Source organism: Elephas maximus, chromosome 1 (genome assembly GCF_024166365.1).
Source record: "Elephas maximus indicus isolate mEleMax1 chromosome 1, mEleMax1 primary haplotype, whole genome shotgun sequence".
NCBI classification, from domain to species: domain Eukaryota; kingdom Metazoa; phylum Chordata; class Mammalia; order Proboscidea; family Elephantidae; genus Elephas; species Elephas maximus.
Genome location: NC_064819.1, coordinates 87327949 through 87472127, shown reverse-complemented (window position 1 = coordinate 87472127; position 144179 = coordinate 87327949). Strand labels below are relative to the sequence as shown.

Below are 144179 nucleotides of genomic sequence, written 5' to 3'. Positions count from 1 at the left end.
GAGGTAGCGTCTGCCTAGTCCGCCATCTTGGCTCCGCCCTAAATCTTGAATAATCTTTTTGAGTTCTTCAAGAGTTTTATCAGTGTGTTCCTTGGCTTTTTCTGCAGTTTGCCTTATTTCATTTATGAGGTCATCCCTGATGTCTTGAAGCATTCTGTAAATTAGTTTTTTATATTCTGTATCTGATAATTCCAGGATTGTATCTTCATTTGGGAAAGATTTTGATTCTTTTGTTTGGGGGGTTGTAGAAGCTGTCATGGTCTGCTTCTTTATGTGGTTTGATATCGACTGCTGTCTCCGAGCCATCACTAAGATATTGTAGTGATTTATTCTATATTTGCTCACTGAGTCTTATCTTGTTTTGTTTTCTTTCAATATACGTGGATGGGCTACTAGATTGTGCTGTCTTGTTTGTTGTAGCCCTTGACTTACTTATGCCCTATTACCAGCTGGTTTGGGCTGTTGCCAGGTATATATGCCTGAGTCTATTCTCTATTCTTGAGTAGAATCTGATTTTGGGTCATCAAGTGTGTGCTGCACCCTAACACCTATCCACCTCGAGAAGTAGTGGTGATATTTGTGTGCACCAGATTCTATTAGCAGCTGGGGTTCACAATCCAGGGGGGGCAGGATGCTGACAGGCTTCCCCCAAGTGTCAGTGAGGTAGGTGTGTCTCTATTCCTAAAGCACCTTGGTGGGAGGGCTCTGGAGCTGTACCTTAGGCCCCCAATGCAAGTACCTCTACAGATTGGTAGGTGTCACCCTCCTTAGACCCCTAAGGCAGGAGGCTAGGTGGTCTGGGGGGAGCTTCAGCCCTCAGTTCCCTCTTGTGGGTCAGTTAGGGCTCTGTTGAATAAGCAGAGATATTCGACCTGGGAAACTTGTTTTTCCAGTGAATCTGCTAAAAAAAAAAATGCAGTCAGATCCCTATCAGAAATGACTTTGCATTATAACAGCCACTTTGTTCCCTGTAGGGATGAAAGCCCGAGATATGGATCATATACGCTGGCTGGAGCTGGTTCTGTGTTTTTAGTCCAATTAGGGAAGGATTTTTGGTCCCTGGGTTATTTGTGGTTGCTTCTCTCAGGCCGGAAGAATGGGTTAGGAAAAGACCAAAAAAAAAAGGGGAAAAAGCAAAGCCGCAGAGCCAGAGCCGTTCTCCCTCTGGCTTAGGAAATTCCAGTGTTAATGAAGAAGGGGAGGGGAGGGTTCAGAAAAACAGGAGAGAGTAGTACCCCGGAACATAGCCAAAGTTGTTTATCTTACTTGGGATGACTATTTTATCTGGGATTCCCAAGGGGCGTGTTGCCTATGTGTGCTGGCTGTGTAGAGATTGCCCCCGAGGGTCAGGCCCGCAGAAGCCATGGTCAGTTCCTCTGCTGCCAATCCAAAACCCAGCATCAAGGTTCCCCAGCTGGGACGCTGCACTCCTGGCTCCAAAATCAGTCGCTGCCTCCTGGGGACTTCTCCAGCCAGCCGCGTTGCCGTGCGGCCTGCGCTGACCGGCTGGCCCCCTCCCGAGGTCAGTTCAGGGGGGTAGGACTGCGCCCCATGTTTGCATCGTGACCTGATGCCGTGTTCACCTCCCCTGTGCCCAGTCCAAAGCCCGGCACCAAGGTTCCCCGGCTGGGATGCTGCACTCCCGGCTCCAAAACCAGTCACTGCCTCCTGGCGCCTTCTCCTCCTGCCAGCCGCGTCGCCAGGCCACCTGCGTGGACCAGCTGGGTCCCCTCCTGGGGTCAGTTCAGGGGGGTAGGGCTGCGCCCCATGTTTGCGCCATCACAAGATGTTTTGTTCAGCCCCCCTGCACCCAATCGTAAGCCCGGCGCCAAGGTTACCTGACTGGGATGCTGGCTCCAGGCTCTGAAAACAGTCGCTGCTTCCCCGTAGTTGTTCGTTTTCCATCTCTGTTACTCAGGTCAACTCTTTAAATCTGTGTTTGTTGTTCAGGGTTCGTAGATTGTCATGTATGTGATCGATTCACTTGTTTTTCTGAGTCTTTGTTGCAAGAGGAATCCGAGCTAGCGTCTACCTAGTCAGCCATCTTGGCCCCCCTCCTTGTTCCTAACAACTAACTTTTAAAGGAGATTTTTTTAACATTGGTAAAAGGCAGAGAATATATTTCCTTTTGGTCTTCATTTGTGTTTCTTTAATGATGACAAAGTTGCATGCCTTTTTTATGTTAGCTGTTATTTTATATTTTTCTTCCCCAATTGCTTATTTATAGCCATTCCTTACTTTTTATTTATTGGACTTTTTTGTCTTTTTCTCATAATTATTATGCAATAATTTTTTATATTTTAATATATGAACGATTTTTGTCATAAACATTGCACATTTTTTCACCTTCTCATGTATCTTTTCTAATTTTTTTTCATTGTGGCAAAAATATGCACACCAAAACAATTGCCAGCACAACCACTTCCACATTTACAATTCAATGACATTGATTACATTTTTTATGTTGTGTCATCATCACTACCCTTTTCCAAAATATCCCACCACCATTAACATAAACTCAGTGACCCCAAATAAAAGCTACCCCTTCCGTCCAAACCTTGGTAAACATTATTTTTCTTTTCTTTCTATATATCTGCTTATTTTATGTAAGTGAGATCATTCAATATTTTCAATTAACTTATTTTGCTCATCATTATGTCTTCAAGGTTCATCCATGTTGTGGCATACATCAGAACTTCATTTCTCTTTATGGCTTCATAATATTCCATTGTATGTATATACAACATTTTGTTTAGCCATTCATTAGATGATGGACATTTTAGTTGGTTCCACTTTTTGGCTATTGTGAAAATTGCTGCAGTGAACACTGGCTTACAAGTTTTGTCATTTATTTTTTATCTTCATATATAGTTTTTTTTTCATATAGAAATTTACATTTATGAGTCAGATAGGTAATCAATCATTTATTATTTTTGCTTTTGGTGCCATGCTATAGATCCTCAGCTCAAGACAATAAATTATATATTTCCTTCTCATTGTTTTAAATTTTATTTGTCGTAATTAAATTTTAAAGCAATTGAAATTTATACAATTTATGTTTATGTATAGAGTGATGTGAGCTTTTAAATTATTTTTTCTTTCAAAATATTATCAAATTATCATGATACCACTCAAAAATGATACCACTAACATACATTAAATTCCCTATTTGTCTGGGTCTCTTTCTGGATTCTCTCTTTGGCTCCATTAATCTAATTATTATTTTGTTAATAACAGTAGATTTGTAATAGGTTTGATACTTCGTAAGTATCAAAGTATGAAAATGAAAATAGTCATTTTTTTTTTTTTGGTTTTGTTTTTTGCTATTATTATTGATTCATTCAATGGATTAAAAACCTACACTAAATTGGTACTATAAACAAATATGTTTGGGTGATTCGTTAAACGTTGTTTCTGTATGTGTTTAGATGTGTTCCTACATAACATCCCTTTGTGGATCCAATCTAGATGGAAGATTAAGTGGGGTACTAACCAATTGACATATTCTGATTGCTTTGAATTTTATTTGATTATGATTTAGATATTACATCTTGTTTCTTCTCATTTTTCAGCAACAGAGTATTTGAGGTGCTTTAATTTTGTTTTAGAATTTTCTATAATAATGACTATTTGAAATAAGATTTGATCAAGGTTAAAACTTTTTTCTCTCAATTCCACTAAACAGAGCTCCACGCAATAGGCAAAAGGTGGAAACAACCTAAATGCCCATCAACAGATAAACAGAAAACAAAATGTGGTACATGCATACAATGGAATACTACTCAGCCAGCAGAAGAAATGAAGTCTCTATACCTCTACAGTTGGATGGAGCTTGAAAACATTATGCTGAATAAAATAAGTCAATCACAAATAGCAAAAGGCCAAATACTGCCTGACTCCGCTTATATAAAAAGAAAAAAAAAGGGGGTTAAAAGAGACCAAAGTTTATTAGTGGTTACCAAGGGCAGGACAGAGGGGAAGAGTAGGGGTTAGTGATGATGGAAAAATCACATTGATTAAGGCTAGTCATGCACATCCAATTATTGCAATCCCTGTCGATAAGTTATTGTTGTTGTTAGGTGCCATCAGTTGATTCTGACTCATAGCGACCGTATGTACAATCAAACGAAATACTGCCTGGTCCTGCACCATCCTCACAATCATTGATATGTTTGAGCCCATTGCTGCAGCCATGTGTCAAGCCATCTTGTCGAGGATCTTCCTCGTTTCGCTTACCCTCTACCAAGCATGATTTCCTTCTCCAGGGACTGGTCCCTCCTGGTAACATGTCCAAAATATGTGAGATGCAGTCTCGCCATCCTTGCTTCTAAGGAGCATTCTGGCTATACTTCTTCCAAGACAAATTTGTTCATTCTTCTGGCAGTCCATGGTATATTCAATATTCTTCACCAACACCATAATTCAAAGGCATCAATTCTTCTACAGTCTTTCCTATTGTCCAGCTTTTGAGTGCATATGAAGTGATGGAAAATAACATGGCTTGGATCAGGCACACCTTAATTTTCAAAGCGATATCTTTGCTTTTTAAAACTTTTAAGAGGTATTTTGCAGCAGACTTGCCCAATGTAGTACATCTTTTGAATACTCGACTAATACTTCCATGGGAGTTGACTATGGATCTGGGTAAAATGAAATCTTTGACTTCAATATTTTCTCTATTTGTCGTGATGTTCCTCCAGTTGTGAAGATTTTTGTTGTCTTTATGTTAAAGTATAATACAAACTGAAGGCTCTAGTCTTTGATCTTCTTCAGTAAGTGCGTCAAGTACTCTTCACTTTCAGCGAGAAAAGTTGTGTCATCTGCATATCACAGGTTGTTATGAGTCTTCCTCCAAACTTGATGCTGTGTTCTTCATACAGTCCAATTTCTTGGATTATTTACTCAGCATACAGATTGAATAAGTATGGTGAAAATATACAACCCTGATACACACCTTCCTCGTTTAAAACCATGCAGTATCCCTTTGTTCTGTTTGAACAACTGCCTATTGCTATATGTACAGGTTCCACATGAGCACAATTAGGTGTTTTGGAGTTCCCATTGTTGGCAATGTTACCATAATTTGTCATGATCCACACAGTCAAATGTCTTTGCATAGTCAATAAAACATAGATAAACATCTTTGTGGTATTCTCTGCTTTCAGCCAAGATCATCTGACATCAGCAATAATATCCCTCATTCCACTACTTCCTCTGAATCGGGCTTGAATTTCTGGCAGTTCCCTTTCCATGTACTGCTGCAACTGTTTTTGAACTACCTTCAGCATAATTTTACTTGCATGTGATATTAATACCAACCCGTTACCATCAAGTCAATTCTGATTCATAGCAACCCTATAGGACAGAGTAAACTTCCCCACTACGTTTCCAAGGAGTGGCTGGTATATTCCAGTTACTGACTTTTTGATTGGCAGCCAAGATCTTAACCACTCTGACACCAGGTCTTCAATATTAATTATATAGTTCAATAATTTCCTCATTATGTTGGATCACATTTCTTTGGAATGGGCACACATATGGATCTCTTTCAGTCAGTTGGCCAGCTAGCTGTCTTCCAAATTTCTTGACATAGATGAGTGAGTACTTGTGTTGCATCCCTTTGTTGAAATACCTCAAATGGTGTTATGAATTATGTCCCCCAAAAATATGTGTGTCAACTTAGCTAGTCCATAATTTCCAGTATTGTGTGACTGTCCACAATTTTGTCATCTGATGTGATTTTCCTATGTGTTATAGATCCTACCTCCATGATGTTAATGAGGTGGGATTAGAGGCAGCTATGTTAAAGAGGCAAGACTCAATCTACCAGGTCAGGTTGTGTTTTAAGTCAATCTCTTTTGAGAAATAAAAGTGAGCATTGAGCAGAGAAACATGAGAACCTCATAATACCAAGAAATCATCGCAGAGCAGAGCGCATCTTTTAGACCCAGGGTTCCTGTGCAGAAAAGCTCCTAGACCAGGGGAAGATATATGACAAGGATGTTTCCCCAGAGCCCACAGAAAGAGAAAGCCTTACCTTGGAGCTGATACCCTGAATTCAGACTTCTAGTTCACTGGACTGTGAGAGAATAAACTCCTATTTGTTAAAGCCAGCCACTTGTGGTATTTCTGTTATAGCAGCACTAGATAACTGGGATAACTAGTATTCTGTCAATTCCTGGAGCACTGTTTTTCACCAGTGTCTTCAGTGCTACTTGGATTTCTGCTTTCAGTACCTTAGGTTCTTGGTCATATGCTACCTCCTGAAATGGTTGAATGGTGACTAGTTCTTTTTGGTTCTGTGACTCTGTGTATTCCTTCTACCTTCTTTTGGTGCTTCTTGTGTCATTCTATTTTTGCCCATAAAACCAGAAAAACAAACCTGTTGCCATCGAGGCAACTCCAACTCAGAGAGACCCTACAGGACAGAGTAGAACTGTCCCATAGGGTTTCCAAAGAGAAGATGGTGGATTAGAACTGCCGCCCCTTTGGTTAGCAGCCAAGTTCTTAACCACTGCACCACCAGGGCTCTTTTTGCCCACAGAATCCCTAAACATTGCAATTCAAAATTTGAATTTTTTCTTCAGTTCTTACAGTTTGAGAAATGCCAAGCTTGTTCCTCCCTTTTGATTTTCTAACTCCAGGTCTTTGCACATTTCATTTTAGTACTTAGTCTTCTTGAGCCACCCTTAGAAATCTTCTGTTCATCCCTTTTACATCATCATTACTTCCTTTTGTTTTACATAATCTCCATTCATGAGCAAGTTTCAGAGTCTCTTCTGACATATATTTTGGTCTTTTTTTTTCTTCTTTTCTATCTTTTTCATCACATTTTACTTTCTTCACGTATGAAGAGTGCAACAGAACTAGGAGGTAGAACAGAAACACTAAACATGTTATTAGTTAACTGGGATGTCCCATAAAACCATGAACCTATGCCTCCAAAGCAGTGAACCTAATCGCACGAGGTTATTGGTTATACTTCAGCAGCCTCAGCAGCTACTCTTTTTTTTTTGTCATTGTTGTTTGTCTATCACAATTTTTGTCAATTCAACATTTATAGGTGTACAACATAAACAATATGCAGATGGTGAAATTTTGCTTGCTGAAAATGAAGATGATTTGAAGCTCTTACTGATGAAGGAAAACGACTACAGCTTTCAGGATGGATTATGCCTAAATGTGAAGGAAATGAAAATCTTCACAATTGGGCCCATAAATAACATCATGTTGAATGGTAAAGAAATTGGTGTTGTCAAGGAGTTCATTCTATTTGAATCAACAATCAATGTCAGTGGAAGCAGCAGTCTAGAAATCAAATGCCATATTGCATTGCACAAATTTGTGGCAAAAGACCTATTTAAAATTCTCAACGACAACATAAAGAAAATAAATTATTTTTAAAAAAGCAAAGATGTTGCTTTGATGTCTAAGGTGTGCCTGACTCAAGCCATGAGATTTTCAACAGCCTCATACGCATGAGAAAGCTGGACAATGAAAAAAGAAGACCAAAGAAGAATTGATGCATTTGAATTGTGATGTTGGGGAAGAATGTTGGATATACCATGGACTTCCAGAAGCAAACAAATCAGTCTTGGAGGAAGTATAGACAGAATGCTCCTTAGAAGCAAGAATGGCAAGAATTCGTCTCACTTACTTTGGACCCGCCATCTGGAGGGACCAATATCTGGAGAAAGACTTGGTAAATGCTTCCTCTTGTCAGTGAAAAGAGGAAGACTCTCAATGAGATGATTTGACAAGGCAGCTGCAACAACAGGCTCAAACAGCAAAAAAAGTGAGCATGCACAGCAACACACAACATTTCATAGTGTTGTCCATAAGGCCACTGTAAATCAAAGTTGACTTGAAGGCACTTAACAACAAGCCTTAGTATTTTTACCTATACCCAGCCCAGTGCCATCAAGTCTGTCACCTGGTGGTCCAAAATGGGGAGGCACTGATGCTGTACATCCATCCATCCACTGTGGGTGTGGGATGGAACCTATATGGGTGATATGAGGTCATGAGTGTGAAGCACATGCTCAAGGGGTCGAATATGGCACGTATACAATAACTGTTCCCTTTCCTTTGAAAGGCAAAATACTCTGGTATTAAATGGCCTGAGCCTTGCAATCACATGGACCTGGCTTATATCTCCCCTCTGCATCATCAATTTCCCACTCTACTGGCTCATTCATCCCTGCATACACACATGCTGTAAAATCTCCCATTAAAACAAGCAAAACCAAACGAAATAAATCAAAACGAAATCATATTAAAACTCATCACTTAATTCTATGTCTACCTCTAGTTACTGCCTCATTTCTATGACATACTTTATAGAACAATCCTAAGTCTGTTTTCTCACCTACCATACTGTCTTCTAAAAATGTTGAGTTTATTTTCATCAAATGAATATATGCACATAGTTTTAATAGTTAAGTATTTCTACAAGGCTTGTTTTGAAGACATCCATCCTCAATCTTTCATGTACCCATTTCCTGAACTCCAGAGAGAACCACTTTTAATTTCTTTAGTAGATTCTTTTATTGTTATTTCTATGCCTCTTGATAACATACTTATATAGTTGATTACAACTCATAGCAACCCTATAGAAAGGAGTAGAATTGCCCCATAGGATTTCCAAGACTGTAATCTTTACGGAAAAAATTGCCCCACCTTTCTCCAGCAGAGATGCTGGTGCGTTCAAACCGCCAAGCTTTTGGTTAGCAGTCAATCACTTAACCACTGTGACACCAGGGCTCCTGTTTGCATTATCATGACCATGTAAGTACTGTTCGTAACACAGCATTTGGTAGACAATGATTCCTTTTCCTTTCTTGAATCACCTTTTTATTTTCCCTGGAATTAAACATCTTGTTCTTTCTTTTGCTTAGTTTCTGTTATAAAAACTATTAAGAATTCCAAAACCATTGCAGTCAAGTCAATTCCAACTCATAGCGACCCTGTAAGACAGAGTAGAACTGTTCCATAGGGTTTCCGAGGAGTGGCTGGTAAATTGGAACTGCTGACTTTTTGATTAGCAGACAATCGCTTAACCACTGAACCACTGTGCCACCAGGGCTCCAGTTTCTGTTATAAACTTTACTAAATCATTCCCAAACTATCCCGGCCCCACAGAGCCTGAATATCCTGTGAATATACTCCAGCACATCGACTTTTCTACCAACTTCATCTTTTTAAAGACCCCTGTCTCACAGCCTTTAGTCCTGCCACATGTGTACTGGCTGCTTGTCACCTGGAACAGGTTGACGCCCTGGATCAGCTTCACCTCATCCTGGTCATCCTTTGTGTCTCTCTCATGGGCTCTCCTGTTCCCTGGATCCCACGTGTTCCCCTTTTTTTGTTTTCTCCACCATTTTTGGTTCCTTCTCCTCACCCATCCCCTACACTGCTCAGCTCTGAGATCAGCCCAGCAATATTCAACAACTGCCATGCCCCCTAAGCTGGGAACTCAGGACAGGTCAAAGGCCCTGACCCTTTAGGCAGCTACTGACATAAAGTGTCCACAGACTTGCAGCACCCTTCACCCTGCCTAGACCTGCATGCGTCCATACAACGCTGCATACCCTCATTAGCATAAAATAGCAGGGCATACACCTGAAGTCCCTTTTCAACTGCAGCAGGCAAGGGGGAGCTGCAGATTCATGACATTTGACACCACCCTGCCCCGTAAGAAGGGGCCCCACTCACACACAAGAGGAACCTAAGGGCTGGTGGTATTACCCTCCATCTAGCTACCCAAGACAGGGGCCTGAGAATAAGTGGGCTTCCAGTCCCTCCAGCTAACAGCACTGGGTGTGCAAGGAACAGATGACATATGCCCCACTACGTGCTGTAGTGGACAGGGACACACCCTCCACCCAGGCACTGGAGACAGCCATTAGGCCCCTGCCTTGGTCCACATATAGCACCCTAATGCAGCCAGATACCTGTGCCTGCTCCGAACACCCCTGTGCAGCCCTGCCTGTCTAGGACCATAAGTGAGAGTCTGCACCATACACTCAGTGACTAACGGCCTGGACACCCGTGCCACACCTGCAAAAGAAAAGTCAACAGACTCCTGGACTCACACAACTAGTAGCTGCTCTGACCACCTGGAGACAGGACATGAAAGCTGCCAATAACCAAAGCAGCTCACAAAGTAGCCTACTTGGGCATATCAAAACAAAATAAAAAGTTAGAATGTAGTAAACAAACACATAATAAATGGGCAAAACAACTTATTGATGCCTCAGAGACCACAGTCAATATCAAATCACATAAAGAAGCAGGTCAAAATGGCTCCAGCAAGACACCAAAATAAAGAACCAGGAAACCTCCCATAGGAAGATAAGGTAATGGAACTACCTAAGATAGAATTCAAAAGACCAATATACAGAGCTCTCCAAGAGATCAGGAAGGAGATCAGGCAAAACTCAAACCAAGCCAAGGAACACCCAGACAAAGCAATAGAAAATTTCAGGAAAACGATACAAGAACTGAACGTAAATTTAACAGACTGATAGGATACATGAAAAAAAAAACTAGAAATCCAAAAGACTAACAATAAAATTTCAGAATTAAACAACTCAATAGAGGATCATAGGAGTGGAATTGAGGCAATGGAAGTCAGAATTAGTAAGACTGAAGAAGATAAATCCCTTGACACCAGTTTATTTGAGGAAAAATCAGAAAAAAAAAGAATTTAAAAAAAAATGAAGAAAGACTAAGAATTATGTGGGAAGCTATCAAGAGGAAAAAAATTACAAGCAAAGTACCAAAACAAAGGGAGATAACAAAAAACACAGAGAAAATTGCAGAAGATTAGCTGGCAGAAAATTTTCCTAATATCATGAAAGATGAGAAGATACCTACTCAAGAAGCTCAACGAACCCCATACAGAGTAGATTCCAAAAGAAGTTACTAAGACACATTATAATCAAACTTACCAAAACCAAAGACAAAGATTGAATCTTGAGAGGGGCTAGGGATAAACAACAAGTCACTTATAAAGGAGAATTAATAAGACTAAGCTCTGACTACTCAGCAGATTCCATGCAGGCAAAAAGGAAATAGGATGGAATATATAAAGACTTGAAGGAAAAAAATTGCCCACCAAGAATTACATATACAATGGCAAAACTACGACATTTCCAGATAAACAGAAGTTAAGGGAATTTGTAAAAACCAAACCAAAATTACAGGAAATATTAAAGGGAATCCTCCAGTTAGAGAACCCACAATATCAGAAAACAATCCAAGACTAGACACAGCACAGGTCAGCCAGTTATCAACTCACACATGGAAGTTGCAAAAATAAGTCAAAGCTAAAATTCCAAAAATAGGGAGACAGAGATGTCAATATGTAAACAATGACAATGTCAAAACAGAAAACAAGGAGTAAAGAGTCTATTCATTGAACTTCTGTATGGAAAGGAAGTTAAAGCAATATCAAGAAATAAAAAAATCAGTTTAAATTTAGAAAAATAAAGGAAAATTTTATGGTAACCACAAAGGAAGCTAAAAACCTACCCATCAAAATAAAAAAAGAAGAAAAACATAAAGACTCAGCAAACAAAAAAATCATCAGTAATGAAAAAGATGAAAAGAAAATACATAAGGAAAAATGACTAAGCATATAAAATTAAGTGGAACAAAGAAAGTGTCAACACCACAAAATAAAATGACAGCAGTAAATTCATACTTATCAATAATTACTCTGAATGTAAATGGACTAAATGCACCAATAAAGAGACAGAGAGTGGCAGAAAGGATTAAAATAAGGATGATCCCTGTATATGCTATCTATAAGAGACAAACCTTAGACTCAAAGAAAAAAACAAACTAAAACTCAAAGGATGGAAAAAATATACTGAGCAAACAGCAATCAAAAAAGAGCAGGAGTGGCAATATTAATCTCTTACAAAATAGACTTTAAAGCAAAATCTGCCACAAAGGATAAGGAAGGACACTATATAATGATTAAAGGGTCAATAAACCAGGAGGACATAACCATAATAAATATGCACACACCCAATGGCAGGACTCCAAAATACATAAAACAAACTCTAACAGCATTGAAAAAAGAAATAGACAGCTCCACAATAATAGTAGGAGACTTCAACACACCACTTTCTGTGAAGGAAAGAACATCTGCAAAGAAACTCAGTAAAGATATAGAAGATCAAAATGCAAAATGCCACAATCAATCAACTTGACCTCATAGGCATATATAAAACACTCCACCCAACAGCAGCCAAGTGTACATTCTTTTCCAGTGCACATGGAACAGCCTCCAAATAGACCATATTATCCAAACATCGAAACACTACAAAGCATCTTTTCTGACTATAATGCCATAAAAGCAGAAATCAATAGCAGAAACAGCAAGGGAAAAAAAATCAAATACATGGAAACTGAATAACACCTTGCTCAAAAACTACTAGGTTATAGAAGAAATCAAGGGCAGAATAAAGAAATTCATAGAATCAAATGAGAATGAAAACACACCTTACCAGAGCCTTTGGGACATAACAAAAGCAGTGCTCGAAGGTCAATTTATGGCAATAAATGAATACATCTAAAAAGAAGAAAGGGCGAAAATCAAGACATTAACACTACAACTCAAACAAATAGAAAGCCGTAAAAGCCCTTGATACCAGAAGAAAAGAAATGATAAAGTTTAGAGCAGAAATAAATGAAATAGAGAATAGAAAAACAATTGAGTTAACAAGGCCAAAAGTTGGCTCTTTGAAAATATCAACAAAATCCACAAACCGCTGGCCAAACCGACAAAAGAAAAAAAGGAAGCAAATAACCTGAATAAGAAATGAGATGGATGATATCAAAACAGAGCCAAATGAAATAAAATGCATCATAACAGAATACCATGGAAAATTGCACTCCAATAAATTTGAAAACCTAGAGGAAATGGACAAATTTCTCGAAACACACAACCTATCTAAACTAACACAAACCAAGGTAGAAAAACTAAATAAACCCATAACAAAAGAAGAGATTGAAGTAGTAATTAAAAAAAAAAAAGCCCTAGCCCAGATGGCTTCACTGCAGAATTCCACCAAATCTTCAGAAAAGAGTTAACACCAGTACTATTAAAGGTATTTCACTGCATAGAAAAAGACAGAATACTCCCAAACTCATTCTCCGAAGCCAGCATATCCCTGAAACCAAAACCAGGTAAAGACACCACAAAAAAGAAAATTACAGACCTATACTCCCCATGAATTTAGATGCAAAAATCCTCAACAAAATTATGGCCAATAAATTCAAGAGCATATAAGAAATTATTCATTATGACCAAGTGGGATTCACACCAGCTATGAAGGGATGGTTCAACATTAGAAAAATCAATGTAATCCATCACAAAAATAAAACAAGAGGTAAGAAACACATGATGTTATCAACTGATGCAGAAAAGGCATTTGACAAAGTCCAACACCCATTCATGATAAAAAGAAACTCTCAGCAAAATAGGAATAGAAGGGAAATTCTTCAACACAATAAAGGACATTTATTCAAAGCCATCGGCCAAGATCGTTCTAAGCAGAGAGAGACTGAAAGCATTCCCCTTGAGAACAGAAACCAGACAAGGATGCCCTTTATCACCATTCTTGGTCAACATTGTGCTGGAAGTTCTAGCCAGAGCAATAAGGCAAGAAAAAGAAATAAAGGGCATCCAAATTGGTACGAAGGAAGTAAAACTATCCCTATTCACAGATGATGTGATATTTTACACAGGAAACCCCAAAGAATTCACAAGAGAACTACTAGAACTAGTAGAAGATTTCAGCAAAGTATCAAGATACAAGAAAAACATACAAAAATCAATTGGATTCCTCTACACCATCAAAAAGAACCTCGAAAAGGATATCACCAAATCAATACCAATTACAATAGCCCCCAAGAAGATAAATCACTTAGGAACAAATCTAACATAAAAGACCTATACAAAGAAAACTATAAAACACTACTTCAAGAAACCAAAAGTGACCTTTATAAATGGAAAAACATACCATGCTCATGAATACATAGATTTAATATTGTGAAAATGTCAATTCTACCTAAAAAAAAAACAAAAACCAAACCCATTGCCGTTGAGTCAATTCTGGCTCATAGTGACCCTCTAGGACAGAGTAGAACTGCCCCACCCACCTAAAGCAGTCTACAAATACAATGCAATTCCTATCCAAATACCAAAAACATTCTTTAAAGAGATGAAGAAACGAATCACCAACTTCATATGGAAAGAGAAGAGACCCCAGATAAGTAAAGCATTACTGAAGAAGAAGAACAAAGTGGGAGGCCTCACGCTACCTGATTTTAGAACCTACTGTACCACCACAGTAGTCGAAACAGCCTGGTATTTATACAAAAACAGACACATAAACCAATGAGAACCCAGACGTAGGAACAGCTGGTAGTTGACAAAGGCCCAAAGTCCATTAAATGGGGAAAAGACAATCCCTTTAACAAATGTTGCTGGCATAATTGAATATCCACCTGTAAAAAATTGAAACTTGACCCATACCTCACACCATACAAAAAGACTAGCTCAAAATTGATCAAAGACTTAAATATAAAATCTAAAACAATAAAGACCATGGAATAAAAAATAGGGACAATGTTAGGAGCCCTAACACATGGCTTAAATAGTATACAAACCATAACTAACAATGCATAAACACCAGAAGAGAAACTAGATAACTGGGAGCTCCCAAAAACCAAACACTTATGCTCATCAAAAGACTTCACCAAAAGAGTAAAAAGAGATCTTACAGATTGGGGGAAAAAAAAAAAAATTTGCTACAATACATCCCATAAGGGACTAATCTCTAAAATCCACAAGATACTGCAACACCTCAACAACAAAAAGACAAATAATCTAATTAAAGGATAGGCAAAGGAAGGATATGAACAGACACTTCACCAAAGAAGACATTTAGGAGGCTAACAGACCCACGAGTACATGCTTACAATCATTAGCCATTACAAAAATGCAAATCAAAACTACAGTGAGATAACATCTCACCCCAATAAGGCTCACTAATCCAAAAAACACAAAATAACAACTGTTGGAAATGTTGTGAAGAAATTGGAACTCTTATGCACTGCTGGTGGGAATGCAAAATGGTACAACCACTTTGGAAACTGATGTGGTGCTTCCTTAAAAAGTTAGAAATAGAAATATTATATGATCTAGCAATCCCATTCCTAGGAATATACCCAGGAGAAAAAAGATCTGTACACAAATAGACATATGCACACCCATGTTCACTGCAGCACTATTCACAACAGCAAAAAGAAGGAAACAACCTAAATGCCCATCAACAGATGAATGGATAAACAAATTATGGTGCAAACACACAATGGAATACTATGCAACCATAAATAACAATGATGAATACACGAAACATCTCACAACATGAATGAATCTGGAGGGCATTATGCTGAGTAACATTAGTCATTAAAGGACAAACACTGTATGAGACCACTATTATAAGAACTCAAGAAAAGGTTTAAACACAGAAGAAAAAAAAAGCATTCTTTGATGGTTATGAGGAGGGAGAAGGGAAATCACTAGATAGTAGGTAAGGATCAACTTCAGTGAAGGGAAGGACAGCACACAATATAGGGGAAGTCAGCACAACTGGACCAAAGCAAAAGCTAAGACATCTCCTGGACACATCCAAACACTCTGAGGGACAGTGTAGCTGGGGCTGGGGCCTGGGGACCACAGTTTTGTGGGACATCCAGGTCAATTGGTATAACAAAGTTCATTAACAAAATGTTCTACATTCCACTTTAGTGAGTGGAATCTGGGGTCTTAAAAGCTAGCAAGTGGCCACCTAAGATACATCAATTTGTCCCATCCCACTTGGAGCAAAGGAGAATGAAGAATGCCAAAGACACAAGGAAAATATTAGCCCAAAGGACTAACAGATCACATGAACCAGAAATTCCACCAGCCTGAAACCAGAAGAACTAGATGGTGCCTGGCTACCACTGGACAAAGTAGGAGAAAAATGTAGAACAGGACTCAAATTCACTTAAAAAGACCACAATTAATGGTCTGACAGAGACTGGAAGAACTCCTGAAACTATTGCCCCCAGACACACCGTTAACCCAGAACTGAAATATTCCTAAAGACCATTCTTCAGGCAAAGATTAGACAGGACTGTAAAACAAAAAATAATACAAATGAGGAACGTGCTTCTTAGTTCAATCAGATATCGGAGACCAAACAAGCAGCTCCTGTCCAAAAGCAGGATGAGAAGGCAGGAAAAGACAGGAGCTAGTTGAAAGGGTACAGGGAACGGTGCAGAGGGTGTGGGGGTGGATTGCACTGTCCATGTTGTGGGGATTGCAACTACTATCACAAAACAAATATGTATTAATTTTTGAATGAGAAATTAACTTGAGCAGTAAACTTTCACCTAAAGCACAATTAAAAAAAAAAAATGACGACATAAAAAAAAAAAGGAGGTAGCAACAGAAATTATAAAATGTGAGGGCAAAGAAAGCAAGACAAAAATCTATGGAAATCAGATAATAGAACTCAAAGTTCACTGAGTTCAGGAGAAAGTAATTCTGTACCTCTCAGTAGTACCTAATGGTGTCACAGTATTAACATACAGTATAATAATACATTTTTATAATGGTCATTCCCAGATTAAACTACCCAGCATACTGTTTATAAAGCAGGGAGTTATATAGTGCTTGACAGTAAAGCTTCAGACATACGGAAAATTATACAAATCACTTGCTGGTGGCAGAAAACTAAAACATTACTAAGAACTATTATTAAATAAACCCCAGAAAAACCCAGTACCGTTGAGTCGATTCTGAATCAGAGTGACCCTAAAGGACAGAGTAGAACTGCCCCCATAGAGTTTCCAAGGACCGCCTGGCAGATTTGAACTGCTGACCCTTTGATTAGCAGTCATAGCACTTAACCACTATGCCACTAGGGTTTCCAGAACTATTATTAGTCACTGTTAATACATAGCAATTCATTCTGTCTCTAGGTTGTATAAGGATAAAGAGAAAAATGCTAATTTTGACTACTCAAAGCTTAAAGAAATATTTTTATATGATAATAAGTTTAATAAAAATGAAAGGCATGGTTATATTTGATCATCTTGAAAATAGTCTCATAATATACTGATGCTTTTACAGGTTCGCTATGAGTCGGAATTGACTCGGTGTCAAGAGGTTTGGTTGTTTTTTTTTTTTTTTTAAACTGCTCAGTGAGATATATCTGGAACCCATTTTGAAGTACTGTGCTGGTCCTATGCTGTATTATGTTAAATCTTGTTTTGCATGATAAATTTTAAAAAAAAGACTATGTAGATCAATACATTCAATTCCTTGATCTCATCTTTGTTGCTCAATAAAAGCTATGATGATATTTTTAAAAAGAGAGAGAGAGATACTCTTTTTTTGTTGCTCTGGACATTTTCAGGATCTTTTCTACCCTCTTTCTAAAATTTCATTTGATGTATTCTTATGTGGCTGTATGATCATTAACTATATTAAGAATTTGTACAGTTTTGTCTGTAACTCTAAGATATTTTCTTGAATTATTTTGAACTATTTCCTTTCTCCATTTCTTTGAAACTTATAAGGTTTTTGGAATTTTATTTTTATAATTCTTCTCTCCTGTTCACAAACACTTCTACTTCATACTATCCTGTGGAAGTATGACTTTTACCACCCAGTTCATCTATTGATTTTTTATTTCCAAAATCGCATTTGTAATTTCCAACAGCTATTTCTTTTCTCTGATTGGATATAATTTTGTTATTTCATAATTTCAAAATATTTGCTATAATTATGTGAAAGCATTTATATATCTGTGAGTTTATACTTGACTTAAGAAGTTTTTAATTTGCATATAATGAAAACTTGTATTAATGCATCAATTTTCTTTGTGGTTTTTCATCTGGGGTCATGTTTAGAGAATCCTTCACTTCACAATTGTAAAAATTTCTTGTATGTTTTCATCTAGGCACAGACAATAAGGAGAGAGGAATCTCAGAGTCAAGGAAAATAAAATTGTTTGAATTTTGGAGAAAGGGGAGCAATAGGTAAATAGGTAAAGAATTCTGAAATGATGCAATTCTACTTGTTCCATAATTGTGAAAACATACCTGCAAGACCTACAGGGCATTTGATATATGTGGAATCAATAAGCAATTTCCCAAGAATAAGTAAAGACCTATTTCCCCCTAAGATTAAAGAAAACAGTAACACCAAGAGTCTCAGTGAAATACAAGCAAGGATTGGCACTGGTGATGGTGCCCATTTGAACATTTGTAATCTTGATGTGATAAATCATGTTTTGGTTAATGTCTGTAAACTCTAATTGTTAAATATCTATTAAGAAAACTTTTGGGAGGTGGAGGAAGATGGCAGAATAGACAGACACTTCGGTGAGGCCTCTTACAACAAAGACTCAAAAAAACAAATGAAACGAGTATATTTATAACAAGCTATGAGCCCTGAATATCAAAGGCAAGCTAAGAAAATGAACTGAGGGGTGGGGGAGGAAGAAATAGTTCAGAAGCGGAGAGGAGTTAACAGACCTGAAGCACGGGAAGCCCTCAGGCAACATTCCCAGACCCGTGGTGTCAGGCTGGTACTAGCCTTTGGCCACAGTTTCCTCAGGGGGAAGCAGGCAGCCACACAGCCTACCCACACCTCTGGAACCAGAGAAGAAAGGCACTCTCAGCAAAAGCTAAGTACTTGCATAAATATTACCTTGTCCCCTGCTCCCAAGCCAGATTCAGGGGCTGATTTCCCTGGGCCTGAGATAGGCCTTGTTGAGTGCCTAGAGCCATCTCTCTGGCCTTGGAGAAGGAAAAAATTTGCAACTGGGGGAAAAGGTAATTTGCCAGCTCCACTAACCAGGGGAGCTCAGAACAGAAGCTCCTCCTATCCAGGCATAAGCGGTATGTGGACTTTGAGTATTTTCCCCTCTGCATGGACCTGTGTGGGCCTGTTTCAGAAGAAGCCCTTGTTGGCAGATTCCAACCATTTCAGCTGTGTGGCAAAGGCAGGGGACATTTGATGTCAGACATTGCTTTGCCCATTAAACAGGGTCCTAACTACCCACATCAAGGGCTTAAGGACTAGTGGCTCCACTCAGGTCACCCAGCTACCCATGACACAGGTCCAAGGATAACTGGTACCTCCCAGTCCTTACAACCAAAAACATTGGGTGCCCATGGTGTGTCGGCAGAACACACCCACCTGTATGGTCTAGGAAACATGGACACACTTTCCTCAGAGACACACAGGGGATGATTCTCAGCCCTCTGCCTTGTTCAGAGTGTGATCCCCTGCTGCAAACAGACACTGGTACCTACACCAATCACCCGTGCCCCTCTAAGACTGCAGGACAGAGCCTGTACCACAAACTTGATGATCAGCTCCCTGGACACCTGGGCTGAATTCATACAAGAAAAGTGAATGGACTCCTAGACTGAAATACCTGATAACAGCTCCAGCCATCAGGTGACAGGACATCAGCACTCCAAAGGCGAAAATAAACAATCTAGCTCACTCAAGCAACCCATTTGGGCATATCAAAAAGAAACAAAGCAAGAAACTATGACACAGCAAGCAAACATAAAATAAACTAATAAAATAACTTATGGATGGATCAGAGACAACAGTCATTATCAGCTCTAGATGAAAGTGCCTTCTGGAAATTGCCAGAGGCAGAATACAAAAGATTAACATACAGAACCTTTCAAGACATCAGGAAGGGAATGAGGCAATATGCAGAACAAGCCAAGGAACGCACAGATAAAGCAACTGAAGAAATTAAAAAGATGATCCAGGAACATAATGAAAAATTTCATAAGCTGGAAAAATCCTTAGACAGCAATCAGAAATTCAGAAGATTAACAATAAAATTACAGAAGTAGACAGCTCAATAGAAAGTCAGAGGAGGAGAACTGAGCAAGTGCAAGGCAGAATTTCTGAACTTGAAGATAAAGTAATTGGCACTAATATATTTGAAGAAAAATCAGATAAAAGAATTAAAAAAAATGAAGAAACCTTAAGAGTCCTGTGGGACTCTATCAAGAGCAATAACCTATGAGTGATTAGAGTACCAGACCAGGGAGGGATAAGAGAAAATTGTTTAAGATTTGATAGCAGAAAACTTCCCTGATAGTGTGTAGCATCAGAAGATATCTATCCAAGATGCTCATCAAACCCTACATAAGGTAGATGATAAAACAAAGTCACAAAGACATAATCAAACTTCCCAAAACCAATGATAAAGACAGAATTTTAGGAGCAGCTAGGGATAAACATAAAGTCACCTACAAAGGAGAACCAATAAGAATAAGCTTGGGTTACTCAGCAGAAACCATGCAGGCAAGAAGGCAATGGGATGACTTATATGAAAAACTAAAGGAAAAAAATTGCCAGCCAAGAATCATGTATCCAGCAAAACTGTATCTCAAATATGAAGGTGAAATTGGGACATTTCCAGATAAACAGAAGTTTAGGGAATTCGTAAAAACAAACCAAAACTACAAGAAATACTAAAGGGAGCTCTTTGATTAGAAAATCAATAATATCAGGTATCAACACAAGACTAGAACACTGGGCAGAGTGCTCAGAAGTCAATCCAGACAGAGAAATCAAAAAAATAAATCAAGATTGAAAAAAAAGCTCAAAACAGGGTAACAGTGACATTAACATGTAAAAGAAGACAATATTAAAACACTAAAGAGGGACTAAGAAATGTAGTCATAGATCTTCCATATGGAGAGGAAGACAAGGCAATACAAAGAAATAAAAGTTAGGTTTTAATTTAGAAAAATAGGGGTAAATAATAAGTTAACCACAAAAGAGACGAACTATCCTACACATTAAAATAAAATACAAGAAAAAAATAGAGACTCAGCAGAAACAAAATCAACAACAATGAATATGAGGAAAGGACAACATATAAAGATAAACTACTCAGCACAAAAAATTAAGTGGGAAAAGAAACTGTCAACAACACACAAAAAAAGATATCAAAATGATAGCACTAAATTCATATCTATCCATAATTACACTGAATATAAAAGGACTAAATGCACCAATAGACAGAGAGTGGCAGAATGGATTAAAAAATAGGATCCATCTATATGCTGCCTACAAGAGACACACCTTGGGCTTAGAGACAAAAACAAACTAAAATTCAAAGCATGAAAAAAAAATATCAAGCAAAAAACAATCAGAAAAGAGGAGTGACAATATTAATTTTTGACAAAATAGATTTTAAACTTAAATCCATCATAAAGAACACTACATAACGATTAAAGGGAAAACATACCAAGAAGATATAAGCATATTAAATATTTATGTACCCAATGACAGGGCTGCAGGATACATTAAAAAAAAACTCAAACAGTATTGAAAAGCAAGATAGACAGCTCCACAAGAAGAGCAGGAGACTTCAACACAACACTTTCGGTGAAGGACAGGACATCCACAAAGAAGCTCAGTAAAGACACAGAAGATCTAAATGCCACCATAAATCAACTTGACCTCATAGACATATACAGAACACGCTACCCAACAGCAGCCAAGCATACTTTCTTTTCTAGTGCACATGGAACATTCTCTAGAATAGACCACATATTAGGTGATAAAGCAAGCCTTAGCAGAATCCAAAACATTGAAATATTACAAAGCACCTTCTCTGATCATAAGGCCATAAAAATGGAAATCAATAAACGGAAAAGAAATCAAAAACTTGGAAACTGAAGAAGACCCTGCTCAAAAAAGACTGGATTGTAGAAGACATTAAGGATGGAATAAAGAAATTCAGAGAATCCGGTGAGAATGAAAACACTTCCTATCAGAACCTTTGGGACACAGCAAAAGCAGTGCTCAGAGGTCAATTTACATCAATAAATCCACACATGCAAAAAGAAGAAAGGGCCAAAATCAAAGAATTATCCCTACGACTTGAACAAATAGGAAGAGAGCAACAAAAGAAACCCTCAGGCACCAGAAGAAAACAAATAATAAATATTAGAGCAGAACTAAATGAAACAGAAAAACAATTGAAAGAATTAACAAGACTAAAAGCTGGTTCTCTAAAAAAATCAATTGATAAACCATTGGCCAAACTGACAAAAGAAAAACAGGATACGAAGCAAATAACCCAAATAAGAAATGAGATGGGTGATATTACAACAGACCCAAATGAAATTAAAAGAATCCTACCGATTACTATGAAAAACCGTACTCTAACAAATTTGAAAACCTAGAAAAAATGGATGAATTCCTAGAAACACACTACCTACCTAAACTAACACAAACAGAGGTAGAACAACTAAATAGACACATAACGAAAGAAGAGATTGAAAATGTAATCAAAAAACTCTCAACAAAAAAAAAACCCTGGCCCCCACGGCTTTACTGCAGAGTTCTACCAAACTTTCAGAGAAGGGTTAACACCACTACTACTAAAGGTATTTCAGAGCATAGAAAAGGACAGAATACTCCCAAATTCATTCCCTGAAGCCACCATGTCCCTGATACCAAAATCAGGTAAAGACACCACAAAAAAAAGAAAATTATAGACCTTTTTTTATCCCTCATGAACTTAGATGCAAAAATCCTCAACAAAATTCTAGCCAATACAATTCAACAGCATATCCCCAAAATAATTCACCATGACCAAGTGGGATTCATACCAGTATGCAGGGATGGTTCGACATTAGAAAAACAATTAATGTAATCTATCAAATAAATAGAACAAAAGACAAGAATCACATGATTTATCAATTACTGCAGAAAAGGCATTTGACAAAGTTCAATACCCATTCATGATAAAAGCTCTCAGCAAAATAGGAATAGAAGGAAAATTCCTTAACACCATAAAGCAAGTAGCCAACATCATTCTAAATGGACAGAGCCTGAAAACATTTCCCTTGAGATTGAGAACCAGGCAAGGATGCCCTTTACCACCACTCTTGTTCAGCATTGTGCTGGAGGTCCTAGCCAGTGCAATGAGGCTAGATAAACAAATAAAGGGCATCCAGATTAGCAAGGAAGAAGTAAAAGTATCTCTATTTGCAGATGACATGATCTTAGACACAGAAAACCCTAAGGAATCCTCAAGAAAACTACTAAAACTAATAGAAGAGTTCAGTAGAGTATCAGCTTGCAAGATAAACATACAAAAATCAATGGGATTTCTCTACATCAATAAAAAGAACATTGAAGAGGAAACCACAAAATCAATACCATTTACAGTACCCCCAAGAAGATAAAATACTTAGGAATAAATCTTACCAGAGATGTAAAAGACTTATACAAAGAAAACTACAAAACACTTCTGCAGGAAACCAAAAGAGACCTACATAAGTGGAAAAACATTCCTTGCTCATGGATGGGAAGAATTAACATTACATAAATGTCTATCCTACCAAAAGCAATCTACAGATTTAATGCAATTCTGATCCAAATTCCAATGGCATTTTTTTTAATAATTTTTATTCAGCTTTAAGTGAATGTTTACAAATCAACTCACTCTGTCACATATAAGCTTATATACACCTTACTCCATACTCCCACTTACTCTCCCCCTAATGAGTCAACCCTTCCAGTCTCTCCTTTCGAGACAACTTTGCCAGTTTCTAACCCTCTCTACCCTCCCATCTCCCCTCCAGACAGGAGATGCCAACACAGTCTCAAGTGTCCACCTGATACACTTAGCTCACTCTTCATCAGCATCTCTCTCCAACCCATTGTCCAGTCCCTTCCATGTCTGATCAGTTGTCTTCGGGAATGGTTCCTGTCCTGGGCCAACAGAAGGTTTGGGGACCATGACCACCGGGATTCCTCTAGTCTCAGTCAGACCATTAAGTCTGGTCTTTTTGTGAGAATTTGGGGTCTGCATCCCACTGATCTCCTGCTCTCTCAGGGGTTCTCTGTTATGCTCCCCTTCAGGGCAGTCATAGGTTGGGGCCAGGGCACCATCTAGTTCTTCTGGTCTCAGGATGATGTAAGTCTCTGGTTCATGAGGCCCTTTCTGTCTCTTGGGCTCATAGTTATCATGTGACCTTGGTGTTCTTCATTCTCTTTGATCCAGGTGGGTTGAGACCAATTGATGCATCTTAGATGGCCGCTTGTTAGCATTTAAGACCCCAGATGCCGTATTTCAAAGTGGGATGCAGAATGTTTTCATAATAGTATTATTTTGCCAATTGACTTACAAGTCCCCTTAAGCCATAGTCCCCAAACCCCTGCCCTTGCTCCGCTGACCTTTGAAGCATTCAGTTTATGCTGGAAACTTCTGTGCTTTTGGTCCAGTCCAGTTGAGCTGACCTTCCGTGTATTGAGTATTGTCCTTCCCTTCACCTAATGTAGTTCTTATCTACTAATTAATCAGTAAATAACCGTCTCCCACCTTCCCTCCCTCCCCGCCTCGTAACCACAAAAGTATATGTTCTTCTCAGTTTATACTATCTAAAGATCTTATAATAGTGGTCTTATACGATATTTTTCCTTTTGCCTCTGACTAATTTCACTCAGCATAATGTCTTCCAGGTTCCTCCATGTTATGAAATGTTTCACAGATTCGTCACTGTTCTTTATCGATGCGTAGTATTCCATTGTGTGAATATACCACAATTTATTTACCCATTCATCCGTTGATGGACACCTTGCTTGCTTCCACCTTTTTGCTATTGTAAACAGAGCTGCAATAAACACGGTTATGCATATATCTGTTCATGTAAAGGCTCTTATTTCTCTAGGGTACATTCTGAGGAGTGGGATTTCTGGGTTGTATGGTAGTTCAATTTCTAACTTTTTAAGAAAACGCCAGATAGATTTCCAAAGTGGTTGTACCATTTTACATTCCCACCAGCAGTGTATAAGACTTCCAATCTCTCCGCAGCCTCTCCAACATTTATTCTTTTGTGTTTTTTGGATTAATGCCAGCCTTGTTGGAGTGAGATAGAATCTCATCATAATTTTAATTTGCATTTCTCTAATGGCTAATGATCGAGAGCATTTTCTCATGTATCTGTTAGCTGCCAGAATAGCTTCTTCAGTGAAGTGCGTGTTCATATCCTTTGCCCACTTCTTGATTGGGTTGTTTGTCTTTTTGTGGTTGAGTTTTGACAGAATCATATAGATTTTAGAGATCAGACGCTAGTCAGAGATGTCATAGCTGAAAATTCTTTCCCAATCTGTAGGTGGTCTTTTTACTCTTTTGGTGAAGTCTTTTTTTTTTAGAGGAGCATAGGTGTTTCATTTTTAGGAGCTCCCAGTTATCTGGTTTCTCTTCGTCATTTTTGGTAATATTTTGTATTCTGTTTATGCCTTGTTTTAGGGCTCCTAACGTTGTCCCTATTTTTTCTTCCATGATCTTTATCGTTTTAGTCTTTAGGATTAGGTCTTTGATCCTCTTGGAGTTAGTTTTTGTGCATGGTGTGAGGTATGTGTCCTGTTTCATGTTTTTGCAAAGGGATATCCAGTTATGCCAGCACCATTTGTTAAAAAGACTATCTTTTCCCCAATTAACTGACACTGGTCCTTTGTCAAATATCAGCTGCTCATATGTGGATGGATTTATATCTGGGTTCTCAATACTGTTCCATTGGTCTATGTGCCTGTTGTTATACCAGTACCAGGCTGTTTTGACTACTGTGGCTGTATAATATGTTCTAAAATCAGGTAGAGTGAGGCCTCCCACTTTCTTCTTCTTTTTCAGTAATGCTTTACTTATCCGAGGTTTCTTTCCTTTCCATATGAAGTTGGTGATTTGTTTCTCCATCACATTAAAAAATGTCATTGGAATTTGGATCGGAAGTGCATTGTATGTATAGATGGCTTTTGGTAGAATAGACATTTTTACTATGTTAAGTCTTCCTATCCATGAACAAGGTATGTTTTTCCACTTAAGTATGTCCTTTTTAGTTTCTTGCAGTAGTACTTTGTAGTTTTCTTTATATAGGTCTTTTACATCTTTGGTAAAATTTATTCCTAAGTATTTTATCTTCTTGGGGGCTACCGTGAATGGTATTGATCTGGTGATTTCCTCTTCGATGTTCTTTTTGTTGATGTAGAGGAATCCAAGTGATTTTTGTATGTTTATCTTATAACCTGAGACTCTGCCAAACTCTTCTGTTAGTTTCAGTAGTTTTCTTGAGGATTCCTTAGGGTTTTCTGTGTATCAGATCATGTCATCTGCAAATAGAGATAATTTTACTTCCTCCTTGCCAATCCGGATGCCCTTTATTTCTTTGTCTAGCCTAATTGCTCTGGCTAGGACCTCTCGCACAATGTTGGATAAGAGCGCTGATAAAGGGCATCCTTGTCTGGTTCCCGTTCTCAAGGGAAATGCTTTCAGGCTCTTTCCATTTAGCGTGATGTTGGCTGTTGGCTTTGTATAGATGCCCTTTATTATATTGAGGAATTTTCCTTCAATTCCTATTTTGGTGAGAGTTTTTATCATAAACGGGTGTTGGACTTTGTCAAATGCCTTTTCTGGATCAATTGATAAGATCATGTGGTTTTTGTCTTTTGTTTTACTTATATGGTGGATTACATTAATCGTTTTTCTAATATTAAACCAGCCTTGCATAAATAATATATATATAATCTGGTGTAAATCCCACTTGGTCATGGTGGATTATTTTTTTGATATGTTGTTGAATTCTCTTGCCTAGAATTTTGTTGAGGATTTTAGCATCTATGTTCATGAGGGATATAGGTGTGTAATTTTCTTTTTTTGTGATGTCTTTACCTGGTTTTGGTATCAGGGAGATGGTGGCTTCACAGAATGAGTTAGGTAGTATTCCGTCATTTTCTATGCTTTGAAATACCTTTAGTAGTAGTAGTGTTAACTCTTCTCTGAAAGTTTGGTAGAACTCTGCAGTAAAGCTGTCCAGGCCAGGGCTTTTTTTTGTTGGGAGTTTTTTGATTACCCTTTCAATCTCTTTTTTTGTTATGGGTCTATTTAGTTGTTCTACTTCTGATTGTGTTAGTTTTGGTAGGTAGGGTTTTTCTAGGAATTCCTTCATTTCTTCTAGGTTTGCAAATTTGTTAGAGTACAATATTTCGTAATAATCTGATATGATTCTTTTAATTTCAGTTGGGTCTGTTGTGATGTGGCCCTTCTCGTTTCTTATTCGGGTTATTTGTTTCCTTTCCTGTATTCCTTTAGTCAGTCTGGCCAATGGTTTATCAATTTTGTTAATTTTTTCAAAGAACCAGCTTTTGGCTTTGTTAACTCTTTCAATTGCTTTACTGTTCTCTAATTCATTTAGTTCAGCTCTGATTTTTATTATTTGTTTTCTTCTGGTGCCTGATGGATTCTCCTGTTGCTCACTTTCTATTTGTTCAAGTTGTAGGGACAGTTCTCTGATTTTGGCTCTTCCTTCTTTTTGTATGTGTGCATTTATCGATATAAATTGGCCTCTGAGCACTGCTTTTGCTGTGTCCCAGAGGTTTTGATAGGAAGTATTTTCATTCTCGTTGCTTTCTATGAATTTCCTTATTCCCTCCTTGATGTCTTCTATAACCCAGTCTTTTTTCAGGAGGGTATTGTTCAGTTTCCAAGTATTTGATTTCTTTTCCCTAGTTTTTCTGTTATTCATTTCCACTTTTATGGCCTTATGGTCTGAGAAGATACTTCGTACTATTTCGATGTTTTGGATTCTGCAAAGGTTTGTTTTATGACCTAATATGTGATCTATTCTAGAGAATGTTCCATATGCACTAGAAAAAAAAGTATACTTTGCAGCAGTTGGGTGGAGTGGTCTGTATAAGCCAATGAGGTCAAGTTGGTTGATCGTTGTAATTGGGTCTTCCGTGTCTCTATTGAGCTTCTTACTGGATGTCCTGTCCTTCTCCGAAAGTGGTGTGTTGAAGTCTCCTACTATAATTGTGGAGGTGTCTATCTCACTTTTCAGCTCTGTTAAAGTTTGTTTTATGTATCTTGCAGCCAACAGCATTTTTAAATGAGATGGAGAAACATATCACCAACTTCACATGGAAGGGAAAGAGGCCCTGGATAAGTAAATTATCACTGAAAAAGAAGAACAAAGTGGGAGGCCTCATTCTACCTGATTTTAGAACCTGTTATACCTCCACAGTAGTCAAAACAGCCTGGTACTGGTACAACAATAGGTACATAGACTAATGGAACAGAATTGAGAATCCAGACATAAATCCATCCACATACAAGCAGCTGATATTTGACATAATGCCCCAAAACAGTTAAATGCGGAAAAGGCAGTGTTTTTTACAAATGGTGCTGACATAACTGGATATCCATCTGCAAAAAAATGAAACAAGACCCATACCTTACACCATGCACAAAAACAAGTTCAAAATGCATCAAAGACCTAAATATAAAATCTAAAATGATAAAGATCTTGGAAGAAAAACTAGGGACAACTTTAGGAGCCCTAATACATGGCATAAACAGTATACAAAACATTACTAACAATGCAGAAGACAAACTAGGCAACTGGGGGCCCCTAAAAATCAAACTCCTATGCTCATCCAAAGACTTCACCAAAAGATTAAAAAGATTACCTACAGACTGGGAAAAAGTTTTTAGCTATGACATTTCTGATTAGCACCTGATCTCTAAAATCTACGTGATACTGCAAAAAGACAAATAATCCAATTAAGAAATGGGTAAAAGATCCAAACAGACACATCACTAAAGAAGACATTCAGGTAGCTGTAACAGACACAGGAGGAAATGCTCACAATTATTAGCCATTAGAGAAACGCAAATCAAAACTACAATGAGATTCCGTCTCACTCCAACAAGGCTGGCATTAATCCAGAAAAAGAAAAAAAATTGTTGGGAAGGTTGTGGAGAGATTGGAACACTTATACACTGCTGGTGGGAAAGTAAAATGGTACAACCACTTTGGAAATCGATCTGGCACTTCCTTAAAAAGCTAGAAATAGAACTACCATACGATCTAGCAATCCCACTCCTTGGAATATATCCTAGAGAAATAAGAGACTTTACATGAACAGATATATGCATACCCATGTTTATTGCAGCACTGTTTACAATAGCAAAAAGCTGGAAGCAACCAAGGTGTCCATCAACGGATGAATGGTTAAATAAATTGTGGTATATTCACACAATGGAATACTATGCATCGATAAAGAACAGTGATGAATATGTGAAACATTTCATAACATGGAGGAATCTGGAAGGCATTATGTTGAGTGAAATTAGTCAGTTACCAAAAGACAAATATTGTAGAAGACCACTATTATAAGAACTCGAGAAATAGTTTAAACAGAAAAGAAAATATTCTTTGATGGTTACGAGGGGGGAGAGGGAGGCAGGGTAGGAGGGGGTATTCACTTATTAGACAGTAGATAAGAACTAACTTAGGTGATGGGAAAGATAGCACACAATACAGGAGATGTCAGCACAACGGGACTAAACTAAAAGCAAAGAAGTTTCCTGAATAAACTGAATGCTTCGAAGACCAGTGTAGCAGGGGCAGGGGTCTGGGGACCATGGTTTCAGGGGACATCTAAGTCAATTGGCATAATAAAATCTATGAAGAGAACATTCTGCATCTCACTTTGGAGAGTGGTGTCTGGGGGGTTAAATGCTAGCAAGCGGCCATCTAAGATGCATCAATTGGTCTCGATCAACATGGACCAAAGGAGAATGAAGACCACCAAGGACAAAAGGTAATTAGGAGCCCAAGAGACGGAAAGGGCCACATAAACCAGAGACTACATCAACCTGAGACCAGAAGAACTAGATGGTGTCCGACTACAATGGATGACTGCCCTGACAGGGAACACAACAGAGAACCCCCAAGGGAACATAATAGCAGTGGGATGCAGACCCCAAATCCTTGTAAAAAGACCAGATTTAATGGTCTGACTGATACTAGAAGGATCCCGGTGGACATGGCCCCCAGACCTTCTGTTGGCCCAGGAGAGGAACCATTCCCAAAGCCAACTATTCAGACAGGGATTGGTCTGGACTATGGGATGGAGAGGGATGCTGGTGAGGAGTGAGCTTCTTGGATCAGGTGGACACTTGAGGCTGTGTTGGCATCTTCTGCCTGGAGGGGAGATGAGAGGGCAGAGGGGTTAAAAGCTGGAGAAATGGACACGAAAAAAGAGAGTGGAGGGAGGATGCGGGCTGTGTCATTAGGGGAAGACCAATTGGGAGTATAGCAAGGTGTATATAAGTTTTTGTGTGAGAGACTTACTTGATTTGTAAACTTTCATTTAAAGCACATTAAAAATTAAAAAAAAAAAAAGAAAACTCTTCTGGGCCCTCTTTATTCTAAGAATATGTCTATTTTAAACCCACATAGACAAATCCATGGCTTTAAACATGAATTTTAATATATTTCAATCTATACATCGCACAGAATATTTGAGGGAGAAACTGAAAATTCAGAACACTCTCAATAAAAAAAAAAAAAAAATTTTTTTTTTTTTTTTTTTTATTAAGTACTGTCAAATATGGTAGCTACAAGCTAGGTGTACCTATTTAAATTGATAAAGTAAAATTAAAATTCAACTGCTCAGTTGCACTGGCCACATTTCAAGTGCCCGATAGCCACACATGGCTAGTGGCTACTGTGTTGGACAGCACAGATACATATTTCCTTCATCACAGAAAGTTCTGTAGACAGCACTGCTCTTGGTGGTTTATAAACCTCAAGTCAGAAGCCTTGCAGTTTTTGCTAGGTGCAGCTGAGTCAGTTCTGACTCATAGCAACTGTTATGGATTGAACTGTGTCCCTCCAAAATATTTGTCAATTTGCCTAGGTCATGATTCCCTTGTACGATTATCTACCGTTTTATCTTCTGATGTGATTTCCCTACGTGTTGTAAATCCTATCACTATGCTGTAATAAAGTGGATGAGTGGCAGTTATACTGATGAGGTCTACAAGATTAGAGAGTGTCTTAAGCCAATCTCTTTTGAGATATAAAAGAGAGAAGAGAGCTGAGAGACATGGGGACCTCATACCACCAAGAAAGCAGCACTGGGAGCAGAGAGTGTTCTTTGGACCTGAGGTTCCTGTGCTGAGATACTCCCAGACTAAGGGAAGACTGATGAATCACAAGGACCTTCCTTCAGAGCCTACAGAGAAATAAAGCTTTCCCCTGGACCTGGCATGCTGAATTCAGGCTTCTAGCCAACTGGACTGTCAGGGAAAAAACTTCTCTTTGTTGAAGCCATCCACTTGTGGTATTTCTGTTATAGTGGCACTAGATGACTAAGACACCGACCCTATGTACAACATAACAAAATACTGCCTGTTGTGTTTGAGCCCATTGTTGCAGCTACTGTATCAATCCATCTAGGTAAGGGTCTTCCTCTCTTGCTTACCCTCTACTTTACCAAGCATGATGTCCTCCAGGGATAGGTCCTTCCTGATAACATGTCCAAAGTACACGAGATGAAGTCTCGCCATCCTCCTTTCTAATGAGCGTTCCATTTGTACTTCTTCCAATACAGATTTGCTCATCCTTCAGGTCTATGTTCTTGGTCTATGTACAGGTTCTGAATGAGCATAATTAAGTGTTCTGGAGTTCCCATTCTTCACAACGTTATCCATAATTTGTTATGATCCGCACCGTAGAATGTATTTGCATAGTCAATAAAACACAGATAAATATCTTCCTGGTATTCTGTGCTTTCAACCAAGATCCATCTGACATCAGCAATGATATTCCTTGTTCCATGTCATCTTCTGAATCCGGCTTGAGTTCTTCTGATGTATTGCTGCAACTGCTTTTGATTAATCTTAATGATATTGTTTGATAATTTCTGCATTCTGTTGGATCACCTTTCTTTGGGATGTCTACAAATACAGATCTTTTCTAGCTGATTGGCCAGGTAGCTATCTTCCAAATTTCCTGGCATAGACAAGTGAGCACTTCCAGTGCTGCATCCATTTGTTGAAACATATCAATTGGTATTTCATCAGTTCCTGGAGCCTTGTTTTTTGCCAATGCCTTCAGTGCAGCTTGGACATCTTCCTTCAATACTCTTGGTTCTTGATCATATGTTACTTCCTGAAATAGTTGAACATTGGCCAATTCTTTTCTGTACAGTGACTCTGTGTTCTGTCCATCTTCTTTTGATGCATCCTGCATCATTCAATATTTTGCCCATAAAATCCTTCAAAATTGCAAATTGAAGCTTGAAATTTTTCTTCAATTCTTTCAGCTTGAGAAAGGCCAAGTGTGTTCTAGACTTTTGGTTTTCTAACTCCAGGTCTTTGCACATTTCAATACTTTGTCTTCTAGAGCTGCCCTTTGAAATCTTCTGTTTCAGCAATTTCACTTCATCATTCCTTCCATTCATTTTAGCTACTCTATGTTCAAGAGCAAATTTCAGTCTCTTCTGACATCCATTTTTGCCTTTTCTTTCTTTCCTGTCTTTTTAATGACTTTTTGCTTTCTTCATGTATGATGTCCTCGATGACTTCCCACAACTCATCTGGTCTTCGGCCATTAGTGTTCAGTGAATTTGAGATGGTCTCTAAATTCAGGTGGGATATACTCAAGGGCATATTTTGGCTCTTGTAGACTTGTTCTAATTTTCTTCAGCTTGAACTTGTGTGTGATCAATAGATTGTCTGTTCCGCAGTCAATCCCTGGCCCTGTTCTGACTGATGATATTAAGCTTTTCCATACATTCTTTCCACAGACATAGTCAATTTGATTCTTGTGTTTTCCGTTTGGTGAGGTCCACGTGTACAGTACCCACAAAATGTTGTTGAAAAAAGGTATTTGCCATGAAGAAGTCGTTGATCTTTCAAAATTCCGTCATGTGATCTCCGACGTCGTTTCTACCACCAACGCTGTATTTTCCAGCTACCAATACTTCTTTATTTCCAGCGTTCACATTCCAATCACCAATAATTATCAATGCATCTTGATTGCATGTTTAATCAATTTCAGACACCAGAAGATGGTAAAAACCTTCAGTTTCTTCATCTTTCACATTAGTGGTTGGTACATAAATTTCAATATTAGTCATATTAACTGGGCTTCCTTGTAGGAATATGCATATTATCCTATCACTGACAGCATTGTACTTCAGGATAGATTTTGAAATGTTGTTTTTGAGGATGAACATAATGTCACCCCTGTTCATTTTGTCACTCCCGATATAGCAGACAATATGATTATCTGGTTCAAAATGGCCAGTACCAATCCATTTCAGCTCACTAATGCCTAGAATACTGATCTTTATGTGTTCCATTTCATTTTTGATGGCTTCCAATTTTCCTAGATTCATACTTCATACATTCTATGTTCCAATTATTAATGGATGTTTGCAGCTGTTTCTTTTCATTTCGATTCATGCCACATCAGCAAACAAAAGCCCTGGAAGCTTGACTCCATCAATGTCATTAAGATTGATTCTACTTTGAGGAGGCAATTCTTCTCCAGTTATATTTCAAGTGTCTTCCAACCCGAAGGGCTCATCTTTCAGAACTATATCAAACAATTTTCCTTTGTAAATTTTTTTTTTTATTCCTAAGGTTTTTCTCTACCCGTTTTTTTCAGAAGTAGGCTACCAAGTCCTTTTTTTCTAGTCTGTCTTAGTCTGGAAGCACCACTGAATCCTTTCCATCAGTGGTGACTCTGCTGATGTTTGAAATACCAGTGGCAATGCATCCAGTATCACAGCAACACACAAGCCACCACAGTACAACAAACTGACAGACCCATGGTAGTCTAGACCTATAACTAGACTTAAGTCCCAGCGAGCTCCCAAAGGTGAAGTTCAAAGGAGGACACAGAATTGAAGACGCAGGAGGAGGTACACTACACTCCAAAAGAACAGCTTGACTTTTCTAATACATACAAGCAGAAACTTGGGGAATATGTGTGGAAATGGTTATTTAGGGTGTGGGACAATGGTGCAATGAAGATAAAGATGGATTAGTCTGAGTTTATTGATATAGGCCCACATTCAATGTTGCAGCTTGAGAGTTTGGAAAGAATCTAATAATTGATTTGGTTGGGTAACTGAAGCGTGGATCACACAGTGGTCTACACTAAATCAAGCTGAAGTACTAGACCTGCCTTCATATACTATAGAAGAAGGTATCCAAATGCTTATGGAAATTGGCATGTTAGAGTGGATTTACCAGATTAGACTCACAGATCCATACATGGACAGCTCAATGGACACATGTTTTACAGCAATGGTGAGGAACGAATTTGTGAAGGGAGCCCCAGTATCCTTAAAGACTGCTGTGATGACTATTTTATGTAAATCAGATATGACAGTGGGAACCACCCTAACTGAATGAAGACACCTAACTACAATGGGGCTGATTAGACCCCATGGTGTTTGGGACCAAGTGGCGGAACTCAGTGGACAAAGACAAGGTGAGCGTGGTTAACATAATAGACAGTGGAGTCTAAGCACTAATCAGAATAATCTGACTCATACAGGCTTATGGTGTTAGCTACTTAGTCATGGTGTCCCTAGGAGGCAAATACATAGGAAATCTACTAAATATTTACTTGATCTGTACAAGTGGAAGATTTCTAGGTCAAGTGACCAGCAGTCTAACTCATAGCACTTAAATAGAGAGTCATGGCCCCTCAATCAATTCCCAGACTTGAGTGAGATTAAAGACTCACAACCCCTTAAATGAAGGGGAGGCCACATCCCTTGAGGAACGACCCCACTACACTACCAAAAATTTATACTGTTAATCTTTCTCCCAGTCTTCCCTAAAGGGATCTACGGCGTTTTACAAGAGTGACAGTTCACTGGGGAAAAAGAAATAATCAGACTTTTTGGAGATTACTGGATACTGGCTCTGAAATGACACTAAATTCAAGGGACCCAAAAAGCCACTGTTGCCCACCAGTCAGAATGGGGGCATATGGAGGTTAGATTATTGATGGAGTCTTAGCTCATGTCCATCTCACAGTAGGCCTAGTGGGTCCCTAAACCCATCCTGTAGTGATTTCCTCAGTTCCAAAATGCATAATTGAATAGATATACTCAGTAACTGGCAGAACACCCATATTGGGTCCCTGACAAGTGGAGTATGGGCTATTATGGTAGGAAAAGCCAAGTGAAAGCCTTAGAACTACCCCTACTTAGGAAAATAGTAAATCCAAAGCAATACCACATTTCTGGAGGTATTGGAGAGATTACTGCCACCATCAAGGATTTGAAGAATGCAAGAGTGGTGATTCCTACCAGATCCCCATTCAACTTGCCTATTTAGCCTGTGCAAAAAACAAATGGATCTTGATGAATGACAATGGATTATTGAAAACTTAACCAGGTGGTGACTACAAGTGTGGCTGCTGTTTCAGATATAGTTTCATTGAGAAAATTAATACACTTCCTGGAACCTGGTATGCAGGTATTGATCTCACTAATGACTTTTTCTCCATACCTATTTCAAACAAGAAGCAGTTTGCCTCCAGCTGGCAAGGACAGCAATACATATTCTGTGCCCTACCTCAAAGATGTACCAACTCTCCAGACCTGTGTCATAATTTAGCCTGCAGGGACCTTGATCACCTTTCCCCTCCACAAGATGTCACACTGATCCATTACATTGATGACATTATGCTGACTGGGCCACATAAGGAAGAAATGTCAATGACTGTGGACCTATTGGAAGAACATTTGCACACTAGAGGGTAGAAAATTAATCCCACAAAAATTCAGGTGACTTCCACCTTGGTGGAAACTCTGGTGGTGTAGTGGTTAAAAGCCACAGCTGCTAACAAAAAGATTGGCAGTTTGAATACACCAGGCACTCCTTGAAACCCTATGGGGCAGTTCTACTCTGCCCTACAGAGTCGCTATGAGTTGGAATCTGCTTAATGCCAATGGAGTTTCCTAGTAAAATTTCTAGGGGTCCAGTGGCGTGGGCCATGTCAAGATAGTCCTTAAAAAGTGAAGGAGAAGTTATTGCCTCTGGCCCCTCCCACAATTAAAAAGGATGCGCAACACATATTGGGCCTCTGGATTTTGGAGGCAACATATCCGTCATTTGTGTGTGCTACTTCAGCCTATTTATCAAGTGACTTGAAAAACTGCTAGTTTTGAGTGGGGCAGAACAAGAGAAGGCTCTGGAACAGGTTCAGGCTACCATTTCAGTGACTCTGCCACTTTGGCCAGGTGATCTGACTGATCCAATGGTGCTTGAAGTGTCAGTGGCGATAGAGATGCTGTTTGGAGTCTTTGGAAGCCCTTATTAGTGAATCACAGTGCAGAACCTGAGGGTTTTGGAGCAATGCCCTGCCATCCTCCGCTGATAACTACTCTCCTTTGAGAAACAGCTTTTGACTTATTACTGGGCCTTAGTAGAGACTGAACACTTAACCACGAGCCATCAAGTCACCATGCACCCTGAGCTGCCCATCATGAATTTGGTGTCTGACCCACAGAGCCATGAAGTTGGACGTGCAGAGCAGCACTCCATCATTAAATGGAAGTGGTGTATACGAGATCAGGTCTTAACAGGACCTGAAAGCACACGTAAGTTGCATGAGAATCTGGTTCAGATGTCCATGGTCTCCACCCCTGTCACTTTACCTTCCATCTTCCAGTCTACACCTATGGCCTCATGGGGAGTTACTTATGATCAGTTGGCTGGTTTTCAGATGGTTTTAAATGATATGCAGGCACCACTTGGAAGTGGACAGTGGCAGCACTACAGGTCCTTTCTGGGACCTCCCTGAAGGACAGTGGTGAAGGGAAATCTTCCCAATGGGCAGAATTTCAAGCAGTACACCTAGTTGTTCACTTTGCTTGGAAGGAGAAATGGCCAGGTATGTGGTTGTATATTGATTCATGGGCTGTGACCAATCATTTGGCTGGATGGCCAGGGACTTCAAAAGAACAGAATTGGAAAATTGGAGACAAGAATGTATGGGGAAGAGATATGTGGATAGACCTCTCCAAATGGGCCAAAGAAGTGAAGATATTTGTGTCTCATGTGAATGCTCACCAAAGGGTGACCTCAGCAGAGGAAGATTTTAACATTCAAGTGGATAGGATCATGTGTTCTATGGAAACCAATCATCATCTTTCCCCAACTACTCCTGTCATTGTCCAATGGGCTCATGAACAAAGTGGCCATGGTGGCAGGGATACAGGTTATTCATGGGATCAGCAACATGAACTTCCACGTACCAAGGCTGAGTTGACTACAGCCACTGCTGAGTGCCCTATCTGCCAGCAGCAGAGACCAACACTGAGTCCCTGATATGGCATTATTCCTTGAGGTGATCAGCCAGCAACCTGGTGGCAGGTTGATCACATTGGACTGCTTCCATTATGAAAAGGGCAGCATTTTGTTCTTACTGTAATAGACACTTGCCTGGATATGGATTTGCCTTTCCTGTAAGCAATGTTTCTACCAAAACTACCATCTGTGGACTTACAGAATGCTTTATCCACCATCATGGTATCACACATAGCCTCCTCCCAGATAAAGCGGCTCTCTTCACAGCAAATGAAGTGCAGCAATGAGCCTACACTCATGGAATTCACTGGTCTTACCATATTTTCTCTCGTCCTGAAACAGCTGGCTTGATAGAACAATGGAATGGCCTTTTAAAGACATAATTACAGCACCAGCTAGGAGGCAGTACCTTGCACTGTTTGGGCAATCTTCTCCAGGAGGCTATATATGCTCTAAACAAGTGTCCAATATATGCTGTTGTTTCTCCCATAGCCAGAATTCATGGGTGCAGGAATCAAGGGGTGGGAACGGAAGTGGCACCACTCACTATTACCCCTACTGACCCATTTGCAAAATTTTTGCTTCCTGTTCCAGCAGCCCTATGCTCTGCAAGTCTAGAGGTCTTAGTTCCAAAGGAAGGAATGTTCCCACCTGGAGACACATCACTGATTCCATGGAACTGGAAGTTAAGAATGCCACCTGGCCACTTTGGGCCCCATAAGTCTCTGGATCAAAAGGCAAAAAAGGGAGTTACCATACTGGCTGGTGTGATTGATCCTGATTACCAAGATGAAATCAGATTGATATTACATAATAGAGGCAAAGAAGAGTATTTCTGGAATGCAAGAGATCCTTTAGGGCGTCTCTTAGTACTACCATGCCCTGTGATAAAAGACAATAGAAGACTACAGCAACCCAGTTCCAACATGACTACTAATTGCCCAGACCCTTCAGGAATGCTAAGAACCACAACCAAGCAAAGAACCACAACCAGCTAAGGTGCTTGCTGAGGGCAAAGGGAATATGGAGTGGGTGGCAGAAGAAGGTAGTTCAAGATACCAGTTATGACCATGTGACCAGTTGCTGAAACAAGGACTGTAATTGTTATCGGTATTCCACCTTATATGTGTGCATCAAGCATTTTTGTTTTCTTGTAAAATATAAGACGGAAACTGGGCTAGTGCAATTCTGGTTGTACACATGTTAGTTGTATCATGTTAGGGGCTAGTGTGACTTTATAATTATCTTTATTCAGAGATTACTTATGGGTTAAGATGTATACAGGCGCCAAGTTGACAAAGGATGGAATATGATCACTAAGGTTGTGTGTCAACTAGGCTGGGTCATGATTCTCGGTGGTTTGGCAGTTACGATGTAGTTTGGCAGTCATATAATGATGTGATCACCTCCATGATGAGATCTGATATAATGCGATTAGCTTTATGATGGGAAATGCTGTGAGTAGGCTATCAGTAGAATGGAAATATCCTTGGGTGTGTGACCTGCATCCAATGAAGGTGGAATTTCTGGCAAGGCTCTCAGGCTTTTGCTCACTCTGGATCTTGCAGCTGGCTTCTGTTTGTCTGGCCTCTGATTCTGGGGACTTGAGCTAGCAGCTTGCCTGCCAATCTTGGGATTTGTCAGCCCCCATGGTCTGGATCTTGGGTTCACCGGTCCCTGAAGCTATGTTTATCCAGAGAGGCCTCCAGTCTGACCCACAGACTTGGAACTTTGCAGCTTCTACAACCATGTGAGCCATTTCCTTGATATAAATCTCTCGTGAAAGAGAGAGAAATGCTTCACTGGTTTTGCTTCCCTAGAGAGCCCAGCCTAAGACATTTGTATATAAAGCACTTCTCCTACATTCCAAAGTATGATGTTTGTCTCAAGGAAAATAATTTGTGTGAGCTGAACTTGCCTTTTTTTAATGGAATATCATTTTTATTTGAAAGAAGGAATGGCAGAAACTATTTTGGATATTTGACACTTTCTCAAAAATGAACAATTGGTAAGCTTGTCATTTAAGGGAAACCAACTGACAATATTGTTGGTAATGGTAAAATGTAATCTCTCAAGAGATTAGAATATTTGAAAACTTGTATCCACCACAAATTTGACAGCTTTCCAAAATTTACAAACTTCTCAGCTGGGATGAGTGCTAATACTAACAAAATGTGGCCTTTTGATATTTTGTAATGAAATGTGTCAATATGAGAAGACATGCATACTCAGTGAACTAATCCATGCCTTTAAAAAACTCTTGCCTTAGTACAAGACTCATTCAATGTGTAAAATGGACCTATGGGTTTTAATGAACAGAATATGAAATATTCAATAGTAGGTTTTCCAATTGTAGCTAACCTTTAAGAAACTACCACTTCCATAGCTTTAGTGAAGTATCAAAGATGAACAGTCACAATTACTTGGAAAGGTATTAATAATGCTCCTCCCTTTTCCAACTTCATATTTGTGTGACACTGGATTTTTCTGTATATACCTCAACAAAGCAATAGACTGACCAAAACCAAACCCATTGCTGTCCAGTTGATTCTGACTCATAGCGATCCTATAGGACAGAGTGGAACTGCCCCATAGAGTTTCCAAGCAGCACTTGGTGCATTTGAACTGCCAATCTTTTGGTTAGCAGCCTTAGCACTTAACCACTAAGCCATCAGGGATTCCAACAGATTGGAGCAGATATGAAAAACCAGAAGCCTTCTATTGACACATTAAAAACAGCCATGCAAAAATGTAAAATGACCCATTCTTCTCATTACGTTGTTTTATTTTGGAAAATATTTTTCATGAAAATATATTATGTCCCTTAATGTTTAATGCGTTATTGTCATTCTAAAGTAATTTAATATTTTTAACTCTGTTTTAATTTCTCATATGGTTAATATCGACAGATATAACACACATAAACAAAACCACTTTGGGTTCTTCACTAATTTGTAAGAAAAAAAAAAAAAAGAGCAAATAGAAATTCTAAGGAGCCCTAGTGGCACAATGGTTGAGCTCCTGGCTGCTAACCCAAAGGTCAGTGGTTGGAACCCACCTGCTGCTCCACAAGAGAGAAGGCCTGGCGATCTGCTCCTACAAAGATTACAGCCTAGGAGACCCTATGGGGCAGTTCTATTGTCATGTAGGGCCTCTATGAATCCACGCCAGAGCACGCAACAATAACATAGAGATCCTGACACTAAAAAGGACCTCTGACTTAAGCGGCCCCGGCCCAGGACTCAAGGACACAGTGTAGCAAAGGCTCAGAACAGGAGGAGCGGGGTCAGGGCAGTCCCAGTACCTGGACTTGCCTCTGAGGCCCGGATGGCGGCGTTAGGGGTGGAGAGGCCTAGCATTGTGGTTTCTCAGTCTCCCAGTTTTACTTTTCCTTCTCAAAACCTGTGTCAGTTCCTTCAGCCCTGGACACACACGAAGCGGCCCCAGTCCTCACTCCAATTGGGTCTCCGATTTCTGGAGAAGCCAATCACCGCGTTTTCCCATAATCGGGGGTCCGCTCCGTCTGGCCAGGACGCAGATTCTCCCTAGACCCCAGTAGTCAGGTCATGGCACCCCGGACCCTCCTCCTGCTGCTCTCAGGGACCCTGGCCCAGACCCGGGGCGGGGATGGGGTGAGTGCGAGGTCGAGAGTGAAACGAGCTCTGCGGAGGGAGCAGCGAAGGGACCGCCCAGCGGGGACGCAGGAACCTTGGAGAAGCCTCGTTCTCCTGCCCCATCCCCATCCTGACTGCCCTCCCCTCGCCCCTACCCCTTCCTCTCACGCCCCTACGTACGGGCCCTGCTCCTGCAGCCCCTTTTTTGCCCAGGAGCCCCTCGCACCTCCCCGCCCCGATCGACCCGGACCCGGGCGCCGCGCGGGGAGGTGGTGGTCGGTGGTCTCAGCACCGCCCCCCCCGCCCCCAGGCTCCCACTCCCTGAGGTATTTCGACACAGCCGTGTCCCGGCCCGACCACGAGGAGCCCCGGTACATCTCCGTCGGCTACGTGGACGACACGCAGTTCGTGGGGTTCGACGGCGACGCCGCGAATCCGGGGGAGGAGCCACGGGCGCCGTGGATGGAGCAGGAGGGGCCGGAGTATTGGGACCTTAACGCGCGGGTCTGCAAGGTTTCTGCGCAATCCTTTGGTGTGGGTCAGCGGAACCTGCGCGGCTACTACAACCTTAAGGAGTCTGGTGAGTGGTGCCGGGCCAGGGTCGTAGGTCACGAGTCCCTTCGCCCCCACGGACGACCAGGGGTCGCCCCGAGTCTCTGGTCTGAGCCTCACCCTGAGTCCCTGTGACCCGCTAGGCCCTTGGACCAAGAAAGGTAGACAGGCTCTGTTCTGATTTCCTTTACAGTTCAGAACCAAATTGACTCTGATGCATCACCGCCCATTGTGAGGGTATGGCTGACCTTTGGCGCGGGGCTGACCTCGGGGGCGGGGCTGACCTCGGGGTGTGGTTGACTGTGGGGCGGGGCCAGGGTCTCACACAGAGAATGTATGGCTGTGAATTGGGGTCAGATGGACGCCTCCTCCGTGGATTCTATCAACTGGCCTACGAGGGTGCCGATTACATCGCCCTGAATGAGGACATGGGCTCCTGGACAGCAGCGGACATGGCCGCTCGGATCACCCATCGCAAGTGGGAAGAGGCCAAAGAGCAACAGCACTTGAGGGTCCACTTTAAGGGAGAGTGCCTGGAGTGGCTCCGTAGGTACCTGGAGAAAGGGAAAGAGACTGCAGTGCGCAGGTACTAGGAGCCACAGGACGCCTCCCCTACTCCCTTTGAGCTGGGCTTGTGTCACCCTTGCTATGTCTCAAAAGGAGGGGAGGAGGATGAGGTAGACGCCACAATACCCCCTCCCATAGGTGTGGAATTTCCACATACTGTTTTTTTGTAACATAGAATGACTTGCCTAGAGGAGGCCTCTTTTCTGCCAGAGACAGTTAAGGCATCCACTTTCTCTGGAGGCAGGTAGTAGGGGAGATGATTCCTGACTAATCAGCAGTTCTCTTCGATCCTGAAATCGACTATGGGAGCCACCAGAAACTTTTCTCCCTCAACATTTGTTCTCTGCCCCACACCCAATGAGTCTGAAGATCTGATTCCAGCTTTTCTGACTTTCTCAGCCTGCACCCAAGTCAGAACTAGAAATCCCTGCTCTCCCCCTCAGACACCTGGAACCTCCTACTTTGGGCTGCCTCACCCTGATTCTAGAACTCTCCAAGAAATAGGAGATTATCCCAGATCGCTGGTCCAGGCCGAAGTCTGAATTTCCCACCCCCTCCCTCAGCCCTATTGCCCTGTCCATTCTCAGTATGATCACATGAGCACTGCTCAGGTAGCCCATGAGAGGTAATGCAGAGTTCCTGAATTTTCTGACCCTTCCTTCAGTGACTCCAAAGACACATGTGACTGATCACCACATCTCTGACCGTGAGGTCACACTGAGGTGCTGGGCCCTGGGCTTCTACCCAGCCGAAATCACCCTGACCTGACAAAGGGACGGTGAGGACCAGACTTAGGATACAGAGACCTGGAAACTAGTCCTGCAGGGGACGGGACCTTCCAGAAGTGGGTGGCCGTGGTGGTGCCCTCTGGAGAGGAGCAGAGATACTTGTGCCATGTGCAGCATGATGGGCTGCCTGAGCCCATCACCCTGAGATGGGGTAGGGAGGATGTTATGGATTGAATCATGTCCCCAAAAATATGTCTTGATAATCCTAACCTCTATGCCTATGTTTACAATCCCATTTGGGAATGGGTTGTCTTTGTTATGTTAGGGGGGCAGGATTAGTGTAACACGTGTCTTGAGTCAATCTCTTTTGAGATATAAAAGAGATTTAAATAAGTGAGTAAGCAGAGATGGGGTAAGAGAGGTGCCAAGACACATGGAGATCTCCGAGGAACCAGGAAGAGAAGCTGAAGAGACAAGGACCTTCCTCCAGCACTGACAGAACTTCTTCCCCTAGACCCGGCGCTCTAAATTCAGACTTCTAGCCTCCTAAACTGTGCGAAAATAAATTTCTATTTGTTAAAGCCGTCCACTTGTGTTATTTCTGTTATAGGAGCACTAGATAACTAAGATAGAGGGAAATGAGGGTGGAGCCTCTTCCTTGGAGCAGCAGGAGCCCTTCTGAAGACCCTTAAAGAGTCAGGGCTCCTCATCTCCTTTCTCGTTCCAGAACTGTCTTCCCGGCCCATCACCCCCAACATGGAAATTGTTGCTGTCCTTGTTCTGGGAATTGTTGCTGTCCTGGTTCTCCTTGGAGCTATGTTGGAGTTGTGGCTAGAGCTGTGATCTACAGGAAGAAGAGCTCAGGTAGAGATGGGGGTAGGGTCTGAGTTTTCTCATTCCACTGGGGAGTTTCAAGTCCCAGGTAGGAGATTTTCTGTGTCCTACCTCATTACGGGCGGCACCATCCAAAAACAAGCTAACCCAGTCTGCGGCCCTGTGTGCTAACAATTACTCTTTTGTAAAGCACATGTGAGAATGAAGGGCAAATCTTTCACCTTAATGGTTCTCGCAGTGGAGACCTGATTCCCAGTAGTGGCAGGTCACTGGGGAAGGTTCCTCCTGAGGACAGATTTCCAGGAGTGTGGTTGGTATAGACACTGCACATTGTGTTTCCTTGTCCTGCCCTGGTACTGCAATGACAGTTCTGGAAACTTGCCTGGGGCCTAGGACTAGTGGGCTCTTCTAGGACCTCATAGGCCTGCCTCCTCCCCAATCCAATCTCTCACAGAATTCTTTCTTCCTGCAGGTGAAAGAGAAGGGAGCTACACTCAAGCTTCAAGTTAAGTATGAAGGAAGGGAGGCTAACCCTGAGACCCTTGGAATAGTACAGATGGGAGCCCATGGGGATGCCTCCTCACCCCGTAATTCCTGTTCTCCTAGTCTCATCTCCTGTGGGTTCTGACCAGAGCCTGTTTTTGTTCTCCAGATGGTGACAGTGTCCAGGGCTCTGATGTATAAAGGTGAGACGCTGGGGAGCCTGACATGGAGACGTGTTGGGGCAGAGGGAACACAACTGGGTTATGGGGATTCTTTGGATTTGGGCATTTTGAGATTGCAGCAGGCTATTCAGAGTGGCAATACTTACATGACCAACCTTAATTTGTTTATGATTCTTTTCTTCTGTACCATGAGAGCACTGCCTTGAGTGGGCCTGAGCCGAAGCATAGTGAGGTGGGGGTAAAGGGGGGCATTTGCCCCCTGGGCGCAAGTTCAAGAGTGTTGGTAGGGAAATGCAGGGGTGTGGACTGCACCAGGTGACACGTCAGAGGGGGTGACACCACATGGTCCAGAGATTCATCCAAGACCGAACTATGCAGGACTTGAGCTGCTCCAGAAACCCTGTGCCAGCTTAAGCCATGTTTCTGCACTGCTGTCTGCTGCCACAGTTCTCAGTGTCTGCTGGGATGATTGACGGGCCTGGTGGCACCGCTCCTGCCATGCTGCTACCCACCCCAACTTGGGAATCCCCAGAGCCCATCTGTCAGCCTGCCTGCTGCCCAAGAAGCAAGCACAGTGGGAAATCGCCTGAGGGCTGCAGACATGCTTGACTTCTCCTATTCATCTTGACATGGGGGTGGACGGAGGACAGGGGGTTACAACTTAGAGATTGCCCCTGAGTACTTGAATGATGGGGGGCACAATTTAGAGATTACTCCTGGGTGCTCCTTGCCCTCACTACACGATTTGTTTACACCCCACTTTGTGATTGAAGAACCCCTGACTTCTCTTTCTACAATGGCTGTCTGAATGTGTCTGCATTCCTATCAGCATAAAGTGAGCATGTGGGGACCAACCCACCCCTGCCCACCAGGACTCCCACCCTGCACTGACCTCTGTCCCTTCCCTGCTTGACAGTCTCCATTGCAGCAGAGGTGGCTCTGGAATGTCTTTGTAGTAGACTGAATTATGTCCCCCAAAAATATGTGTTGTAAATCCTAGTCTCTGTGCATGTGGTTGTAGTCCCATTTGGAGATAGGTTGTCTACGTTATATTAATGAAGATTAGTGTAAGGTGTACCTTGACTAAGTCTCTTTTGAAATATAAAAAAGCGAGCAGAGATGGGGTAAGATAGGTGCCAAGGCACGTGGAGATCTCCAAGGAACCAGGGAGCAGAAGCTGAAGAGACAAGGACCTTCCTCCAAAGCTGACACAGAGAGAAAGCTTTCTCCTAGAGCCAGCACTCTGAATTCAGACTTCTAGCCTCCTAGACTGTGAAAAAATAAATTTCTGTTTGTTAAAGCCACCCACTTAGGATATTTCCGTTATAGCAGCACTAGATAACTAAGAAAATAAACAGAATATTTTTCTACAGATGGTTTGAGGAGAAATAAAGTCTCTTCTACAAATATGTAACAATATAGTAAACATCTAAATTAAATGTAAAGAAGTAAATAAAACCTTCTAGTTCAGTGTCAGTGTCATTATTTGGTTTTCTCCCACTTACATAGGGCCCAGGCTTCTGTCCTGAGTAGGTCCCCTGTGCAATTTCAGCACTCCCTCACCTGCATGGCTCAGGGTTCAGCCCTCTGTCTTCTCTGTGTGACTTAATCACAGTCTCAGCATGAGAGGGCTTCCTACCCCGAATTCTGGAGGAATGTGAGGCCTCTGTCCTCAATTTTCACCTGTTCCTTTATGTTCTGGGCACATAACAGTCATTCAAAAAAGTCAAATCTCACATCCTCTTACATTTTTCAACTGAAAGTATATCACTGTTATTTGCCATGAAATAATGTACGTCTGTAGGCATTGGGTGGGTAGCTAAAAAGCCAAAATTAAAACCACATGTAATTAAAGAAGTCAAAAACCTTAAGAGCCATCTCTTCATTCTCATGTAGACATGCCATTGTTAGATTATATTTCATATATCTGTTTCTCACTCTGGAAAAATTATCTCACTCTGGGGTAAGTTGTGCTAATCCTTATTTTGTCTTTTTAAGTCTAACAACGCTACTTTTAACCTTTTAAATTCTCCCAAATTCAAATGGTGTAAGTCATCTGAATGATACTGCATGTAAACATTCAAGGTGGACTGAAGAAATTTAGGTGTACTTAAGTCGTATAAGTAAATAACTGATAGCTTTCACAGACTGAAGAAAATCAAGTTGACTATTTGATTTTTGGGTGTTGTTCCCATTTTACTTTATAGCCACTGTCATATTGTATGTAGTTGATCTTGATGTGTAATCTGTATATTTAGGGGGAAGTGCAGTATAAAAGAGTAGTCTTTAATCCTAGGTTAGAGTCTTGGCTTCATTACTGAGTATGCTATATGCAAATTAGTGTTTTCACTAAGTCACTGTAGCAAAAAGTGTATCAGTACCAGTTGCAGTTGAGTTAATTCTGACTCATGGGAATGCCATGTGTATCGAAGAAGTAGGACGAGCTGTACTCCTGGCACTGCTTTCTTGGTGGTATGAGGACCCCCTGTCTTTCTACTCACTTCTCTTTTATATCTCAAAAGAAATTGACTTAAGACAAAACCTAATCTTGTAGATTAAGTCCTGCCCCATTAACATAACTGCCTCTAATCTTGCTTCCTTAACATCATAAAGGTAGGATTTACAACACATAGGAAAATCACATGAGATGACAAAATGGTGTATAATCACACAATACTGGGAATCATGGCCTACCTAAGTTGACACATATTTTGGGGGGACACAGTTCAATCCATGACACCCCCTAAAGAGACAGAAGGTGATGGAATGGATAAAGAAAACACTACCCGTCAATATGTTGTCCACAAGAAACATACTTTAGATACAAAGACATAAATACATTAAAAATCAAAGAATAGAAAAAAATTTATCAAGGAAACAGTAACCAAAAAAGGGCAGATAAAATAGATTTTATTTATCTCGGATAAAATACATTTACTAATCTATATTTAGTAAACTGACAAACTATCTTATAAATATTGCCTGAATTTTTCCACTTCTTTACATCTTTACTGCGTGCTCCCTGGTTCACACCACAACCTCCTGTCTTAGGGACTACTATGATGATCTCCTAACTAGAACTCTAGTTTCAATTCTTGCCTGCCTACTTTCCAACCATCAGCCAGTGTGGTTTTGAAAAACACAGATCAGATTCTATCATCCTGCTACTTAAAGCCTGTCAATGGCTTCATATGTTTCTCATCACACTTAGAACAAAACCCAAACTCCTTACTAAGCCCGACCATCTCCACAATGCAAGTCCAAACTCCCTCTTCTCTGTCAGCATTCTGCTGCCCACATACCTCACCAGCCACACTGGTGATACTAATCTCAGATAATATAGATTTTAAGGCAAAATCCATCATAAAAGACAAGGAAATTTATATAATCATTATAAAGACAATCCACCAAGAAGACATAACCTTAATAAATACCTACGCACCCATCCACAGGGCTCCAAAATACATAAAACAAACTCTAACAGCACTGAAAAGAGAAATAGACGGTTCCACAATAATAGTAGGAGATTAAAACACACCACTGTTGGTAAAGGACAGGACATCTAGAAAGAAAATCAACAAAGACATGGAAGACCTAAAAGCCAGATCAATCAACTTGACTTCATAGACATATACAGAACACTCAACCCGACAGCATCAAAGAATACATTCTTTTCCAAAGCACAGGGAACATTCTACAGAATAGATCACATTTTAGGCTACAAAGCAACCCTCAATAAAATCCAAAACATTGAGATAATACAAAACATTTTCTCTGATCACAATGCCATAAAAGTAGAAATCAAAACTGGAACATCAAGGGAAAAAAGATCAAATACATGGATATAAATAACACCTTGCTTAAAAACAAATAGGTAATAAACCAAAAAAACGAAACCCAGTGCCATCGAGTTGATTCCAACTCATAGCAACCCTATAGGACAGAGTAGAACTGCCCCCATAGAGTTTCCAAGGAGCACCTGGAAGATTCAAACTGCCGATCCTTTGGTTAGCAGTTGTAGCACTTAACCACTACACCACCAGGGTTTCCAAATAGGTAATAAAAAATAAAAAAAAATTTTTTATTTTTTATTTTTAATAGAAGAGATCAAAGAGGGAATAAAAATATTCCTAGAATCAAATGAGAATGAAAACACATCATACCAAAACCTTTGGGACACAGCAAAGGCAGTGCTCGGAGGTCAATTTTGTAGCAGTAAACACACACATCAAAAAAGAAGAATGGGCCAAAATCAAAACACTAGCCCTACAACTTGAACAAATAGAGAACAGCAAAAGAAACCCTTAGGCACCAGAAGAAAGGAACTAATAAAGATTGGAACAGAAATAAATGGAATAGAGAACAGAAAAGCAAAAGAAAGAACCAGCAAGGCCAAAAGTTGGTTCTTTGAAAAGGTCAACAAAATCAACAAACCATTGGCCAATCTGACAAAAGAAAAAGAGGAGAGGAAGCAAATAACCCAAATAAGAAATGAGAGGACATTACAACAGACCCAACTGAAATAAAAAGGATCATGACAGAATACTACGAAAAATTATACTCCTACTAATTAGAGAACCTAGAGGAAATAGACAAATTTCTAGAAACACACTACCTACCTAAACTAACACAAACTGAGACAGAAAATCTCAACAGATCCATGACAGGAGAAGAGATTGAAGAAGTAATAAAAAGAACTCCCAACAAAAAAAAGCACTGACACAGATGGCTTCACTGGAAAATTGTATCATTCATGGAGGAGCTCACACCAGTACTATTCAAACTATTTCAGAGCATAGAAAAGGAAGGAATACTCTCAAATTCATTTATGAAGCCAGCATCACCCTGATATCAAAGGCAGGCAAAGACATCACAAAAAAAGAAAATTATGGACAAATATCTCTCAGAAATATAGACACAGAAATCCTGAACAAAATTCTAGCCAATAGAATTTAGCATCAAATTAAAAAAAAAATGATAATACACCACGACCAAGTGAGAGTCATACCAGGTGTGTAAGGTGTGTAAGGATGGTTCAGTATCACAAAATCAATGTAATCCACCACATAAATAAAACAAAATTTAAAAAATCTCAATCAATGAAGAAAGGCATTTGATAAAGGCCAACACCCATTCCTGATAAATACTTTCAATAAAAAAGGAATAGAAGGGAAATTCCTCAACATGATAAGGTCACCTATACAAAACCAACAGCCAGCATCATTCTCAATGGAGAGAGACTGAAAGCATTCGCCTTAGAACAGAAAAAAGATAAGGATGCCCTTTATCACCATTCCTGTTTAACATTGTGCTGGAAGTCCTAGCAATAAGGTAAGAAAAAAATCCTTTAAGACCAGTCAGAATTGAGAATCAATTAGAAAACTAATCCTTACGATTTTGTTTCTGTAGAACTACTCTTGTTATCAAATGTCTAAGGCTTGTTTCTCTAGAGAAGCAAAAGTAATGGTATGTATGTATATATATATATATATATATATTATATATACATATATATGGAGAGAGTGAGGAAGGGAAATAGAGAGAGAGAGGTTTATCTAAATAAATGGCTCACATAGTTGTAGAGGCTGGCAAGGCCCAAGTCCATGGGTCAGGTGTCAGGCTGGAGACTTCTGACTCACATAGCTACAGGAGCTGAGGAACCCAAGATCAGCAGTCAGATGGCAGGCTGTTGGCTCACTGGTTGTGGATGCTGAGGAATCCAAGATTGGCAGGCAATACAGCAAACAACAGGCTCAAGTTCTAAGAACTGGAGGGCAGGTGATGACGAGCCCAACACAGGATCCAAAGGCAGTAAGTGAGTTTTGCCAGAACATCCATATACATGTTGGATGCAGGCCACACCCCCAAGGAAACTCCCCTTACAACTGATTGGCTGATCACATCGGATCACATTATGGAATATGAATACATTATTACATAACTGCCAAATTACATCATTACATAACTGCCAAAACACATCCTTACAGAACTGCCAAATTACAATACTACATAACTGCCAAAACACTGAGAATCACTGACCAGCCAATTTGACACAATTTAAACATCACACACGGTGAAGATGCCATGTAAAGACAAATGCACACGGAAGATGCATCTACAAGCCCAGGAATTCCAAGGATTGCTGGCAGCTGTTATAGAGAAAGATGGGCTTCCACCCTAGAGCCATGCCCTGAATTCAGATTTCTAGCCTCCTGAATTGTGAGAAAGTAAGTTTATGTTCTTTAAGGCCACCCATTTGTGGTAGCGTTTGTTGCAGCGTCACTAAAGTAATTAAGACATCAGCCTTTTGCTAATGAAGCTACTGTGAACATAGTTTTACAGGTCCTATGGTGAATTCTTTGTGTTCTTGACCCCAAGTATTCTCAACTCGGGCTGACACACAGTTGTAAATGCTTATTTACCAATACCAGAGGAGGGATACCAAACCACAACAGGAAGCTGTGACTCATTCCTGTGCCAACTATTTGGAATTGTCTACTGATCCTCAAGAGGACCAAACTACATGTGATTGGTACCTCAGGGACACAGTAAAGATCAGGCACACAATCCCTGTCTCTTGCAGTGAGCTCCCATTGTCATTGAGGAACACAGAAGAAACCACTTGGAAGTGATATAAATTACCAAGCTCCATGATGACCAGAGTTGAAAGTGGGGATTCAGTTGGGAAAGATGCACTCGGGTCCCTCTGGTGCTCTTCCCCTTGGATCCTGACCCTTAGTTTTCCCCATGCCTATTTTATAGATATAGAACTTTATGGGGGAGGGCTGAACCTTTTGCCTTCAGGACCCTTGAATACCAGGAGCTACATTGCTTTCTTTTCTCCTTCCCTCTAGGATGTCAAAAGTACCCTGGAAAAGTAGGTGATTTCCTGCATTTCTTTGAGTGAGTTGGTCTTGGCTTAGAGACTAAGGGGAAACCCTGGTGGCATAGCGGTTAAGTGCTATGGCTGCTAACCAAAGGGTCAGCAGTTTGAATCCACCAGGTGCCCCTTGGAAACTCTATGAGGCAGCTCTGCTCTGTCCCACAGGGTGGCTATGAGTCCGAATCGACTCGATAGCACTGGGTTTGGTTTGTTTTTTTTTTTTAAAGAGTAAGGGTACAGTAGAATCAAGGGAGTAAGGGTGGAAAATTCATGCAGTATTTGGGTAGGATATGGCAGTAGTTTCCTTGTCCCATGATGGCAATTAGAGGGTAAATCATTGGAACTTCCTTGGTAAAGAGAATGATAATATAGAACTAGATTCCATTCTGTCCTGTAGGGTATAATTTTGTCCAAACAGGATGTAAGGAGGAAGGGGTTGGGGGACTGGAAAGGATGTTTATCATTATGCTTGAAATATAAAAATATCTGTCTTAGTTATCGAGCACTGCTATAACAAATACCAAACAGAAGTTTATTCTCATGCAGTCTAGTCTGCTAGAAGTCCAAATTCAGGGTACCAGCTCCCAGGGAAGGCTTTCTCTCCCCGTTGGCTCTGGGGGAAGGCCCTTGTCATCAATCTTTCCCTGGTCTAGGAGCTTCTCTGCACAGGAACCCCGTGTCCAAAGGACACGCTCTGCTCCTGGCACTACTTTATTGGTGGTATAAGGTCCCCCTTGTCTCATTTCTTTTTTATATCTCAAAAGAGATTGACTTAAGGCCTAACCTAATGTTGTAGATTGAGCCCCGCCTCATTCATATAACTGCCTCAAATCCTGCCTCATTAACATCATAGAGGTAGGATTTAAAACACAGGAAAATCACATCGGATGACAAAATGGTGGACAATCACACAATACTGTTGACATATATTTTTTGGGGGGACATAATTCAATCCATGGTATTCTCTACCCTTTGGTCTCCCAAAATTCATGTCCTTGCCACATGTAAAACATACCCCATCATATCATAGCAAAAGTCTTAAATAAACTCCAACTCCAAAATCCAAAAATTCCTCTTCATCTATGAAACCTTAGAATACAAGTTATCTGCTCCTAAAGTACAATGATGAAACAGACACAAGCTAGACATTTTCATTACAAATTGGAGAAATTGGAGGGAAAGAAAGGTTAACAGGCACAAATCAAATCAGCAGAACACATTACTTTAGCTCTCAAGGCTTGAAAATAACCCTCAGTTCTCTGAGACAATTTAGGCAACGGCCCTATCTCCAGACACTGGGTGTTGGCCATACTCCCCGGATTCTGAGTGGAGTCTCCTTGGCCCTGGACTTCAGCTCCACCTTTCAGGCTCACTGGAATGGCAACTCTGCTCCCTCGAACTTGGGTGGCCCCAGAGTCCATGGCTCCAATGTTTGAGACCTCAGAGGCAGTGGCCCTACCCTTTGAGACTGAGGCAGCTCTGCTTCCTGTGTTGCTTGTCTCTTCAGTTTCTGCTTCCTGGTTCCTTGGCTTCTCAGCCCCTTGGGGCTCTCTGGCCACATCTGCCCTGCTGGGGCAAGTGTTCCAAAGCTCTTTAGTTCTATCAATAATTGCCTGAAGGTACCCCACTCCACCAGGAAGCCTCCTGTTCAAAGTCACTCAGCTCTCTCACTCCATGGGTCAGCTCCAGAGTCATCTTGTACTTGTCTCTGGGTTCTGCTCCTGCCATTTCTGTTTCTTGCCATCTATGCTGTCTCTAATGTCTTTCTCACTTCCTTCTGAGTCCTCACCAGAATTGTCTTTGATGTTTATAATTCCACCAAGTCTCTTCAAGGCATTCTAGTCTTTTACTATTAGGCACTTTAAAACTCACCCCCTACAAATGTACATTTTCAAAACTGCTTCCACATTTTAGGTATCTGTTAGAGCAGCACCCTGCTCCCAGTACCAAATTCTGTCTTCATTATCTAGTGTTGCTATAACAGAAATACCACAAGTGGATGGCTTTAATAAACAGAAGTTTATTCTCTCACAGTCTAGTCTGCAAGAAGTCCAAATTCAGCCAGTTCCAGGGGAAGCTTTTCTCTCTCCGTTGGCTTTGGGGGGAAGATCCTTATCATCAGTCTTCCCCTGGTCTAGGAGCTTCTCTGCATGGGACCCTGAGTCCAAAGGACTGGCTCTGCTCCTGGCACTACTATCATGGTTGTATGAGGTCCCCCTTGTCTCTCTGCTCATTTATCTTTTATATCTCAAAAGAGATTAACTTAAGACCTAACCTAATGTTGTAGATTGAGTCCTGCTTCATTAACATAACTGCCTATAATCTTACCTCATTAACATCATAGAGGTAAGATTTACAGCACATAGGAAAATCACATCAGATGACAAAATGGTGGACAATCACCCAACACTGGGAATCATGGCACATATTTTGAGGGGACAGAATTCAATCTATTACACACTCCTAGAATGTTCTGAGACTCATTCTTAAGGTAAGGCTCTGTCCAGGGGACCACATGGCTCTCCATAGATTGGTAAAGAAAACAGTAGATAAGTACTTGTCTTCAGGGAAGGGGGATGTCTTAGGTTGAGTTGTCTTGAGAAGCAAAACCAGTGCAGCATATAAATATATATATAATATACAGACAGATTTATATCAAGGAAATGGCTCACACAGTTGTAGATGCTGGAAAGTCTCAAGTTCATGGCTCAGGCCGGAAGCTTCTCCTGACGGACGTAGCCATAGGAGCTGGTGAATCCAAGAGTGGATGATCAGACAGCAGGCCTCTCGCTTATGGGCTGTAGAGGCTGATTAATCCCAATATTGGCAGGTAAGATGGCAGGTAAGCTGCTAGCTCAAGTTCCAAGAATCAGAGGTCAGATGAGCAGGAGCTAGCTACAGGAGTCAGAGTGAGGAAAAGCCCTTGAGCTTTGCCAGAAAGTCTACCTGTATTGGATGCAGGCCACAACCCCAAGGAAGCTCCCTTTCAACTGATAGGATACTTACAGCAGATCCCCTCATGGGATCACAGAGCCAATTACATTATTATACAACTGGCAAACTACATCATAACTGCCAAACTACTGAGAATCATGGCCCAGCCAAGTTGACACACAACCTTAACTATCACAGGGGAGAAAGTGGAAAGATGGAAAATTTTAGTTTCTATTGAAAGAAAACAGCATCTGAATACTTGGCTAGAGCTTCCCCCGACCCTGCCCTCTCTTCTCTTATCTCCCTACCACTCCTAGATGTGAGAAAGTGAAGACCATGAAGGTGAGTTTCGTATCCATAGAGCTGGAGAAGAACTTCAGCAATTTCCCTTGACGGTACCTTGCCCTGAGAAAGGTCCTTAAACAGCTCATCAGTGAGTTTCTCCCAAAAGAAAACTAGAAGAGGGATTCACCAGATAAAAGAAAATCCTTAGGTCATATCTCAGCTGGACTTCGGTTACTCCTCTGTCACTTTCCATGCTCATACTCATCCCACCCCTTTACTTGGCTTTCAATGTCACTCTCAGTTGAGTCATAGAAATCAAGGGAGAGGAAGCCTTAGATGTCATCTAGTCTTATGTCTGTATTTTTCTAAATAGGCACCCAGAGAAGTTAAATAATTTGCCCAAGTTATCAGGTAGAGTGACTATATAATGTAGCATCTAAACTGGAACACTCTTAAGGGTAAAAGGTAGTGCTATTGATATTTATGCAGGGAAAATAGGTATAAACCAGACTGTTCCAGGAAAGCAGACACAGGGTCACTGTACCCCTAGACCTTAATGCTACCTTGCTCTCTATCCTTCTTAACACATTCCATTCTTCCTGGCCCTTGACTGTGCCTAGCTCTTCTCCACACAGTGAAATAGATGATGTCAGAGGGGAACGGTGAGAGGACAAGGCTGGAACCTAGACCACCTTCCCTTACAGAGTCGAGAGATCATTATCTGTTTATATTAGGATCAAGGTGAAAAGTGAAGCCATTGTCCCCTCCCTTCTCTTAGGTAACATTCTGGATTGAGAAAGTTAACCAAACCATGTTGTTCAGGGGACCTTTAAGAGAACAGGCTCTGTAAAGGCAGGCTAGTAGAGCAAGGCAGGGGAGATTAGCTATTTCCATTCTCATCCAGCTCCCCACTCTGGCTTCTTCCACCAGTGGACATGACCCTGAGACTGCTCAACTTGGCCTAGTCCTGTCGGAATTGTGTATGAGTGTCAAGGTCATGGAGACAGGGCTCCAGGATCTCCCTGATATACCGTGTCATTTCACCTTCTACCTTTGCCTCCTGACTACTGAGGATTTCACCTCAGGTAAACACTACTGAGAGGTGGAGGTGGGCGACAAGACCCACTGGGCAGTGAGTGTGTGCTAAGACTCTGTGAAAAGAAAGGATAAGCTGACTCCACTCCCCGATACTGGCTACTGGTGGGTGTGAATGTGGAATGGGGGCAAATATGCAGACACCACCATGCCTTTTACCCCTTTGCACATCAAGGTGAAACCCAAGAGGGTGGGCATATTCCTACACTATGAAGCTGGCACAGCCTTTTTACAATGTTACTGACTGCTCCCATATCTACACCTTCACTAGTACTTTCACTGAGAAACTTTGGTCCCTGTTCTACCCAGGCATCTGGGCTGGTCAGAAGAATGCTGGGCCACTTACCATTAGGCCCCCTACAGATTGGAAGTTACAGGTAGATTAAAAAAAAAAACATTGCCGTCGAGTCAATCGTGACTCATGGTGATCCTATAGGACAGAGTAAAACTGCCCCACAGGATTTCCAAGGAGCACCTGGTGGATTTGAACTACCAACCTTTTGGTTAGTCGCCATAGCTTTTAACCACTATGCCACCAGGGTTTCCAACAGATAGATAGGGATGTGGAAATAATTGGGGTAAGAAAGAGTCAAGAGCTGTGGGCCTTCCTTCCTATACCCTTCAGGAACGTCCTCCTGTCTGCCTGGTTCCAGTCCTGATTTGCCTAGGAGAAACACCTTGGTTTCTAGGCTGGTTTGCTTGGAGGCATGGGACTGAGCTGGGATGAGAGCACAACTGCATCCCTGTCTTAACTGTAGCGGTGAGTTGCCGGTTCCCAGGGAATTGCCTCCTCTGAAGTCCATCAAGTTTTCTATTGCACAAGGATGATTTGGGAAGGAAGGAGAGGCTTCTCCAGAAACAAAAAGTCCATAGGAGGGAATCTGTCTTCCTCAAGCTGGAGGAGGAAACAGAAACCCCAATACATCTTTCAGGGGCTTCTTTGGCCCAGAATAGTCTTATTTCTTGAGGAAGATGGCAGAGGTCTGTGTACCTCTAGGGTTAATAAATATGAATGACAGTTGCTCTCATTATTCTGGAAGTGGGGGAGTATTTCTGGGGCAGAGATTGGGCATTAAGAAGGTCAGAAGAAGATTAGAGAGCGAGTTTCTTTGGTCTTCCATTCCCAGGCTAAGGTTACCATTATGAGTAGGATTGGCCAGAAGTAGGCACGTGCTCAAGGAATCAGGGTGGAAGGAAAGAACAGAAGAACCTACTTCCCTGCCCAGCCTTTTGGCAGAGCTGACTTATTGCCTGCCTCCATATAGTTGGTTGTCTCCAAGAAAGCTGATCACCTTGCTCCTCTCCAAAGACAAGACGGAAGAAGTCTTGCAGACACATGTACACTTTCACTGCTTTCCCGAAAGAACTGGTAAGAGAGAGGGTCAGGTATTAGAGGAAAGAGAAAGTGTCTCTGTCCAAAGCCCTGGCTTAAAGAAGGCTATTAAGTAGTTGCCCTCAAGGTGTCAGCCTTGTTACGTAGTTGAGGTGTCCAAGCCAGAAAGGAAGAAAGGTAATGGAGTCTTTCTCATCCTGAGAATGGGTAGAAAAGATGGTATCTGTAGGGGAGGCCAGATAGGCAACTTCCTTCCACGTATGTGCACCTGGCCTGGAACTCATGTTCAGAAGAGCCAGCCTTTTGCTTGTTTGTTGCATTCCTTCATCCTTTGCCATTCTCCTTTTCGGAGAATGCAAATTATTTTACCATTAGGCCAAAATAAACCACTGCAGGGTACATAGGTTGTCAAATAAAGGTAACATGATGCATGCCAAACCAAACTAAAACAACTTGGATTATCTCTGCTTGGGTAATCAGGAGTTGACAGAAGATTGGGAAAAAAGACTGCAATTTATTGAGGGCATTTCAACTCCTCCTTCTACCTCAAAAGGACTTTGTCCAGACTCTTCTTCTCTTACCTTTGTGCCTTGACTGTGGTTATTTGTGGCAAGATGCTTCAGTTTGCTTGAAATAATATAGAGCGAAGGACCTACTGAACGGATCTGTGTTGTGTGGTAATTTGGCAATGGCATGTTGTTGATGTCTGTAAGAACCACTGGGGTATTAAAAATCCATGTTTCTGGGTCACACCCTCAGTGAATGATCAAGGTTTGGGGCGTGGGGGCTGGGCATCTGCATTTTAAACACAATCCTTCTGGCTGAGTCTGGGGATCCTTGTGAAACTCGTCCTGGAGGAGGTTTCAAACATTTCCCTTCTCTGTCTGAGCTGGAAAACCAGTTCCCTTCACCTGCATGGCAGAATCTTAAGGAAGAGAGGTTGCAACCTCTCCTGACCTACGTTGCCCTCTCCCTGTCTCAGGGTTCATTTCCATTCTGCCCCTTCCATCCTTCTGCTTCTGACCTCAAGAGCTTGCAGGCAGTAACTATGAAGAGGAGGTAAACGGGATGCCAAGCAGAACTAATGGGAAACAGAAGTCAGAAGTAGGGGTGTAAAGTGTATGTCTGTGTGGGGAGTGGGGTGTCATTTCACAGGTAGGGAATGCTATCGATAGGTCTCTGTGACCCAGTGTCTAAGACTAGGATTAGGGACCATTGACTCACCAAGTGAGGATCCCCTGCTATGTGTTCAGAACTGCCTAACAGGAAGTATGTTTCTTTGATAAGTAGACAGAGTGGGACTAACCTGTGCTTTCCTGGGCCAGGAGCTCTCTTCTCTCCATCACTCTCATGGTCCTTCCCACTTTGACTCCCACTGGCACAAGTGGCTTTTTGAATGAATAGTCACTGTTCTTCTGATGTATAGTCACTGTTCTTCTGTCTGTAGATCTTCAGGCACCTGCCTTTGGCTTCAGGACTGTGGGTCTAGCTGGTTTTAATTGGCATAACCACCTCCCAAGCCTACCTGCATGGAGAGACAAGTCTTCTGTCCTGTAAATGTTTAGAAGTTTAAGATCTTTTGCTTTACCAGCCTTTCTAGTCTCTACTTGGTGTAACCGGTTTGGGATTTGAGGAAGACTTTGGAAGTATTGTAGAGAGAAACTCTCTGACTCTGCTAAAGTAAAAGTAAAGATATTTATTGAAAATTCAAACACAGTTGAAACTGTGGGAAAACACAAAGTGAAAGCAATTTCCCGAGTGTGCCCCCAAACTATTCAATCACAGGAGTTTAAAAAGGCAAAAAAACATAAACTTGAGGAGCTAGCTTAAACATTTCTGACCGGTTGACTTATGGGTTAGTTAAAACAAGGTTACGGAAAAGTATAATGCGTTGTAAGGAAGTCGGAAAAAACATCTTTGAAGGGAGTTGAGGCACATCTTCTGACAGTCGTATTAACCACAAAAGACACATATTTCCTGGAACATCTGTGCGAGCCATAAGATTTTTATTACAACACTGACCTACTTGACAACGCTTGAACTAGTTAACAAACTTTCTGAGAACAGGAAAGAAGTAACTTCTATGAAATAGTCAAACTGACAAAATGGAGTTGGGACTATGTTTAGCCAGAAATCCTCAGCCAAGCCAAATGCCTTGAATTTTAGAATGCTCTTCATCAGAAAAAAACCCTTTGCCCAACAAGTCCATTCCGACTCATAGCGACCCTATAGGACAGTGCAGAACTGCCCCATCGGATTTTCAAGGAGCCGCTGGTGGATTCCAACTGCCGACCTTTCTGTTACCAGCCAACCTCTCTAACCACTGCAGCAACTCAGAGGGACCTTTGGACAGGTGGGATAGAATTAACAAACAAATGGATCTGAGAGACCACGAGGTGGGGCCAGACTACGCGCCTCGGAAGAGGGGCGCAAGGAAACGGCTCTCTGACCAGGGAACTACAGTTCCCAGGAGGCGTTGCGCGGACGCCCGGGACGGGGCGCGCCGAGAGGCGGAGCCTGCGGGCGTACGGGCGTGGGGCGCTCGCCGTGCGGATGGCGGGGCAGGTGAAGGACCGCGAGGCCTTCCAGAGGCTCAGCTTCCTGTACCAGGTGAGCCCGGGTCGGGGGCGCATCGGGAAGGGTACCCGGTGCGGCCGGCCCGGAGTGACTGTTCCGCTCCTCAGGCCGCCCACTGCGTCCTCGCGCAGAACCCTGAGAACCAGGCGCTGGCGAGGTTTTACTGCCACACGGAGAGGACCATTGCGAAGCGGCTCGTCCTGCGGCGGTGAGCGGGCGCGGAGCTGGCGGCGGGCGGGACCGGGGAAAACTGGGGAGCGAGCGCGGGCACCCGACCACCTTCCTCCTCTGCCCCCAGGGACCCTTCAGTGAAGAGGACCCTCTGTCGTGGCTGCTCTTCCCTCCTCATCCCGGGCCTGACATGCACCCAGCGCCAGAGACGTGAGTGTTCCTTGCGAGGGGGATGATTGCGGAGCGGGGAGTGGGGGGAGGTCCAGCGACCCCTTCCTCGCTTTAGTCGGGTGTCAGGCGTGAGGTTTGTAGGAGCCCGCTTTCTCCAGCGCCGGATTCCGTTACTGCTCCCACCTGGACAAACTAAACTTTGGGCTTGACTTTTATTCCCAGCCTGGGCAGTGGAGAAGTAATAATAGATGAGTAATAATAGATGTTATTTGGCGTCATGGAGTACTTGATTGTCATTACCGTTCATTCAGTAAATATTAGTTTTCTGAGATGTGTCAAGTATTATGCTAGATTTATTATTTTCATTAAAATTGCAGTATGTTTGGAACAGACCAATGAAAACAGTTGAAATAAAGTAGAAAAATGAAGTGGAGTGGAGTGCCGAGCTACTTATGCCAGGGGTGGTAAAGTTCATGTTAAGCAAAGGGAGTGGGAGGTGGACATTCTAGGCATGTGAGAGGACTCCAAACAAGGGAACTTGGGGTGCTGCAAGGAAATGAAAGTTTAGGAGGCTGAAGTTTGAGGGAGGCAGACACAAGACATGAAGCTGAAGAAGGAAACTGAGGCCAGATCTTGAAGAGTCCTGTCATAGACTTTGAACTTTATATTAAAAGGTATGAAGAAATTGACGGAGTTTATGCAGGGGCCTGACACCATCAAATTTGCATTTAAAGGAGGGAAAATAGAAAAAGAATTACTGAAAACAGTGGAGGCAAAACTGGGTGCAGGAAGTATTTTCTCCTGCTAAATCTGGGCACCCTTTTTCTTTTTTCCCACATCTACCCCAGGCCGCAAGGGACAGCGCTGGACAGTACAGACCTGCCTAACATGCCAGCGCAGCCAACGATTCCTCAATGATCCCAGGCATCTGCTTTGGGGAGACCGGCCTGAAGCCCAGTTGGGAAACCAGGCAGGTGAGAGGTGGTAGAGAAAAATGGGGGCTATCCCAGGAGGTAGGGACACATAGGTGGGCTCTGGGTGGTGGGAGAGGTACCACAGTCAACTCTAATTCTGCTTGCTTGTCTACCCAGATCCCAAACCACCACAGCCCCTGCCAAGCACAGCTCACCCCATTCCAGCCCACCTTCCTGAGGAGAAAGTAGAGCCTCGGCCCCAATGCTCAGTGATGGATTCATCCTATCTGCCAAAGAAATAAAGTTTCACCTTGTTTAATTCTGTTCTGTGGGGATTTCAGGTCTTCATTTCATTTTCCTCTGTTTCTGTCCGTATTTCTCTGTCACTATGTAACTTTTCCTTTGTCCTTACCTTCCTTGTACTCCCACCATGTGGGGATGTCCCGACCTCTGTCAGCCATGGGGCCCCACTAAGCAGCTCCCGTTTCCAGGACCCCAGGTGCAGTGCTTCCTCAGTGCAGTGCCACGTTTGGACTTCAGTTTCTAGAGCTATCTGCAAGGTCTCAAGCCTTTTTAGGAGATTGCATCTTTAGATAGTCTTACCGAGTGAAGGGCTGGACAGACTGCTGATGCCACTGCTCTGTTTTTAAGTGAGGGTACAGATATGGGGGTACGAGGGGAGACAGTTCAGATCATCCAGTCCCACTTTTCCAATCTGAGTTTTCTTCTTTTAGGTTCTAGTGGGTGAAATGGTGTAAACTAAGTCAGAGGAGCTCACAGAAGGACACTGGCAGATATTGTACAAGGCTGCACCATGGGTAAACTCTCAAGAGTATCTGAAGAATCCTTCAACAACCACAATTGTTTTCTTTGATACCCCTCAAGAGCCTACTCAAGGACAGAATTCCCAGACTGACCACTTTGCTAGCTTCCAGTTAGTCAGTTAACCCCACACATGTACAAACATAACCGACTATTCCCAGTATGCAATTTTCTTTCTTCCCTTTCTCTTATAAATTCTGTGTTGCAGTGATCTGTTGCTGCATAAAAATCACTTCATAATGCTGCTTCAAGCAACGGTTCATTATTTCCTCTGATTCTGTGGATTAGGAATTCTGACAGAGCTGGGCTGGTTGGTTCTGCTCATGTGGTATCAGCTGAGCCCCCACTCAGCTGCGTTTAGCTGCTGGCTGGTCAGGAATGCCCAAGAAGGCTCACTTACATGGCTGGCACCTCATCGTTTCTCCATGTGGCCTTGCCACATAGCTAGCTTTGGCATCCTCACAGCAAGACTGTCAGGGTGGTTAGACTTCTTACATGGCTCTGACTTCCACAGAAATCATTCCAAGAGAGCAAGCCCCAATGTGTAAATGCTTATCAAGCCTCTACATCATGCTTGCTAATGTCCCTTTGGCCACAGCAAGCCACATGGCTAAGCTGCACAAACGTTCATTGGTTCTCTGGGGACCACCAGTGTAACAGCCTGTCACATCTTGTTTTTGTCTTTGGCCTTGATTTTTGTCTTTGTCCTGAATCCTTCACAGTTGACTAAATTATTTGCATGAAAGATAACTACTGTACAAGTAACTAAATGAGTTACTCTTTGACAACTTATGTTTGGAGACGGTGCTGCCTGGGCCAGCTATGGGAACCAATGGAAATGTGTAGCCTCAAAATATACCTCATGTGATCCTGGACCCTTTGTGTCCTCCACTCACCTTTCTTGGCTCCTCTGCTAAGACTCATTTCTGGTGATTGAGTTCTTTTGCACCTGTATGCTAAACCTGAATCTTGGTCAAGTTTGAGTGTGATTATAGCTGCACATAATTGAACATGTCCACAGTGGGACAGCAGTACTGAAACTGAGTTTTGATTTCATAGCTCCATCATTAAGGAATTCCTTTCGTATGGGATACCATGGGAATCAGGTCCCGTCGGAAGGCAGAAGAAACAAGAGTCTGGACTGTGGTTCACTTGTGAGTCTGTGTGGCTTGTTCATGTCTTTTATGTTTCCGTAAATATAGGTTCATCCAAATCTAAAGATCATAGCCCTCTTTCTCCTTCTGAAACTATCCTTTTTCATGTTTAGTTATTATGATGTAATAGTTGTCAGTATATGCAAAAATGGGTTTCTCGTATCCAAGAATGGGGAAATAAAAACCCTAGTGTGTAAGAGTTTATTTTCTCAGTAATTTAGTAATTCAAAATCAGTGCCCTTTCAGTACCCTTTAAATAAAATTAAACAAAAGTGAGTGAAGAAATTTAGGTCATTGAACTGAATCAAGGAAAGAAGATCTTCCAGTTTCCATAGAAACCAAGACTCAATCATCCTCCAAACCTTAGGTGAGTTTAGCACTTTTCAAAACTGGTAAGAATCAATATCGTTGTCAGGAAGAAAGAGAGAGATACTGATTAATTGTATTGAGAGACTGTCCTAAATTCGAAATAAAATTTGAAAATTCGATTCCCAACAAAGGAAATAATGATTCTGGTTTTCTTTGCCTCACATATGTTTGTAAGTATCAAGTGAGGTAATTTTTTTTTTATGAGAAGGCACCTTGAAATTAGATATTATAGATTATTTTACTGGAGTATAAGTAATGATCATAATAATACTGAGAGTAATAATAAGTGGCAAAATATATTAGAAAAGACAGAGTCTGGTCATAAGGGAATCTGAGTTACTGTCCTTACAACAGGCATTTGTAAAACCAGGAAGTTTAACTATGTTCTTTTCCTACAGTTTCTTCCCACTCTGGAGACTAACAAAGTTAGGATATTTTGATAAATTCATTCAGAGATACTTTTTGAGCACCTACTCTGTAGCAGAGCATTGCTACAGGGTATTATCTGGAAGCGGGAGCTGTGCTGGCTAGGCCGGCATGAGTGGCACAGAGGGAGCAAGATGGAGAGTGGTAAATGTGGCCAGAGAGATCATAGGAGGCCAGGGGTCTTTAGACCATCATGAGGAATTTGATTTATTCAAGAGGGGGCCATTGGAAGTTTTTAGGAAGCAGTGACATGATGTGATGTAAAAGGATCACTCTGACTTTTTTAAGACTAGACTAGGAGAGCAATAGTGGAAGAAAGGAAACCAGTTAGGAGGCTCTTCTCATCACCTGGGTGAGAGATGATAGTGGCTTGGACTAGGATGTTAACAGTGAAAATGGAGAGATTTTCAGACTTTTTATATAGTTTAAAGGGATAGCCCATAGATTTCCTGATGGACTAGCAGTGAAATTTGAGGAAAAAGGTAGGATACCCAGAGTTCCACAGAACTAAAGTTTAGGGGGTCTTGGTATACCCAACTAAACCCACTGCTGTTGAATCGATTCTGACTCGTAGCAACCCCAGAGGATTTCCAAGGCTGTAAATCTCTTCGGAAGCTGACTGCATCATATTTCTCCTGCAGAGCCACTGGTGGTTTTGAAACGCCAACCTTTTGGTTAGCAATCACTCACTTTAACCACTGAACCACCAGGGCTCCTTGAGGGTGTATTTTGAACAGAAAGAATATTTTATGACTTCCTATTTAAAAAAAAAAAAATTTTTTTTTTTTTTTTATTTGACCAGAGTATTGAGAGAATCCAGTGAATCTCCAGTCTGATGTGGAGATTGGGGGTGGAAGCTGGGTTTTCAGTTCAATGCATTCAACCCCAGGGCTTGCAGAAATTATATACTAGTGGCTGTTAAATTGATTCTGACTCATGGCAACCCCCCATGAGTCAGAGTAGAACTGTGGCCCGTAGTGTTTTCTGAGGCACCTCTGGGTGAAACCGAACCTCCAACCTTTTGTTTAGCAGTTGAGTGTGTTAACCATTTGCACCATCCAAGGACTTCTGCAGAAATTATACTGTGAAATTATTTAGAATTCCAAAATTTTCTAAGGCTCTAAGAACTTTTTTCTCTGTAATGATAATGGTATAAGGTTCTTAGCATGTATCCTGTCATTATAAATATAAAGACTCAGAGGTTATATGATATACCCAAGTTTACTGCAAAGCCAGAACTTGAACCCAAGCTTTCTCTAAGGAATATTCTTTCTGAGTTCACATTGGCTCAAAAGAATGTGAGACCCTCTGTCTGAGGCTGGGTTCTCTAGAGAAGCAAAACCAGTGAAGTGTATAAATATATGTAGAGAGAGATTAATATCAAGGAGATGACTCACATGGTTGTAGAGGTTGAAATGTCCTAAGTCCGTGGATCAGGATAGCTGTAGCCACAGGAGCCTGGGAACCCAAGATTGGCAGGGCAGAGACCAGGGCTCTTGCTTACAGGGTGTGAAGATTGACAGATCCCAAGCTCAGCAGGCAAGACTGCAGCTAGGTCAAGTCCCAAGAACCAGAGGTCAGATGAACAGGAGCCAGATGCAGATCCCAGAATGAGCAAAAGCCCCTGAGCCTTGCCAGAATGTCTTATATTCGGATGCAGACCGCAAGCCCAAGGAAACTCCCTTTCAACTGACTGGCTACTCACAGCAGATCCCATCTGGGGGTGATCACATATCAAATCTCAACAGGAAAGTGATCACAACATATGACTACCAAAACACTGAGAATCACGGCCCAGCCAAGTTGACACGTGGGTTTTAGAGGCTGTAATGTCCCAAGTCCACCGGGCAAGAAAAAGAATTCTCCTGATTCACATAGCCACAGGGGCTGGCAAACCCAAGATCAGCAGGCCAGAAAGCAGAGCTGTTACAGACTTCTGCTGATTGACGTAGCTGCAGGGGGTGGTGAATCCAAGATCGGCAGGCCAAAGTTCAGGGCTGTAGCAGGCTGTGAAGATTGACTAATCTCAAGATGGGCAATCAAACTGCTACCTCATGTCCCAAGAACCAGGGGTCAGATGAACAGGAGCCAGCTGCAGAACCTAGAACAAGCAAAAACCCTGGCAAGGCAAGTAGAAAGAAACTAGGCGGTGGAGGGCAGAGGGCAGAGCGATAAAGACTGACGGGGCTGGTGAGCTGCCACAGGCCCCGCCACCGATGGTACCATAGCAGATCACGTCATCAGGTGATCACATCAAATTTCAACAGAGAAGTATCACATTATACAACTGCCAAAACCCTGAGACTCATAACCCAGCAAAGTTGACACACAATCTTAACCATCACAGTAGTCATGTTGGAATTGGGTTGCTGTAGTTTTCCATTGACTTTAGTCACATGACATGGTAATACTAAGAGACACCCTAAGAGATCTCCTGCATTCCAGACATACCCCTCATTACCTCCATTATGCAATATCAATCTGACTTCCTCTTAGTAATCAGGATCAATCACACCAGCCAGTATAGTAACTCCTTGCTTTGCCTGTTGATCCAGAAGCACAAGGAGACCAAAATGGCCAAGTGGCATTCTCACCTTCTAGTTCAGTGGAATTAGTGATGCATCACCAGGTGGGAACATTCCTCCATTTGGAACTAAGACCTCTAGACCTGCAGAGCATAAGGTCGCAGGGACAGGAAGCAAAAATCTTGCAAGTGGGTCACTAGAGGTAGTAGTGAATGGTGCCACTCCTATTTCCGTACCTTGATTCCTGGACCCATGGATCCTGTCTATGCAGGAAAGAGCACCATATAGTGGATGCTGGTTTAGAGTATATACAGCCTCCTGGAGAACATTGCTTCAGCCCTGCAAGGCATTGTCACCTAGCTGGTGCCATAATTGTGTCTTTAGAAGGCTCTTCCATTGTTCTATCAAGCCAGGTGCTTCAGGATGATGCAGAACGTGGTAAGACCACTGAATTCCATGAGCATGGGCCCATCGTCCCACTTCATTTGCTGTGAAGTGACCCCTCCCCCTTGATTCAAGGCAGTGCCGTGTGGGATACCATGACAGTGGATAAGGCATTCTCTAAGTCAACGGGCAGTAGTTTTGGCAGAAGAATTGCATGCATGGAAGGCAAGTCTGTGTCCAGAGTAAGTGTCTATTCCAGTAAGAACAAAATGCTGCTGTTTCAATGATGGAAGTGGTCCAATGTAATCAACTTGCCGCTGGGCTGCTGGCTGATCAACTTGAGGGATGGTGCCATATCAGGGACTCAATGTTAGTCTCTGCTGCTGGCAGATTGGGCACTCAGCAGAGTCTGTAGCCAAGTTGATCTTGATGAGTGGAATTCCATGTTGCCAAGCCCATGCATAACCTCAATCCCTGCCACCATGGCCACTTTGTTCATAAGCCCATTGAGCAAAGATGGGAATAGCTGGGTAAGAGGATGCATGGTTTCCACGTAATGCGTCATCCTGTCCACTTGGTTGTTGAAATCATCTTCTGCTGAGGTCACCCTTTGGTGAGTATTCACATGAAACACAAATAGCTTCATTTCTTTGGCTCATTCAGAGAGGCTTATCCACATACCTCCTCCATATACGTCCTTGTTTCCTATTTTCCAATCATGTTTCTTCCAAGTCCCTAACGATCCAGCCAAACCATTGGGCACAGTCCATGAATCAGTATACGGTTGCGCATCCGGCCATTTCTTCTTCCAACAAAGTCAGAAGCCAGGTGCATTGCTTGATGTTCAGCCCATTGGAAGGATTTCCCTTCACAACTGTCCTTCAGAGAGGCCCCAGAAAGGGGCTGTAGAGTTGCTATTGTATACTTTTGAGTAGTGCCTGCATATCGCTCAGAACCATCTGTAAAACAGGCATAAGTTTCCTCTTCCTCAGTCGACTGATCATAAGGAACTCCCCATGGGGCCATAGGTGCAGACTGGGAGATGGAAGATAATGTGACAGAAGTGGAGACTGTGGGCATTTAGGCCACTTCCTCATGCAACATACTCGTGCCTTCAGATCCTGCTAGGGCCTGATCTCCATTTAATGATGGAGTGCTGCTGTGCATTTCCAACTTTATGACTCTGTTTCTGACAACACCCAGTTCATGATGGGCAGCTCAGGCCACTTGGTGACTTAGTGGCCCACAGTTAAGCATTCAGTCACTCCTAAGGCCCAGTAACAAGCCAAAAGCTGTTTCTCAAAAGGAGAGTAGTTATCTGCAGAGGATGGTAGGGCTTTGCTCTAAAATCCTCAGGGTCTCTGTTGTGATTCATGAATAAGGGCCTGCCAAAGACTCCAAACAGCATCTGTATCTGCCACTGACACTTCAAGCACCATTGGATCAGCCAGATCATATGACCCAGGTGACAGAGTGGCTTGCATGGCACCCTGAACCTGTTGCAGAGCTTTCTCTTATTCTGGGACTCACTCAAAGCTTGCAGCTTTTCAAGTCACTTGATAAATAGGCTGGAGTAGCACACACAAAAAGGAATATGTTCCCTTAAAATCCAAAGAGGCCCACTAGGTGTTGCACTCCTTTTTAGTTGTGGGAGGAGCCAGATGCAATAATTTATCCTTCACTTTAGAAGGAATAGCTCAACATGCCACACACCACTGGATCCGTAGAAATTTCACTGAGATGAAATATTTTACCAATAAGTCCAATCATCTAAATATGTTACCAATAAATCCAGAGTCATTGCCACTGCTTCTTTACTAGGTCCAATCAGTATAACGTTATCAATATAATGGACCAGGGTGACATCTTGTGGCAGAGAAAGGTGATCAAGGTCGTCGTGGACTAAGTTATAACATCAGGCTGGAGAGTTGACGTAGCTCTGAGGTAAGCAACTGAAGGTGCATTGCTGGCCTTGCCAGCTGAAGGCAAACTGCTTCTGATGGTCCTTTGAAACAGGTGTGGAGAAAAAGACATTAGCCAGATTGATAGCTATATACCAGATACCGGGAGATGTATTAATTTGCTCAATCAATGAAACTACACCTGGAACAGCAGCTGCAATTGGAGTCACCACCTGGTTAAGTTTTAGAGGATCTACTGTGATTCTCCAAGATCCATCTGTATTTTGCACAGACTAAATAGACAAGTTGAATGGGGATGTGGTGGGAATCATCACCCCTGCATCTTTCAAATCATAGATGGCAGCAGTAATCTCTGCAATTCCTCCAGGAATGTGGTAGTGCTTTTGGTTTACTATTTTCCTAATTAGGGGCAATTCTAATGGCTTCCAGTTGGCTTTTCATACCATAATAGCCCTTTCTACATTTTTCAGGGATCCAATGTGGGGGTTCTGCCAGTTGCTGAGTATATCTATTCCAATTATGTGTTCCTGAACTGGAGAAATCACTACAGGATGAGTTCGGGGGTACACTGGACCTTCTGCGAGACTGACATGAACTAAGACTCCATTAATAACCTGACCTCCATATCCCCCCAGTCTGACTGGTGGGCCCAGTGACATTTTGGGTCTCCCAGAATTAGTGTCAGGTCAGGCCCAGTGTCCAGTAATCCCTGAAAAATCTGATTATTTCCTTTTCCCCAGTGAATAGTCACTCTTATAAAAGGCCATAGATCCGTTTGGGGAAGGCTGTGAGAAAGATTAACAGTATAAATTTTTGGCAGTGTAGTGGGCTTCTTCCTCAAGAGGGCATGGCCTCCCCTTCATTCAGGGGGTTTTGGGTCTTTAAACTCGTTCAAGTCTGGGACTGTGACTTTCTGTTCTGGCAATTTGAGTAAGACTCCTGTTCAGTTGACCTAGAATTTAACCACTTGTACAGATCAAGTAAATATTTAGTAGATTTCCTATCTATTTTGCTCCTAGGGACACCATGACTAAATAGCCAATGCCATAAGTTTATATGAGTCTGACGAATCTGATTACTGCTTTAATTCTGTCCATTATGCTAACCACACCTACCTTGGCTTTTTCAATTGAGTGCAGCCTCTTGGCCTCTTTACTAGGGGGTCCTATTAGCCCCATTGTAGTTAGGTGTCTTAATTCAGTTAGGGCAGTTCCCACTGTCAAATCTGGCTTACATAAAGTAGCAATCACAGCAGTCTTCAAGATTCTGGGGCTCCCTTCACAAATTTGTTCTTCACAGTTATGGTAAAATGTTTATCCTCTGAGCACTCCATGTGTGGGACTGTAGGCCTAACCTGATAAATCCACTCTAGCATGCCAATTTCCCTAAGCCCTTGCCTAACTTCTTTTACAGCATACCAAGGCAGGTCTAGTACTTCAGCTTGATTTAGCATAGGCCATTACATAATCCATACCTCGGCAACCTAGCCAGGTAAACTATGAGATCCTTTCCTAACTTCTAGAGCTGAAACCTTGAATAAAGAATCTGCACTTAGCGAACCCATGTCAATAAACTCAGACTGATCCATCTTTATCTTCTTTGCACCGTTATCCCACACCCTTAATAGTCATTCCCATACATAGTCCCCAGGTTTCTGTACATATTAGAAAAGTCAAGCTATTCTTTTGGAGTGTAGCATACCTCCTCCTGGGTCATAATTTGTACTTCACCTTTTGGGGCTTGCTGGGATTTAAGTATAGGTATAGGTCTTTCTAGAAGACAAAATTGGGAGTGGAGTAATGTTTTGAGACCATTCAGCATTACCTTGTAAAGCATCTGCCTCAGGCAATGTCCTAGGCAATGACTCAGACAAAGGTACTTAATGTGCAGCTAGGTTAAGCTCATTAGATGGGAGTGGAGGGCCTAATGATTTTACTGGGAGGGTGGTTTAGCAGACTAACATGGCATAATCTCTTCAGATGGAAATGAGAGGGCTGGTTCTGTTTGCAGGAGTGATTCAATGAAATTTAGGGTCTTAGTGTCTCTAGCTTCCTGATTATCTGCCTATATGTCCCCACCCCAAGTTCTGGCATTCCATTTCTTCCCAATCAGTGTCCTCACTTTAACTTCAGACACCTCTTGAGTTTTCCAATTGAGTTGGCATTGTAATTCAGCCACTCTTACAATAAGACTCTGGGTTTCATTTTCAGCAATATCAGCTCTGTACAAGAAATAAGGTTTTTTCCCAAGGCACAAGTGGAAACTTTGAGGTCGTCTGTGTGGCACTTGAGCTTTGACTCTGAAGCCCCGAGCTCATCTCTTTCTTTCATCAGTTTGTCTAGCGAAAGTAGGACCAACCAACCAGCTTCCTTATACTTCTCATTCTGACAAAATTGTAGAAAAGTATTACACATGCAGCCACCCAGATTCTCATCTTTTAGCAATAGCTGACTCAGTGTTATTTTGCATATTTGTATTGTTACTTCATGGCATGGATTAGCAATGCCCACTTTACTACAAGAGGCAGGATCATCAACATCTTTAAGACTAACTAGGCTTGAGAACCAATTTAGAAAACTCATCCTTACAATTTTGTTTCGCTAGAACCACTCTTAGGCTGGGTTTTCTAGAGAAGCAAAACCAGTAAAGCATGTAAATATATATAGATTTATATCAAGGACATGGCTTGCATGGTTGTAGAGGCTGAAATGTTCCAATTCCATGAGTCAGGATAGAGGCTTCTCCTGATTCACATAGCCATGGGGGCTGGTGAATTCAAGATCTGTAGGTTAGAGAGCAGGGCTCTCACTGACAAACTGTGAAGATGGACCGATCCCAAGAACAGCAGGCAAGACAGCAGGTAAACTGCTAGTTCAAGTTCCAAGAACCAGAGGTCAGATAAATAAGAGCCAGCTGCAGGATTCAGAGCAAGCAAAAACCCACAAGCCTTGCTGAATATTCACTTATATTTGATGCAAGCCACAGGCCTAAGAAAACTCCCTTTCATCTGATTGGCTACTCACAGCAGATCCCATCATGGAGGTGGTCACATTGTATCAAATCTCATCATGGAAGTGATCACATCACAGGACTGCCAAACTACATCATAACTACCAAACCACTGAGAATCATGGCCCAGCCAAGTTGACACACAGCCTTAACTATCACACTCTTCTATATCTAAATACATACCACATTATTGAGGTGATCAATATTATTAACTTGTTCTTGGTATTTCCTTTCTCCATTCTCAGGCAATCATAAATGCTTATATTGGGTGTTTTCGTCTCATCGTAGCTTTTTTTTTTTAATGAGACTATTCTATTCATTGTGCCCTGCTATTTGCTATGTTTTATTTATTAAAAAATCATATATATCCTGCCAGTTTCATAGAAAAATTTTTAACTCATAATTTTTAATATTGCTTTATAGTACAATTGCAACTACTCCCCTAGTAATAAATATTTAAGTTATTTCCATTATTTTCCTCTACAGTTAACACCCATTGCATATCTTTACACATGTATCCTTACGCGAACTTCCCAGAGACTTCCGTTTCCACATGGCAGTAGACCTTGCTAGTTGAACTGATGATCTTACTGATTAGCTAAACTGACAATCCCATTGCTGCTGTGAATGATTTTTAAAGTCTTAGCTACACTTGGAACTCAGATTCTACAGGTCCAGCCACACTTAATATTTTCCTTATCTCTGAGTTTTTCTGCCTCTAAGCTTCTCTATCCCTGAAATCACCCCATACTTCAGCCCAAGAAGTGTTCTTGTCTTATAGTCCTAGTTCTACCACTAGCTAGCTATGTTATCTGGAGAGGATAAGTAAGGGACTTCTTTGTGCACCACACACAGATCTTTAGCTTAGGCAGGTTCAGTTGAAACATGCTTGTCGTTAGTTTTTCCAGCCACTGTGCACACCATCAGAGCTTTCTTCATGTCTCAGCCCTAGTCAAAGTCTTAAATGCTGCTGCTCAGGTAGGGTAAATTCCAAGCCTTTCAGCCTGGGCTCCTCACATCGTACAACAACAACAAATGTTTCATATACGTAGTGCTTCTGCCAGGCCAGTCCAGGCTTGTCTCCTCACCATCCTCTGCTCATACCATAATTCTCACTGTTTCTGCATCTGTGCTCATTCTGACCCTCTTATCAATTCTGAGTAGTCAGTGGTGACCTCTGGTTTCAAACATAATGGCCTTTCCTCCATCTTCATTCTCCTCAAACTCTCTATGCCATTCTAAACAGTACAATCCTCCTTCTTCAAGTGCCTACTTTGACCTGAATGATATTGCACTCCAGCCTCTAGAGTCCAGATTCATGACAAATCCCATGAAGAGTCTTGTATAAATACTGGGTCCCTCCCAGACATAATCAATCAAATCTCTGAAAGTAGAGAACTGAGATCTTTTCAAAACTCATAGAGGAACATGAAGCACCTAGTCAGTGGATCTGGGTTTACTGTCCACCATACCACTGAAGTATTGCTAATTTCTGGTTCCCTCATTTCTTCTTGTCCTCGGTTGGTTAACCTTTGAGTTATCTTTCTCCTCTCCCTCTCCTACTATGACAAGCCAGACTCCACATTTTGTCAGCTTCCCATCCCTTTCTCTAAATTCCCAACCCCACTGGTCCTCCCACCCAGTACAGACCTTTTATCACTTCCTCCAAGTGATAAAGAAGCTTGAGTATTTATTCTCCTCCTTTCCACTTCCTTCCATCTCTTTCAAACTTTGACCTTTATATATACATTTGTTTGACACTTGTTGACAGCCTACTAATTGGAGCAACTACATTAGGTGCCATGCATTTTATCTCTTAAAGCACTGCCTTCCCTGTCCTTATCTAAATTTAAAAAAAAAGTCTAGCTTGGGGTACCCAGACCCAGTTTGGGGTATACGTGATAAAATAAAGTTTTTAAATTCTGACATAAAGGTAATCTACAACACCGTCCCAGTCTTTCTTGCAGTGCAGTCAGTTAATTTCTAAGATCTGAAGATACAGTCAATCTGATTTTTTTCCATATTTTTTACCTGGAGGGAAAAAGGGCTCTTGGAAGATCAGAGGATCTTTATGTTCAGGAGCTCACAACTTTAACCTTGGGAAATTTATTTAACATTTTTGGGCCTTGATTTTTTATTGAAAAAAGGAAGATAATAAATTCTTTTCTGACAGCCTTACAGGGTTGTGGTAAGGTCAAATGAGTTAATGTATGTGAAACCATCATGGAAATTACGTATATCGAATATTTGTTGTTGTTAGGTGCCAGTGAGCTGATTCCAACTCATAGCGGCCCCATGTGACAGAGTAGAATTGTCCCATAGGGTTTTCTATGCTGTAATATTTACAGAAACAGATCACCAGGTCTTTCTCCCATGCAGTAACTGAGAGGGTTCTAGCTGACAGGTGGGTTCAAACTGCAGGGTGGGTTTGAACTGTGGATGTTTAGGCAAACAGCCAAGCACTTAACTGTTGTGCCACCTGGGCTTCTTTTATATCAAATTTGTTGTTGTTGTGTGCCGTTGAGTCAATTTCAACTCATAGCAACCCTATGTGACAGAATGTAAACTGGACCAATAAGCAACATCATGATAAATGGAGAAAATATTGAAGTTGTCGAGGTTTTCATTTTATTTGGATCCTCAAGCAAGCCCATGGAAGCAGCAGTCAAAAAAATTAAACGACCCATTGCATTGGGCAAATCTGCTGTAAAAGATCTCTTTAAAGTGTTAAAAACCAAAGATATCACTTTAATGACTGAGATGTGACTGACCCAAGCCAGGGTGTTTTCAGTCACCTCCTATGCATGTGAAAGCTGGACAATGAATAAGAAAGACTGAAGAAGAATTGATGCCTTTGAATTATGGTATTGGCAAAGAATATTGAATATACTGTGGACTGCCAGAAGAATGAACAAATTTGTCTTGGAAGAAGTACAGCCAGAGCAAAGACTTCAAAGCAAAGACTTTGAAGCAAAGACTTCGTCTCACCTATTTGGACATGTTATCAGGAGGGACCAATCCTGGAGAAGGACACCATGCTTGGTAAAGTAGAGGGTCAATGAGAAAGATGAAGACTTTCAACGAGGTGGATTGACACAGTGGCTGCCACAACGGGCTCAGGAATAACAACGATTGTGAGGATGGCGCAGGACCTGTCAGTGTATCGTTCTGTTGTACATAGGTGTCCTGGATTGAATTGTGTCCCCAAAAAATATGTGTATCAATTTGGCTAGGCCATGATTCCCAGTATTGTGTTATTGTCCACCATTTTGTCATCTGATGTGATTTTCCTATGTGTTGTAAATCCTGCCTCTATGATGTTCATGAGGAGGGATAGGTGGCAGTTATGTTAAAGAGCCAGGACTCAATCTACATGATCGGATTGTGTCTTGAGCCAATTCTTTTGAAATATAAAAGAGAGAAGCAAGCAGAGAGACAGAGACAGGGGGAACTCATACTACCAAAAAAACAGCGCTGGGAGCAGAGCATGTCCTTTGGACCTGGGATTCCTTTAAGGAGAAACTCCTAGTCCAGGGGAATATTGATGACAAGGGCCTTCCTTTCTCCAGAGCCAACAGAGAAAGCCTTCTCCTGGAGCTGATACCCTGAATTTGGACTTCTAGCCTACTAGACTGTGAGAGGATACATCTCTGTTTGTTATACCCATCCGCTTGTGGTATTTCTGTTAGAACAGCGCTAGATAACTAAGACAATAGGGTAGCTATGAGTTGGAACCAACTCAATGGCAAGTAACAACAATAACAACAGTGGAGTTATTATTTCTATAAATAGAAATAATTTGAGGCTAAAAAAGGGTAGGGTTGTACACTGCAAAATACTAGTGCTGTATGCTTGAGTTACTTGCCCCCTCATTTCATCTAAAAATTAAAATATTTGACTATGATGAGTTCTAAGAGTCCCTCCAGCTGTAAAATTGAGCCTACCCAGGTGTAGCCACCCAGATTTTCCGGCAGGTGCGAAAAGTTAGCCAGCATTTCTTTCAAATGCTAAATTTTGGCCCAGCCATCTAGGAATGACTTTATAACTAGTCTTCCTTACAAGTAATTTCAGACTACCAATTATAAACTACTCTGCAAAAGAATTTAGCAAATCAAACTTGTGCTTACCACATCTCTTTAAAACATAGTGCATGGATATAACATTCCCAGGGACCTGTACACAATTAAGCTATGTCCAATCCTTTTCCCAACATTATAGTTGATTTTGTAAAACTTCCAGGTGAAACTTTTTATGAGCTGGTTGGTTTCTTCTCTGCTCACAGGGTTATTCCTGCAGACTGGGAGGATCATGGTGGCCCGTGGTCTAGTCTTGCTGGGAATTTTAGAGAAATACTTTGGGAATTGTGTTCTACATAAGGCGTTTGACTAATAAAAACTTTAGTTTGTATTTAGTTTTGGCTGTACCCATTAGCCAAAAGCAAAGGTTTCTTTAACTGCCTTGCACTTGTTATAGTCTCTTCCTGCTGCTGAAGTGTCTGCTTTACCCTTGCTTCTCAGGCCTGAGTTTGCTGAAATCTCAACCTCAACCAGATAAAGTTTGTATTGAAATCATTCTTTTTCCAAGACACCAGGCAAAAGTGTCCCAGAATTCAAGAGAATTGTCTCAGACCAAGGCAATAACATTCTGGAATCAAAGGAAACCTGTGAATAAGATACCGGGAAATTCTATAAAATTTCTTCTGGACTGTGACTAGAGTATTTTCATATTGTCAACAAATCTTAGAAAATAAGTGCTGATCCATCAGGTTTTTAGAGATTCTGTGTGGAAACCTGTGTAAATGAAAATTCCTTGTTATTATATGGAAAGTAACAAGGACAACAACCATAGTAATAATGCCTGCATTTAAAAGGCACTTGCTACATTTCAGGCATGGGGTTAAGTACCTACATGGGTTATTTTGTTCAGTATTTACCACAGTCATATAAGAAGGCCAATATTATTATTTACAATGAACAAATGAAGTCTAGAAAATGTAATAACTTGTGCAAGGAAAATTAGGTTAAGAGAGGCTAAAAACTTGCCTGAGATCACGCAGCAGCTGTGCAGTGCTTGAGATTGTGATAAATGACTGTGTTTAAAATCATAATTCCATGTCCATTTGGGATTATCTAAAACTTTCCTCCCTGGGATCCCATTGAATTCATCTGAGATTCAATCCCTAATATCCATGTTACTTGGATTTCTCCATGGTTCTGAAAGACAAAAAACGTCAGGTTCCACCTACTCTATGAATGACCTTCTTATTGCAGAAAACTGCCCAGTAATGAAAACTCTACGGTTAAATTTGAGATTTGAGGATCTGAATTACTGAGCAGTTAAGCAATCATTTTGAAAGGTAACATATAGAAAGACTCTCAAAGTGACCCCTTTATATGCCCTACACTAAAATGTACAGAACAGTAATAACAAGAAAAGACCACATACTGAGTGAGAAGTTTATTTTGGAAAATTTTTATCAGAATGTAAAGAAATCTGTATCTTTAGCATTATGGTGGGGAAAAGGGAGAGTTTAGATTTCGGTTAACTCTGTTTTGCCCCTCCCAAACTATATATTATCTTTTTTACCTCACCAGACGTCTTTATTTTTCCAGAACAGTATTCATTTAAATTTTCCCATATATCTGCATTTTTAAAATTTATTCTTTCTTTCATCTCATACATTCTGGCGTCTTTCCTTCACCTAAAGTACATTATTTAGAACTTGCATTAGTAATGGCCTATTCGTATCAAATTGTCTTTTTTTTCTGGAAAAATCCATTGAGATTTTAATTTTATTCATTTTATTTTCATTTATAAAAGTTGTATCTTGTTACTTTCATATTTTCTTGGACATTCTTTACAGTTTTATTATTACCCGAACACATTTTAAACCTTGTTTTTAATGATAGTTAAATGAATAATTTCTTTTATAAGAATCAGGACACAGCTGGTTCCTATGAGGCAGAGGTTAATGATGTCCCAAATGTCCAGCCTTTCCAAACTGCTTTACCACTCTATCATCTCTAACATCAACTACGCCCCCTCTCCTCAGTACTCTCCCTCCCATTTTTGGGTTCTGTAATTCACTGCAACATCTCACAGAACTCACGAACTATATCAAGGAAATGGCTCATACGGTTGTGGAGGCTAGCAAGTCCCAAATCTGTGAGTCAGGTGTAGGCTTCTCCCGACCCTTGTGGCTGCGGGGGTGGTGAACCCAAATCAGCAGGTCAGACTACAGGCTGCTGGCTCCCAAGGCTGCAGAAGCTGGTGAATCAGGTCAGGTGATAGGCCTCCAGCCCACCTGGCTGAGGAGGCCTGTGAATCCCAGAATCGGCAGGTAAGACAGCTGGCCTCTGGCTCAAGTCCCAAGAACCAGAGGTTAGACAATCACAAATCAGACACAGGATCCAGATGGAGAAACAGAGAGAAAGCACTACTAGGGATCCACATATATACCTGGGATGCAGGCAACACCCCAGGGAAAGGGGTAACTTGAGTAAGGGTGGGTCTTGATTCACCTTCCTGCAAGCCTGTGACTCAGGACACCCCACACCAACCCTGCCTCATTAACATGTAGAGGTTAGGATTTCTAAAACATAAAATGGAAGACAACCATACAATACTGAGAATCATGACCTAGCCAAGTTTACACATAATCCCAATCATTACAGGTTCCATGTATCTTATTTGCATAGTCCCACTCAATCATTGTGTGTGAGTCACAAGGACAATGGCTAGAAGGGCCATATTAAGTAATTCATTGCATCACCGGACACCTCTTGGCTCTTCTAGACGTTGACCCTTTCATACTTGAAGAATTAACTTCCCCATTCTAACCATTTTGCCAGTCCAAAACAGTCATTAACAATAAGTCCTTCCATAGGGTAAAAGAGTCCTAAGGGTGAGGTTACTCAAGTACCAGCCATTCAGGTCTGCTGCAGGTATCTATCTGTTTTGGTCAGTGTCATGGATTGATTCCCAGTATTGTATGTCTACCATTCTATCATCTGATGTGATTTCCCTATGTGTTGTAAACCCTATCACTATGATGTAATGGGATGGATTAGTGGCAATATGTTGATGAGATCTATGAGATTAGATAGTGTCTTAAGCCAATCTTTTCTGAGATATAAAGGAGAGAAGCAATCAGAGAGATAGGGGGACTTCATACCACCAAGAAAGAAGCACCAGAAGCAGAGCGCTTCCTTTGGACCCAGGGTCCCTATGCCCAAGAAGCTCCTAGGCCAAGGGGAGATTGATGACACAGACCTTTCTCCAGAGCTGACAGAGAAAGCCTTCGCTTGGAGATGACGCCCTGAATTTGGACTTGTAACCTACTAGACTGTGAGGGAATAAATTTCTCTTTGTTGAAGCCATCCGCTTGTGGTATTTCTGTTATAGCAGCACTAGATGACTAAGACAGCCTTGTTCTCCAATAGTTCATCTCATCTTCACCCTTTCTGTCCTCTGATAAAATTTAACTGAGAGAAGATTATTCCCTGGCTCTGAGTCACATTTGTGAAGGCATGTGAGTCAGCCCTTCATGCCTTTATCTTCTCTCATTTTAGATAACAAATATTTCAATTGCCCATTCCAACTCTCTATCAAGCCATTACTCAGAGGGTAGTGTGCAACATGGATGTCCATTTAACATGATGTTTCTTGGCCCATTGCTGCACCCTGTAAGCTGTAATGTATGTTCCTTTGTCTGATGAAATATAACTCACTGGCCCAAATTGGTACAGTATCTTTTGTCCCAATCCCTTAATGGTGTTTTTGGCATTTGCATATGTCACAGGGTATGCAAAGCCCAGTCCAAAGTAAGTATTTCTGCAAGGACCCATTTATAGCCACCTGGTGCCACTGCTATCATTGGTTCAATATAATCAACTTGCCAGTTATGTGTATGGCCTTCCTCCTGCCCCCTGCCCACTGGGGATCTGCTCCATAGCTATCTGCAACCTCTGTCTTTCTTGCTGGTAGATAGAGCAATCCTTATTGGCATTTTGTGCCTCAGAGCTCAGAGAGTGCAAGGGGGCTGTGCCTAGATTCAGTCCATCTCTGCATTGGTACAGTACCCCCATGCCTGCTCATTTCATGGACCCAATTGGCCACCTCAAGTGATTGTACTCTCTCAAGAAAAGACAAATTTCAGTGCAGTCAGTGAGACAAAGGCATGATATGCTGACCATGTTATCTAAATTTAATCTGGATTTCTGGACTAACGGCTATGTTTTTTGAGAAAACTATTTTTCCTAGGTGGTCAAAACCAGGATGTGAAACCATATGACCAAGTGACCATGTGCACCCCTCAAAATACATGTACTCAGGAAGAGTGCTATCTAGGTGCTGTTGCCAACAGGGTATTTTTGCAAGATAGACAAAAAAAAAAAGTAAGAATCTTGTGACCAAGATCTATCATCCTGTGAAACTATCTGTAATCACTAAGTATACTATTAATAATTAGTAACCAGAGTGTGATTATTACAATATTCATTGATTTTCTTGTAATTGTCCTCCCTGTGATTCAGTTCATCTTTTAAACCCATAAAAATACTTGTATAATGACACTGCTCCTGGACTACCTGGCTCCATTTTCAGTGGGCTACATAGTTCCCCAATTGCAGTTGTTTTAAACCCTTAATAAGCCTCTCCGTTTTAGCTTAAAACAGCATTCAAGTTTTTCTCTACAATAGTACCAACAGGTCCACTTGCTGATTCCAATCACCTTCCGATCCAGGAAGGGGGTTTTTCTGATGGCTAACAACGTGTCCTACTCCCATGTGCCCTCTAAATTCCCAGAGTGCTTTCCATAGGTCCATGCCCCACACAAGTATCCCCTTAATAGTCCAGTTTTCCATCACTCATTGATTCTTAAATGGTTACTTTGGTTGTTGTTACTTGTAATGGCTGGAAGAAATGTTATGCTGCGTCTGGAGTGGCCTGGGACGGCCAGATAAGCAGGAGGATGGATGGAAGGCCAGGGTCTACTGGTTCCACTCACCAGAGGCCCAGGGCTATACGCATATGAATCGGAAGATGGTTAGGATATCGAGAAAAGAAGATGAAACTAGAATGTTTTAAAAAAGAATTATATGTTAAGGATTATGTATTTAATTGAATGTACTATGGATATTGAATGCTTCTTACTACCTAGCGTTGTAAAACAGACTTATATGTATGATAGAAATGAACATTGGGTATTAGAGATTATAGGGAGCGTGTAACTCTACCTTCAGCCAATACTATATTGGTTATGCTAAAAGGGGAACTAAGATTTGTTCCAGGGAAACACAGGCTGTTTGAATGCAGTAGCCCTGTGTTTAGAGTGGGGGCTTAGGTCAAAAACCTGAGCCCCACCCAGAATTTGCATTTGCAAAGACAAGCAGAGCCACCTAAAACTGCTGAGAGAACAGGAGACTTGCATTTGGAGGCTGGAGCTGAAGAAAAAAATAATGATCATTTTGCTTTTTGATGCATCCAGGCAGGAAAAGTCAGGTTCCCATCAATAGGAACCCCCAAACCCTGGTGGCGCAGTGGTTAAGTGCTACAGCTACTAACCAAGAGGTCAACAGTTTGAATCCACCAGGCACTTCTTGGAAACTCTATGGTGCAGTTCTGTTCTGTCCGATAGGGTTGCTGTAAGTCGGAATCGACTCAAAGACAGTGGGTTTGGTTTTTTGGTTCCAGGACTAGAAGTTAAAGGGAGCTGGCGAGTACACACCTTGGTATGCTCGCTTGTGAAGACCGTCTGGTTCCACTCATGAGTGGAAGTGGGGAAATGCAGCAATGAAGAGACAGGCTGAATTTGGACATGTTCCATTAGAACTTGACCTAGCACAAGAGTACTAGGGATGAGAGAGTGTGAAGTGCTGGGAGGTGTGTGTGAACTCTTGAACCTAAGGCTGCTACCCATTGTGACCTAGTTTAGATGGCTAGGAATGAGCTGACCAGAACCCAAATGAATGAAGGGAAAAATGTTTGATACCGTCAGTTGGTGTAGATTGCTGCAATTTGATGGCTTGCTCTGGACTGGCTTTGCTTATGGATGCAGACGCTCAAAGTTCCAAACTGAACAGAAGATTCTTAAAGACCAAGGAATGTGCTTGTCTCCTCAGAGTGCTGGTTTGATAGGGATGGGCATTTTAGAAATTGGCTATCTAAAATGGAGGAAGATAAAGGCATGAAGTTCCTGGCTTACATACTTTTGTGGGTGCACTTTCACTCAAAGTGAGGGGGGCAAGTGAGGATCCCCACTGAATAGATTCCTCTTTTCCTGTTGGGTCTGGGGAAGAGAGGGTGAGGGAAGATAGGATTATATGATTCATTCATGAGTATTGACTGTTAACAGGGTTAAATGTGATTGTAAAAACTATAATTGTAGAAGCTATGTGTGTAAGTATGGACTAAGGGGGAGGCATTGCTGGACTGGATTACAGTGTCCAAACCTAAAATCCCTTAAAAATTTGCTATGCTGATACCTCGTGAGGCTCAGAGCAAAGGAATAGTCTTCTCTCAACTTAAATTTTATCAGATACCAGGAAAGGTGAAGCTGAGATGACTTTTGGAGAACCTGACCAGATCAGATGGACTCCTGGAACAGACCTGAGTGGCTAGTACCTGAGTAATCTCATCCTTAGGACTCTTTGCCCTAATGTAGGATGAATTGTTAATGAGTGTTTTGGATTAGTAAAATGATTGGGAAGGGGAAATTATCCTCCAGGTATGAAAAAACCATGGCAAGAAAAGCCAAGGGGTGGCCTGTTGTGCAATGTATCGCTTTCGTGTGGCCTTTCTTGCCATGGTCTTGTGGCTCTCACCCAAGCGATTGGGTGAGACTGTGCAAGTAAGGTAATTGTAGCCCACCAAGGGAATTGATCAGTTTTGCCATCCCGCTGGGCTTGATGAGCCACCCCAGAGGTGGGAAAGGGAGGGTCCCCCAGCCATCAGTAAAGAACACCCATGAGCTGAGTGTGTCCTTTGGACCCAGGATCCCTGCACTGAGAAGCTCCTAGAGCCAGAAGACCAAGAGAGAGAGCTGTGGCACTGAAGATGGTGAGAAATGGTGGCAGAGAAACGGCAGCAGGAGAGACCAGCAGAAGAGAAGGGCAGGAGACCACAAAGTGGGCTTCCTGGCCCATGGAGTGACAAAGCCGAGTGCCTTTGGGTCTAGGCTTACTGGCAAAGTCGGGTGCCTCTTATAACTTGTTGGCAGGAGCTAAGAGAGCTTTGTGACACTTTCCTGAGCAGGGCAGAGGCTGAGGGACCAGAGAGAGGTGTGCCGCTAGCATGGTGGGGAAGAGGCTGTCCTGAAGGAAGAACTGTATGCTGAGCATTCCTGAGCTGGGTTGTAACCTGTTATTTCCCTAATAAACCCCATAAATATGAGAATTGTGAGTTCTGTGTGGTCATTGTAATCAATTACTGAACCCAGCAGAGAAGTAGAGAATGCTGTGGGGGTGATGGTTGATATCAGAATTGGTAAAGATGGAGAAGAGAGAAGGCATGACTTTCACCTCATAGGAATCAGCCTTGATTCTCCCACCCCCTTGTGAAGTTAGAAGAGGTCAGACTGCCCCCACACCATTTTTACAATAGTAAACATAGCTAGCTACATTATAGCCTTTTATTATTATTCTAATATCTGAGTTATATGATGCTACTGTCTGTTACTTCTGCTTATTCTTTCACGGTGTATTGTTTTCTTGTGAATGAATGTTTTCATTTTGTTTTTACTATCAGGTGCTCATATTACTTCTAAAATGATTTGTTGGAATTTTCAAAGCCTAGATGCTAATACATTCCTCCAGAGAGGATTTCTGTTTGCTTTTGCCAGGTGTCTTACAGTCTGGTCAATTTTAAATAAAATTCATGGCCTGAGGATTTTGAGACCATACGTTTAGTGTGAACATGGGTTGCAGATTCATCCGAGAGGTCACATGTAATGAAAACTCAGGAAGAATTTTTTTTTTCTCCCATGCTACCAGCACCAAGGTGACTATCCCTGTAGTCCCTTGAGAAGTGGACATTCCCTAACACTGAAAACCTGGCCATTTGGGTTTGAAGTTTAATGGAAGAGATCATCCTGTTAGGTTTCCCACTCTGAGTGTTCCCTGAGAGTTGCGTTTTCTTCCAAATATCCACAAGGCTATGAAAATGAAAGCTTTAGTTTTCTACACTCAGTAAATAACATCAGGATGAAAGTAAATTCAGAGCTTCCTGAATTTTGGCTAGTCAATTACCATTAAAGTACAAGCTCTTCAATGTTTTTAAATTATTTTATTAATCTATTTTTGTTAATATGAGGGTTGGTGTGAATACCTACTGTGCCATATTAGTGATTCACATTTCTTCCCCAAATTTTCTTATAACAAATCTTGCCATCTCATTCCCTCTAAGCCATTGAATATCTGAGCAAACTGTTAGCGACTGCCTATGCACTGATGAGTGGTTAAGAGTTTGGCAGCTAACCAAAAGGTCAGCAGTTCTGATCCATTAGCTGCTCCTTGAAAACCCTATGGGCCAGTTTTACTCTGTCCTGTAGGGTTGCCATGAGTTGGAATTGACTCAACAGCAATGGGTTGGTTTTGTTTGGTTGGTTGGTTTATGCATTGATGAAGATCTAACCACAAGATACTTCTCCTTTTGGAAAAGTAGACTTTTCTAGATGGTCTGTTTGAAATCTGCTTACTACAAAGAATTCTTTCCCTGTTCCTTATGAATGTCCTCGGATGAAACTGTAACGTTGCAGCAGTCCACTTCCAACTATTAAAAGTAAGTTCAAAACCATATGTAACCTAGGATCAGATTTCTTCCTCTACAGTTGACTGACCATAGAGAACTCATAGACCACAAGAATGAGACAAGGAAGAGTGGACTCTGCAGCAACAATAAGAACACTAGGAGTGTTGTCTATGCAACTTACCTGTGCTTTCAGTACCTGCTCAAGTCTGATGCTACATATGCTACTTCCCCTTGAGGATTGAGTACCGGGGAGCAATGTGGATCCTATAAAATCCTGATCATGATGGGCATCTCAAATCACTTACTTGGTCATTGCTGTACCATGACCTTGACTTCCAAAATCTACTAGGGCCCACTACAAAGCCGGGAGATATTTCTGACAGGATGACTATGGAGTATAACTTTTTTCCAAAACCCTGGAGACAGGGGAGTAAGTCTCCTATAACTGTTTCACACACACACACACACAAATATCTCAGTAAGTCTTAGGGCCAAATGACTGATATGCTTGACTACCGCCTGGATCAGCTGGAAATGATTCCACTTATCTGTGCTTAATTTAAAGCTGTCCCCTGTTCAGGTCAATTCCCATATAACCCAAAACTCAGTATTCCCTGCTGTCAGCATTGCACAGCACACTTACCCCAGCTAATGAAGCAATATTGATACCTTATTATTAACTGAACTCCATACCTTATTTGGATTTTATTAGTTTTTCCCTAATGTTCTTTCTCTGTTCCAACTTTCTCTGTGCCCACCCAGGATATTATATTTCATTTAGTCTCTGTTATGTCCTCTTAGGTGCCCCTTAGCCATGACAGTTTAACTAACATTGGGCAACATTTAGCTCAATTAATAAAGAATGTTTGTTTTGAGCATTATGATCTTATAAAGAATTATCTATATGAATTAAAACTGAGAACAGTTAATCTAAAGTGCAGATGAGAACTTTAAGGCACACAGAGAGTCTAAATTAATGGTGATGTAACAGTATGGCAGAGATAGTAAGAATGGTGACAAATTGTGCAGTATTTAACCAATGTCATTGAACTGTACATGGAGAAATTGTGAATGGATGTATGATCGTGTATATTGCAACCAAATTTTTTTTTAAAGGTGTACATGGATCAAGAGGCAGTGTTCAAACAGAACAAGGGATACCACGTGGTTTAAAATTGGAGAAGTTGTACAGCAGAGTTGTATCCTTTCACCTTATTCAATCTGTATCCACAACAAATAATCTGAGAAGCTAGACTATACGTAGAAGAAAGCAGCACCAGAATTGGAGGAAGACTCATTAACCACCTGTGATATGCAGATGCAACAATTTTGCTGGCTGAAAATTAAGACAATTCGAATCACTTACTGATGAAGGCAAAAGACTACAGCCTTCAACATGGATTATAACTGAATGTGAAGGAAATGAAAATATTCATGACTGGGCCCATAAACAATGTCATGATAAACAGTGAAGAAATTGAATTTATCAAGGAGTTCATTCTATTTGAATCAACAATCAATGCCCGTGGAAGCAGCAGTCAAGAAATCAAACACCATATTGCACTGAGAAAATTTGTGGCAAAAAAACCTCTTTAAAATTCTCAACAACAAAAAGAAAATAAATTATGTTTTAATATCTTAAAAAGCAAAGATGCCACTTCAATGTGTAAGGTGCACCTGACTCAAGCCATGGTATTTTGAATCGCCTCCTATGCGTAGCAAAGCTGGACAATGAAAAAGGAAGACCAAAGAACTGACACATTTGAATTGTGACATTGGCAAAAAATATTGAATATACCGTGAGCTTCCAGAACAAACAAATCAGTCTTGGAGGAAGTATAGCCAGAATGCTCCTTAGAAGTGAGGGTGGTGAAACTTCATTTCACTTACTTTGGACACATTGTCAGGAGGAACCAATCGTTGACCAAAGACTTGGTAAATGCTTGGTAAAGTAGAGGGTCAGTGAAAAAGAGGGAGACTCTCGGTGAGATGAATTGACATGGGGTCTGCAACAATGGGCTCAAACATAGCAAGGAACATGAGAATGGCTCAGGACCGGGCAACATTTTGTTCTGTTGTATGTAAGGTCGCTCTGAGTTGGAGTCAACTTGCTGGCACCTAACAACAAGACTTGGTTTTTTGATCTATAAACTGAGGGTAATAATCCTCCAATTTACAAGGTTGTTAGGTTGTAACAAGATGGTGTTCGTTACCCCTTTAACTCCTATTGCTCCTCTCACCCAGTGGTGATGGGGTTTTCTGTACAAAATCAATCAGTGTTGTTCTGTGACTAATGATCCATATCAGACCCTGAGAGGATACTTTGTCCTGAAAGGAATGACTCTAAGGAACATGAAGATCCAAGCAGATGGGATGAAAATTTGGGTTTAGGAGTAGATGAGGAAAAAGGGGGGGAGACCTCTGTCCTTGGTGCCCATGGTAGGTACATCAAGCACTCCTGATAGTAAAGGCAGGGAACAGCACAGGGATGTCTAAACCATCCTCTGGAATGTGAGTGCATTCCTGACCGGCAAGAGTCCCCGGCTCTAAATGGGAAATCTAATCGGAGATCTTCCCTACTTTAAGCTATTCCTGCCCCAACATACATTCTCTGGGTATGAATGAACCTGATGAAAACTGACTCTTGCAAAGATTTGCAGCCCACATTTATGTCGCCTGCATGCTTCAAAATGGGAAGGCACTAATGTTGTATGTCTGTCCATCCACTGTGGATTTGGGCTGGGCTGTGTAATGGTGATATGAGATCATGAGTGTGAAGAACCTAGTGCAGGTTTTCAAATATGGTGGATGTACATTGACTGTTCCCTTTCCTTCTAAAGACAAAACACTCCGTCATTAAATGGCCTGATTCTTGGAGTCACACAGACCTCTGTTCCTGTGCTGGGCTCATATCCCTCCTCTTCATCATCAGTTTCCCACTCTACTGGCTCATTCATTCTTGCATGCACACATGTTGTAAAATCTCCCATTTAAACAGACAAAATGTAAAATTTTGTCAAAGTAAAATCCTATAAAACCTCATCACCTGATCCATGTCTCACTCCAGTTACTGCCTCATTTCCGTGGCACTCCTTATAGAACAATTCTGAGTCTATTCGTTCACCCATGATATTCTAAAAATGTTGAGCTTTTATTTTTATCAAATGAATATAGGCCCACAGTTTAAAAGTTCAAAAACTTTATGAGCCTTATTTTGAAGAAGCCATCCTCAATCTTCCATGTACCCCATTTCCTGAACTCCAGAAAATAACCAAAACCAAATCTGTTTCTATTGAGTTGATTCTGATTCATAACAACCCTATAGGACAGAGTAGAACTACTCCATAGGGTTTCCAAGGAAGGGCTGGTGGACTCGAGTTGGTGACCTTTTGGTTAACAGCCTGAGTTCTTAACTGCTGTGCCATCAGGGCCCCAGAAGGAACCGCTTTAAATTCTTTCAGTTGATTCTCTTTAGTGTTATTTCTATGCCTCTACATAACGTATTTATACTGCTCATTCGTTGTTTTCCAGTTTTATGTATCATCTATAATGGATTATCTCTCCTTCACATACCCCCGTCCTCCCAACATAGCTATGTTATACTTTTGGTTAGCTCAGTGTTCATTGTTTACTGTTGTTGTTCTTGTGTGCTGATTCCAACTCACAGTGACCCTACAGGACAGGGTAGAGCTCCTCCATAGGGTTTCCAAGGCTGTAATCTCTATGGAAAAAGATAGCAGATTATGCCTGTGACTGAAGGATCTAATGAACTACAACAGCAGAGAACCCATCAACTTAGATTTAAGGGGTCAGAGAAAGAATGAAAGGAAAGGACTCTGTGTGCTTCTTGGAATTCTACAGGTAGGAAACAGACCAAAGGAGCTACATCTGTTGTTCTCCAAGAAAAGAAAATTACCATCCCTGGAGCAGCTTGCAGATCAGCAGAACTATTGGAAGGAACACAGGAAGCAGTGTCTTCTCAGTTTCAAAGAGTGGGGCAATAGTCTCCTGGATCACAAAGTGTGGGACCACACCCTCCTAGGTTTCAAAGAGTTGGATCTTCACCAACTTGCTTCCAGAGTGTGGGGCTGTCATTAAGGTGTGCCAGGTGGATGGGCCATTGCCCAAGCTGAGGGTGTGGGGCTTCCATGCCCAACGGGCAGAAAAAGGGGTCTGCTGGGGTTGAGGGGTGGGGTTGGCATGCAGATGGATGAGGAGAATGAGGTCACATAAAGCTGAGGGAGCACAGTTGCCTTCCCAGTGGGCCTGGAAGATGGGACACAAGCATAGGGCCAAGGAATGTCCACCCGGAATTCAGAGGGCATGGCCAACACCCAGAGTCTGGAGAGCAGGGCTATTGCCCAGATGGTCTTACAGAAGAGGTGATTTTTTTCAAGCGTTGAGATCTAATGTAATTTTTTCTGCTGGGTTTTGGATTTGCTTGTACCTGTTATCCCTTCATTCCCTCCAGTTCCTCCCATTTGTAATGGAAGTGTCTACCTTGTGCCTCTTCTTTCATTGTACTATAGAAGCAGATGACTTGTATTCTAGATTTCACAGGTTCACAGATGAAGAGGAATTATGCCCTAGGATAGAATACGCCTTAAGTCTCACCTATATTTGAGATTTTGAGCCTGGAGTTGATTTAAGATTTTGGGGATGATGTGATAGGTGAGTGTGTTTTGCATGTGACAAGGGCTTGAATTTTGGGTGGCTAAAGGGTTTTTTTAAAGGGTAGAATGTTATGAATTGAATTATGTCCCCCCAAAATTCTAACCTCTTTGTTATGTTAATTGTTGTCTTTGTTATGTTAATGAGGCAGAATTAATGTAAGATGTATCTTGACTTTATTTCTTTTAAGATATAAAGAGATTAAACAAGCAAGTAGAACAGTAGAGATGGGGGAAGATTGATGCCAAGCCATATAGAGATCTCCAAGGAACCAGGAAACAAACTGAAGAGACAAGGACATTCCCCTGGAGCTGACAGAGAAAGAACGCCTTCCCCTAGATCCAACGGTCTGAATTCAGACTTCTGGCCTCCTAAACTGTGAGAAAATAAATTAATTTCCATTTGTTAAAGCCATCTACTTGTGTTTTCTCTGTTATAGCAGCACTAGACAACTAAGATATGACCCATGGGAGGTAATGCAGAGTTCTTGAATTTTCTGAACTTTCCCCTCAGTGTCTCCAAAGATACACGTGACCAACCACCACCTCTCTGACCATAAGGTCACAGTGAGGTGGTAGGCTCTGGGCTTCTACCTGGTAGAGGTCACCCTGACCTGGCAGTGAAACAGGACCAGGACACAGAGTTTGTGGAGACCAGTCCTGCAGGGGACAGAACCTTCCAGAAGTGGGCAATCATGGTGGTGCCCTCTGGAGATGAACAGAGATACACGTGTATCAGCCCCTCACCTTGAGATGGGGCAAGAAGGGCAGGAGGCCTTCTGGAAACCTCCAAGGATTCAGAGCTCCTCACCTCCCTTCTCTTTCCAGAACTGTTCCAAGTCCATCACCTCCATCATGGGAATCATTGCTGGCCTGGTTCTCCTTGGAGTTGTGGTCATCAGAGCTGCAGTGACTGGAGCTGTGGTCTGGAGAAAGAAGAGATCAGGAAGGATAGGGGTAGTTGTGTGAGTTTTCTTGTCCCACTGGGTGGTTTCAAGTCCCAGGTAGATTTGCCACCTCATTTTGGGTGGCACCATCCACACAGGTGCTAACCCAGTCTGGGGCCCTGTATGCTAACAATTACTCTTTTGTAAAGCACATGTGGAAATGAATGGCAGATCTTCTGCCTTAAGGCTTTGATGATGGAGACTTTATTCACAATAATCAAAGGTCACAGAGGAAGGTTCTGCTGAGGACAGATTTCCAGGAGTGTTGTTAGTCCAGTCACAGTTCTGGAACCTTCTCTGGGATTCAGGACTAGAGAGCTCTTCTAGGACCTCATGGTCCTGTCTACTCCCCAATCTCTTGCAGAGTGCTTTGTTCCCACAGGTGGGAAAGGAGGGAGCTACACTCAAGCTGCAAGTAAGTATGAAGGAAGAGAGGCTGATCCTGAGACTCTTGGGATAGTGTAGATGGGAGGCTATGTGGGAGCCCCCTCACCCTATAATTCCCATTCTCCTAGTCTTATCTTCCCTGGGTTCTGACAAGGTCTTGTTTTTGTTCTTCTCCAGGCATGGACAGTGCCAAGCTCTCCAATGTGTCTCTCAGGGCTTCTAAAGGTGAGACTCTGGAGGGGTTGGAGCAGAGGGGACAAGACTGGGTTATGGGGACTCTTTGGATTTGGGCATTTTGAAATTGTGGTGGGCTGTTCAGAGTGTCAACACTTATAGTGACTGACTTTAACTTGTTCATGATTCTTTTCTTCTGTAGCCTGAGACTGCTATGGTATGAGATTTGTTCACAACCTACTTTGTGATTCAAGAACCCCTAACGTCTCTTTCTGCAACTGATGTCTGATGTGTCTGCATTCCTATCAGCATAATGTGAGGATGTGGTGGAACTAATCCACCTGTTATGGACTAAATTGTATCTGCCCCAAATTTGTGTCAATTTAGCTAGGCCATGATTCCCAGTATTGTGTGATTATCCACCATTTTGTCATCTGATGTGATTTTCCTATGTGTTGTAAATTCTACCTCTATGATGTTAAGGTTAATGAGGCAGGATTAGAGGCAGTTATGTTAATGAGGCAAGACTCAATCTACAAGATTAGCTTGATCTTGAGTCAATCTCTTTTGAGATATAAAAGAGAGAAGTGAGCAGAGAGACTGAGCGGGGGGCTCATTACCACCAAGCAAGAAGAGCCAAGAGTGTGCTTCCTTGCCCTGAGAAGCTCCTAGGCCTTCCCCAAAAACCAACAGAGAGAGAAAGTCTTCCACTAGAGCTGGCACCCTGAATTTGGGCTTGTAGCCTCCTAAACTGTGAGAGAATAAATTTCTCTTTGTTAAAACCATCCACCTGTGGTATTTCTGTTATAGCAGCATAGATAACTAAGACATCTACCCCTGCCCACTAGGACACCCCTCCCCACACTGACCTGTGTCCCTCCCCGTTCCAGCAGTAGTGAGACTGGACTCTCTGATGTAACTTCCTGTTGCTCTGAGCTGCAATTTCTCACTTCTCTGTTGAAAATGAGAATCTGGTAATGAATTTGATTATTCAAATGCTTGTATCAATTTATTTTCACACCTCCAGTGTAGGAGAGTGCCCATTGTTCCACAAGCATTGTCTTGTATACTTGATAACATTTCCTATTATTAGGCTTTTTTTTTTTTTTTTTTTTAGATACTCTGGTGGCTGTGTAATGGATCTCATAATAATTTTAAAGTTTATTTCTCTAATAGCTAATGAGGTTGAACATTTTTTTTCTCGTTTATTGTTCTTTTAGATACCCCTTTTGGTAAAGAGCCTGTTTGAGTCCATTACCCATTTTTCAACTGAGTGGCTTTTCTTATATTCATTTGTAAGAATTCTTTATATATTCTCCACATAAACCCCTTTTTATCATAAGTGTAGTAAATACCTTTTCCCACTCTGTGGTTTCATAAAAAGAATCTATTCATGTTAATGTAGTCTAACTTTATCCATATTTTTTATGGTTAGTATGTTTTTATATTAAGAAAGCATCCTTATTGTGAAGACATTGTCCCATGTTACTTCTAGAAGCTTGATTTTAACTCTCATAATTATATCTGCAATTGATTTTACTTTGTGTATTTGCAAATTAGGTGTCAAGTCATATATTTTCTCATATTTCTCACAGCTTTGAAGTGCCATCTTTTCCATATGTCATGCATACATGTGACTTTCTGTACTTTATATTCTATTACATATATTTTCTGTCCCTTTTGCTAATACTTCACCCTCTTAATTACTGTGGCTCTAGGTTAGGCATTGGTATCTGGTAGAGCATTTCCCCTTGTTCTTCTTTAAGAGTCTTTTTTGTTCTAGGTCCTTAACATTTTAATGTAAATTTCAGAATCAGTTTTTCAACTTCAACAGAAGAAATTATCCAATGCGATTTTGATTAGGATTTTTTTGAAAGAATCTATCAAGCCTTCAAGTCCATGAAAATGGCATATCACTCCATTTATTTCAGCCTTTATTTATTATCCATAATATTTTGTAGAATCCTTACAAAGAACCAAAAACTAAACCTAGTGCTGTCGAGTCGATTCCGACTCAAAGCAACCCTACAGGACAGAGCAGAACTGCCCCATAGAGTTTCCAAGGAGCGCCTGGCAGATTTGAACTGCCAACCCTTTGGCTAGCAGCCATAGCACTTAACCACTGTGCCACCAAGGTTTCCAGTAGAATCCTTATAGAGGTCTTATATATCATTTATTAAATGAATTCCAAGGTAGTTTATATTGTGATGCTATTTGAAGTATCTTTAAAATTTTTATTTTGTAACTGTGACTGGAATAATTATTAAAAAATAATTCATTGCAGAAAATTTAAAACCTACACTTTGATATTAAGATGTCAATGCTTATCTTTTTGCAACTATTTAAGCTTAGCAAAACTTAGTTTAAAATTAGAACAGGTGTGCGTCAGGCCTGTATCCTTTCACCATACTTAGTCTGTATGAGTAATTGAGAAGCTGGACTATATGAAGAAGAATTTGACATCAAGGTTGATGGAAGACTCATTAATAACCTGCAATATGCAGATGACATAACCTTGCTTGCTGAAGGCTAAGAGGACTTTAAATGCTTACTGACAAAGATCAAAGACTAAAGTCTTCAGTATGGATTACACCTCAACCTAAAGAAAACAAAAATCCTCACAACTGGACCAATAAGCAACGTCGTGATAAATGGAGAAAGGATTGAAGTTGTTAAGGATTTCATTTTACTTGGATCCATAATTAACAAGCAAATGTATCACTTTGATGACTAAGGTGTGCCTGACCAAAGCCATGGTATTTTTAATTGCCTCATACGCATTCGAAATCTGGACAGTGAGTAAGGAAGACCGAAGAAGAATTAACACCTCTGAATTATGCCATTGGTGAAGGATACTGAATATACCGTGAACTACCAGAAAAACAAACAGATCTCTCTTGGAAAAAGTGCAGCCAGAATGCTCCTGGGATTCAAGGATGGCAAGACTTCACCTCACTTACTTAGAAAATGTTATCAGGAGGGACCAGTCCCTGGCAAAGAACATCATGCTTGGTAAAGTAGAGGGTTACTGAAAAAGGGGAAGACCCCCAATGAGGTAGAATGACACACTGACTGCAACAATGGGCTTAAACACAGTAATGATTGTAAAGATGGGGCAGAGCCAGACCGTGTTTTGTTTTGCTGTATATAGAGTCACTACCCAGTCCCAGTGCCATCAAGTACATAGAGTCACTACAAGTCAGAAACTCGACAGCACCTAACAACAACAACAACAAAACATGCATACATTAAATTAAAAATCAAAGGGATACTATGTTAGTTATCTAGTGCTGCTATAACAGAAATACCACAAGTGGATGGTTTTAACAAAGAGAAATTTATTTTCTCACAGTCTAGTAGGCTAGAAGTCCAAATTCAGGGCATCAGCTCCAACGGAAGGCTTTCTCTCTCTCTGCTCTGGAGGAAGGTCCATCTCTTCAGTATTCCCCTGGACTAGGATCTTCTCTGAACAGTAACCCTGGTCCAAAGGATGTGTTGTGTTCCTGGCACTGCTTTCTTGGTGCTAAGAGGACCCCCCTTTCTCTGTGCTCACTTCTCTCTTTCATATCTCAAAAGAGATTGGCTCAAGACACAATCCAATCTTGTAGATTGAGTCCTGCCTCATTAGCATAACTGCCACCTATCCCACCTCATTAACATCATAGAGTTAGGATTTACAATACATAGGGAAATCACATCGGATAACAAAATGGTGGACAATCACATAATACTGGGAATAATAACCTAGCCAAATTTATACACATATTTTTTGGGGACACAATTCAATCCATGACTGGTACATAATTTCCAAAATTCTCGTAGAGAATATCATCAAATATTTGTCAAAAACAGCTGTAGAGTAATGGCTCTCCATCCTCAAAAGTGTACCAGAATTACCTAAGGATGGGTATATAGAAATACAGATGCCTAGGCTCTACCTGTGGTAGGGTAGCTTCTGACATGGCTCCCAACAGTCTCTGCCTCCTGGTATTTATGCCCTTGTGTAATTCCCTCCCTTTTGTGTATGGGATGGACTTAAGGACTTGCTTCTAACTAATAGAATATAGCAAAAGTGATGGAATTGTTATTTCCCTGACTAGATTACAAAAGACTGTGACTTCCATCTTGTTGGCATTTTTCCTCTGGTTCTTCTCACATGCTTGCTCTATGGAGAGAGCCACCTGGCAAGGGCAGCTTCCAGCCAACAACCAGCAAGGAACTGAGGTCCTCAGTTCAAAGGCCTGTGAGGAAATGAAACCGGCCAAAGACCAAACCCAGTGCCATCGAGCCAATTCCGACTCATAGCGGCCCTATAGGACAGAGTAGAACTGCCCCACAGAGTTTCCAAGGAGCGCCTGGCAGATTCAAACTGCCGACCTCTTGGTTACCAGCCATAGCACTTAAGCACTACACCACCAGGTTTTCCTTCTTGTGAAATCTGCCAGCAATCACCAGATGAGCTTAGAAGTGAATCCTGCCCCAACTGAATCTTGAGATGACTGTGAACAACCCCTTGCTGGCAGCCTTGTGAAAGATCATGAAGCAGACGATGCAGCTAAGCTGTATCGTATTGCTGACTCACAGAAACTGTAAGATAATAAATGTATGTTGTTTTACCATGGTAAGTTGGGGATAATTTGTTACACAGCAACTGATAATTAAATACCACCTCAGACATCTGATTTCTGTTGGTCTGAGAAGGGGCCCCCCGCATCCGTATTTTTTTTAAACCTCCCCAGGTGATGCTAATGTACATCCGTGATTACAAATAACTTCCCTAGAGAAACATTTGTATATGCACCCTGGCAGACTTATGCAAAATAATCATTGTTGCATTGCGATAATAGCAAAATACTTGAAACAGCTCAGCTTTCCATCCAACAGGGGTAGAAGGTATACATTTATTATGGCTTATTAATACACTGGAATACTACAGTAGCATAAAGAAATAAAACTCAATTAATCAGCATGAAAGATTCTCAAAAGTCACCTTAATGATTCTCCAGAGTTAATTACTTCATTCATTTATTCCACAAGTTTAGTGCCCTTATGTGTCAGGCACTAGTCTATGGCCAGAGGTATTTCAGTCAACAAAACAGTGTATGTAGAATAATAAGAAAATCACAGAGGTGGATACAGTATGATTTCATTTATAGAAGTGTCAAATGTGGGAAATGAAACAATATATTCTTTAGCGATTCATACATATGAGATAAAACTATAAAGAACAGTAATTGAATAATTAGCGGAAGCTTGAGGGCAGGTGTTATCTTCAGTGAGGAGAGAAGAGTGTGACATAGAAATTAATATATCTTGTAACAGCCTATGGGTGTGTTGTGCCCAAGTTCCAGCAGCAGACAGCAGTGGAAGTTCACACTGTATTCAGGAGGCCCAAAGCTCATGGTTTTTGTAGTTCTGATCCAGTTCTATGAGTGTCGTTGCAGTTTACCAATTATGGTTATTTTTACAGTTAACAATTGTTGCCTGGTAACATGACCAACACTTCATATTTACCTAATCCATAGGTTTCCATAGAAACAGAACTAGAATAGGAAAAACAGAGCCCATCTGCCCATGGAGAAGGGAATAGCATTTTTAAGCCTTTACTCACAGGTCCACATTGGGCTTCTCAGGTACCAGTGATCTCCTACTTTTTATCTGGTCAGAGTTCTCTAGTGAAATAGATAATTAGATAAATAGAGAGAGATGGAGATACACAAAATTATTTTAAGGAATTGCTCACTTGATTGTGGGGGGCTGACAAGTTCAAAATTTGTATGTCAGGTGACAGGCTGAAGATTCCTGCAGTCTTGTGTCCCAAAATCTATAGGTCTGATGATAGAAATAATGGACGAGTTCTGGGAAGAAGTCTAGTTGTAGTCTGGAGACAGAAGGGAAAATTCCCTCATGTCCCCCCCGTGCTTTTTTTTGCCTTCAACTGATTGGATGAGGCCCACTCATACTACTGAGGGTAACATGTATCAAGTTAAACAAGTAATTTACTGAAATAGCAAAGATCTTTACTCAAGATATTGGTATTAAGTTATACTGAACAAAGAGTAAATTGTTTCAAGTGGTCCTTATGACAGTCACTGTCCTATAGATTGCATTGGCTTGCACCAAACATACATAAATCTTTGGATGGCCTCATGAAATATTTAACTTACAGAATCATTATTTGTATATTATTATTTAATATACAAATCATAATGTATATGAAACCATTCATTAAGGTCTATATTATTAAAGATCCAAGCACTGGTAAAGAAAATACAAAACTAGATCATCAAAGAAGTTTATTTGTTGTTGTGTGCCAGCAAGTCAATTCCAACTCATAGCGACCTTATGTGACAGAATTGCCACATAGGGTTTCAGAGGCTGTAATCTTTACAGAAGCAGAATGCCAGGTCTTTTCTCCCACAGCGTGGCTGGTGGGTTCAAACCTTTGCCTTTTCGGTTAGCGGCCAAGCGCTTAACCATTGCACCACCAGGGCTCCTAGAACAGTTTTCATAGGCTTGAGGATAAATTCAATAAAATCAAGATTATGTTCACATCCACTATGTATTATATTTCAGGCAAAAATAAAAATTCTTATTGACTCAGTTTGCATGAACACATTCAAATAATTAGAGGCATAAAAGAGCTACGTATAATGGTTATAATATTTTGTATCCAATGGTTTGTATCCACAAAAAGTTTGCATAAAAGAATTATTATATTAATTGATTTCTATGATCTAGGGATTACCTGCCTCAGTAAATATCGAGGACAATTAGAAAAGTATTCCATTGCCTTATTTACTCTAATATTTTTCTATGTTGTCCAGTTATCCTACATTTTTGTTGATTTATAATCAACTTTCACCAGCTTCTTGAGTGCACTCTTCATGTCCTTATTCCTCAAGGTGTAGATAAGGGGGTTGAGACTTGGAGTGATGATGGTGTAAAAGAGAGTGAGGAACTTGCCCTGGTCTTTGGAGGCACTGTTACCTGGCTGCAGGTACAAGTAGATAATAGTTCCATAGAAGATGGATACCACAGTGAGATGAGATCCACAGGTATTAATTGCTTTTCGTTGGCCTGCTTTTGACTTCATTCTCAGCACAGCTTGGGCAATGTAACCATAGGATATAAGAATCAGGAAGAGGGGTGTAAGGACAATGACAATGCCTAAAGCAAAAACAGACATTTCAACTGCTGTGGTATCTACACATGATATCTTAACCATAGCTGGCAACTCACACAAGAAATGATCCAGAATGTTGTTTTCACATCTAGGTAAATCAAGTGTGAGTGTACACAATACCAAAGAATCAGCCAGACTAACACCCCAGACCATGACGATCATCTTGAGACATAGATGTGGGTTCATGATTACCAAATAATGCAGGGGTTTACAAATAGCTGTAAAACGATCATAGGACATAACAGCCAGGAGAAGGCACTCAATGGAGCCCATCCACATATAAACATAGAGTTGAATGATACAGCCCACAAACGTGATGGACTTATCAGATCCCCACAAGTTAACCAGCATCTGAGGTATGATGCTGGTGGTGAAACACAGGTCTAGGAAAGATAAATTCCTGATGAAAAAATACATTGGTGTGTGCAGATGGGAATTCAGGAGAGATGCAAGAATGATGGCTGTGTTACCCACCAATGTAATTAAGTAGAAGATGGTGACAACTCCTGACAGGACTATCTCCAGTTTGGGATGATCAGAGAAGCCAAGCAGAATAAAACCATGTAGAGAACTATGATTGTTTTGCCCCATAGTCCTTCAACACCTATCCTGAAATGAGAAGAACAAAATGAGGAGGAGGAAGAGAAAAAAAGGAAAAGAAGGCAGAAGAGAAGAAGAAATTTGTCAACACAGACTATGGTATATAAATAACACAGAGGGAGAGAAGGTATGTTTAATAATTGAAAAATACAATGGATAAAAAATATTGTAGTCAGGTAATCTGGTATTTGTTTTGGATTTCTTTTTTGATGATGAATTCAGGATTACACTCTTTAGGTAACACTGAGAAGTTCATCCTTAAACTCAAGAGTCTGAATTTTCTTACAAGTAAATTTCAGTCTGGGATAGACATGATTCTAAAATGATGTGACACTATGATTCTCTATAAATCTAGTTACCCAATATAATGAAAATATTCTTGTTCAGAGAATTTGTCTATTCATCTATTCCCTATTTGACTAATGTCAGAATGAGAAAAAGAGCGTCCCTTTTTCCATTTCTTCGTGAACAGCACCTTTGATCTCCCAGCCTTCATCTGCCTCATCCCAACAACTAACTTATTACCTTAACTGGTAAATTTCATTTTAAAAATATACTTAACTATCCTTTCACTTTTTTTTTAATTCCCACCACCACTACCCTAATCTAAAGCACTATCTCCTCTCTTCTAGTTTCTGGTAATAGTCTTCTGTCCTTATATCTAGACTTATCCTTTTATATTTTTACAAGATTTAGTAAGATCACATCATCCATGTGTTTAAAAGCTATCAATTGCTTTCTCTAACATTTAGGAAATATTCAGATTCTTTAGGATGATGGAGATGAACCTGCCTGATTTGGTTCCTGCCTAGGTCTCATTGTCGTCTTACAATTCCCTTTACCCATATTCATTACTAGCCCTCTATCAGTTTTTCACAGGTCAATTTCATCCCCATCTAAAGCCCATGGAACCCTTCCCTTTTTTATCTGGATAATTTCTACTCATCTTCTAGGTCACCACTAAAATGTTTCTTGCTTAAAGAGGAATTCCCTGAACCCACACTCTCTTTTAGCTTTATATTTTATATCATGTATAAGGAACTCCTACAGAGAGCCAGTACAGCATGGAGCTTAGGAACATAGCTTGAGAGTTTATGTTCATGTCCCATCTCTGCCAGTTATTTAGCTGTGTGGTCTCAGGCAAGTTACATAACCCTTCTGGGCTCAATGTTCTCATCTCTAAAATTGGAACAATAAAAATACCTAGCAATGGAGTGAAGATCAAATGAGTAATACATGTAAGATTCTTAGAACAATGCTTGGGACATAGTCCCTCTCAAAATCATTAATTACTACAAATATTTTTGTGGTAGTGGTGGTGTGCCATAGAGTCTATTCAACTCATAGTGACCCTATAGGACAGAGTAGAAATGTCCCCTAGGGTTTCCAAGGCTATAAATCTTTATGGAAGTCGGCTGCCATATCTGTCTCCTGCGGGGTGGCTGGTGGGTTCAAACTGCTGACCTTTCAGTTAGCAGCCAAGCACTTAACCACTATGCCAGTAGAGCTCCTTGCAAATATAAGAAGATATTATAATGATGCACCATGTAGATACAAGTTGCTTACCATTCCTCCTACCCTAGTCTATAACCTTTAAGAAAGCAGACATGATGGCTTGTGTACTTCACTCTATCTCTAACCCCTAAAGCAGGTCCCCCAGATAGACACAGTTTTTGAATAAATGAAAAGTTAAATCATGCTATGAATAATTATGAAAAATCACTTAAAGTTATTAGTTAGCATTTTCTTTACATTAAAAACTTAGACATCTTGTGAAGTTACTTGAATGGGGTGACCGAAGATGGTGGATTAATGGAAAAGACTGCGGTTTTAACTCTGTAGTAACGAATAACCACTTTATTCAGTTCAATGAAAAATAATTTAAAACATTAGTGTCTACTTGAAGGACTAATAAAGCTAATGTTCTTTAATAGTGTGATACCTACAGCTCCCCTATACACTCATGAGCACATCAGAACTGCCGAAACTTTTAGCAATTAAACAGATAAGTGACAATCCACCTTCTTGTCATTGAATATAGAAAGATACCACCTGAAGCAAAAATAACACCCGAAATGATTCAGTTAAAAAAGAAAACATACGATTTAAAAAATAGCAGTAAAATATCAAACTGATATGTGTACAGGTATAGCACACACAAAAAAAATTGTGCTTTTTGCTTGTTATGTTATTTCAAATATGCTACTTCAGTAATACGAAGAGCTTACTTCAAACTGTGGCCATGGTCTGTTCAATAGTGTACACATTCACCGAACTAACTGAATATACTGGTCAACATAGTCATTTTGAGATAGTTATTTGGTGATTTCTTCAGAATTTGCTTTTAAAGAATAACATTTTGAGGCTGGTTTCTGCCATTGACAAAACTAGACAAAAAAACAAAAAAAAAAACCCTCTCTGAAATGTGTTACAAGCTGTCACACACCATTAGAGTCCTGTAATGTCTGAGCAAGGGATGAATAAATACCATTTATTTTGATACACATGTTGGTTTGTGTAATTGTGCATGACTTCTGAGTAAAATAGGACTTCAATTAAAATTATGTGAAAACAAAATGAAAATATTTTAAAAATTAAAATCAATCCCATACTGCTAATCCTTGACTACATTCATAATCACTACAGTCCCCAAAGATGAATTCACGAAGGGAAAAAGATTACTCTTTTCTTATTAAAAAAATGACATAGGAAATCTTGAAATAATTTTCCATGCACATTACATGATTTAGATATGGATCCAAAATATGAGTCCTTCCCAGCTCCATAATCTTCATGAATAAAGTACAATATTTTGATCTTCTTTTTCAATTTAATCTACATTTTCCTCTTTTATTTCTGCTAGATGAAAATGCCTGAAATCACAAATCAAGAAATGACTTTGTGTTCAAGTCTTATACCAGATAATAAATTTATCTTTCCTTACTAATATAGACAGAAGGATTTCTCTGCAGAGACTGACAGCATTTATTTAATCTCAGACTTCTGAAAAAAAACCAGAAATATCAGTCCATATAGTTTTAAGTTTTCATTCTACTTTTTGCAAATTGTTTTCCCAACTCAGTCACACTATTTTCCAAGAAATACTAAAGAGTTACATTACTGTGCTCCAGAGTGAATTCCCTTGGTGGTCTATTTTTCAACCAGTGTAGAACCCACTCTAAAGAAAATGGATCCTGGTTCAGCATTTGCTCTCCAGGCTGCAGCTCTCTTGTGTGTTCCCTGCAGCGCCTCGGCGAATTCGGCTGTTTTCCTGATGTTTGTTAAGGTACAGATTCTTGGCAGGACTCCTCCCTCTTGAACATGTGATTTCAGGTAAGGGGATGACACCTGTCACAAAATCTCACTACTTGTTCTGACTTTAAAAGAACTTGCAAATACTAGGTCTTAATCCTAGAGAAATATTACACGAAGTAACAGACGACTCAGGATAAGAATTAAATAAAATTTCCCAACATTGCCTGGAAATCTAGATCATCAAGAAAGATGTTCTAAACCAGCAGGACTACATCCTGTAGACTTCGCTAGAGTAAACTGCTGTAGAAGAAGCCAGCTGATGAAACATTTGGAGGATATGACCATATTCTGATATTTCACAATGACAAATTTAGTGAATGCAAAACTTATTCAATGTGAAGGAAAGCTGTAGTTCAGGGAAATGACAAAATAAATGTCTTCTCAAAATTTTCACTTCTTGTTTCTCTAGGTAGTGTAACTTACAAACAACAAAATTTGTTCTTAAATAATGTACAATTCTAACACTAGAATTATAACATATATTGACTCTACAAAATATTCATACCATTATTAGCACACGTTTATTTTGAAAATAAATTTGCTCTGAACAAATTTCATTTCAGTAATGTACTTCTAATAGTCTTTTCTGACATCCAAGGTTGAAACCATTGTCTGTGACAGTGAAGATATTCAATCTCCAAAACTCTAAACAGAAAGTTGAACATCATAAGAAATTTGTATTTTTATTCAGTGCTAACATGCCTTTACCTTGATGACAACTTTTGATGATTCAAATCCTTCAACACCTATGACAATAGTTCCCTGTGTCTGAAAGGTCACTATTTAAACCTTAAGACCTCGAGCAAGTGTATGGCCTGAAGAATTTTCTGATCTTTATAATCCTTGAATTAAAATTTCAAACCACCAATCATCATGTTAATAAAATACTTAAGCACTAACTGACTGCCTCATGATATATGTTTAAATGTGGCTAACTGCTCATCACCCCAAGCAATGAAACTATTTTAATAATCTGCTTCTTTATGACAGTAATCATTATATTCTACATATAATCATTATTTTCTACATTATATTGTATATTATACTTTATATAATATAATCATTATATTCTACATTTACGTAATCATTATATTCTGCATTTGAGGTGCAATGATTAGATTGATAGATCCTGGAGTCAGAGGTTTTGGGCTCAAATCCTGGTGTTACCACTTACCGGCTGTGTGGACTTGGGCAAGTTGCTTAACCTCTTGGTGCTGTAGATTTCTTATTTATAATTGGGTCTTTTAGTCCCAGTTCTCTAGAGAAGCAAAACTAGTAAAGTGTATATATAAATATAAAGAGATTTTCTTCAAGGAAATGGCTCATGCAATTGTGGGGGCTGATAAGTCCCAAATCTGTGGGTCAGGCAGCAAACTGAAGACTTCTGCCGACTCACGTGGTTGCAGAGGTTGAGGAATCCAAAATCTGCATGTTGGGCAGTAGACTGGAGGCCTGTGCTGGATCACTGGGTTGTAGAGCCTGGTGAATCCAAAATCTGCAGGTCAGGCCAAAAGCTTATGTCCCAAGAACTGGAAGTCAGGCAATGAGAAGAATGCAGAGTCAAGGAAGAGTGAGCTTCTCCAGAACATCCATTTATATGCTGGAGGCACACCACATCCCCAAGGAAACTCTCTTATAACTGACTGGCTGATCACATCAAATCATATCATGGATGTGATTACATTATATTATATTATTGAAGAGCAATCAATCCAATTCTCAGGAGTTTGGCAAACTCCTGAGAATTATGGCTTAATTAAGTTGACACATAACGTTTAACCATCGCTTAAGTGGATAGTGATAGTTGCTAGTTTATAGGGTTAGTATGAGAGTTAAATTAGTTTAATGCATGTAAAATATTACAGCACTGATTGTCACACAGTGAACATGCAAGTATTAGCTATCACTATTTCAGTCAATTCAAGGAGTGTATGCTACAAATATATTTATAATTAATCAATTTGGGGAGAGCTCACGCTGGTATCTAACAATACACCTGAGAATATTTCTCCCTCTAAACCACTTCATACACACACACAGGGTAATTTTATGTGTCGACTTGGTTAGGCTATGGTGCCCAGTTGTAGTTCAGATGTTGGTATAAGGTAGTTACATGTGATTAAATCAGTTAGTCTTAAGCAGAATATCCTCCCAATGTGGGTTGGCCTTATCCAATCAGTTGAAGGCCTTAAGAATGAAAAGGGAGTTTTCACCTTTCTGTTTACAGACTGTAAATAAACAGTCTTCCAAAGCTTTTCCACTCTTTCCACTCATTGCTTGACCTATGGATTTTGGGACACAAGACTGCAGGGATCTCCAACTTATTGCCTAACCTACAGATTTTGGACTTTTCAGCCCCTAAAAAGGTGCATTCAATTCCTTAAAATAAATCTTTATCTCTGTCTACCTACCCACCTGCCCACCCACTCACTTACTCACTCATCAATCCATCCATCTATCTACCAATCCATGTGATTCTGCTTCTCTAGAGAACCCTGACTAAGACACCCCTTACCTGGATAAACAGTAGGAAATCACTCGTACTTTAGAAGCCCACTGTGGATCTGTGAGTGAAGGTTTAAAAATTCTATTCCCCTTTTCATGGAAAATGACCTCTGTTTTTCCTGATTTTAGCTCCTTTTCTATGGAAACTTATGGATTAGATAACTATGGAGCATTGGTCATGTTACCAGGCCACATTATTTATTATAAAAACAATCCTGTAAACTGCATTAGCATTCATAGAACTGGATCAGAGCTACAAATCCCATGAGCTTCAGGCTTCCCAGACTGTGTCGTGACTTTTATTGGTATGTCTTTTGACAGCACAGTCAGGGTCTCCTCAGGGGAGCCAGGTTTTTCCTTCATTCAAAGGGCTCTGTGTCTATGAACTGGCTTAAATTTTCAATTTAGTTGAGGATCCATGACTTTCTATTTTGATGACGCAAGTCAGATATCTCTAATAGACTTAAGGTTTTTTTTTTCTCTCCTGTATAGCTTTACTCTTTTATTTTTAATTTTTTAGAAACTGATGTTTTTTCTGTCAACCTTATTTCCATATTCTAAGATACTATGGAAGAACCGCATAAGACCACTCAGTGGTTGTTTCTACCCACTCAGCAGCCTGAGCAGTGAGGGCTGCAGACCAGGCTTCAGTTGCAGACTGAACACTCCAATCTTCAGTAGGAAACTGCTGAATAGGCACAGATGGCACCTGCACAGGTTCTGATCAGTCTGTGCCCTCAGGCTGAGCAGTGGTAAATCCAGGAGCAGAAGCTGTCCATTCACCCTGAAATTATCCCTTGATCACAGCCTTTTCAGGTGCAAACTGCTCTTCCTTTTCAATGTCTTCCGGATCTCTGTAGTAGAGATCAGGCATGACCTTCTACAGGTGTTTCCAGAAGATGATGCCACACATTCGGTGAAGTTCTCAGACCAGCATTCATCACATCAGACCCACTGAGTGAGCTCCCTTGTTGTTGTTTCATGGAATGGTAATTTCCACTTACCACAAAGGAGAATCTGTGTGACACAGAGCAAGGATGAGCAGGTTACCATAAGACACCTCTGTGAGAGGCTGATGATCAGCCCTGGGATCGGTAACCACCAGAAGGCTTCTCCCAGAAGGCTGCCTGGATATGGTTAGTGAAGATTCCAGTAGTGAAGCACCCAGAAATAAGAGTGGCTCTAGTGGCGGCCGCAGAGTTCAGCACAGCCCTCTGCCCGGTATTCCTGGAGGATATGACACTGACACCAGGTGGGTTTTCAATGGCAACAATGGCCTGGGCTGCCAACAGAAGCTTCTCCCAGGTCCTCTTCAGGTTTATGATGTAGATGCCATCACTTTTCATTTTGTAGATGCACTGTTCCATTTGGAAGTCAGGACTGGTGCCACCTAAGTGGGTTCCTGCTGCAAGGAATTTGAGGGCATCCTCCTCCTTTATCTGCAGGACATTAAGGGCTCTGGGGGGACATTGTGAAATTTTCCCCTGTTAGACAGTAACCCAGGACAACACCTTATGGACCCTTCTCTGGATAGTGCACATATTTTAATTGACTCCCTAGATGTTAAGACAACAACAACATAAATGTTAACTGTAAAAAGAAAGATTCTCCAGAGTGCATAGAATTTGATCCCAGTTTTACAAATTAAAAAGATCTTATGTATTTAATATGTAGTAACATTTGTACATAGTGAAATTTGTGGAAGAATGCACATGAAGCTGATAAAACTTCATCCGAGTGAGAGGATAAAAAAGGGATAAGGAGAGAAGTAAAAAAAGAAAAGGTAGAAACAAAGATATTCAAATTAAAGTAGGATATTTATTGTCAGCTAGTGATGTAAAACTTTATCTGTGTTGGCCTAAAGAAATGCATAAAGTAGCAAATTCTATACATGAGTTATGATACTTCAGGAAAATGTTAGTCTTCTGTAAATTTATCTGAAGTTATTTGAAGTTTTGCCATGAAAAGTATGATTTATGTAAACATTTAAATTACAAATATAATTTCATTTGGAAAAAGGAATAAAATGAAAAAATATTATTGCCTTCATAGATAGCATAGGTGAGTCTTATAAAAGTCATAAACAACATTGCAAATTCACAAAGAATAATGTGAATGCAATCTCAGAAACCAGGTCACCTAAAGATAATCTCTGCCAAAATGTAGTGAAGACCTTCTCAATATCTTTCTGCCTGGAGCATACTCTTAATACAGGCTACTTACTGATCAATGTCATTAAATATTGGTCTCCATCATCACATTTAATGAGTTAATATTGTTACATTTTATGTATATACCATTGTGGTGAAATGCATTCCTCTATGTGACCTTTTGCCTTGGGTCTTTAGGAAAACAGCTTGAGAGTTTTTTTTCCCTTAAGCCCTGAAGAGTTACCTTTGCCTTAGTTCTTTGAAGAAGGAACTTGGTAGAGGGGTTCCGAGGTTATTTTCTATCCCAGAGGGTTTGTTACTTTTGCCCAGGGGATTTCCCATGTTGATTGACATTTCCTTGGTAAGCTCTAAACAACTTGATGATTTGATACTTTTGCCTGGTAATTAACAAGAACTGAGTTGATTGACATCTCATGGGTAACAGAGGATTGGTTGAACTCTGGTCTGGTTAGGGAGGCTCTGCCTTACAATTGATGAAGATCGGGATATATAAATGGCTGAAAAGCAGCTGTTTTCAGAGGCCTTCATGAAGAGAGGGAGGTGATGGCTAAGCACTGGTCTGGCAGAGAAGCAGAGCCACATGGGAGCCAAGCAGTCCTAAAGCTACTCTGACTGTGAGCTCGGCCAATTAACAGCAGAGAGGCCTGATGGCAAAAAGCAACTGAGAGAGCTGAGCAGGCTGCTACACTGGCTACGAGCTGGGCCAGTTAGCAGCAGGTAGACTGATGGAGAGGACTGATGGGCAGATAAACTGATGGGGAGGCCTGATGGTGAAAAGCTACTGCTAGGAGAGCAGCAGCTGATAGAGCCGTTGTGCTGTCTATGAACTGAGCCACTTTGCAGTGGAAAGGCCAATAGCAGAGTAGAGAGACCTGAATGCAGAGCAGCCTGTATGGCAGAGAAGGCAGCCCCCTGGTGGATAAGCTGAGTCAGGGTAACTGCTTGGCACAGAAGGCAGCTTACTCAGCAGAGAAGCTGCACCTGCTGATCAGTGGAGGCCTGGGTGCTTCCCTTCACTGATCCTGAGTTGTTCCTATTACTTCCAAGTTGATCCTGATCCTGAGGTATAGCCTCTTACTTCCCTAATAAACCACATAACTGTGGGTGTGGTCTGTGAGTTCTGTGTGACTGTTGCAATGAATTACCAAACCCTGCAGAGAAGTAGAGTGCCTTGAAGGGACTGACTAGTGTCAGAAATTATGTAAAAGTGGGAAGGTAGAAATATTCCTGACCTCTGCCTCATATGAACCAGATTTTTGCTGATCCTGATTTTATCACTCACTGATTTAGACAATTCATGATGCTTACTTACAACCATCCTATTGTTGTTATTAGTTGACTTGGCTCCGACTCATGGTGACCTTGTGTATAACAGAATGAAACATTGCCTAGTCCAGTACCATGTTCTTGATCTTTGGTATGTTTAGGTACATTGTTGTGGCTATTGTGCTAATCCCTTTCATTGGGGGTTTTCCTTGTTTTTGCTGACTCTCTACTTTGCCAAACATGATGAACTTTACTAGTGGTAAGTCTTCTCTGATGACCTGTCCAAAGTAAGCGTGCTGAAGTTTTGTGATTCTCGCTTCTAAGGAACATTCTGTCAGTTTGTCGTACTGTGGCATCTTGCATGTTGCTGTGATACTGGAAGCTTTGCTACCAGTATTTCAAATACCACCAGGGTCACCCGTGGTGGACAGGTTTCAGCTGAACTTCCAGACTAAGACAGACTAGGAAGAAGGATCTTGTGGTCTACTTCTGAAAAAATTGGCCAGTAAAAACCTAATGAATAGCAGTGGAACATTGTCTGATATAGTGCTAGAAAGTCAGCCCCCCGGGTTGGACCCCCCCCCCAAAAAAAACCCAAACCCATTGCCATTGAGTCGATTCTAACTCACAGCAACCCTATAGGACAGAGTAGAACTGACCCATAGGGTTTCCAAGGAGCAGGTGGTGGATTAGAACTGCGGACCCTTGGTTTAGCAGTCAAGCTCTTAACCACTGTTCTACCAGAGCTTGCTCAGGTCGGAAGGCACTCAAAATATGACTGAGGAAGAGCTGCCTCTTCAAAGCAGCATTGACCTTAATGATGTGGATGGAATAAGGTATTCAGAACCTTCACTTGCTGGTGTGGCATGACTCAAAATAAGAAGAAACAATTGCAAACATCCATTAATAATGGGAACATGAAATGTATGAAGTATGACTCTAGGAAGATTGGAAATTGTCTAAAATGAAATGGAACTCATAAAGATTGGACTGGTATTAGCCATTTTGAATCAGGCAGTTGAATGGTCTACTATGCCAGGCACTCCTTGGAAACTCTATGGGCAGCTCTACTCTGTCTTATAGGGTCACTATGAGTCAGAATCAACTCGATGGCACTGGGTTTGGTTTTTTTTTGTTGTTGTTACTATGCCGGGAATGACAAATTGAAGAGGAATGGAATTGCATTCATCATCAAAAAGAACGTTTCAAGATCTATCCTGAAATATGGTGCTGTCAATGATAGGATAATATCCATACCAGCTAAGAGGATTATTTTTTAAATTTACATACCAAACACTAATGCCAAAGATGAAGAAATATGAGACTTTTACAAACTTCTATAGTCTGAAATTGATCAAACGTGCAGTCAAGATGCATTGAAAATTACTGGTGATTGGAATGTGAAAGTTGGAAACAAAGAGGAGGGATCAGTAGTTGGAAAACATGGCCTTGGTGATATAATCATTGCTGGGGATCACTTGACAGAATTTTGCAAGGCCAATGATTTATTATTGCAAATACCTTTTTCAACAACATAAGCTGCAACTATACACATGGACCTCACTGGATAAAAAAAACAGGAATCAAATCAATTACTTCTATGGAAAGACAATGAAGAACCTCAATATCATCTGTCAGAACAAGGCCAGGGGCTAACAGTGGAACAGACCATCAATTGCTCATAGATAAATTTAAGTTGGAGTAGAAGAAAACTAAAAACAAGTCCTCAAGAACGAAAATACGTCCTTGAGTATACCCCACCTGAATTTAGAGACCATCTCAAGAATAGATTTGACAAATTGAACCCAAATAACTAAAGACCAGATGACTTGTGGAATGACACCAAGCTCGTTGTACATGAAGAAAGCAAGAGGTCATTAAAAAGAGAGGAAAGAAAGAAAAAACAAAAATGGGTGTTAGAAGAAACCCTGAAAGTTGCTCTTGAACGTTGAGTAGCTAAAGCAAAAGGAAGAAATTATGCAGTAAAAGAGCTGAACAGAAGCATTCAAAGGGCAGTTCAAGAAGACAAAAGAAAGTTTCATAATGACATGTTCAAAGACCTGGAGTTAGAAAACTAAAAGGAAAGAACACACTTGGAATTTCTCAAGCTGAAAGAACTGAAGGAAAAATTCAAGCCTCAAGTTGCAATTTTGAAGGATTCTACGGGCAAAATAAGGAAACCCTGGTGGAGTGGTGGGTAAGTGCTATGGCTGCTAACCAAAAGGTCGGCTGTTCAAATCCACCAGGTGCTCCTTGGAAACTCTATGGGGCAGTTCTGCTCTGTCCTATAGGGTCACTATGAGTTGGAATTGACAGCAGCAGGTTTGGTTTTTGGTTTGTGGAAAAAATATGGAACAACTCAGGAAGCATCAAAAGAAGATGGAAAAAATACACAGAGCTATTGTACTGATAGAACTGGTCAAAGTTCAACCACTTCAGGAGTTAGCAAATGATCAGGAAACAACGTATTAGAGGAAGAAGTCCAAGCTGTGCTGAAGGCATTGGCAAAAAACAAGGCTCTAGGTATTGATGAGACTGAGATGTTTCAACAAACAGATGCAGTGCTGCAGGTGCTCACTAGTCTATGCCCAGAAATTTGGAGACAGCGACTTGGCCAACTGACTGGAAGAGATCCATATTTGTGTGCCCATTCCAAAGAAAGGTGATCCAAGCAAATGCAGAAATTATCGAACAATGTCATTAATATCACACACAAGTAAAATTTTCCTGAAGATAATTAAAAAATGGTTGTAGCAGTACATGGATAGGGAACTACCAGAAGTTCAATCCAGATTCGGAAGAGGATGTGGAACAAGGGATATCATTGCTGATAACAGATGGATCTTGGCTGAAAGCAGAGAATGCCAGAAAGATGTTTACCTGCATTTTATTGACTATTCAAAGGCATTTGACTGTGTGGATCATAACAAACAATGGATAACATTATGAAGAAAGGGGATTCCAGAACACTTAATTATGCTGTGCATAGACCAAAAGTCAGTCGTTTGAACACAAGGGAATACTGCATCGTTTAAAATTAGGAAAATGTGCATCACCATATTTTTCAATTTGTATGCTGAGCAAATAATCGAGAAGCTAGACTATATGAAACATCAGGATTGATGGAAGACTCATTAACAACCTGTGATATGCAGATGACACAACTTTGCTTGCTGAAAGTGAAGAGAACTTGAAGCAGTTACTGATGAAGATCAAAGACTAAAGCCTTCAGTATGGGTTGCACCTCAACATAAAGAAAACAAAAACCCTTACAACTGGACCAATAAGCAACATCACGATAAAGGGAGAAAAGATTGAAGTTGTCAATGACTTCATTTTACTTGGATCCATAATCAATGCCCATGGAAGGAAATCAAATGACACAAAGAATATTGAATATACCTTAGACTGCCAGGAGAACAAACAAATCTGTCTTGGAAGAAGTATAGCCAGAGTGCTTCTTGGAAACGAGGATAATGGGCATGTTATCAGGCGTGACCAGTCTCTGGAGAAGGACACCATGCTTGGTAATGTAAAGTATCTGCAACAAAGAGGAAGACATGGGATGAGATGAATCGACATAGTAGCTGTGTCAATGGGTTTAAGCATAACAATGATTGTAAGGATGGCTCAGGACACGGCACTGTTTCCTTCTGTTGTTCATAAGGTAGCTATGAGTTAGAACTGACCCAACAGCAGCTAACAACAGCAAAGGAACATTCTGGTTGTATTTCTTCTAAGACTGATTTGTTCATTCTTCTAGCAGTCCGGTATTCCTCACTGACATCAGCTTTCACATGCATACAAGGTGATTAAAAAGACCATGGCTTAGGTCAGGTGCATCTTAGTGACCTTAGACATCTTTACTTTTTAAAGAGGTATTTTGCAGCAGATTTTCCGAGTATAATATGTCATTTGATTTCTTTTCTTTTTTAATTGTGGTTTAGGTAAAGTTTACAGTGCAAAGCAGTTTTTTATTAAATAAATTTTATACAGAAATTATTTTGTGACATTAGTTGCAATCCCCACAATGTGTCAGCACTCTTCCCCTTTGCCTTTCCACCCTGGGTTCTCAGTGTCATTCATCCAATTTTCCTGTCCCTTTCTGCCTTCTTGTCTTTGCTTTTGGGTAGGTGTTAGCCATTTGATGTCCTATGCTTGATTGAAATAAGAAACAGTTTCCTCACGTGTATTATCGTTTGCTTTTTAGGCCTGTCAAATCTTTGGCTGAAAGGTGGGCTTTGGGAGTGGCTTTAGTTCTGAGTTAGCAAGGTGTCCAGGGACATGGCCTCAGGGATTCCTCCAGGTACCATCAGACCAGTAAGTCTGGTCTTTTTTTGTGAATTTGAATTTTTTTAAATTGTGCTTTAAGTGAAAGTTTACAGAGCAAATTAATTTCTTATTAACCAATCAATACACAAATAATTTTGTGACATTGGTTGCCAGCACTTTGATGTGAATTTGAATTTTGCTCTACATTTTTCTCCCCCTCTGCCCAGGGCTATCTATTGTGATCCCTGTCAGAGCAGTAGGTGGTTGTAGCCAGCACCATCTAGTTCTTCTGGGCTCAGGCTGTGGTTCATGTGGTCCATTAGTTCTTTGGACTAATATATTCAGAATTGACTCGATGGCACTGGCTTTTGTTTTTTGTTATTCCTTGTGTCTTTCGTTTTCTTCATTCTCATTTGCTCGGAACACGATGGGACCGATGGATGTATCTTAGATGGCTGCTCACAAGCTTTTAGGACCCCAGATGCTAATCACCAAAGTAGGTTGTAGAACATTTTCTTCAGAAATCATATTATGCCAATTGACCTAGATGTCCCCAGAGATCATGGTCCTCAGTCCTCAGCACCAGTAACCCAGTCCCTGAAGGTGTTTGGATGTGTCTAGGAAGCTTCTATGACTTTGCCTCGGTCAAGTTGTGCTGACTTCTCCTATATTGTGTAGTTTTTTTTTTTCCTTCACCAAAGTTAACACTTGTCTATTATCTTGTCTATTATCTATTATCCCCTCCCATCCCTCCCTCCCTTGTAACGATCAAAGATTTTTTTTTTTCTTTGTAAACCTTTTCTTGAGTTTGTATAATAGTGGTCCCATGCAATAGTTCCCTTTTGTGATTGACTTATTTCACTCAGCATAACACCCTCCAGATTCATCCATGTTGTGAGATGTCTCATGGATCCGTCATTGTTCTTTATTGTTGCATGGTATTCCATTGTGTGTGTGTACCATAATGTGTTTATCCATTCGTCTATTGATGGGCACTTAGGTTATTACCATCCTTTTGCTCTATGAATAATGCTGCAATGAACATGGGTGTGCATATGCCTATTCATGTGACTGCTTTTATTTCTCTTATTGCTGGATCATATGGCCTTTCTATTTCTAGCTTTTGGAAAACCTGGTGGCGTAGTGGTTAAGAGCTATAGGTGCTAATCAAAAGGCTGTCAGTTCAAATCCACCAGGTGCTCCTTGCAAACCATATGGGGCAGTTAGTTCTACTATGTCCTATAGGGTCACTATGAGTCGGAATCAACTTGAGAGCAACAGATTTTGTTTTTGTTTTCCTCTCACTTAATATAATGTTTTTTGAGATTCATCAACGTTGTGACATGTATCAGTACTTCATTCCTTTTTACAGATTAATAGTATTCCATTGGAGGCCTGGTGGCAGAGTGATTAAGTATTAAGGCTGCTAACCAAAAGGTTAGCAGTTCTAATCCACCAGCTACTCCTTAGAAACTCTATGGGGGCAGTTTTACTCTGAAAAAAAAAATTTTTTTTTCATAGGGTTGCTATGAGTTGGAATCGACTCGACAGCAACATGTTTTTTTGGATTAGCATTCACTTGTATGTGTGTACAATAATTTGTTAATCTATTTTTCATTCATGACCAGTTGGAATGCTTCCATCTTTTGGTTATCATTAATAGTGCTGCTATGATATGTCATATATGTATTTGTTAGAGTACCTGTTTTCAACTCTTTTGGGTATATACTTAAGAGTGGAATTGCCGAGTCATATAATAATTCTATATTCAACTTTTTGAGGAGCCACCAAAGTGTTTTCCACAGCAGTGGCACCATTTTACATTCCCACCAGCAATGCAAGAATGTTCCAGCTTCTCCACATCCTCACCAACACTTGTGTTTTATTTTTTGTTTTTAATTATAGCCATTTTGGTGGGTTTAAAGTCATATCTCATTGTGGTATTGTGGTTTTTATTTTAATTTCCCTAATGACTAGTGCTCGTAACTTTGGGGGATCCTCTAGGGTTTTCTACATACATGATCATGCCATCTACCAAGAAGAATGGTTTTATTTCTTCCTTTCCTGTGTATAGATTCTTCCTTCATGTTCCTGTGGTATTATACTGGTTAAGATATTCAGAACAAAGCTAAATAGAAATGGTGAGGATGGACATCTTTGACTGTTTGCTGACCTTACAAAGAAAGCATTAACCCTTTCATCATTGGGTACGATCTTTTCCGTGGATGTCCTTAACCACATTGAGCACATTCTTTCTATCCTGGTGCTGAGAGATTCTGTCAGGAAAGGGTAGTGAATTTTTGATAATTTTTTTTTCCTGCCTCTTTTGTAATGATTACTTGGGTTATGTCCCATATTCTATGAATTTGGTAAATTGTGTTGCTTGATTTGCAAATGTGAAAATCAACCTTGCTTTCCCAATTTGACATGTTATATTATCCTTTTTATGTATTTTTGGATTTAATTCATTAACATTTTGTAAAGATTTTTTAGTCTATTTTCATGATGGATATTGATCTGTAGTTCTCTTTTCTCATGCTGTCTTTTCTTGGCTTTTGAATCAGGGTAATATTGGCTTCATAAAATGACTTGGGGATTTCTCCCTCCTTTAATATCTAAAAGAGTTTGTGTAGAAATGATATTATTCTTTCATTATATGTCAGATATAATTCACTAATGAATCTTTCTGGCCTAGGGTTTCCTCTATGGGAAGAGTTTCTGTTACAAATTCAGTTTCTGCAATTGATATAGTGCTGATAAGGTGTTCTATTCCTTCTTGGGTCAGTGTTATGGATTGACTTGTGTTCCCCCAAAATATGTGCTGGATTCTAACCCCCATCATTGTGAATATAATCTAATTTAATATAATTCAATGTAATTTAATGTAATCAGTCGAGGGTAGATCCTAAAACTAATGACTTCTGAGTTATATAAAGAGCGGCATACAGACTAGGACATGTGACACAAAGAGGAGAAGAGGAACACAGATGATTGGAGACAGATGCATCTATAAGCCCAGGGATTCCAAGGATTTCTGGCAGCTACTCAAAGTTGCCCCCACATGTCTGTCAGTTTGTCATACTGTGGGGGCTTGCATGTTACTGTGATGCTGGAAGCAATGCCACTGGTATTCACATACCAGCAGGGTCACCCATGGATGACAGGTTTCAGCTGAGCTTCCAGGCTAAGACAGACTAGGAAGAAGGACCCAGCAGTCTACTTCTGAAAAGCATTATCCAGTGAAAACCTTATGAATAGCAGTGGAACATTGTCTGATATACTGCTGGAAGATGAGCCCCCTAGGTTGGAAGGGACTCAAAAGATGACTGGGGAAGAGCTGCTTCCTCAAAGTAGAGTCGACCATAAAGATATGGATGGAGTAAAGCTTTTGGGACCTTCATTTGCTGATGTGGCATGGCTCAAAATGAGAAGAAACAGCTACAAAGATCTGTTAATAATCAGAACCTGGAATGTAAGAAGTATGAATCCAGGAAAATTGGAAATCATCAAAAAATGAAATGGAATGCATAAATGCTGGTATCCTAGGCATTAGTGAGCTGAAATGGACTGGTATTGGCCATTTTCAATTGGACAATCATGTAGTCTACTATGCTGGGAATGACATCTCGAAGAGGGATGATGTTGCATTCATCATCGAAAAGACCATTTGAAGATTTATCCTGAAGTACAACGCTGCCAGTGATAGGAGAATATCTGTACACCTACAAGGAAGAATAGTTAATAGGACTATTATTCAAATTTACACACCAAACACTAAGGCCAAAGATGCAGAAATAGAAGATTTTTATCAGCTGCTGCAGTCCGAAATTGATCAAACATGAAATCAGGATGCTTTGATAGTTACTGATGATTGCAATGCGAAAGTTGGAAACAAAGAAGAAGGATTGGTAGTTGGAAAATATGGCCTTGATGATAGAAACAATGCTGGAGATTGCATGATAGAATTTTGCAAGACCGATGACTTCTTCATTGCAAATACCTTCTTTCACCAACATAAACGGTGACTATACACATGGACCTCACCAGATGGAACACACAGGAATCAAATTGACTACATCTGTGGAAAGAGATGATGGAAAAACTCAATATCATCAGTCAGAACAAGGCCAGGGGCCGACTGTGAAACAGACCATCAATTGCTCATATGCAAGTTCAAGCTGAAACTGAAGAAAATCCGAGCAAATCCATGAAAGCCAAAATATGACCTTGAGTATATCCCAGCTGAATTTAGAGACCGTCTCAGAACAGATTTGATGCATTGAACATTAGCGACCAAAGACCAGATGAGTTGTGGAATGACATAAAGGACATCATACATGAGGAAAGTAAGAGGTCATTGAAAAGACAGGAAAGAAAGAAAAGACCAAGATGGATGTCAGAGGAGACTCTGAAACTTCCTCACAAATGTCAAGCAGCTAAAGCAAAAGGAAGAAATTACAAAGTAAAAGAACTGAACAGAAGATTTCAAAGGGTGGTTCGAGAAGACGAAGTAAAGTATTATAATGATATGTGCAAAGAGCTGGAGATAGAAAACCAAAAGGAAAGAACATGCCTGGTGTTTCTCAAGCTGAAAGAACTGAAAAAAAAAATTCAAGGCTCCCAGTTGCAATAGTGAAGGGTTTTTGGGGGAAAATATTAAACGATGCAGGAAGCAAAAAAAGAAGATGGAAGGTATACACAGAGTCATTATAACAAAAAGAATTAGTCAATGTTCAACCATTTCAATACGTAGCATAAGATCAGGAACCAATGGTACTAAAGGAAGAAGTCCTAGCTGCTCTGACAGCATTGGCAAAATACAAGGCTCCAGGAACTGACAGAATATCAGTTGAGATGTTTCAACAAACAGATGCAGTGCTGGAGGTGCTCACTAGTGTATGCCAAGAAATATGGAAGACAGCTTCCTGTCCAACTGACTGGAAGAGATCCATATTTATGCCTATTCCCAAGAAAGGTGATCCAACTGAATGTGGAAATTATAGAACAATAACCTTAATATCACATGGAAGCAAAATTTTGCAAAGATCACTCAAAAACAGCTGCAGTATATCAACAGGGAACTGCCAGAAATTCAGGCTGGTTTCAGAAGAGGATGTGGAACCAGGGATATTATTGCTGATGTCAGATGGATCCTGGCTGAAAGCAGAGAATACCCCAAAGATGTTTACCTGTGTTTTATTGACTATGCAAAGGCATTTGACTGTGTGGATCATAACAAATTATGGATTACATTGCAAAGAATGGGAATTCCAGAACACTTAATTGTGCTCATGAAGAATTTTACATAAATCAACAGGCAGTTGTTCGGAAAGAACAAGGGGATACTAAGTGGTTTAAAGTCAGGAAAGTTGTGCACCATGGTTGTATTCTTTCACCATACCTATTCAATCTGTATGCTGAGCAAATAATATGAGAAGCTGGACTATATGAAGAAGAACGGGGCATTAGGATTGGAGAAAGACTCATCAACAACCTGGGTTATGCAGATGACACAACCTTGCTTGCTGAAAGTGAAGAGTACTTGAAGCACTTACTAATGAAGATCAGAGATCACAGACTTCAGTATTGATTGCGCCTCAACATAAAGAAAATGAAAATCCTCACAACTGGACCAATTAGCAACATCATGATAAACAGAGAAGAGATTGAAGTTGTCACAGATTTCATCTTACTTGGATCCACAATCAACAGCCATGGAAAAAGAAGTCAAGAAATCAAAAGACGCATTGCATTGGGTAAATCTGCTGCAAAGGACCCCTTTAAAGTGCTGAAAAGCAAAGATGTTACCTTGAAGACTAAGGTGTGCCTGACCCACACCATGGTATTTTGAATTGCATCATATGCATGTGAAATCTGGACAATTAAATAAGGAAGACTGAAGAATTGACTCCTTTGAATTGTGGTGTTGGCGAAGAATATCGAATATACCATATACTGCCAAAGAATGACATCTGTCGTGGAAGAAGTGCAATCAGAATACTCCTTAGAAGCAAGGATGGTGAGACTGCATCTTACATACTTTGGACATGTTGTAAGGAGGGATCAGTCCCTGGAGAAGGACATCATGCTCGGCAGAGTACAGGGTCAGTGGAAAGCAGGAAGACCCTCAATGAGGTGGATTGAGACAGTGGCTACAACAATGAGCTCAAGCATAACAACAATTGTAAGGATGGCTCAGGATCGGGCAATGTTTCCTTCTGTTGTGCATAGGGTCTCTCTAAGTCGGAACCAACTCAATGGCACCTAACAACAACAACAACAACTCAAAGCTGAAATAGATGAGGGCAGACCTCTCCTAAGAACTAAGGGGTTAGGTAGAGATGGGACACAGGGGGCATTACGAGGAGAGTAGAGACTGTTATTTTCCTGATATTTGTAGTCATGGTGTCTTACCAGGTCTTGGATTTGTGAGTCTTTACGTTTCTTCACTTCCTGTTCTCTTTATACACCAGATCCCTTGTTCATCCCAGCCAGAATTACGATCACTGCTGGTGACCTTCTCTTCCTCATCACCCTGTCTGATGACAGGGACTTTAGAGGTAAAGGTCTGGAGGAGTGACCTGTCCAATAGAAAAGGAATGCAGGGTTATTTGGCATTAGGAACTGTTGGGGATGTGTACTTCCCCAGTCTGGCTTGGCAGCCTACCTTGAGACAATTTACCCAGTTCCATTATATCCTGTCCATGGTAATCCCAAAATACATATTTCATCACCTTTGCTACATTCTATTTGTTAAAAGAGAGTCACTAGGTTCAGCTAATGCTCTAAGTGAGGAGATTACACAAGGGGGTGAATACGAGGAGGTGGTGATCATTGGGGGCATCTCAAAAGTCTGTTCACCACCAGGATGACTCTGGGAACTGTGTGAATGCATAATATCTCATGGTGCTGTAGCCAAGGTTGCAGAGACCAGAACTGAATACAAAGTTCAGGTTAAAGTGATTTGGTGCTCACCCACCAGGAAGACAGGTCAAAGTTAGGATTCCTGATAGTGGCCCATTGTTCCCGGTAATTCTGGAAATAAAAGGAGGCAATTTTGTTAGATAGAAACATAAGGGTTATGAAATGAAAAGAAAGGCAGCAGTTCTAATAGATAACATTGTCTCTTAGGGACCAGTGAATTGGCAATGATTATTTTATTATATATATATATGATTTACTTATCATCATGACCATAAATAAGGTGTTGTTATTGTTGTTAGTTGCCAATGATGTGATTCCAACTCATGGCTAGATAGTGTAGAGAAGATTATAGTGGCCCAGGGGATGAGGGAAACACATGACCCAGATCCGACCAATCAGGATCTACCATATTATACCACAACTCCCAGCAACAGGGATTGGTAGAAGGGTAATCTTCTCTGGTACTTCATTTATGGATGCTGTGGGAAAGATGTCCATCTTTCTCCTGAAGCTATTAAGGTGTGATGATGTGAGTGGACTTGGAGATTACATTGCCTAACTTCCTCAACAACAGAGAGAGTGGAGAGGACAGGGGAGAAAGGGATGTGATGGCAAATTTGTGTCCCCAGGTCTAATCCTTTCCTTCCCCAGGTAAATCAACAAGTGAAATCTCTTCTGCTAAAGCAAGAATGACTTGAGTTTTGTTGACTTGCAACTGAAAGAGTCCTGTCAAAATAACACAATTTTTTTTTTTTTTTAACCAAGGCCCACAGAATTTAATGTTTTCTCCACCACTTGACTAAAATTATTGCAAGATACTTAGGACAATTTACTTATATTAACCTTTCTACTCTCTCATCTCTGCATATCTGAAATTAATTCAGAAATTTGAAAGAATTAGGAGATATAATAAATGTGAAATGTCAGCAGCAGTCACCTATAAAGTCTTCCAAAAATGTCAGATCTCGACATCATTTGTAAGCTAATTGTTAATTTATTAACAACTTTTGAGGGAAAAATTAAATGTGTGTAATATTTTTGGCTGATTGGCCAATATTGATTATACATTTACCCATGCAATTATAAAATACTTCCCATCAATATCCAAACTTTATGATTTAATATTTTGAGAATTCTAAAGAGTCTAAAGCATTTTTAAAATTGTTATTGGCCACAGGTATTTGTGCACAGCATCACCAACGCGTGGTAACCCTCTGCTCTTCAGAACTTGTTTATGACCTTGACCATTTCATCACTTTTAAGATCATCTGTTTCTCTTATGCTATGACATGGATGAACCTTGAAAACATTATGCTGAGTGAAATAAATCAGACACAGAAGGACAAATATTGTATGATCCCACATACATGAGACGTCTAGAATAGGAAAATGTATAGAGATTGAAGTTTACTAGTGATTACCAGGGGTGGGTGGGAGAGGCTGAAGGAGAGTTATTGCTTAGGGGCACAGAGTTTCTGTTAAAGGTGATGGAAAAATTTGAAAGCATTGGTGATGGTTATACAATGTGATTAAAATAATTAACGTCACTGAATTTTAAAAAATGCTCAGTGTAAAAAAAGTTGAAATGGCAAATGCTTGGTTATATATATTTTTACCACAATAAAAAAGATCACACACACATAAAAACCTAGAACATGGCTCCCTAGACAGTTGCACCACACCATCCTTCTTCAGGAAAGATCAAAAAGACTAAGTACAGTAGATACAAACACCAATCCTGGAATCTTAAGCAACAAATGAAGGGATAAAGAACTAAATCAGACACTGAATGGAAGAAGAAATTGATGGAAAACAGAGAACAAGGAAAAATATTAAGTGGAGGTCCCTGCAAACTAACACTTCATAGCATGGCCATCTTGAAAAACAGCCAATAAGGACCCCAGAAACACACTTTCCACCCCTCATCTTTTTGGTAAGTAGAAGAAAGAACCCCCATCCCTGCAGGCCTACCACCAGGTTCCACAATACGATCCCCCCTCCACCCAGGCCAACCCACCTCCTCCTGCCACATGGATTTTTTTTTCTTTTTTGTTCCTTTTCTTTGTCCCTTCCACCTAGCCTTGTATGCCACCTTCCTCTTCTTCCTGCCAGCTCCCACTGCATCACCATATTTTTTCTTTCTTTTCTTTCTCCCTCCTGCCTGTCCCCGTATGCCACCACTCCTCCCTACCATCCCCCGGGTCCACCATGTCCCCCCTTACCATCCCCCACCACACCATCATTTTTTTTTCTTACTTCTCTTTCTCCCTTCCACCAGCTGTTGAACAGCTGATGAACAGTGGGAAGTGAGCACATACCACTACCTGTCTGATGCTCGCCCCATCTGGTGAGGGACTTTGAATACTCCCACACTGCTGGACAAACATGAGCCAGATAGTATCTTCCCAGTCCACCCTCAGGCACCTCACCAAACCAGTGGACAGTGAAGTGGACTCACCCTGCCTGCTGCAGCTCTGCCCACCCAGATAAGGTAGCAAGAGCTATTGTGCCCACACACAAGCAAGCAGCAAAACATGCCTGACTCGTGCACCCCTGACATCTCAAAACATAATAAAAAAATTAAGACAAAACAAACAGACATGCAATCAATAAATAAAGAAAATAATACTTTAATATCTTGAAGACAGTAGACAATATCAAAATATATAAAAAAGCAAGACAAAATGGCTCTAGCAAGTGACCAAAATAAAGAACCAGATGACATTTCAGTAGAAGAAATGCAATTAGAACTACCTGACATGGAACTCAAGAGACTAATATTTAGGGCTCTCAAAGAGACTAGGAAAGTGATTAAGGAAAACACAGACAAAACCAAGCAAAAAATTGACAAAGTCATGGAAAACACTGACAAAACCAACAAAAACTTACCCAAAATCAAGAAAAACACAACCAAAGCAATAGAAGAATTCAGGAAATAATACAAGAACAAAATATCAAAATAAACAAACAAATAGAAATCACACAAACACAGCAACTGGAAATCCAAAAGCTAAACAACAAAATTATCAACAATGGAGAACTCAATAGAAGGTTTTAGGAACAAATTTGAAACAATGGAAGACAGAATCAGTGAGATTGAAGACAAATCAATGGATGCCACTCTGAGGAAAAATCAGAGAAAAGAATGAAGAAAATATAAGAATTATATGGGACACATTCAAAAGCAAAAATTTGCATGGGATCAGAGTCCCAGAGGGGAGAAAATGGAAAACACAGAACACAGAGAAGATTGTTGGAGATTTTCTGGCAGAAAACTTCCCAAGTATCATGAAAGAAGAAAAGCTGACTATTCAAGAAGCTAAATGAACCCCATATAGTATATAACCTAAAGAAAGTCACCAAAACATATAATCACATTTGCCAAAATCAAAGACAAAGAAAGAATCCTGAGAACAAATCAAGTAAAATGAAAAGTTACTTATGTAGTGGAAACAATAAGACTAAACTCTGATAACTCAGCAGAGACTATGCGGGCAAGGAGTCAATGGAATACATATATAAAACCTTGAAAGAAAAAACACTGCCAACCAAGAATAATATATCCTCCCAAACGCTCTCTTAAATACAATGACAAAATTAGGACATTTCTAGGTAAACAGAAGTGAAGGGAATTTCTAAAATCCATAGCAAACTTACAAAGATATTAAGGGAAGCCCATTGGTTAGAGAACCAACATCAGACAAAAAACTGAGTCTAAGACACAGGGCAGCATCAGTCAGATACCATCCTAGGTAATGAACTCTCAATAATAAAGCAAAGCTAAAAGACTTAAAATAGGGAAACAGATGACAACATCAAAACAACAATAATGGGGGAGAAAAATGGTGTAAGTGGAACTTTCAGATGGAGAAAGTCAAGGTGACATCGAGTAATAAAAGACTGGTTCAAACATAGGAAGATAAAAGTAAATTACAAGGTAACCACAAAGAAAGAAAAATTATTTATCAGAATAAAAAGAAAAACATAAAGGTTCTGTAAACACAAAATCTATAATAATGGAAGAAATGAAAATTCACACACACAAAAATATGGAATTCAGCACAGGAAACTAATAGAAAGAAAGAAAACGTCAGCACCACACACACACAAAAGCACAAGAATATGACAGTAATAAACTCACACCTATCAATAATATCTGTAATCACACTGAATGTAAATGGATTAAATGCTCCCATAAAGAGACAGAGTCACAGAAAGGATTTTTAAAAAAATGACCCATCAATAAGCTGTCTACAAGAGACAAACTTTAGACACATAGACATCAAGCAACCAAACAAGAGCAAGAGTGGCAATACTAATCTCAGATAAGGCAAAATCCACCATAAAAGATAAGGAAGGACATTATACTATGATTAAAGGGGCAATCCACCAAGAAGACATAACCTTAATAAATATCTATGCACCAAATGACAGGACTCCAGACATACATAAAACAAACTATAACAGCATTGAAAAGAGAAATAGGCAGTTCCACAATAATAGTAGACTTCAACATGCCACTCTCAGTAAAGAACAGAATATCTAGAAAAAATGCAACAAAGACTCAAAAGATCTAAAGGCCAAAATCAACCAACTTGACCTCATAGATATGTATAGAACTCTTCATCCAACAGCAGCAAAGTATACGTTCTTTTCCAACACTCAAGGAACACTCTCCAGAGCAGATCATATTTTAGGCCACAAAGCAACACTCAATAAAATCCAAAACATTGAATAATACAAGGCATTCTTGCTAATCACAATGCCATACAAGTTAAAATTGATAATGGGAACAGCAAGGATAAAAAATCAAATACGTGGAAACTGAATAACACCTTGCTTAAAAATGACTCAGTAATAGAAAAAATGAAAAGGGAATAAAAAAATTTCTAGGAAAAATGAGAATGAAACCACATCATACCAAAAACCTTTGGCATACAGCAAATGCAGTGCTCAGAGGTCAACTTAAAGCAATGCATGCACACATTAAAAAAGAAAAATGGGCCAAGATCAAAACGTTAGCCCTATAACTTGAAAATACAGAAAGAGAATAGCAAAAGGAGCCCACAGTCAGAGGAAGAAAGGAAATAATAAAGATTAGAGCAGAATTAAATAAAGTAGAGAAAACGAAAACAATAGAAAGGAAAAACAAGACCAAAAATTGGTCCTTTGAAAAGATCAACAAACCTGACAAACCACTGGCAAAACTGACAAAAGAAAAACAGGAAAGGAAACATACAGCCCAAATAAGAAAAAAGAAATGAGACGGGGTGCATTACAACAGACCAAACTGAGATAAAAAGGATCATAACAGAATACTCTGAAAAATTGTACTACAACAAATTTGAACACCTGGAGAAAATGGACAAATTTCTAGAAACACACTACCTACCTAAACTAAAGCATATTGAGATAGAAAATCTCAACAGACCCACAACAAGAAAAGATATTAATGAGGTGAAAAAAAAAAAAAAACTTCCAACAACAAGAAAAAAAGCCCTGACCTGAACTGCTTCAGTGGAAGATACTATCCAACATTTTGAGAAGAGCTCACAGCAGTACTATTCAAACTATTTCAGAGCATAGAAAAGGAAGGGGTGCTTCTGAATTCATTCTGTGAAGCCAGTATTACCCTGATACCAAAACCAGGTAAAGACACTACAAAAAAGAAAATTACAGACCAATATCCCTCATGAATATACATTGAAAAACTACCCAAAAGTTCAAGCCAATAGAGTTCAGCATCATATAAAAAAATAATACACCATGATGAAGTGGGGTTCATACCAAATAACCAAGGATAGTTCAACATTAGAAAATCAATCAATATAATACAACACATAAATAGAACAAAAGAAAACAATCACATGATCATCTCGATCAACTCAGAAAGGCGTGTGATAAAGTCCGACACCCATTCCCGAAAAACCAAAAAAGAAAACCAAACCCAGTGCCCTCCAGTCGATTCCGACTCATAGCAACCCTGTAGCAATAATACAGGGATAGAAGGGAAATTCCTTAACATAATAAAGGGCATCTATTATTATACAAAGCCAATAGCCAACATCATTCTAAATGGAGAGAGCCTGAAAGCACTCCCCTTAAGAACAGGCACCAGACAAGGATGCCCTTTTATCATCACTCTTATTCAATGTGCTGGAGATCTAGCCAGAGCAATTAGGCTACATAAAGAAATAAAGGGCATTTAAACTGGTAAGGAAAAAGTAAAAGTATCTCTATTTGCAGATGATATGATCTTATAAACTGAAAACCCAAAAGAATCCTCAGTAAAACCACTGGAACTAATAGAAGAGTTCAGCAAAGTATCAGGATAGAAGATAAACATACAAAAATCAGTTAGATTCCTTTACACTAACAAAGAGAGCATCAAGGAAGAAATCACCAAATCAATACCATTTACAATAGCCTCCAAGAAGATAAAATACTTAGGAATAAATCTAACCGGAGAAGTAAAAGACCTATACAAAGAAAACTGCAAGACACTACTGCAAGAAACCAAAAGAGACCTACATAAGTGGAAAATGATACCTTGCTCATGGATAGGATGATTCAACATTGTGAAAATGTTGTATAGATACAATGCAATCCTTATCCAAATTCCAAATGCATTTTTTTAATGAGATGGAGAAAAAAATCACCAACTTCATATGGAAACGGAAGAGGCCTCAGATATATAAAGCATTACTAAAGAAGAAGAACAAAGTGGGAGGCCTCACACTACCTGATTTTAGAACCTATTGTACCATCACAGTAGTCAAAACAGCCTGATATTGTACAACAACAGATACATAGGCCAATGGAACAGAATTGAGAATCCACACGTAAAGTCATCCACCTATGAGCAGCTGATATTTGACAAAGACCCAAAGCCCATTAATCGGGGAAAAGTCAGTCTCTTTAACAAATGGTACTGGCATAACTGTATATCCATCTGCAAAAAAATGAAACAAGACCCATACTTCACATCATGCACAAAAACTAACTGAAAATGGATCGAAGACCTAAATCTAAGATGATAAAGATCATGGAAGAAAAAATAGGGACAATGCCAGGAGCCCTAATACATGGCATAAACAGTACACAAAACATTACTAACAATGCACAAACACCAGAAGAGAAATTAGATAACTAGAAGCTCCTAACAATCAAACACTTATGCTCATCCAAGGACTTCACCAAAAGAGTAAAAAGATAGCATACAGACTGGAGAAAAGTTTTTGGCTACCACAAATCCAATCAGTGTCTAATCTCTAAAATCTACAAGATAATGCAAAACCTCAACAACAAAAAGACAAATAACCCAATTAAAAAATGGGCAAAGGATATGAACAGACACTTCACCAGAGAAGACATTCAGGTGGCTAACAGATACATGAGGAAATGGTCACAATCATTAGCCATTAGAGAAATGCAAATCAAAACTACAATAAAATACCATCTCACCCCAACAAGGCTGGCATTATTCTAAAAAACACAAAATAATAAATGTTGGACAGGTTGTGAAGATGCTGGAACACTTAGACACTGTTGGTGGGAAGGTAAAATGGTACGACCACTGTGGAAATCGAATTGGTGCTTCCTTAAAAAGATAGAAATAGAAGCACATACAATCCCGCAATCCCACTCCTTGGAGTATATCCTAGAGAAATAAGAGCCATCACACGAAGAGATATATGCGCACGCATGTTCATTGCAGCACTGTGCACAATAGCAAAAAGATGGAAACAACCTAGTGCCGATCAACAGATGAGTGGATAAACAAATTATGGTATATTCACACAATGGAATACTATGCAAAGATAAAGAACAATGAATCTGCAAAACATAACATGGATGAACCTGGAAGGCATTGTGCCAAGTGAAATTTGTCAGTTGCGAAAGGACAAATATTGTATGAGACCACTATTATGAGAACTCAAGAAAAGGTTTTTCACAGAAGAAAACATTCTTTGATGGTTAGGAGGGTGAGGAGAGAAGGAGGGGGTATTCACTAGACTGTGAACAAGAATTATTTTAGGTGAAGGGAAGTCAGCACAGCTGGACTAACCAAAAGCTGAGAAGTATCCTGAATACAAACAAACACTTCAAGGGACAGAGTAGCAGGGGCAGGGGTCTGGGGACCATGGCTTCAGGGGACATCTAGGTCAATTGCATAATAAAGTTTATTAATAAAATGTTCTGCATCCCACTTTGTTGAATGGCATTTGGGGTCTTAAAAGCTAGCAAGTGGCCATCTAAGATGCACCAATTGTTGCCAACCCACCTGGAACAAAGGAGAATGACAACCTCCAAGGACATAAGGAAAATATGAGCCCAGGAGACAGAAAGGGCCACATAAACCAGACACTCTGTAAGCCTGAGACCAGAAGAACTAGATGGTGCCTGGCTACCACCAATGACTACCTTGACAGGGAACACAACAGTGAGCCCCTGATGAGAAAAGTGGGTGAAGAACACAAATTCTAGTAAAAAGACCAGACTTGATATAAAGAGACAGTAGGAAATATATGTCTAAAATATCTTTATATAAGGCTGAGGGTTATAGAAAAGAAGTCAAATTTTGTAGTCATTTTAATGACTAAAGAGAAGAGCATTTTAGATAGGAAAGAAATAAAAACAGAAGCAGAAGCTGGATACAATCCTAGAATGCAGTAAGTGATGAGAACAAAAATGGAAATGATGACAGCAAATATAAGATGATTGATATAAACATTACTGGAGGGATCCCAGCTGGTTTTATCTGCTGCTAATTTTGAGACAAGAGTGAATGAATAGATTGCTTAAAGAAAGATGGCAAGGCTGAAAGTCTTCTGGGCATACATTTTGAAACACATAGGCCCCATCTTAAAACAAATCTATGTACCGTTTAATTTTTTCATACAGCATGTTGAGCTATTGTGAATTATTTCACTAGTATCTCAATCATTGTGGAGTTAGGTTTATCAAGACACTGAGAATAAGTACCCATTACAGTTGAATTGATTTCAACTCATAGCGACCCGATAGGACAGAATAGAACTGCCCCATAGGGTTTCCACGGCTACAATCTTTATAATCTCTGAAAATTACTCTTGAATGTAGAGTAGCTAAAGCAAATGGAAGTAATGATGAAGTAAAAGAGCTGAACAGAAGATTTCAAAGGGTGGTTCGAGAAGACAAAATAAATTATTATAATGACATGTGCATTGGCATTTCCGGCAAGCATGGCACCATAGACAGGAGCCATGCTGGCCTTCCACAGCAAAAATGAAAAAACTAAGTAAAACAGAGACAAATGTCATTCCTGAAACCCGAAGTGTCAAATGAAGGGATAATGAACCCAGCCAAACACTGAATGGAATAAAAAACTGACAGAGGACAGAGAATGAGGAGAGATAAGTGCAGAGGTCCCTTATCAGCTAACGCAGTACAGATTTGCCATCTTGGACTCCTGTTAGGGATCGGTGGACGGGGAGCACGGGAAAGCAACTTCACGGAGCTCCCAGCAGGAGACAGAGCACCCAGTAACCAGTGATACATGCTTATCCAACCCCCTATGCTCGCCCTGCTGCTCTACTTCTGAGTTTCCCGGCCGACTGTGGTGGCTCAGCCACCCTGGAAGTGCAGCATCTGTGCCACTTGGATTAGCCCCACCCACATCGCAGATCAGCAGACAGGTGGACAGGGAGTATGGGAAAGCAGTTTCACAATGTTCCAGCAGGAGACAGAACACGGTGTAATAAGCAATATACACGTTCCTAACCACCCTTTTTCCCCTTCCCCTTCAGCCTCCTCTCTTTCCTGCCACCCACAGTCTCTTGGCCAGAAGGCAACTGCTTCCACCCCGGGGCAGCTTGGATTCGCCCCTCCCACACTAGTCAGGTACCTGAGCTGGTGGTGCTTCTTTCCGTCTCTATTGGTTTCTTCCATGCCTACAACCATCTCCCTCTCGTTTCTCTGGAACACCTGGCTCCGTGTGCCATGTTTGCTTCTCTTTGAAAGGCTGTGAGGCCCCACTACACTGGGGAACCACTCCCCCGGCCCACGGCAACACGCTGGTGGGATTCCTGGGGCTTTTTTTCTTTTTTTGCTTGTTTTGTTTGTTTTCTTTCTCTTTTTGCACTTGGGAGCCCGTTCTAGCAGGGCTGCACTGCACAGCTTAGGAGCCACTCCCAGAATCTGCACAGCTCTGTAGGTGGGATCCCTGGGGGCATTTCTTTTCTTTCTTGTTTTTTTTTCTTTCTTCTTCCTTTTTCCCTTTATGTCTTTCCTCATTTATCAGTTCCCAGCTGTCTATACTTACCTTCTTTTCCTGTCTCCTGAATACCTGGTGCTGTGTGACGTCTATACACCCTCTACCCAGGCTCTACTGCACAACCTGGGAGCCACTTACCCAGTCTTTGTGGCCACATGGGTGGGACCATGGGGGCTTTACTTGTTTTCTCCAAACTTTAATCTAGTTATTATTATTATTATTTTTCACTTTTTTTCCCCTTTTGGTTTTCTCCATTTCTCAGTTTCTCATCTGTACACTTCAATGGAAACCTCCCTTAGCACACTTTTTTTTCTTTTCCTTTGTTTTTGGCTCCTGTTTCTCTCCCCTCATTCTCATACTCATATTAGCTTCACATATCACAACCTGCCCCTTCTTTCCTGCCTGTCTACACTGTGCACCGAACATCACAATGCTGAGCAGCACAGGGACGGCCTACTGGAACCTGCCTGGCACTGTTTCCTGGCCCACACTGTCGGCTGTAGTACATGCCATGAACAACCCATCCCAGCCTCTCTCCATGAGCTGGACCTACCCCGCTGCACCATAGCTGAGTGACTGGCCCTGCCCATTGGAGAAGGAGGTGAAAAGTATTGCGACTACAGATGAACAAACAATAAAGAATGCACAGCTTGCCTGTTCAGACATAACCAAATAAAACAAAAAAACAGGATGAAACAAACGTATCTATGATCAAGAAAAGAAGAAAATAACTACTGACTGTCCCAAAGACAACAGAGAATATCAAAACATGTGAAAATACAGGACAGGATGGTTTCAGTAGGCGTCCAAAATAAAAAAAAAAAAAAACAGATGATTTTCCAGGAGAAGAAAAGGCACTAGAACTACCTGACAGGGAATTGAAATCTCTTATATTCAGAACTATCCAAGAGTTGAAGCAAACAGCAGACAAATATGAGGAAAAATAGACAAATTTATGGGAAAGGCAAACAACTTCTTGGAAAATACAGAAAAAAAATGGAAGAATTCAGGAAATTAATACTGGAACAAAATGCCAAAATAAATTCACAACTAGAAATCATACAAAAACAGCAATTAGAAATCCAAAAGATAAACAACAAGATTTAGAAATGGACAGTGTCATGGAAGGGCTGAGGAGCAGGTTTGAAATTATGGAGACAGAATCAGCGAAATTGAAGACAAACACTTGGATACAACTCTGTTTGAGGAAAAATCAGAAAAAAGAATGAGGAAAAATGAGGAAACCCTGAGAATTATGTGGGATACAATCAAAAGCAAAAATTTTCCAGTGATCGGAGTGCCAGAACAGGGAGAGAAAACAGAAAACACAGAGAGGATCATTGAAGAATTGTGGACAAAAAACTTCCCTGATACCATGAATGATGAAAAGCTGACCATCTTAGAAGCTCAACGAACCTCATATCGGATAGACCCCAAAAGAAAAACACCAAGGCATATCATAATCACACTCACTAAAACCAAAGACAAAGAAAAAATCCTGTAAGCAGCTCGAGAAAAATAAAAAGTCACATACAGAGGAGGAACAATAAGACTAAGCTCTGATTGTTCAACAGAAACCATGCAGACAAGAAGGCAATGGGATGACATACATAAAACTGTAAAAGGAAAAAATTGCCAACCATGAATAATATATCCTGCAAAACTTTTGTTCAAATATGATGGTGAAATTAGAATATTTCCAGATAAACAGAAATTAAAGGAATATGAAAAAAAAAACACACCAAACCTACAGGAATTATTAAAGGGAGTCCTTCAGTCTGAGAACAAATAACATCAGACCACAGCCTGAATATAGGACCCAAGATTGTACCAGTCAGACACAAACCTAGGGAATGAACTCTCAAGGACTATCCAAAACCAAAAGAATTGCAACAGGGAACCAGAGAGGTTAATTTGTAAATGACAACAATGTCACAATAATAAAAGAGGGAATAAACGGTGTAGGTCTAGAACTTTCTAAGGAGAGGAAGGCAAGGCGATACCAAGTAATAAGAGCCTGGTTCAAACCTAGGAAGATAAAGGTAAACTTCAAGGTAACAACAAAGAAAGTTAACAAACCTACTCATCAAAATAAAGAAGAAAAACATAAAGCCTCAAGGAAAACAAAATCTACAAAAACAAAAGAAACGAAAAAGAAATCCACAAAGAACTCAGCACTTAAGACTAAGAGGAACAAAGCAAATGTTAGCACCACAAAAAAAGAAGCTCTACAAAATGACAGCGATAAACTCACACTTAGAGATAATTACACTGAATGTAAATGGTCTCAATGCACCCGTAAAGAGACATAGAGTGACAGAATGGATAAAAAACAGGATCCATCTGTATGCCGTCTGCAAGAGACACACCTTAGAAACAAAGGCATAAATTTATTAAAAGTCAAAGGATGACAAAATATATCAAGCAAATAAGTATCAAAAAAAAAGCAGGAGTGGCAATACTAATCTCAGATAAAACAGACCTTAAAACAAAATCCACCATAAAAGACAAAGAAGGAGAGGAGGCGGGGCCAAGATGGCTGACTAGGTAGAAGCTACCTCAGATCCCTCTTGCAACAAAGACTCGGAAAAACAAGTGAATAGATCACATACATGACAATCTATGAACCCTGACCATCAAACACAGATCTGAAGAGTTGACCTGAGTGACAGAGACTGAGAACGAACAACCACAGGGAAGCAGTGACTGTTTTTGGAGCCTGGAGCCAGCGTCCCAGTCAGGAAACCTTGGCACCGGGCTTTGAACTGGGCGCAGGTGAGCTGAGCACGGCATCCTGAGACGATGCAAGCACGGGACGCAGCCCTAGCCCCCAGAAGTGAACTTGGGGGAAGCCCATTCAGTCCACGCAGGCAGCGCAGCGATGCGGCTGACAGGACGAGAAGTCACCAGGAGGCAGATACTGGTTTTGGAGCTGGGACTGCGGAGTCCCAGCTGGGGAACCTTGGCGCCAGGCTTTGGACTGGGAGTGGAGGAACTAATCACAGCTTCTGAGACAGCGCAAGCACGGGACGCAGGCCTGACATCAAAGTAGAAATTAACAACAGGAACAGTAAGGGGAAAAAAAAAATTACATGGAAACTGAATAATGCCCTGATTAAAAACCACTGGGTAATAGAAGAAATCAGAGATGGAATAAAAAAAAAAAAAAAATTCCTAGGCTCAAATGAGAAGAAAAACACATCATATCAAAACCTTTGGGACACGCAAAGGCAGTTCTTGGAGGTCAATTTATAGCAATAGATGCACACATCAAAAAAGAAGAAAGGGACAAAATCAAAACATTAGCTACACAACTCAAACAAGTAGAAAGAGAACAGCAAAAGAAGCCCACACGTCTGGGGTCTTAAATGCTAACAAGCGGCCATCTAAGATGCATCAATTGGTCTCAACCCACCTGGATCAAAGGAGAATGAAGAACACCAAGGTCACACGATAACTAAGAGCCCAAGAGACAGAAAAGGCCACATGAACCAGAGACCTACATCATCCTGAGACCAGAAGAACTAGTTGGTGCCCAGCCACAACCGATAACTGCCCTGACAGGGAGCACAACAGAGAACCCCGGAGGGAGCAGGAGATCAGTGGGATGCAGACCCCAAATTTGCACAAAAAGACCATACTTAATGGTCTGACTGTGACTAGAGGAATCCCGGCGGTCATGGTCCCCAAACCTTCTGTTGGCCCAGGGCAGGAACCATTCCTGAAGACAACTCATCAGACATGAAAGGGACTGGACAGTGGGTAGGAGAGAGATGCTGATGAAGAGTGAGCTATTTGTATCAGGTGGACACTTGAGACTGTTGGCATCTCCTGTCTGGAGGGGGGATGGGAGGATAGAGAGAGTTGGAAGCTGGCAAAATTGTCACGAAAGGAGAGACTGGAAGGGCTGACTCATTAGGGGCAGAGCAAGTGGGAGTATGGAGTAAGGTGTATATAAACTTATATGTGAGAGTTTGACTTGATTTGTAAACGTTCACTTGAAGCTCAATAAAAGTTAATTTAAAAAAAAAAAGAAGCCCACAGCCACCAGAAAGGAAATAATAAAGATCAGAGCAGAAAAAAATGAGAATAGAGAATACAAAAACAATAAAAGGAATCAATAAAACCAAAAGTTGGTTCTTTGAAAGGATCAACAAAATCGACAAACCACTGGCCAAATTGACAAAAGAAAGACAGGAGAGGCCCCAAATAAGAAATGAAATGGGAGACATTACAACAGACCCAACTGAAATGAAAAGGAACATAATGGAGTATTATGAAACTCTATACTTTGGCAAATTTGAAAACGTAGAGAAAATGGACAAATTTCTAGAAACACACTACCTACCCAAACTAACACAAAATGGTGTTGAAAATGTGAACAGACCCATAACAAGAGAAAAGATTGAAAAGGTAATATAAAAAACTCCCAGCAAAAAAAAGCCCTGACCCAGATTGCTTTACTGGAGCATTCTACCAAACATTTAGAGAAGAGCTTATATCAGTACTACTCAAACTATTTCAGAACACAGAAAAGGAAGCTATGCTTCCGAATTCATTCTATGAAGCAAGTGTAACCCTGATACCAAAACCAGGCAACAACACCACAAAAAAGAGAATTATAGACCAATATCTCTCATGAAAATGGATGCAAAAATTCTCAACAAAATTCTAGCAATGGAATTCAGCATCATTTCAAATAAATAATACAACACAAACAAGTAGGATTCATACAAGTTATGCAAGGAGGATTCAACACTAGAAAATCAATCAACGTAATACACCACACAAATAAAAGGAAAATAAAGAATCACATGATCATCTCAATCGACGTAGAAAAGGCATTCGACAAAGTCCAACACCCATTCTTGATAAAAACTCTCAATAAAATAGGTATAGGAGGAAAATTTCTCAACATTGTAATGAGCATATATGCAAAACCAATGGTCAACATCATTTTTAATGGAGAGAGGCTGAAAACATCCCCCTTGAGAACAGAAACAAGATAAGGATGCGCTTTATCACCACTCCTATTTAACATTGTGTTGGAAGAGCGAGAAGGCAAGAAACAGAAATAAAGGGCATCCAATTTGGTAATGAAGAAGTTAAACTCTCCCTATTTGCGGATGATATGATATTATATATAGAAAACCCAAAAGACTCCACGAGAAAACTACTGGAATAGAAAGATTCAGCAGAGTAGCAGGATACAAGATAAACATAAAAATCAGTTGGATTCCTATACACTAATAAAGAGAATGATGAAAAGGAAGTCAGGGAAAAAAATACCATTTATGACAGCCCCTAAAAAAATAAAATACTTGGGAATAAATATAACCAGGGATGTAAAAGACCTACACAAAGAAAACTGCAAAATACTACTCCAAGAATCCAAAAGAGATCTACATAAATGGAAAAACATCCATGCCATGGATAGATAGACTCAACATTGTGAAAATGACAATTCTACCGAAAACAATTTACAAATATAAAGCAATACCTATCCAAATCCCAAAAACGTTCTTTAAAGAGATGGGAAAACTTATCATTAACTTTGTATGGAACTCTTTCCAGACAAGTAAAGCTGTATTGAAGAAGAAGAATAAAGTAGGAGGACTCGCACTACCTGAACTCTGAACCTATGGTAGTCAAAACAGCCTGGTACTTGTACAACGACAGGCACATTGACAAATGGAACAGAATTGAGAACCGAGATGTAAATCCATCAACCTAATGCTCACCTGATCTTCGACAAGGGCCCAAAGTCCATCAAATGGGGAAAAGCTAGACTTTTTAACAAACGATGCTGACAAAACTGGATGTACATCTGCAAAAAATGAAACAGGGCCCATACCTCAAACCGCATACAAAAACTAACTCAAAGTGTATCAAAGACCTAAACATAAAGCCGAAAACCATGAAGTTCATAGAAGAAAAAACAGGATCAACGCTAGAGGCCCTAATACATGGCATTAACAGGATACAAACCACAACCAACAACACACAAGCTCCAGAGGATAAGCTAGATAACTGGGATCTTCTAAAATTAAACACTCATGCTTATCGAAAGACTTCATGAAAAGAGTAAAAAGAGAACCTACAGACTGGGAAAAAATTCTTGGTATTACAAATCAGTCAAAGGTCTAATCTCTAAAATCTACAAGAAAATCCAACACCTCTATAACAAAAAAGACAAATAATCCAGTTAAAAAATGGGCAAAGGAAATGAACAGACTTTTTACCAAAGGAGACATTCAAGTGACCAAGAGACACATGAGGAAATGCTCACGATCTCTAGCCATTACAGAAATGCAATTCAAAACCACAATGAGATACCATTTCACTCCCGGCATTACTGGCACGTATCAATAAAACAGGAAATAACAAATGTTGGAGAGGCTGTGGGGAGATTGGAGCTCTTACGCACTGCTGGTGGGAATGCAAAATGATACAACCATTTTGGAAAACGATATGGCATTTTCTTAGAAAGCTAGAAATACCATATGATCCAGCAATTCTACTCTTAGGAATATATCCTAGAGAAATATGAGTCACCACATGAGTAAATATATACACACCCATGATCATTGCAGTATTGTTCACAATAGCAAAAAAAGTGGAAACAACCTATATGCCCATCAACAGATGAATGGATAAACAAACTGTGGTAAATACACGCAATGGAGTATTACACAACGATAAAAAACAATGACGAATCTGTGAAGCATCTCATAACATGGATTAACCTGGAGGGCATTATGCTGAGTGAAATAACTCAGTCACAAATGGACAAATATTGTATGAGACTACTACTGTAAAAACTCATGAAAAGGTTTACATGCAAAAAGAAACAACCTTTGATGGTTACGAGGGAGGGAAGGGATGGGGATGGAAAAACACTTAATAGACAATAGATAAGCAGAAACTTTGGTGAAGGGTAAGACAGTGCACAATACTGGGGAAGCCAGCATAACTTGTACAAGGCAAGGTCGTGTAAACTCCATAGACACATCCAAACTCCCTGAGGGACCAAATTGCTGGGCTGAAGGCTATGGGGACCATGGTCTTGGGGAACATGCAGCTCAATTGGCATAACATAGTTTATAAAGAATATGTTCTACATTCTACTTTGGTGAGTGGTGTCTAGGGTCTTAAAAGCCTGTGAGTGGCCATCTAGGATAGTCCACTGGTCTCACCGTTCTGGGAGCAAGGAAGAATGAAGAAAACTAAACATGCAAGGGAAGTATTAGCCCAAAGGACTAATGGACCAAGATCTACCATGACCTACACCAGGCTGAATCCAGTAAAACTAGATCGTGCTCGGCTACCACCACTGACTGCTCTGACAGGGACCACAATAGAGGGTCCCAGGCAGAACTGGAAAAAAATATAGAACAAAATTCTAACTTAAAAAGAAAGACCAGACTTACTGTCCTGACAGAGACTGGAAAAACCTGGAGAGTATGGCCCTCGGACACCGTTTCAGCTCAGTAATGATGTCACTCCTGAGGTTCACCCTTCAGCGAAAGATTGAACAGATCTATGGAACAAAACAAGGCTAAAGGGGTGTACCAGCCCTGGGGCATGGACTGGAAGGCAGGAGGGAACAGGCAAGCTGGTAATAGGGAACCCAGGGTTGAGAAGAGAGAGTGTTGACACGTCACGCTGTTGTTAACCAATGTCATAGAACAATGTGTGGACTAACTGATGAGAAAAAAATTTGTTTTGTAAACCTTCATCTAAAGTACGATTAAAAAAAAAGAAAAAAAATATGACATGTGCATAGACCTGGAGTTAGAAAACCCAAAGGGAAGAACATGCTCAGCATTTCTCAAACTGAAAGAACTGAAGAAAAAACTTAAGCCTCAAATTGCGATATTGAAGGATTCTATGGGGAAAATATTAAATGATGCAGGAAGTATCAAAAGAAGGAGGAAGGAAAACACAGAGTCACTATACCAAAAAGAACTGGTCGGCATTCAGTCATTTCAGGAGTTAGCATATGATCAAGAACAAATGGTACTAAAGGAAGAAGTCCAAGAGGCACTGAAAACATTGGTGGAAAATAAGGTTCCAGGAACTGAGGGAATACCAACTGAGATGTTTCAAGAAATGTATGCAGCGCTAGAAGAGCTCACTTGATGGTGCCAAGAAATTTGGAAGACAGCTACTTGGCCAACAGAATGGAAGAGATCCATATTTATGCCCATTCCCAAGAAAGGGATCCAACAGAATGTGGAAATTATCTAAAAATATCATTAATAACACACGTAAGTAAAATGTTACTGAAGATCATTCGAAAGTGATTCAGCAGTACATTGATAGGGAACTGGCAAAAATTCAAGCTGGGCTTAGAAGAGGACATGAAACAAAGGATATCATTGCTGATGTCAGATGGATTCTGGCTGAAAGCAGAGAATACCAGAGAGATGTTTACCTGTGTTTCATTGACTATGTAAAGGCATTCGATTGTGTGGATCATAATAAATTATGAATGACATTGCAAAGAATGGGAATTCCAGAACACTTAATGGTGCTCATGAGGAACCTGTACATAGACCAAGAGGCAGTGGTTTGAACAGAACAAGGGGATACTACATGGTTTAAAGTCAAGAAAGGTGTGAGTAAGTGTTGCATCCTTTCACCATACTTAGTCAATCTGTATGCTGAGCAAATAATCCAAGAAGTTGGACTATATGAAGAAGCACATGGCATCAGGATTAGAAGAAGACTCATTAACAACCTGCATTATGCAGATGATGAGACTTTGCTTTCTGAAAGTGAAGAGGACTTGAAACACTTACTGTTGAAGATCAGGAATTACAGTCTTCAGTATGTATTATACCTCAACATAAATTAAAGAAAAATCCTCACAACTGGACCAATAAGTGGCATCATGATTAATGGGGAAAAGTTTGAAGTTGTCAAGGATTTCATTTTTTTTTTGGATCCACAATCAATGCCCATGGAAGAAGCAGTCGAGAAATCAAATGATGCATTGGGAAAATCTGCTGCAAAACACCCATTTAAAATATTTAAAAAAACTTAGATGCCACTTTAAGGAGTACGATGAGCCTGGCCCAAGCCTCGGTGTTTCATTCTGTTGTACGTACGGTGGCTATGAGTCGCAATGACTTGAAGGCGCCTAATAACAACAGCAATCTTTACCAATCTTTACAGAAGCAGACTGCCACATCATTTTCCCATGAGCAGCCGGTGGGTTTGAACCACTGACCTTTGGGTTAGCAGCCCAGTGCTTAATCACTGAGCCACCAGGGCTCCTTGAGAATAAGTAAAAAACGTTGAGTTACATTAGGGCAAGTTTTGCCTGCCATTGTTAACTGTTATATTCGCAGCATCAAGAAGAGTGATACATAGTAGGCATTCAATAAATATTTATTGAATGAATGAATGAAGGGACATTAACATATACCAATTTATTTTCAACACAATGCTTTTATTGTTTAGACTAAATGAGAAACTTTAATATAGTCAATGTCAGGTCAGGTAAAAAGCCTATACTGTGCTAGCCTATAGGGTCGCTATGAGTCGGATTCGACTCGATGGCACTGGGTTGGGTGCTAGCCTATTGTGGAACAGATATTCAAAGACAAAAACCTTTTTGTTCCTTAAATATCATATTGGAAGTTGATTGTCTCTTCTATCTCTACGTAGAACGAGGATTTTTCTGCCTTTGTTATACCAGGAATCTCAAGAAAAATATTCCAAGAAAAAAATAAATAAGAGAAAATTGGATCTTTACACCAAAACTGATTGTCTTATATTTTCCCAGGTAATCCAAGGAAAGTTTCGATTAAATAGTTGAAGTATATTAAGTCTCCCAGGATTATTTTACTTGAGTCTAGCATTCAACAGGGTGTGAAAAATTCCAACATTTATAACTTCATTTTGTTGAGGTAAGAAAAAGTTAGAAGGTAATATCCCCTCTGGGGAATTTCTACAGTGTCTCTTGCCAAGAAGTTTCCACTGAGGTCAATTGTCTGCATGGAGAACAAAGTCCTATGACTTTATATAAAGAGTTACAACCCTGTCTTAATGTTATTTTAGAGAAAAATAGGTTTCCACTTCTAAAAATTCTTGGTATCTTTCAAATCAAATAAAGAGATAAGTACTCAGGACTATAACATGACATAAAGCAACTGAATACAGAGAATATTAAGTCCTTATCCCCACTTAACATTGAATTCTGATGAAAAGAAAAGATCAATATCTTTTTTGCTAGAAAAAGGGTTTTTTTTTTTTTTTTTTAGGTGCCCTTGAGTCAATTTCAACTCATAGTGACCCTATATGATAGAGTACCACAACTGGATATAAGGTAGGTGTTGGGCAGGAGGAGGGGGCACTTGGTCTTTTCAGCTCAATTTAATGTTTTTGTACAACCCTGTGTATGTTGTGACCTCTTTATGGAGAGTTGCATGCTAAATAATGTATGAATAAACTGGACTCTTTCAATATGAATACATCGTTATTTAAAACATTGAAACTTGCCTTTTAAAATTGATTTAGGGATACAGTTTGCATTGGTGAGTATTTCCATTAATTAAAGTGTATGTGTACTAGTATAAAAATCTTGAAATCATTAACCTCAGATTTAAGCTTAGTGATCTCAGTAATTTAGGGAAATTAAAGGGAATAAAGTGCATTCCTGACTTTTTATGGGAGGATAAGGACACTGTTAACATTTGGATACAACCTGAAGAAAAATTAAACAGAGACTCACAATCAACCAGGACACTGTATTTCATGAAAGTCAACATGAAGTATTTCACTTAATAAAATGTGGTAGTACTTATTGAAATAATCCTTACAACACAGCAAGATAGATAAGAAAGGTTTCAAATATTTAAGCAATGCATAAATGTTGTATGTGTTAATTATTGTCAGCAGACTGGATCCAGGTTTTCTGATTCCATATCCTTTTTACTTTTCTACTACATGAGTGTTTTTCAACCCTATTGCCATTACCTATAGTGAGAAATATATTTTACATCATAATCCAGGTCACACAAGCACATACATACACCTGTAATGAAAATGAATAAAATAAATCAATAAAAGAGCATATAACTGTTAAAATTGATATGATAGATTGCAAGACACATTATTAAAAACACTAACATACACCATACTGTAAGCACCGATGCCTATTATCATTGGACTGTGCAATCAATGATTTTTAAAAAATCCTAAACATATTGCATTGCTTCCTTTTATAATGAAAGTTTTATGTTGGCAAAAGTCATTCTTTGGGGAGTAGGCCTAAGGAATAGCATTATGTGTTGTTGTTTCTGTGCCAATCAGACTGATCCACATGAAGCTCAATCAGTTCTGAACTTACCCTAAATCAACTAATATATCCAACCAGAGCATGGTTAAGGTCAGCAACTACTAATGAAAGAAATGAACACCTGTGGCAAGTTAACACGGATGGTTCTTGGGTACTCTTTCAAATCATTCTTTCCTTCATTTTATTCTTTTTTCTTTAATATAAAACCAATTGTGAATTCTCCTTTACCTAATCATTATTCTATTAGAATTTGCAATATTGTATTTTTGATAAAATGAGGAGATTTGTTAGTATTTTTTTTAAAGACACTACAAATATTATAATGTGTGGCATTTAGACTGAGAATTTTTTTCATGTTGCAAGTATCAAATCGCTTCACTGGAGTTATAACACAGAGAGAACCCCTCTGTAACTCACTTTATTTTATTTAACAGAATTAACAATTAAAGGAATTCAACTTGACTCCATCAACGAGAGCAATGATGGTCATGAATCTGGGCAATGGAAGTATTCCAAAGGTCTTCATTCTCTTGGGTTTCTCTGAACATCCCTGGTTGGAAATGCCTCTGTTTGTCATGGTGCTTGTTGCTTACATCTTCACGCTGGTGGGCAACATCTCAATTATTGTCGTATCCAAGATAGATCCTCACCTCGACAGCCCTATGTACTTCTTCCTTTCCAACCTCTCCTTCCTGGACCTTTGTTTTACCACAACCACCATCCCTCAGCTGCTGCTGAACCTCTGGGGACCAGATAAGTCTATTACCTATGGGGGTTGTGTGACTCAGTTTTATATGTTTCATTTCCTGGGGGCAACTGAATGCATCCTCTTAGCTGTGATGTCCTTGGATCGTTACACTGCCATCTGCAAGCCCTTGAGGTACCCAGCTATCATGAATCAGAGACTTTGTTTCCTCCTAGTAGTCATAGCTTGGCTAAGTGGTTTGGCTAACTCCTTGCTTCAGTCATCCCTTACTGTCCAGCTGCCACTTTGTGGTAACAACAAGGTAGAAAACTTCCTGTGCGAGGTTCCAGTGATAATCAAGATGTCATGTGTCAACACCACATTCAATTTAGCTATGCTCTCCATTGTGGGGATATTCTATTCCCTGGTGCCCTTGTCACTTATCCTTGTCTCTTATGGGTTCATTCTAGCTACCATCCTGAGAATTCGGTCCTCAGAGGGAAAGAAGAAGACCTTTAACACATGTGGTTCTCATGTTATTGTTGTATTTCTTTTCTATGGGCCAGTCATTAGTATGTATGTCCAACCCTCTGCTACTAACTTCCAGGACAGTAACAAACTCATGTCCCTGTTCTACAGTTTGGTGACTCCTATGCTTAATCCTTTTGTCTACACTCTGAGAAACAAGGACATGAAAGGGGCGATGAGGAGACTTCTTCTCATTGTACCACTAGGGAAGGAGAGCAAACATAACACCTTCCATATGCAGCTCAGATGATCTCCTGTCCTAAAATCACCTCTTGATTTACCCTCTTCCAAAATTGTTAACATCCTTTAGTACCTATCCTATCAATATACATGTTTCATACCACATTACTATGCTTTATTCTTCTTTGGATATCATTTCAAGTGTGAATCCTAATTGTCAGTTTGTCTGAAATTTGTATGTGACTGGGGACCATGTCATTAAGTTCCCCTATAGCCATCTAGAGATTCTACTATTGACATACCAAAGGTGGGCAATAAATAAATGCTTATCGGCTGACTCATTTACAGTCAGACAAAAAAATCCTACCAAATTATGCTTTATTTTGGAAAAAAAATAGAAATAACATGTTCTATAACCAAACCCTCTCAACACACATTCACTGCCTGATCCTTTATAAATGGGATATTTCAAAAATAATGCTTGACTCTTTCTTCCTTACACATCTCAGTGGGATTTTTAAGATATTTGACTAAAGTAAATATTTCTAGGTTCCCAAAAGAAAAGTTGAAGATTAAAATCCAGAGAATCTTCTGCATGGACTCCTACTATGGAGAGTCACTCAGCCTTCATTGAGAAGGTAATCTGCCTAGAATGGGAAAATGAGGTGTATTTGATACTACAGGCTAAAGAAGTACAGTTATTTTTAAAATATTTTAAATTAAAAAATATATATTTATTGAATCAGAGTATTAAGTGTTAAGTAGAAGTGAAATGGAGGAAAAAAGTGAAAGATAACATGAAAATAGAAAATAGATTGACTACCAGATCACTGACTTTAAGATAGAGGTGATGAAGTACAAAGTTTGATGTGTTGAGGTGGGGGGATAAATATTCTGTTGATTTTTACTAATAACATCAACTCTTCTCATTGTAAAATGTCATTTCTCATACTTATTTACCCCCCACCATTATAAAAACCCTAATTTTCAACTTGTATTTAAGGTAAAAAAAATTTTTTTTTTTGAACTGCTATAAGCACTCATATAAGGTGTATATGCATCTATCTGCTCATCTTTGGGGCCAAGGTATATTTGTACTGTTCCCTTCCAAACAGCAAGAACAAAATCTTCTAACTCATACAAACCTCTAACACAATCAGTAATTCATTAATTTTAATAAATTAATTCATTCTTCAGTTTCTGCTCTGTTTATTACAGTAAAATTTCCTTTGTAGACGTGAAAGGAAGAATACTACAGTTTTGCTCTTTTTGGATAAAAGGAAACATCACTTGTTTGGAGGCAAGCTGATTCCTAGCGTGGACGTAATGTTGGTTAAGGAGTAGGTCTTCTGACTTCACTGTGTTCCCCTTCTTCATAGTGCTGACCACACTTGAAGCTTTACATTCCCTTAGATAACTCCCTCTTTTCTCCAAAAAGAACATTAGGTATTTTCTCTCTCACTTAGTAATCTGAATGGTTAGCAAGGTGAGTACAACAGATTAAGCTCTCAAATATTTTTTAAATAAGTAAATGAATGAAGAAGTATTACCTACTGTACTCATCTGTTGTTGTTAGATGCTGTCGAGCTGATGTCAAAGACTTACGCAAACACCAGTCACGTACTAAAAGATGAGTTAAGCAAGTGAGGTTATTAGCTGGTTTTTAAGGCAATGTTTCCCAAACGCTTTTGCAATGAGAATTTACAGGGAAATCTAAACAAAACAGTAATCCGTGTTCAAAAAATTTGGGAAATATCATATTTTATTCTTGGCATTTAGGAAGATAAAGTATCATATTAAATTTGGAATTTGATAATTCTTAAGGAGTGCATGGCAAAGAGTTTGAGAAATTAGGCAGAAATTCTGGCATTTAAGAGAAAGAGAAGCTGAGCAGGATTTTGGGCAGTCATTTAAACCTAAGTAGTCAAGCACTGGAGTCAGACTTGTTGCTGTTAGATGCCATGGAGTTGGCTCATCTCATGGTGACCTTATGTACAACAGAATGAAATGTTGCCTGATCCTGAGCCATCCTCAAAATTATTGCTATGTTTGAGCCCACTGTGTCAATCTTTCTCATTGAGGGTCTCCCTTTTTTGCTGACCTTCTACTTTACCAAAAATGATGTCCGTTTCCAGTGATTGGTCCCTCCTAATTACATGTCAAAAGTAATCCTAGCCATTCTCTCTCTCTCTTTTTTTTTTTTTATTAACTTTTATTGAGCTTCAAGTGAACGTTTACAAATCATGTCAGACTGTCACATATAAGTTTATATACACCTTACTCCATACTCCCACCTGCTCTTCCCCTATTGAGTCAGCCCTTTCAGTCTCTCCTTTTGTGACAATTTTGCCAGCTTCCAACTCTCTCTATCCTCCCATCCCCCCTTCAGACAAGAGTTGCCATCACACTCTCAAGTGACCACCTGATATAATTAGCTCACTCTTCATCAGCATCTCTCTCCCACCTGCTGACCAGTCCCTTTCATGTCTGATGAGTTGTCTTCGGGGATGGTTCCCGTCCTGTGCCAACAGAAGGTCTGGGGAGCATGGCTGCTGGGATTCCTCTAGTCTCAGTCAGACCATTAAGTATGGTCTTTTTATGAGAATTTGGGGTCTGCATCCCACTGATCTCCCGCTCCCTCAGGACTTCTCTGTTGTGCTTCCTGTCATGGCAGTCTTCGATTGTGGCCGGGCACCAACTAGTTCTTCTGGTCTCAGGATGATGTAGGTCTCTGGTTCATGTGGCCCTTTCTGTCTCTTGGGCTCTTAGTTGTCGTGTGACCTTGGTGTTCTTCCTTCTCGTTTGCTCCAGGTGGGTTGAGACCAACTGATGTATCTTAGATGGCCACTTGTTAGCATTTAAGACC

The 144179-nt window shown here is 40.5% G+C and overlaps 3 protein-coding genes and 2 pseudogenes across 4 annotated transcripts; 3 read left to right on the top strand and 2 right to left on the bottom strand.

Annotated features, from left to right (window-relative positions):
• Window positions 1–40825: 40825 nt before the first annotated feature.
• LOC126075390 (class I histocompatibility antigen, Gogo-OKO alpha chain-like) lies at window positions 40826–90379 on the top strand (annotated as a pseudogene).
• LOC126077774 (ribonuclease P protein subunit p21-like) lies at window positions 59284–61309 on the top strand. 2 transcript variants are annotated; one of them, XM_049887517.1, is made up of 5 exons: window positions 59284–59359; window positions 59434–59534; window positions 59625–59707; window positions 60517–60638; window positions 60760–61309. In XM_049887517.1, exons 1-5 carry the CDS (start codon window positions 59303–59305, stop codon window positions 60829–60831), a joined length of 435 nt encoding a protein of 144 aa, XP_049743474.1. In that variant the 5' UTR covers window positions 59284–59302; the 3' UTR covers window positions 60832–61309. The 2 variants fall into 2 exon arrangements, with proteins under 2 accessions (XP_049743474.1, XP_049743398.1); XM_049887441.1 differs by having other exon boundaries at window positions 60517–60642; window positions 60760–61304.
• Window positions 90380–96950: 6571 nt separating the features above from the next.
• On the bottom strand, window positions 96951–97895 carry LOC126063624 (olfactory receptor 2W1-like). Its single transcript, XM_049862083.1, has one exon. It carries the CDS (start codon window positions 97893–97895, stop codon window positions 96951–96953), a length of 945 nt encoding a protein of 314 aa, XP_049718040.1.
• A 6394-nt stretch (window positions 97896–104289) lies between these two features.
• Window positions 104290–106216, bottom strand: LOC126063575 (40S ribosomal protein SA-like; annotated as a pseudogene).
• A 34192-nt stretch (window positions 106217–140408) lies between these two features.
• On the top strand, window positions 140409–141383 carry LOC126063526 (olfactory receptor 2G3-like). The gene has a single exon (XM_049861838.1). The coding sequence runs from the start codon at window positions 140409–140411 to the stop codon at window positions 141381–141383; it is 975 nt and encodes a 324-aa protein (XP_049717795.1).
• The last annotated feature ends 2796 nt before the right edge of the window (window positions 141384–144179 follow it).

Coding starts and splice junctions, on each gene's coding strand:
- LOC126077774 (XM_049887441.1), top strand. CDS start 59,303: ATGGCGGGGCAGGTGAAGGACCGCGAGGCCTTCCAGAGGCTCAGCTTC. Junction 59,360..59,433: donor GGCTCAGCTTCCTGTACCAG/GTGAGCCCGGGT, acceptor TCCGCTCCTCAG/GCCGCCCACTGCGTCCTCGC. Junction 60,643..60,759: donor CCAGTTGGGAAACCAGGCAG/GTGAGAGGTGGT, acceptor TTGTCTACCCAG/ATCCCAAACCACCACAGCCC.
- LOC126063526 (XM_049861838.1), top strand. CDS start 140,409: ATGAATCTGGGCAATGGAAGTATTCCAAAGGTCTTCATTCTCTTGGGT.
- LOC126063624 (XM_049862083.1), bottom strand. CDS start 97,895: ATGGGGCAAAACAATCATAGTTCTCTACATGGTTTTATTCTGCTTGGC.